Source organism: Carcharhinus amblyrhynchos, chromosome 4, assembly GCF_965287045.1.
Source record: "Carcharhinus amblyrhynchos chromosome 4, sCarAmb.v2.hapA, whole genome shotgun sequence".
In the NCBI taxonomy this organism is placed as follows: domain Eukaryota; kingdom Metazoa; phylum Chordata; class Chondrichthyes; order Carcharhiniformes; family Carcharhinidae; genus Carcharhinus; species Carcharhinus amblyrhynchos.
Window position 1 is genome coordinate 118,979,452 of NC_137327.1, and position 134,228 is coordinate 119,113,679.

The following is a 134,228-nucleotide window of genomic DNA, read 5'->3' on the forward strand; positions in this document are numbered from 1 at the left end:
ACATATTACCACTTTTTCTGGCAGTACTCCTTCTGAACTACATATTTCCTCATCTTTCACCATTAAAGATTGGCCTTCTCCTACGTCCCTTTGGATCTTAATCTGTTTGCCTGCTGCTCCTTGTACAAACTTTTCACACAATTAAAATGTTTAAAAAGATCGGACACCTGCTTATCAAACAATCTGTGAACAGGCTGTACATTATTTTGCACTTTTTCAGCCTCAACCGTGCTTTTCTTTGTCAATTTAACAATTGACAAATTGTTAAATTGACAAAGACAATGCTGTCTATTTTATCACGTCTGTCTTCCCAGTACTTTTCTTAAACCACCAACACTGCAACTTTGTGTCAGCAACTTTTTACAATTAAAACATTTACAGTTTCTTATCTCTCTCCATCCCCATACATATCCTTTTTGTCCTGAGACAAATTCACCTTACTATCTCCAACAAGACCTTCTTTGCCTTGACCATGAGTGGCTTTCTTTCTTCCCTCAAATTGAAATTGAGGTTGGAAATAAAACATTGACTTCTGAACTCATTCAAAATCATCTGCTGTTTCTGCTGCCAATCTTGCAGTTTTAACCTTATGCTCTTCCATTTGAAGTTGAAGTTTTTTTTGCAGTATCAGATTCTGAAGTTCAAATGCTCTCTTTTTCTGCTGGCATTGACACTTTCTTTGTTCTTTTGTTCTACCAGTGCCACTCTGCATTCCAATTCAAGCTGCCTCAATTCTTTTTCTTGTTGAAACCGTTCCATTTATAATTGAATTTCAGCCAATTCCAATGTTCCAGACTGTCTCTGGCAAATGTAAATTCTGAGCTATCATTGAAAGGATCTTGTCCTTCCTTACCCTTTCAGGCAAAGTCAATGTCAGCTGGTTTGCAAAATTCAAAAGCTTTGTCTTAACCACCCTTTGTAAACCACTCTGAGTAATGCCTTTCAAACCCTAGAAAAGTTTAGTCACTGAATGAGCCATTTTTGCAAGGCAGTCCGGATCTAAACTCAATGTAACACCTGAACAAAAGCACGGGTTCCCCACACCCACTGTCTTTGAGTTCAATAGTCCAAAGTCAAATAAGGAATTATATTTTTTCATCCTGCAAAAGTTCCCAATTTTTTATTTGGCTGCCAAATGACATCAGGAAGCCAAACTAGACCCCAACAATTTTTTTTTGGGCAGAAATGTGAGGATAGGATATTAATTTCCAGGAGTGACTCCACTGACAATGTACTCTGCTGCCACTTTTATAATAGACAAACTTTGTATATATAGTAAAACAAACTTTGTTTAATAACATCACTGAAATATAATTCTTAACAAATGAATCAGCTTAACCATTAACAGTTGAACAATATTTAAAAATGGAAGGAAGCAACTTTACTTTCCAGCTCATGACTGTCCCAGTTCCGAAAATGCCATGTTTATGCATAAATCAAATCCACTTTTAAATAAATACAGTTAACAAACTCAACTCCACTTGCTTTCAGTGAGAGTTTCAGAAGCCTGCAAAATCCTTCCAATTTCAACAAGGCTTCAGCTACAACTCCCATTTTTAAAAAATCCAGCTACAGTCATAACTCATCCCATTACTATATCAGCACATGATTCTTTCAATCAATCTAATCAAAAACCTCCATATATAAACAAAAATCCATTGGCTGTCTCCTAAGTAAACATTACAAAGCTAGAATGAGTATCCTGTTCTCCCAGCATCTGAGCTGCATTCCCCCAGACATACCAACTGCCTGTAGTACAAAAGCTGAACTTTAAAACAGTCCCCATGGATATGAAGAAAATCAGTAGTACCCTATCATTACAAAATGAAAATTTAAGTTAACCAGAATCGGAGTCAATGCATGGGAAGACCTTACTGCTGACTGGAGTGCCCAGAGAACAGCAATCAGGAAGGATAGGGAAAGACCAGAGAACAAAAGAAATGCCCAGATGATGGGAAAAGAGGGATCACCAAAAAACAAGAAGTATCAATCAACCTCCAGACAAAGCTATTCATCTGAGCAGCTGCAGAAGGGACTGCAGCTCAGGCACAAAAGATAACATTCAACCTAGAAGTGACATACCGTACCAGGCACAGTCCATTGTCTCCTGAGATGGGTGCATACCCAACTAACTAAATGTGTAATGAGACAGGATTAATTAATGACCTCACCGTAAAGAACTTTGGAGGACTGCCCTTGATTTTCCAGAAAGATATCTTGGGATTAGGTGATACTGTCTTGGTGAGTGGCTGTAGTGATGGAGGGAATAAATATTTAAGATTCTGGATGAGGTACAGATCAAGAAGGTAGCTTTATCTATCAGACTCTTCCCTGTGGTGCCTATTGACTTAATTATGCTCAGGATCCTTGATACCTTACTCAGTCAAATCATTGTGAGTGTACCTATATTGCATGGACTCAAAAGCTTCAATTCAGTTTGAAATAGAAAGTTGCAATGCACAGATCATCATTTATAGTGGATTATTACAACAGTAGCTGACTTCATTAACCAAGATATTTTTGATTAGGCTAGGCCAGCATTCACTGGCTATCAATAACTACTCTTGTCAAGGTGATGGTCAGCTGCCTCCACGATCTGCTTTAAGCCCTGATGTGTTGGTACGCCCACAGTGCTGTTAGGGAGCTGTTCCAGGACTTTTTCCACAACAAATGAAGGAACAGTGATATATTTTCAAGTCAAGATGGTGAGAAACTTGAAGGAGAACTATCAGACAGTGGTGTTTTCATATATCTACTATCATCCTAGAAGTTGGCAATCATGGATTGGAAAGTGCTACCTCAAGAGCCTTAGTGAATTCCTGCAATGCATCTTGTAGATCATACACACAGCTGCTACTGAGCGTCAGTAGTGGAGGGAGTGGATGTTTGTGGAAGTGGAGCCAGACAAGGGGGCTGCTTTGTCCTGAATGAGGTCGAGCTTTGTGAGTGTTGCTGGAGCTGCACTCATCCAGACAAGTGGACAGTATTTCATCACACCCGTGACTTGTGCCTTGTGGATGGTTGAAAGGCTCTGGGGACTCAAGAGGTAAATTACTTGCTGCCGAATTCCCAGCCTCTTGACCTGCTCTGGTAGCCACAGCATTTATATGGCTAATCCAGTTCAAATTCAGTGGTAACTTTTAGGATGTTGAAGTAATGGATTCAATGATGGTAATGTCATTGAATGTCAAGGGGCAATGATTAGTTTTTTTTTGCTGGTGATGGTCATTACCTGTCAGTTGTGTGGAACTAATTGTTTTTGGAATGAGATTTAGTGGACTGGAGACAGAAGGAATTCCTTTATCAGAAATTACAATCTCAAGAGTATCAGGAATGGGACTTTTGTTGTAAAGTTAAAGTTTATTTATTAGTTACAAGTAAGGCATATATAACACTGCAATGAAGTTACTGTGAAATTCCCCTAGTTGCCACATTCCGGCGCTTGTTCAGGTAAGTGTACCTAGCCAGCACATCCTTAAAACTGTGGGAGGAAACTGGAATGTCTGAAGCAAACCTCGGCAGACACGGGGAACATGACAGTGACCCAAGCTGGGAATCGAACCCATGTCTCTGGCACTGTGAGGCAGCAGTGCTAATCACTGTGCCGCCATGCTGCCCACAGTGTTGATGTGTTTCTGTTTCAGGAACCTATGATTGCATTGATTTCTTGTTTAAGCTACCTGAAAGAACAGGTTGTGGAAAACTTTGTGGTGTAGAATTTTGTCTCTGGAGATGGTGCAAAATGGGCAGAATCAGATTGGCTGCCCTTGATCTTCCATTCCAAACTTAAATGGAACTAAATATCATATGCTGTGTATAAATGGGTGCCCAATCCTATTCTATTATCTACTGTACCAGTGATGGCCTTTGCATTTAGCATCATGTATCACACTTAATCCTATAAGTGTCAATCACAACCTCATTTATAAAATTAATGGGTACAGCAGGTAAATGTTGTCACTTATAAAGAAATTTCACATTGACAGAGTCATTTGGAGTTTCAGTGGAATCCACAAAATATTATAATTTGTAATGGATTGTTAAAACAACAGACAGTTTTGTAAACCATGATTTTTTTTGTCATGTCCATGCAGAAATAGGCTTTGAAGATACTCCGGTTTCCTCCCACAGTCCAAAGATGTGCGGGTTAGGTTGACTGGCCATGCTAAGAAATTGCTCCTTAGTGTCTAGGGATGCATAGGTTAGAGGGATTAGTGGGTGGGTATAATATGTAGGGATATGGGGATAGAGCCTGGGTGGGATTGTGTTCGGTGCAGACTTGATGGGCTGAAGGGCCTCTTCCTGCACTGTAGGGTACAATGAACAGATGACAGATGATAGAAGTCCATTTCCAGTAATTCCAGAGACAGGTAAACACCAAACATATCATTGCTGATGTTTTTTTCTTTACTTGCTAATTCAAAACTGCATTTTGGCTTCTTTTGACATTGTGCCCAATTTTACCATTGCATCACACCCATTTTCAGGTGCGAAAATTTGGTAAAGTCAAGCATGAGGCGATTAACGCGATCCGCGCTCTCTTCCATGCAGATGCCCACTTTACCAAGGCCCAAAAATGGCCGCAATCCGATTTGCACCCGAAACAGGCACAGTGGCAATTTAAATTAATTTGCATGCATTTAAATTGAATTAATGGGCTGCCCGCCCACCTTTACCAGCATTTCCTCCTTTACCATCACATTTGCACATCCAGATTTGGCACCAATCTGGACCTGCTCAACAAAGGTTTGTTTTGGGTGCTTCAGCTTCTGAAGATTATGTTTAGAGCTTCCAATGGCTCTCTGACTCAGATCGGTGGTGGAGGGGGGAAGGGGAGGTGGGCCTGATCATTCTCTGGTGGGGCGGGGGTGGGAGAAGGGAGGCCTGATCATTTTCTGGTGGGTGGAGGCAGGAGGGGAGGAGGAAGTGATTCAGATGTAACTCTGGTGGGGGGGAAGGAGGACAGATCGTTCGCTGATTGATGGGGTGGGACGGAGGCCAGATCGTTCTCTGGGGGGAGGGGTGTGCAGAGGAAGGCCAGATTGTTATCTGGTGGTGGGGGATGGAGAGGGAGGCCAGATTGTTGTCTGGTGGTGGTGGGGGAGCGGGGGGCGCAGAGGAGAGGCTAGATTGTTTTCTGGTCGTGGGGGTGGGAGTAGAGCAAAAGGAGGCCAGATCATTCTCTGGTTGGTGGAGGTATGGGTGGGTAGGGGGGGTTGGGTGCAGGAGGGAGGTCAATCATTGGCAGGGGACACAGTGAGGTGGGCGGGGGGACTGCTGCCACTCTGCGAGCGGTTGGTGGAGGCGAAGGGGGTAAAGGGTAGCGATCGATCTGCCTAGTTGGTGGGGGGGGGAGGTGTTGAATGAGGGGGACAATTATATTGTGGGGGTGGGTGATGTCTGTGGAAGCCATCACTCCCTCTTTTTGCTCCCAGGCCGCTTTATCTGTTTTTTGCTGCCCGGGAGTGATGTGATAGGCACGCGTTTTTCAAACTTTTTTTCTCACTGCGCATGCGCAGTTCCAATCTCTGATCATTTCAGGTGTGATAAGCCCACCCGCAACGCGATTCAGACTTGTGATTTTTTTTCCAAGTTAAGCACATATGGGAGCACCTGAGAGCAGATTTCCAAGTTGGATCTGAATTGCGTGCAGATTTAGCACTTATAATGAAAATGGTAAAATCGGGCCCATTCTCTTTTAATTTTAACGTTGAACATAACTGCATCAAGAAAATAATTAAACGTTGCAATCCTGCTGTGACTGCAGTTATTCAGGTATTGTGGGTAAAAAGATAAAGAAGCTAAAAGGTGAAGAGAGGTTGAGGGATGAAGAGGCCAAAGGAGGAGAGGATGGAGGCAGAGATTTAGGGAAGTTGGTCAGGGGGATGGAGACTTATTTTATGAACTTGTGGAGTTTGAACATTGCTGGCAAGACCAGCATTTATTACCCATCTCCAATTTCTCTGGAGAACGTTCTGGTGAGCTGCCACCTTAAACTGCTGGATTCCATCTGGTATAGGTCCAGCCATAGTGATGTCATGGAGGAAGGCTAGTATTTTGACCCAACGACAGTGAAGGAACAATGATATAGTTCGAAGTCAGGATGGTATGTGACTTGGAGGGGATCTCTGAGGTTGTGGTCCCATGTGGCAGCTACCCTTGTCCATCTAAATGTAGAGGTCAAAGTTTGAATGGCGTTGACAAAGAAACCTTGGCAAATTGCTGACGGGCATCTTGTAGACTATATTCGTTGTGTATCGGTAGTAGCAGGAATGAATGTTTAAGTTGGCTGCCAATCAATGAGGTTAAGTTGTTCTGAATGGTGTTGATCTTCTTGAATTTTGTTGGAGCCACAATCATTCAGGCGAGAGGAGAGCATTTCAACAGACTCTTGACTTGAGCTTTGTAGATAGATGGTGGACAGGCTGAAGAGAGCAGGGATATGTGGTTTGAGAAAACTGCAGACAATTATATGGGAGATGTGGGAACTGGTTTGAAAGGAGGATGGGAGAAAATGATCTGTAATTAGGTGGAAACAAGTAATGATTGAATAGTGTGACAAAATGTCCCAATCAAGAGAGAATGTATACAAATTAAAGATATTTCTGTAATCAAGGGAATATGAAAGTAAAATAGAGCAGCACAGTGGCATAGTGGGGAGAATTGCTGCCTCAGTGCCAAGGACCTGGGTTCAATTCCTGCCTTGGGTGACTTTCTGTATGGAGTTTGCACAATTTCCCTGTGTTTGCATGGATTTCCTCTAGGTGGTCCACAGTCCAAAGATGTGTAGATTAGGTGGATTAGCCATGGTAAATGCATGGTGTTATGGGAATAGGGTGGGGTGGGATGATTAAGATGCTCTTTCAGAGAGTCAGTACATAGTTGATGTATTGAATAGCTTACTTCTGTAGTGTAGGGATGCTCTGCAATAAAACAACGTAAATTGTTCCAACAGAAAAGAAAAGATTGGAGAAATGGACACCCACTAGAACATAAGAACATAAGAACTAGGAGCAGGAGGAGGCAGTCTGGCCCCTCGAGCCTGCTCCGCCATTCAATAAGAGTCATGGCTAATCTTTTTATGGACTCAGCTCCACTTACCAGCCCACTCACCATAACCTTTAATTCCTTTACTGTTCAAAACTATGGGGTGAATTTTTCCATCCCGCCCACCATAGGAATCGGAGCAAGTGAGGGCCAGACCATGGAAAGGACTATTGACCTCAGGCGGGATTTTCCAGTTTTGAGGCAAGTGCAGCTGGAAAATCCTGTCCTATATTTTTTGGACTTAAAGGGGGACATGAGCACTGAAATACTGCTTATTTATTATATATTAAAAGCAATTTGAATTGCATCAGAAAGTGAAATGTGAAAGTGGGATGATGTGACCAGATGCTATCTGATAATGTGTGATTGGCCTATCATATTCAGGAGAATTTCATTCACATGTCACTTAATAATTGAGAGGCAAAAGCGAAATCATGCATTTAATCAACTGCGGCACAGTCAAATCTAAGGATTATACTCCGGTACAAATGACGATGTGAGCACAAAATCTCATGAGGTCAACAAAAGCTCAGGATAACACTCCCTCCCCACTTCCCCAGCCATTGATGTAACCTCATTTGAATGTATTACAATCTTATGAGGGAAAGGCTATTGGGTAGGTCCATGTGTTAACTGAAGAGTCCTGTGAGCAAATCTCTTGGAGGAGTCAAGCGGTGGGGTTTGAGCGGGGTTGAGTATGTGCCACTGCGACAACAAATGTTGCAGCCGGGCAGCCTGGAATGGTCAGATGGACCCCTCCAGTACAGCCCCCCAGAGGCTTACATGCATCATTGTTGTGTGTTGAGCTATCCACATCCTGGTGCTGCAATGGGGTGAGGAGCTGGCAGAGGGAGAAATGGATAATCAGCACATCTCTTCTGATGAAGAGGGTACTGAGGGTGGAACTGCAGAAAGAGACAGAGGAAGGCTATCAGGACCCACAGCAAAGGTGCAGGTGGCTAGTGGCCTGACATGATCTTGACGGACATCCTCTGGAGGGAGAAGACTTGGAAGGCCTTGGCCTGCTTTTGGGCAGCATGGGTGTGGTGCAGCCACCCTCCTTGGTATGTGGGGCTGAGGCTGCATCAGTCACAGGAAGAGGCGAGTCAGAAGGCTGGACACCCCCATGGTCTCCTCGGTGGAAGACCACAAGCTATGCACAAGCTAATCCTCCTACCTATGGGAGCTCCAGGCACCTGCATTCCTTTTTGAAATGGAATGAGTTATAGAAGCTTCATTGTTCTTTGACATTTGCATTCCTGGACACCCACAAGTGCTTGTACAATGTTGTTGTCCTCAACCATGGAATCCATAGTCTGAACCACTATGGAGTGAATGTCCTGCGCCAAGGTCTGCACTGCAGCTGCCACCCTTGCTATGTTGGCCTGGTTGCCTTGAGGTGTGAGCATGATCTCCTCAGTCAGAAGGTGATGGGATTTTCCTCTGGTCGGCTTGCAATCCAAGGAGTGAAGCTCACACCCTTCCAAATGTTCTCGACTTTGCTTTTATACTTCCATCATCTGAATGAAAACCAAATCCAGAGGCACTTCTTCTTGGCCACCAGTAGTCCTCCGAGTGCTGATTCCCTGGAATGTACCTGCCTCCACCTGCTGTGGATCATCAGAAGTGAGATGCTCACTAGTTAGTGATCCAGAAGTCTGCCTGCTAATTATTCCCCACTGAGGTGTGAGTCTCTGCACTGGTGGAGAGTGCGGGTGACAGCTGTGATGCTTCTTCAATGGCAATGTCTGCAAAATTGTCAGAGTTGCTCTCTTAGGTAGTTTTGAAGCCACATTTGTGGATGGACTTGGCTATTCCACTGATTTTTCTGCCAGGGAAGGGAGATAGCATCAGTGCATGGCAGGGGCATAAGGATAGGAGAGCAAAAACTCACTTGAGTTTGCCCAGATTGTATTATGGGTCCTCACTTTTTTTCTCTTGTGTTCACCTCTCCCTCAGCACAGTAACAATGCTCTTCCTCCTCCCTGGCAAGGTGGACAGCTCTCTTCTCAAAAGGTGATAGGATTTTCAGTTCAGGCATGCTTACGCCCATCTGTGCTCTCTCCTTTTTATTGTGAGCTAACTTGTCCTGCAAAGAAACAGACAGGGAGAGTGCAGACAGGATATGTGCTGGGTCATATGTTAAGGATGAATGACATGCAAGGTTGGTGAGTGGGAGCTGGGATATGATGAGGAGAGGAGCCACAGAGAAGATGAGGAGACATGTGGGATGGCAACTGATGGGGCCCCTATAATGTGGAGTGAGTGAGCTCCCAGTGGATATGTGATGGGTGTGCGAGTGGATGAGTGTTGAGAAATGAGAATAATGACTGACCCATGAAGAAAGTCATTATCTTCCTGCACTGGATCCATGTCCTCTTGTGCAGGGAACTTGCACTTAGCAGCTTGCCGCCATCTCCCTTGCTGATTGGTCTTCTGCCAGCCTTCTCCCCCACCCATTACATCCAGCATTCTAGTGAGTGGTCCTTCAGAAAACCTGGGGGCAGCCTTCCCAGCAACCATCTTCTTGACTAAACTTGTAACAAGCTTTAAATGGAGCATCCCCCTGATTGAAGCGCTTGAGTGACATTGGGTAGGTGAATTACAATCAGCCCACCATGGGCACAGCATGAAACTTACAGAATCACTGAATCCCTACAGTGCAGAAGGAGGCCATGTGACCCATCAAGTCTGCACCAACAATCCCACCCAGAACCTATCCCCGAAACCCCATGTCCCCTGACAGTAAGGGGCAATTCAGCATGGCCAATCCACCTAATCTGATTTCTTGATTTGATTTGATTTATTCTTGTCACATGTATTATATAGTGAAAAGTATTGTTTCTTGCGTGCAATACAGACAAAGCATACTGTTCATAGAGAAGAAACAAGAGTGTGCAGAATGTAGTTTACAGTCATAGCTAGAGTGTAGAGAAAGATCAAGTTAATGCAAGGTAAGTCCATTCAAAAGTCTGACAGCAGCAGGGAAGATGCTGTTCTTGAGTCAGTTGGTACGTGACCTCAGACTTTGTATCTTTCCTGATGGAAGAAGGTGGAAGAGAGAATGTCCAGGATGCATGATTATGTTGGCTGCTTTGCCGAGGCAGTAGGAAGTGTAGACAGAATCCGGGGATGAGAGGCTGGTTTGTGAGATGGATTGGGCTACATTCATGACCTTTTGTAGTTTCTATGAAAGGTCATGAATATAAAAGTTATCTTCTATAATAACCTGCACATCTTTGGAGTGAACTTGTACAAATTTATTTTCAAAGTGCCTAAAAATATGATGCAAAAACTTGCCAATGCTACCAATGAGTTGCTCGCCACTTTTCTTGCCCAAAACCACATTTAGCCAAAATAATGAAAAAAATCCACCCTTGTCGCCTATTCTGAAAAAGTGCTAGAGCATTTAGCAGGATTATTTGAAAAGGAAGAATACAAAAGCTTTTGAGAAAGAGGAAGTAAATAGGATTAAATAAGTAGTTTGCTATATGATTACTGCTGATTGAAGGAATAATGATGGCCAAGGCACTGGGTGAACTCCAGTACTTATCTACAGATATTCCTCTTATATCTGGCTGGGTAGGCTTCTTGACACCTGTCCCGATAAGGTAGGTGAAAATTGATGCCCAAATCCCAAAAGGGAAACTAAGACAAACCATCACAATTGCAATTTGTATTTTACTATAAGATGATATGTGCATTGAAGTCAGGATCAAGAATCCCAATGCCCTTTTTGAGATTTTGACTATTAAATTAAAATATTTATGAACAAAAAAAAACATGAACACACAATACTACATTTGCATTGTTCAAAGTAGTCCTACAAACATTTCCCAAAAGATTTTTGCATTGTTAAATTTACAACAAGCCCCTTTTATATGCAACAGTCCCAACAACTTTTTAATCTATAAATATTCCAGTAATATTATCACAGGATGTCCCCTATTGATATTGGGAAGGTACTTCACAGCTTCTTCCCCTCTCACTTGTTTAAGAAAATCTAAGTTTGTAACAAAACTTTGCTTTCTGGAACAAACACTTTTTCCTGAGGGTGACTAGAGACTCACTTGCACAGCTGTCTCTAAACATAACACATTATTTGTGATATCACATGGCCATTCTCTTCTGGTACAGCTTTCAATCTTTCCTTAAATATGTCTTTTCTCTTTCATGTTTAAACCCATTTGTTCCTTACCTTTTTTGAAGTTACCTTTTCCAGACAGTAAAAGTCTTTCATGGCTACTTTTTCAGGGTTACAATTTACTTAGTACTTTGCTTTTATTCTTTTATGATGTTTTCCAGATGTATATTTCGTTTTGAAATGCAACAACTGACCTTCCACTTCGCCCTTATCTCCTAATGTATATTTCTATTTGTACCGTTCCCTGGTCTCCCATCTGAGTTTGCTCTGTAAATGCTTCCACTACAAATGCCTACTTCAAGGTGAATCTGCTCTTTAACATTTTGTAATATTTTCTATGCTGGAATAGAATTCAGTCAAGTGCCATTGGAAGACCCTGATGAGATGAAGATAGAGGAGGTCCTGAGTAAGTTCCAGGAGGCAACAAGAAAAGGTTAGGACCATAATCATCATTTTTCCCCTTTATGCAGTTGAGAGACAAAGATGTAATATTGCTATCCTGAAAGTCCATTGTGCAACAGCTTTAATGGCTGTGTTGAATCACTGTTCACTCAGCAGCCCAGGAATTTCCTATTGATTTAAAGTGTCCATCAAACATCAGGAAAATATTGATCACTATCCTTTGAACTTTTTTTTGGAACATTTGTTTATTGTTTGATTAAATTTTGTTAGACTCCTTTGCAAACACTTTAAAACATTAAAATAGGGCAGCACGGTGGCACAGTAGTTAGCAATGCTGCCTCACAACGCCAGGGACCTGAGTTCAATTCTTGGCTTGGGTGACTGTTTGGAGTTTGCCTATTCTCCCTGTGTCTGCATGGGTTTCCTCCCGATGTTCCGGTTTTTCTGCCTGAGAACACTTCAATAGCATCTGAAGGAACAGACTGTGGTTTCACTCTTTGGGGTGAATCTTAGTGTCCCGCCCGCCACGGGAATCAAAGCGGGCGAGGGGCTGATCATGGAAAGGCTTGCTGACTTCAGACAGGATTTTCCAGTTTCGGGGCAAGCAACACAGGAAAATCCCATCCCTGTATTTTGATTTGCAAATAACCATACCAGTAACATGTTATTCTCTGACATTTTTTCTGCACTGTTCCTTAAAATTGCGAAAGAAATGTCTAGGGCAGCCAATTTCATGGGCTATCAAAGTCGCTTACAGTCTTTTTTGCGTGACTTAAGCAGGAACCTGAAATTATTTGTTGGGAATCACCTTCACCTTAATGGAGAGAGGTATTTCAAGCAAATGTGTTAAGCTTCCTTGTATTATTGTCCTATGTGCAATTATCAATTCCTGCATTTTGTCATGATTTTAAAATAATTTTTTGATTTAAATACGATTGGAGTTGTATTATATGCTTAACAATAAAGAACAGAGGAATATTCCGACAATGAGGCATTTATGATGAATTGCATGTCTCCGTATGCCAATTGTACTTTGCAGATCAACTGAAACATCGTGTAAAAAAGCGAAAAGGAAAAAGATTATTAAGGAGGAATGAACCTTCTGATGATTTTCGAGACAGTGCTTGGCCACAGAAACAAAGAGGTGACATTGCTATTCAATTCAATTTTGTTTGCACATTGATAATCAAGGTAAAACTACTGTAATAAATTACCATTGGAGGTGGAGGAGTTCTTCTATGCTAATTTCTAGTGGAACAGCTATGGAAAAGCATCTGGAATGTTGTGGGTGCCATTTTCCAGGGTTTCTGCTGCTTATCTAAGATGTGACAGTGGACACTTAGCAGAAAGGGAATTACATTTCTACAGCATCCTACAAGGCCTCATAACATTTAACAGTACTTCACAGCCAATCAAGTATTTTTGAAGTGGACTCACTTGCAATGTAAGAATTATGGCAACAAAGTTGTATACAGCAGATCTCATAAAGAGCAATGAATTCCCAGATCATCTGTTTTATTTCTTTTCTCATTCTATCTCAATGCTATTATTTTTCTCCCTTGTCCAGTCTCTTCCCACCTATCTCTGTGACATCCTTCTGGTAGTGTGGCGACCAGAATTGAACATTATATTCCAAGTGCGGCCTCACTAAGGTTCTATGAAGTGTCAACATGACTTGCCAATTTTTTTAAACTCAATACCCCGGCCGATGAAGGCAAGCATACCGTCCGCATGCTTTCTTGACTACCTTCTCCACCTGCATTGCCAGTTTCAGTGACCTGAGTACCTGTACACACAGATCCCTTTGCCTATCAATACTCCTGAAGGTTCTGCCATTTACTGTATATGTCCTATCTGTATTAGACCTTCCAAAATGCATCACCTCACATTTGTCCAGATCAAACTCCATCTGCCATCTCTCCGTCCACATCTCCAACTGATCTATATCCTGCTGTATCCTATGATCCCCATCGCTATCCGCAAATCCAACTTCTGTGTCATCTGCAAACTTACCAATCAATCCAGTTACATTTTCCTCCAAAACAGCTGAGAAAGTTATTTTCCTGAAAAATAGTATATGATTTCACTCTTGTAATTGTTCTCAATGGCTTGTCCTGTCACGTACAATGTCCTAGGTTGTTATTGCATGAAGGCTGTACATATTCCTTATGGCCTGGAAGCAACTGCCTTGCACTCTTTTGGATAAGGGCCAAACTGAAGATGAATACTGGGCATGCCATAACCTTCAAGGCTATGGGCCAAGTGCTGGCAAGTGGGATTAGATGGGCAAATCAGAGCCTTTCATGTGTCGGTGCAGACTCGATGGACCGAAGGGCCTCTTCTGCACTGTAAGATTCTGTGATTCTGTGAAGTGCATCTTCAATATGCTGATGGCTTGTTCAATGCCTCAGTGCTTACGTGCCTGAGTCTCAGGTGAGTGTCAGTACCAACTCTTCAATGGATAATCCTTATATCCCATGGCGTCGGGATGTTGACCTGAAATGAGAGCCGGGATTCTGGTAGCAGCCCAGGAACTGAGCACATGCCTGCAAGGTATGCTTCCTCTGGAGACAGATCAGCTGCACTTTCAATGAATAGAAAAGCCTTTTGTGGTCAGGAATCTGACTGGCTGGTCTGTCAGTGGATATATTCAATTACTCCCTCGACCCACAGGGGAATCCATCTATGGTGGCAAATCCACTGCCCTCTGTGTCTGTGCTAGACCCTCTGGAATGGAGCATCTGCCAGCTGCCTGATGATGCCTTGAGCTGCCAACCGCAAGATGCTGCCTAAGTACACAGCTGACCCTTGGAAAAACCGTGATGCATAGAAGTACAAGCCATAACTAACATTGACAGCTACAGGTTGGAGACTCATGGGGTCATAAGGTCACCATAAGGCATGTCTCCAAGACCATCTGCCTGGATTGACACAGCTTCCTCCAGCACTGACACTTCTTCATATACAGGTAGCTAACTCTTGAGTGATACAACTTATAATGTAGATAGCACATTTCCCTTCTAGGTCCTTGCAATGCTCCTCAAGACCTACACTTGGAGCATGTAGGTCCATGCTTGTCATTACCAACACGAAACCACCTGGTACATTTCCGGTTGAGGAGACCAGTACATGGCGAGAGGCCAGTAAATAGGCTATCCAGCCGCCCAATTGCCACTGGCCGGTTTTCATAATTTTCAGGACAACCATATCGTGGCTTGCGGGGCAAGTCAGGTGAATCCCAGTTGACATCATGTCCACAAGGAATCCTGATATTTGGCCAATGCCCAACTCGAATACCGCCTCATGAGGTTGGAGAATTTCCCCAACCTCTCCTTAAAGGCATCCATACCTTGACTACTCCCTGTGGTAGCGAATTCTACATTCTAATCACTTTTCAGGTAAATAAATTGGCCTAAGGTCACTGGTAAGGTGACTAGGGGAATTTCACAGTAACTTCATTGCAATGTTAATGTAAACCTTAGAACAAAGAAAATTACAGCACAGAAACAGGCCCTTCGGCCCTCCAAATCCACACCGACTTATCTAAAACCCCCCACCCTTCCGGGGACCATATTCCTCTATTCCCATCCTAGTCATGTACTTGTCAAGATGCCCCTTAAAAGTCACGACCATATTTGCTTCCACTACCTCCCGCGGCAACGAATTGCAGGCACCCACTACTCTCTGTGTAAAAAATCTGCCTCGTAAATCTCCTTTAAACCTTGCCCCTTGCACCTTAAACTTATGCCCCCTAGTACTTGTGGTGAATAAATAAACTTTAACTTTTTGTATCTAAGTGATATGGATGGCATGGTGGCACAGTGGTTAACATTGCTGCCCCACAGCACCAAGGACTTAGGTTCAATTCCGGCCTCGGTATCTGTCTGTGTGGAATTTGCACGTTCTCCCTATGACTTCGGAAGTCTGGTTTCTTCCACAGTCCAAAGGTGTGCAGGTTACGTTGATTGACCATGCCAAATTAACCCTGAGTGTTAGGGAGGTTAGCTGGGTAAATACATGGGAGTTATGGGATAGGGTCTGGGGAGGATTGTTGTCAGTGCAGGGTTGATGAGCCGCATGGCCTCTTTCTGCACTGTAGGGATTCTATAATTCAAAAAATGATTGAGATTGGTTTCAAAAAATGGATGGAGTAGGTGAGATCCACCAGGACTTGGAAAATTCAGGTTACATATTTATTGGGTCATGCACCAAATTCTTAGGGGGGGGGGGGTCTTTCGGGTCACCAAATTCTTAGGTGCCACTGAAGGTCTATCGTACAGGAATACAACCCTATTACAGCCCATTATGATTTTAAATATGAGAATGTGCTTGGTTGCCAAATTTACCTGCAAGTGTCTAACCTGCTCTGAGTGACATTCTACGAAAGCCATCAGGTGGGATATTTTCACTGGATTATGAGCTGTCACCAAAATAGAACATGGTCCCTTTGTGGCAGTTGGCCCAAAATTGTAAATCAAACAATGTTTGCATTGTGTGAACCCAGCTCACTAGTGCATCAGACCAGTTCAGAAGCTGCAAAAGGAATTGCCGTATGTTCTTATTAAACGACAACAAGAAAAACTGAGAGAGCCACAAACATATCACATGAAGCACAAGTGTACATTTCCAATAGCTGCCTTTAAATCTGAAGCTCTGTTCCTAAACCGAAAACCATTTTCCCAAAAAGAGATGCATTTTTAAAAATGGTTTTTCCTATTGACTTGAATTACATTGGGAAGTGAGAAATGTTGGAGTCAGGGATTAATGGCCAACAGAAACAAATACTTCTTTCTCTGAAGAGGGAAACAATATTAACCTTTCAGGGTGAGTAACTTTTTTTGTGAAATGTGTGGTCATTATTTACTTAAGTTGAAAAATTGTTATTTGTCAAGGAATCATGCTTGACAAATCTACTGGAATTCTTTGAGTTGACCAAGGAGAACTGGTGGATATGGCTCGTTGAGACTTTCAGAAGGCTTTCTACAACATTTCACATAGCAGATTACTACGTAAAGTTAAAGTGTATGGGATTGTGAGTAGTGTCTTGAGTAAGAAGCAAAGAGTTGGAATAAATGGGCCTTTTTCCAATTGGCAAGGAGTGACAAGTGTGGTATCAGAGAGATCAATGTAGGATCCCAACTATTAATATTATATATTAATGATTTGGAAGAGGGATCCAAATGGATTATCCAGATTTGCAGACGATACAAAGTTGAGTGGGAAGGTGAGTTGTGAGGAGGGTGCAGAGATGCTTCAGCATGATTTGAACAAGCTAAAGGAATGGACATATGCATGGCAGATGCAGTATAATGAGGATAAATGTGAGGTTATCCACTTCGGTAGCAGAAAAAGGAAAGCAAATTATTATTTGAATGGTTGTAAATTGAGAGAGGTCGATACTCCGTGAGACTTGATATCCGCACGCAGCAATCGCTGAAAGTAAGCACTCAGGTACAGCAGGCTTTCATAGCAAGAGAATTTGAGTATAGGTACAGGGATGTTTTACTGCAATTGTATAAAGTGTTGGTGAAGTCACATCTGAAGTATTGTGTGCAGCTTTAGTGTCCTTATCTGAGGAGGGATTTTCTTGCTATAGCGGGAGTGCAGTGAAAATTTATCCGGTTGATTCCGGAGATGGCGTCGAATCCTAGAGGTTTACAGCATGGAAACAGGCCCTTCGGCCCAACTTGTCTATGCTGTCCTTATTTGTAAAACCCCTAAGCTAATCCCAATTGCCCATATCCTTCTATACCCATCATACCCATGTAACTATCTAAATGCTTTTTAAAAGACAAATTTGTACCCCCCTCTCCTATTTCTGGCAGCTTGTTCCAGACAATCACCATGTGTGAAAATATTGCCCCTCTGGACACTTTTGTATCTCTCCCCTCTCAATTTAAACCTCCGCCCTCTAGTTTTAGACTCCCCTACCTTTGGGAAAAGATAATGACTATCTGTCTGATCTATGCCCCTCATTATTTTATAGACCTCTAAGATCACCTCTCAGCCTCCTACACTCCAGAAGAAAAATGTCTCAGTCTATTCAACCTCTCTTTATAGCTCAATCCATCAAGTCCTGGTAGCATCCAAGTAAATCTTTTCTGCACTCTTTCTAATTTAATAATATCCTTTCAATAATAGGGTGACCAGAATTGCACACAGTATTCCAAGTGCAGCCTTACCAATGTCTTGTACAACTTCAACAAGACATTCCAACTCATAAGAACATAAGAAATAGGAGCAGAAGTAGGCCAACTAGCCCTTCGAGCCTGCCCCGCCATTCAATAAGATCATGGTTGATCTGTCGTGGCTCAGTTCCACATTCCCGCCCTCTCCCCATAACCCTTAATCCCCTCTCATCAAAAACCCATCAACCCGCGTCTTAAAAATATTTAGCGAGGTAGCCTCCACCACTTCAACGGGCAGAGAATTCCAGAGATTCACCACCCTTTGAGTGAAGAAGTTCCTCCTCAACTCCATTCTAAACTGCCCCCCCTTTATCTTGAGGCTGTGCCCCCTAGTCCTACTGTCTTTTTTGAGCGGGAAGAGTCTCTCCACCTCTATCCTATCCATCCCATTCATCATCTTATACGTCTCAATGAGTTCTCTCCTCATTCTTCTAAACTCTAACGAGTACAAGCCTAATTTATTCAGCCTCTCCTCATAGCTCAACCCCCTCAACTCCGGCATCAGCCTAGTAAACATCCTCTGCACTCCCTCCAAGGCCAAAATATCCTTGCGTAAGTACGGCGCCCAAAACTGCACACAGTACTCCAGCTGCGGCCTCACCAATGCCCTATACAGCCGCAGCAAGACCTCCCTACTTTTATATTCAATCCCCCTCGCGATGAAGGCCAGCATCCCATTCGCCTTCCTGACCACCTGCTGCACCTGCAAGCTGGGTTTTTGCGACTCATGCACAAGGACCCCGAGGTCCCTCTGCACCGTCACCTGCTGCAGTTTTTCTCCACATAAGTAATAATCCTTCCTACCATTATTCCTACCAAAGTGGACCACCTCGCACTTGCCAACATTAAATTCCATTTGCCATTTCCTGGCCCATTCGCCCAGCCTATCTAGATCCTTCTGTAGACTCTCCGCACAATTTGCCTTTCCACCAATTTTGGTGTCATCAGCAAATTTCGACACCCTACACTCCTGTATTTGATGTTCTGACCGATGAAACCAAGCATGCTGAATGCCTTCTTCACCACTCTGTCCACCTGTGACTCCATTTTCAAGGAGCTATGAACATGTACCCCTAGTTTTCTTTGTTCTGTAACTCTCCCCATTGCTCTACCATTAACTGAGAAAGTCCTGGTTCAATCTACCAAAATGTATCACCTCACATTTGTTTAAATTAAACTCCATCTGCCATTCGTCAGTCCACTGGCCCAATTGATCAAGATCCCGTTGCAATTAAAGATAACTTTCTTCACTGTCCACTCTGCCACCAATTTTAATGTCATCTGCAAACTTATTAACCATGCCTCCTATATTCTCATCCAAATAGTTAATATAAATGACAAATAACAGTGGACCCAGCACTGATGCATGAGGCACACCGCTGGTCACCTTTCAGTCTGAAAAACAATTCTCTACATCCACCCTCTGGTTTCTGTCAAGAAGACAATTTTGTATCCATTTAGAATCCTCATCCTGGATCCCGTGAGATTTAACCTTATGCAACCACGTACCATGCGGTACCTTGTCAAAGGCTTTGCTAAAGTCCATGTAGACAACTGCAAGACTTTCATATGAAAAGAGACTAAGTCGATTAGGAGTATATTCATTGAAGTTTAGAAGAGTTGAGAGGTGATCTCTTAAAAACTTATAAAATCCTTACAGGATTAGACAGGATAGATTCAGAAAGAATGTTCCTGATGGTGGGGTAGTCCAGAACTAGGATTCATAATTTGAGGGCAAGGGGTAAACCATTTAGGATTGAAGTGAGGAGAAATTTCTTATAAGAACATGAGAAATAGGAGCAGGAGGAGGCCATGCAGCCCTTCGAGCCTGTCCCACCATTCAATAAGATCATGTCTGATCTGAAGTGTATCAGTTCCACTTTCCCGCTTTCTCCCCATAACCCTTAATTCCCTTGTCTGTCAAAAACCTATCTACCCGTGACTTAAATATATTTAGCGAGGTAGCCTCCACCACTTCAACGGGCAGAGAATTCCAGAGATTCAAGAAGTTCCTCCTCAACTCCGATCTAAATTGCCCCCACCCCGCTTATCTTGAGGCTGTGCCCTCCAGTCCTGCTATCCTTTCTAAGCGGGAAGAATCTCTCTACCTCTACCCTATCCATCCCCTTCATTATCTTATAAGAACATAAGAAATAGGAGCAGGAGTAAGCCATCTCGCCCCTCGAGCCTGCCCCGCCATTCAATAAGATCACAGCTGATCTGAAGTGGCTCAGTTCCACTTTCCCGCTTTCTCCTCATAACCCTTCATCCCCTTGCCTACCAAAAACCTATCTACCCGCATCTTAAATATATTCAGCGAGGTAGCCTCCACCACTTCAACGGGCAGAGAATTCCAGAGATTCGCCACCCTTTGAGTGAAGAAGTTCCTCCTCAACTCCGTTCTAAACTGCCCCCCCTTTATCTTGAGGCTGTGCCTTTTAGTCCTGCTGTCCTTTCTGAGCGGGAAGAACCTCTCCACCTCTACCCTTTCCATCCCCTTCATCATCTTATACATCTCAATAAGATCCCCCCTCATCCTTCTAAACTCCAACGAGTACAAGCCCAGTCTATTCAGCCTCTCCTCATAATTCAACCCCCTCAACTCCGGTATCAGCCTAGTGAACCTCCTCTGCACTCCCTCCAAGGCCAAAATATCCTTGCGCAAGTGCAGCGACCAAAACTGCACACAATACTCCAGCTGCGGCCTCACCAGTGCCCTGTACAGTTGCAGCAAGACCCCCCTACTTTTATATTCAATCCCCCTTGCTATGAAGGCCAGCATCCCATTTGCCTTCCTGATCACCTGCTGCACCTGTAGGCTGGGTTTTTGCAACTCATACACAAGGACCCCCAGGTCCCTCTGCACCGTAGCATGCTGCAGCTTTTCGCCCTTTAAATAGTAATCCCTCCTCCTATTATTTCTGCCAAAGTGGATAACCTCACACTTGCTAACATTATACTCCATCTGCCAGGTCCTCGCCCACTCGCTTACCCTATCCAGATCCCTCTGCAGACTTTCCACACCCTCCACGCAATTTGCTTTACCACTCATCTTCGTGTCATCAGCAAATTTCGTCACCCTACACTCAGCCCCCTCCTCCAGATCATCTTTATAAATGGTAAATAGCTGAGGCCCAAGAACCGATCCCTGTGGCACTCCACTAGTCACCAACCGCCAATCAGAATAGCACCCATTGATACCAACTCTCTGCTTCCTATTAGACAACCAATCCTCTATCCACGCGAACACCTTACCCCCAACTCCATGCACCCGAACCTTCTGTAGCAACCTTTTATGAGGCACCTTATCAAACGCCTTTTGAAAATCTAGAAACACCACATCCACCGGTTCCCCTCTGTTTACCGCACTTGTCACATCCTCATAGAAATCCAATAAATTTGTCAAACACGACTTCCCCTTAGCAAATGTGTGCTGCATCTGCTCTATCAAACCATTCCTTTCTAGGTGCCTCACTATTTCTTCTTTGATGACGGATTCAAGCATTTTTTCAACTACAGACGTTAAACTAACCGGCCTATAATTCCCTGCCTTTTGTCTGCTACCTTTTTTAAACAGCGGCGTAACATTAGCTGTTTTCTAATCTTCCAGCACTTCCCCGGAATCCAGTGAATTTTAGTAAATAATTACTAAGGCATCCACTATCACCTCTGCCATTTCCTTCAGAACCCTGGGATGCATTCCATCCAGTCCTGGGGACTTGTCCACCTTCAGTCCCATTAGTCTATCAAGCACTACCTCTCTAGTGACAGTAATCGCATTCAAGCCCTCAACTCCTACCATCCTTCTATCTTTAATATCCGGCAAACTATTCATGTCCTCCTCCCTGAAGACCGAGGCAAAAAACTTATTTAAGACCTCAGCCATTTCCTCATCTCCCACCACTAAATCCCCCCTCGCATCCTCTAAGGGTCCAACATTCACTCTAGCCAGCCTCCTCTTCTTTATATATTTGTAAAACCTCTTACTGTCCTTTTTTATATTTAGTGCTAGTTTAGCTTCATAGTCCATCCTTCCTTTCTTTATCAATATCAACTTCTTAGTCATTCTTTGTTGATTTTTAAACCTCTCCCAATCTTCTAATCGCCCACTACTTTTAGCCACTCTGAACGCATCAGCTTTTAATTTAATACTCTCCTTTATTTCCTTTGATAACCACGGCTGGTTATCCCTTCTCGTACATTCCTTCTTTACCATCGGAATATTTTTCTGCTGAGTACCAAAAAAGATCTCCTTAAAAATCCCCCACTGTTCCTCAGCCATCCTACCAACCAATCTGTGCCCCCCAATCTACATTTGCCAATTCCTCTCTCATCCTATCGTACTCCCCTCTGTTCAAACAGAGGACACAGGTTCTGGACCCTACTTTCTCATCCTCCATCTGCATCAAAGGAGGCACCCAGAGAGTGGTGAATCTATGAAATTCACAGAAAGTAGTTGACACCATTGTGTGATTTCAAGAAGAAATTAGATATAGCTGTTGGACTGAAGGGATCAAGGGATATGGGGGAAAGACAGGATCAGGGCATTGAATTTGATCAGCCACAATCAAAATGAATGGCAGAGCAGGCTCGAAGGGTTGAATGACGTATACCTGCTTCTATTTTCTATGTATGTTTCTATGTAAAACATTTAGTCAAATATCCTTACAACAGAAAGGGAGATTTACTGAAGGTGTTCAAAATTGTGAATGGGAAATAAGGAGAACCAGAGGCAAAATGAGAAAGTAACTCTGCTTTTTAGACAACGAGTTATTATAATCTGGAAGAACAGGGAAGCAGGTTCAATAAAATCTTTAAAAAACGATTTGGATAAATAAATGAAAAGGAAAAATATGCCAGATTATGGAGAAAGTACAACGGTCTCCTTTTCTGCTGTTATGATTCTTTGTGGGATACAGCATAAATATCAGGTGCCATTTACCCTGTTATCAGCGTCTATGTATTGATTCTACTGCAATTGTGACGTTTTGAAAGTTTTGCTCAAAAAACATTAATATGTAGAGGGACGCAAGGGAGAGCGATCTTACCAAAGCAGTTCTAAGTCCAGAACAAGCGTGAAGACAGGATAAATTTACACAATTTTTCAGGGGGCAACTTAAAAATCAAAATTACCTGATTCTGGCGAAAAAAGTTTGACAAACTTGTTTCTTGGCCATATGGGTAATGGCCAGGGCCTAAATCATACGAAAGCCGGCTGATAGCAGCAGAAAACACAATTACAAAATTCTGTTTGGGCACGAGATTGAACTCACCAGATATCCTGTTCTGGCAAGATGTCGAATGGCTAGAAACCGAGCATGAACCAGATTTCTTGGCTCTCTCAAATCTTATCGCCTTGCTCATCTGTCGGCTGACAGGATTCAATGGTAAGATCATGACTCAGATGATTTATCTTTGAACTTGCCTCTCGAGCACAAAGAAAGCATGACTGTGCAAGCTAATATCTTAGCAATTGGAAAGGCAAAGGTTATTTTGTTGCTTCCATGTTTACTCACAGTTTTATTCCATTAGAAAAGTCCTAAATCTTATTTATTGGTACATTACAGGTCAAAGGGAAAACCATTTGGAATCTACAAGGGCAAGCCTTTCTGACTTTGGTGGTGATGATCAAGATCCCACAGGACTTAGCCTTTCAGACGCTGATCATGACATTGTTGAGGAAAGACTGGATGAGTTGGAAAATGACATAATTCCAGGTTTTAAAAACAGTAATCTATTGATCTGTAACTTGTTTTTTTCAATGTTGATCAGAAAATAAGATGTAGTAGCTTTTCTCAAGAGCAATCTAAGAACAGTGCCACTTAGATGCAAATAGATGTAACGATGGAGTCAGCCCTGTGGTTCGATTCATAGTAGCTGAGTTTCATTAATATAAGGGGTAATATCTCAGTCCATCTCCTTCCTGAATCCTGCATAGCCTTTGCTAGGGAGGCCTTAAGGGTTCTATTTGAACGTTCCACCATCCCTGAACTTTGAGGGTGGTAGGGTATATGGAATCTCTGTCTTATCCCCATCAGTTGGCATATGATTTTTATTACCTTCCCCATAAAATGTGTGCCTTGATCGGAGTCTATTTGCAAAGGAACCCCCCATCTTGGGATTACTTCCTCTGCCAATATCCTTGCCACAGTCATGGCTGAACAATTTTTAGTTGGGAACGCTTCTACCCATTTGGTAAATTGATCGATTATCACCAAACAGTATGTTTTCCTGTGTGACTGCGGGAGGGGCCCTGTAAAGTCCATTTGCAGATGTTCCCAGGGACCCTTAGGACGAGGCTGATGCCCTATCTTAACCTTTACAGGTTTCCCTTGGTTAAACTGGGCACAGGTTATGCACCGATGGCAATACCGGGCACTATCCCGTCCCATTCCCTTCCACCACAACTCCTTTCCTATACTGGCTATGATGGCATCTCTTCCCACATGTGATAATCCATGATGTAACTGCATCAGAGTTTGCTGGATACATTTGGGTGCTAACACCTTATCATTTAATCTCCAGATGCCCCTCTCATCAGGCACAGCTCCCTGAGCTTTCCACCTTGCACGCTGTTCCCCAGGGGTGTCTTCATGTAGCTGAGAGGTGTCGGTCGGGGGTTCAATTTCAACTGAGGTGGTGACAGGCAGGGCTTGTCGGCTGCCTGATTCCCCTTAAAAATATGCCACTCGGGACTTTGCTTGTCTGGTTCCTTTTGGTGTGCTTTAACCTTTAATACTGGACTTTCGATGGGAACTCACTGGCCTCAAATAGGGTTTCTATTATCTGGCCATGTCTAATTAGGGTGCCCCCCGTTGTGACGAATCCCCTTCTTCCCCAAATGGTCATATAGTCATGCACAATCCCAAATGCATATCGACTGTCGGTGTAAATATTGACTCGTTTCCCCGCCGTTTCAGTGAAAGCCCGGGTCAGGGCTACTAGCTCCGCCACTTGCGCTGACATATTCCCCTCTATTCTTCCTGCTTGGACCACCTGCAAGTCCGCGTTTACCACCGCCCATCCCATTCATGGTGATCCATCTACATACTTCCGTGACCCATCCACAAATAGGGTCTCCTCTGGTGCCCCCAGGGGCACATCCTTTATTCGACTTTCCTCTGCTCCCTCAGCTACATCCCCACATATATGTGATTTCCCTTCACCTAACATTCCTTCGGTGGGGTACTCTCTTATGTCTCATACAATGGTGATGCTGGGGGGGAAGGAGTATTGCCTCCCACTTCGCCCTTCTCATATTTGAGACAGATAGTAATTTCCCCGTATTTATCATTTCTACCAAAGTATGTTTGGTGTGCAAGACTGTCTTCCCCGTCATTACAATGGGCTCGCTAACCTTTACTGCCCATGCCGCGCAATCCAGCGCAGCTATACACCAGGGTAAGCCAGCCACAACAGGGCCCTCCACTGTAGAAAAATATCCCAAATCCAAAAAAGGCCCAAATAGGAAAGATACAGGTGTTATATTTGGGACATTTAAAAGCCCAGGGGACCAAAGAGATGCCCGCGGACTGGAAAGCCACCATACGGCAAATGCCTCTCAGTTGATCCTAACCTGTGCCCCTTCCCCAGGGCCAGAGAGCACTGCCAGCATGTTAGGCTGGCAATGCCATGGCGCCCAAAGGGCAGCATTAGGTTGTCAGCCTGGCACTATCCAAGGGCACCCCCCCACCCCTGACCTCCTGCGGGGCTTCTAAAGCCTTTGGTCCTACCAGCGAGGCCATCATGACTGGTCATTGTTGATGGGGACCATATGTGATCCTTACCACAGGGGACCTTCACTGGTAAGTCTGCAAAGGCAAGTGAGCTTGGACAATTGCGTCCCGGGCTCACTTGTAATTCGTAAATTCTACTTAGCATAGAATTTAAATCTTACAATTAATATGATCTCGCCGGATATTGAGCATCAGTCAGATTGCGAGAGGCAAGAAATTGAGCACGAACCCAATTTTTCCTTTCTCTCGCAGTCTTACTGGCTCACCCCTCTGGTCAGTAAGATTATCCTCAATGTTTCTGTTGCCAGCAGATCTTTTGTTCTGTGAAACAACTAGCTTGACTCCAGTTTTTCCACTAAGGAAAATTTTAGAAAATATACATAATGGCATTACAGATAGGGGACTCCATAGTGAGGGGGTCAGACAGGCGTTTTTGTGGACACAGACGGGAGTCACGGATGGTGGTTTACCTCCCTGGAGCTGGGATCCGGGATGTCTCTGGACGTGTCCCAGACACCCTGAAAGGGGAGGGTGAGGAGCCAGAGATTGTGGTATATATAGGTACCGCTGACATAGGCAGGAAGGGGGAAGGGGGTCATGAAAAGGGATTATAGGGAATTAGGTCGACAGCTGAGAAAGAGTAATGCGAAGGTAGTAATCTCATGATTGCTGCCTGCGCCGCGGGAGAGTGAGAGCAGGAATGGAATGAGGTGGACGGTGAATGCGTGGCTGAGGGACTGGAGCAGGGGGCAGGGATTCCAGTTCCTGGACCATTGGGACCTCTTTAGGGGCAGGTGTGACCTGTACAAGAAAGACGGGTGGCACTTGAATCCCAGGGGGACCAATATCTTGGCGGAAAGGTTGGCTAGGGAGACTGGGGGTACTTTAAACTAGAAAGGTTGCGGGGAGGGAATCGAGATGAGGTGACTGAGAGCGAGGAGGTTAGCTCCCAAGTAGAGAAGGACTGTAGACAGTATGAGAGGGAGGTTAGACGGGTGATGGAAAAGGGAAGCGCCCAGACCGAGGGTCTGAGGTGTGTCTATTTTAACGCCAGGAGTGTAGTGAATAAAGTGGATGAGCTTAGGGCGTGGATTGCTGCTTGGGAATGTGATGTGGTGGCCATTACGGAGACTTGGATGTCTCAGGGACAGGACTGGGTACTTTAGGTGCCGGGATTCAGATGTTTCAGGAAGGACATGGAGGGAGGCAAAAGAGGTGGTGGAGTGGCACTGTTGATCAGGGACAGTGTCATGGCTGTAGAAAAGGTGGATGCCGTGGAGGGACTGTCTACAGGGTCTCTGTGGGTTGAAGTTAGGAACAGCAAAGGGTTGTTAACTTTGCTGGGTGTTTTCTACAGGCCACCCAATAGTGACAGGGAAGTTGAGGTGCAGATAGGGAAACAGATCCTAGAGAGATGTAATAATAACAGAGTTGACGTGATGGGAGGCTTTAATTTCCCAAACATCGACTGGAATATCCCAAGGGTAAGGGGTTTGGATGGGAAGGAGTTTGTTAGGTGTGTTCAGGCGGGTTTCCTGACACAACACATGGATAAGCCTACAATAGGAGAGGCTGTACTTGACCTGGTGCTGGCTAATGAACCAGGACAGGTGTCGGATCTCTCGGTGGGACAGCATCTCAGGGATGGAGATCATAATTCTATCTCCTTCACGATAGCATTGGAAAGAGATAGGATCAGGCAGGCTAGGAAGGTGTTTATCTGGAGTAAGGGGAAATATGAAGACATCAGGCAGAAAATTGGATGAGTAAACTGGAAGGGGTGTTCTTGGGGAAAAGTACTGAAGGAAGGTGGTGGATTTTCAAGGAATGTTTGTCTGGAGCTCTGCACGACAACATTCCGATGAGACAAGGAGGTTTTGGAAGGTCGCGGGAACCGTGGTGCACAAAGGTTGTGATGAACCGAGTCAGGAAGAAAAGAAAGGCGTACAAAAGGTTCAGAGAGCTAGGTGATGTTAAGGATCAAGAGGAGTATAAGGTTCGTAGAAAGGAGCTTAAAAAGGAAATTAGGAGAGCCGGAAGGGGTCATGAGAAGGCCTTGGCGGGTAAGATTAAGGAGAATCCCAAGGCATTCTACAAATATGTGAAGAGTAAAAGGATGAGAAGTGAAGGGATAGGACCTATAAAAGGTGAAGGGGGAAAAGTCTGTGTGGAACTGGAAGAAATGGCAGAGGTGCTTAATGAGTACTTTGCCTCGGTATTCACAGTGGAAAGTGATCTGGGAGGTTGATTTTCAAGGAATGTTTGTCTGGAGCTCTGCACGACAACAGGTTTGCGGCGGACTGAAAAGATTGAGTATGTGGACGTTAAGAAAGAGGATGTGTTAGAACTTTTAAATTCTATCAAGATAGATAAGTCGCCGGGACTGGATGGGATGTACCCCAGGTTACTGTGGGAGGAGAGGGAAATGATTGCAGAGCCCCTGGCGATGATCTTTGCATCATCGATGGAGATGGGAGAGGTTCCGGAGGATTGGAGGATTGCGGATGTGGTTCCTATTTTCAAGAAAGGGAACAGGGATAGCCCGGGAAATTACCGACCAGTGAGTCTGACCTCAGTGGTTGGTAAGTTGATGGAGAGGATTCTGAGGGACAGGATTTATGAGCATTTACAGAAGTTTAGAATGATCAGGAATAGTCAGCACGGCTTTGTCAAGGGCAGGTCGTGCCTTACGAGCGTAGTTGAGTTGTTTGAAAATGTGACTGAACACATTGACAAAGGAAGAGCTGTGGATGTGGTTTACATGGATTTCAGTAAGGACTTTGATAAGGTCCCCCATGCAGGACTTCTTGAGAAGGTGAGAGGCATGGGATCCAAGAGGCTTTGGCCTTGTGGATCCAGAACTGGCTTGCCTGCAGAAGGCAGAGAGTGGTTGTGGATGGGTCTTTTTCTGCATGGAGGTCAGTCACCAGTGGAGTGCCCCAGGGATCTGTTCTAGGACCCTTGCTGTTTGTCATTTTCAAAAATGACCTGGATGAGGAAGTGGAGGGGTGGGTTAGTAAGTTCGCAGACGATACGAACATAGAACATAGAACATAGAACATAGAACATAGAACATAGAACATTACAGCGCAGAACAGGCCCTTCGGCCCACGATGTTGCGCCGACCAGTTACAAAAACAATGACCCACTAGCCTATACCAATCCCTTTTCGTCCATAAACCTATCCAGAGATCTCTTAAACGCCCCCAAACTAGACGCATCTACAACTGCAGCAGGCAGGGCATTCCAATCCCTCACCACCCGCTGGGTAAAGAACCTACCCCTGACATCCGTCCTGTAGCTACTCCCCCTTAATTTAAAGTCATGCCCCCTCGTGCTAGCTTTCTCCATCCGAGGAAAAAGGCTATCACTATCCACCCTATCTAAACCTCTAATCATCTTATATGTTTCAATAAGATCCCCTCTTAGCCGCCTTCTTCCCAACGAAAACAACCCTAGATCCCTCAGTCTCTCCTCATAGGACCTCCCCACCATACCAGGCAACATCCTAGTAAACCTCCTCTGCACCCTCTCCAACGCCTCCACATCCTTCTTGTAATGCGGGGACCAGAACTGCACACAGTACTCCAAGTGCGGCCGCACTAGAGTAGTGTACAGTTGCAACATTACACTGCGACTCCTAAATTCAATCCCCCTACCAATAAACGCCAAGACACCGTACGCCTTCTTGACAACCTTATCTACTTGATTCCCAACTTTCAGGGATCTATGTACACACACACCTAGATCCCTCTGTTCATCCACACTATTCAAAGAAGGTTGGTGGTGTTGTGGATAGCATGGAGGGATGTCAGACGTTGCAGCATGATATAGATAGGATGCAAGACTGGGCGGAGAAGTGGCAGATGGACTTCAACGCGGATAAATATGTAGTGGTCTATTTTGGCAGGACCAGTGGGATGAAGGAGTACAATATCAAGGGTAGGAGTCTTAGCAGCGTTGAGGAGCAAAAGGATCTTGAGGTCCAGGTCCATAGGACTCTTAAATCGGCCTCGCAGGTGGAGGATATCGTCAAGAAGGCATATGGTGTACTGGCCTTCATTAATCGAGGGATTGAGTTTAGGATTCGGGAGGTAATGCTGCAACTTTGTAAGACCCTTGTCAGAACCCACTTGGAGTACTGTGCGCAATTCTGGTCGCCTCACTACAGGAAGGATGTGGAAGCTATTGAGAGGGTGCAGAGGAGATTTACAAGGATGTTGCCCAGATTGCGAGGCATGCCTTATGAAGATAGGTTGAGGGAGCTAGGTCTCTTCTCCCTGGAGAGGTGAAGGTTGAGAGGCAACCTGATGGAGGTTTATAAAATGTTGGGAGGAATAGATAGGGTGGATTCTCGGAGGCTATTTCCCAGGGCTGAAATGATCGCTACGAGAGGACACAGGTTTAAGGTGCTGGGAATCAAGTACAGAGGAGATGTTAGGGGTAAGTTTTTCACTCAGAGGGTGGTGAGTGAGTGGAATTGGCTGCCGTCACTGGTGGTAGAGGCGAACCTGCTGGGGTCTTTTAAGAGACTTCTGGATGAGTACATGGAATTTTATGGGATTGGGAGTTACAGGTAGTTCTATGGCCTGGTAGGTATGGATATAATCGGCGCAACTTGTGGGCCGAAGGGCCTGTTTGTGCTGTAGTGTTCTATGTTCTATGATCTAATGGAGTATTGCTCAGAATAATAGTAAAATGAAGGCAGGAAAATTACTAAATTATCTTGAATTTCTTTTTCTTACAATGATTACAAATGTTTTCACTGGCATAAACAGAAGCAGTTGTTAAGAATAGCCATATTTTCAAAGATAGAAGCCAAGGTCTTAACAAGGTGAGCGTTGGATATCCAATAATCAGGGACAGCATGTCCCATCTGCGAGAACTGCCAGCCAATTTGACTGCCCAGCAACTGGGTAATCCCAGTAGTGGGAGTCAGTTTAGCTCAGTTGGCTGAATGGGTGGTTTGTGATGCAGGGCAATGCCAACAGTGCGGGTTCAATTTCCATACTGGCTGAGGTTATTCATAAAGGCCCCACCTTCTCAACCTTGCCTCTTGCCTGAGTTGTGGTGATCCTCAGATTAAGTCACCACCAGTCAGCTCTCCCCTCAAATGCCAGTAATTTTTCTGTAATCATAGAACCACCAAGGAGTTATGATACCCAATTTAGGCTTCGGATTGAAGAGAGACCCAGGCATAAGTAAGTGATTGGGGAAGGGTGTCATAGATTGGATTCACAGGGGAGGGGAAGGGTTGGCTGGCCCCAATCAGTTGGTTCCGTTAATCAGGGCATAACTGTAGTACAGTTAGAACTAATCTTATAAGAAATTCAGGAAAATGTTTTTGCCCAGACAGTAGTTAGAATATAAAACTTGGTACCGCATAAAGTGGTTGGACTGAATAGCATAGATACAGTGTGGGAGAGACTACATAAACAGAAAGGGGAGAGAAAATAACAGGAGGATTCACTGATAGGGTGAGATGAAATCGAGTGCAGGAAGCTTGTGTGAAGCACAAACAGTTTGGCTGAATGACTTGTTTCTGTACTGTAACTTCCTGATAAGCTTTATCATGATCCATTCAATTCAAACATTTGTTTTCTTCATGAATGTATCCACTGCCTAATCACCCAATGACTGAATTAGTAATACTATCAAAGGAAGCAATATTGTGCAACACTTTCCTAATAATTAAATAATGATGAACCAAACTCTAACCATGGACATCAAGTGGTTCCAGTTGTTCTATAACATTGTCAAAGACTTCCTCACTGGAATCTACATCATGTATTTCATTCGGATGGGTAACATTGACTTCATTGTTTTCATTGGTATCTGTAAAATATGTTTGGTTTAATGACATTTCAATTACAGATGCTCACCAAAAATATGTTCGTCTTATTCATTAATACTTTCTGATGATTAAGTTTGAGGTAATGCTTCTCCAGGCACGCAACATTTTGTTCAGCGTTTTCAGGGAAGATTTCATCTCTTGATGTACGCTACCGACTGTGCTAACACATTGTGAAGATTTCCTCTAGCCTGTTTTAGTGACTTCTCTAACAGCTTGATGATTTCCTCTGGTTGCTCTGTGTTCGGATCGATGTAGAGATGTTTCCAATTTTGGGAAGTCCAAAATGAGAGGGCTTAACTATAAAGTGGTCACTAATAAATCTTATAAGGATTTCAAGAGTAACCTCTCTATGCAAAGACTGGTAAAAATGTTGAATGTGCTACAAGAGTAGTTGAAGTGAATAGTATACATTCATTGAAGGGGAAGCTACAAAAGCAGTTGGGAGAAGAATATAAGGATATTCCAATAGGGTGAGATAAAGTAGGGTAGAGGAAGGCTCGTGTGGTGCATTAGTACAAACATAATGGAATTGGACTGAACAGCCCATTTCTGTGCTATAAATTATAGGTTATCTATTTCATAATCTGTTCAATTCAAGCATCTGTTTTCTCCAATAATCTGTATGTATTGCCCACTCTTCCAATTACTGAACTGATAACCAAAAGAATTGGTAATACTACTAAAGGAAGTAATCTGAATTGGTAATACTATTAAACAACGTAATCTTGTTCAATGCTTTCTTAGTATTTAACTAAAGATGAACAGAACTCTAACCATCATCAGTTAGTGGCTCCAGTTCTTCCATAAGCTTGTCAAAGTCTTCTTTGTCTTTCATGTCTTTGATGCTTTTGATTTCACTGGTATCTGTAAAATATGTTTGATTTGAGAACGTATCAATTACAGATGCTTAAATATTTGTTTGCCTCATTCATTAATACTTTCAGCATTAATTAAATTTGTGATAGTGCTCCTTGAGAGATGCAACTTATTGCGAAACATTTTCACAGAAGCTTTCCTCAAGTCTGTGTGTGTAACAGAGTGATTATAGCATGTATTCTTTGGTTGCACTAACATTTTCCTGTTTTATTTGTGGGTATGGTTTCTCATCTGGTCCATCTTTAATTCCAGATGCTTATTCTACTAATTCATCATAATCCCGGGAACTAATAACTCCCATTTTAAGGATTTTTTTGGTGAGCCCGTCTTTAAATGCTTGTAAATTGGCTCTATCTGTTCGGGCAAGTTCGGGCACTCCCGAACATTCTTGATATATTCTAAAGAGTTGCTCCCCAAACTTGGAGGCTCCCTCATCCCTCTGTTGTTTAGCATTGGTAATTCTGGACAAGTTAGTTGGTGCATTGCCCAAGACTCATTGAACTTCCGCCTTAAACCAGTGAAATGATTCTACCATTGCATCGATCTTGGCATTTGTCTCTGTTGCGTATGTCCACCTTCCGTCTTGGTAATCAAACCGAGCTCGGTCAGTGGCATTTGCCTGGTCTGACCCATCAATGTCCACCTGTCCTGCGGGCAAGTGGCTCGTACCAACTGGTGTATATCCCGCAAATGTAATTGGTGCCCAACCCAAATGGTGTTTAGTTCTGCCCAAAAGTTTCTGTTGGTGGGATCCTGGGTAGAGGGGGTGAAAGTGAGGGGGGCATAGAAGGGGACGGCATTGCACGGCATTGTGGGGGTGGGGCGGAGCGAGGTTTGAAATGTATATACTTTAACGCGAGGAGTATTCGCAATAAAGTGGATGAACTTGCAGCGTGGACCAGTACCTGGGACTTTGATGTTGTGGCCATTTCAGAGACATGGATAGAGCAGGGTCAGGAATGGATGTTGCAGGTGCCGGGGTACAAGTGCTTTAGTCGGAGTAGAGAAGGAGGTAGAAGGGGGGGTGGAGTAGCATTATTGGTCAAGGACTATATCACAGTGTCAGAGAGGAAGTTTAATGAGGACTTGTCTGTTGAGGTAGTATGGGCAGAAATTAGAAATAGGAGAGGAGAGGTCACCCTGTTGGGAGTCTTTTATAGACCTCCAAAAAGTTCTAGAGAGGTTGAGGAAAGGATTGCAGAGACGATCCTGGTTAGGAGTGAAAGTAATAGGGTAATTGTTATGGGGGATTTTAACTTTACTAACATTGATTGGAATTGCTATAGCTCTAGCTCGTTAGAGGGGTCAGTTTTTGTTCAAAGTGTGCAGGAAGGTTTTTTGACTCAATATGTGGATAGGCCAACTAGAGGTGAGGCTATATTGGACTTGGTGCTGGGAAATGAGCCAGACCAGGTGTTAGACTTGGAAGTTGGTGTGCTTTTTGGTGATAGTGACCACAATTCGGTTACGTTCACCTTAGTGATGGAAAGGGATAGGCATGAACCTCGGGTCAGTAGTTTTAGCTGGGGGAAAGGTGTAATTATGAGGCCATTAGGAGAGAATTAGGAAGCACTGATTGTACTAGGAGATTACAGGGACTAGGAACGTCTGAAATGTGGAGTTTTTTCAAGGAGCAGCTACTGCGGGTCTGTGATAGGTATGTCCCTGTCAGGCAGGGAGGAATTGGTAGGGCTAGGGAACCGTGGTGCACAAAAAAAGTTGATTTGTTGGTTAGGAAGAAGAAGGAGGCTTATGTTCGGATGAGGCTTGAGGGCTTGGGTAGTGCAGTAGAAAGCTTTAGATTGGCTAGGAGGGAGTTGAAGAGGGAGTTAAGAAGGGCTAGAAGAGGGCATGAGATGACTTTGGCTGATAGGATTAAGGAGAATCCTAAGGCGTTCTATAGGTATGTCAAGAACAGAAGGTTGGTTAGGGCAAGATTAGGGCCAGTTACAGACAGTAGGGGGAAGTTGTGTGTGGAACCGGAAGAGATTGGAGAGGCATTGAACCATTATTTCTCTTCGGTGTTCACGCAGGACGATATGAATGTAGCTGAGGAGGTCACTGGGGTGAAGGGGTGTAAAATAGAAAGTATTGTAGTTGATACAGAGGATGTGTTGGATATTCTAGATGGGTTGAAAATAGATAAGTCCCCTGGTCCAGACGGGATTTACCCTAGGATTCTATGGGAGGCAAGAGAGGTGATTGCAGAGCCACTGGCTCTGATCTTCAGGTCGTCGTTGGTCTCTGGTATAGTACCGGAAGATTGGAGGACAGCGAATGTTGTCCCATTGTTTAAGAAGGGGAGCAGAGACTTCCCTGGGAATTACAGACCAGTGAGTCTTACTTCTGTAGTGGGCAAGGTTTTAGAAAGAATTATTAGGGATAGGATTTATAGTTATTTGGAGAGTAATGAATTGATTAGAGATAGTCAGCATGGTTTTGTAGCGGGAAGGTCGTGCCTTACTAACCTTATTGAGTTCTTTGAGAAGGTGACCAAAGAGGTGGATAGGGGTAAGGCAGTAGATGTGGTATATATGGATTTTAGTAAGGCGTTTGATAAGGTTCACCATGGTATGCTTCTGCAGAAAATGCAGATGTATGGGATTGGTGGTAATTTAGGTACTTGGATCAGGAATTGGTTAGCAGATAGGAGACAGAGGGTGGTGGTTGATGGTAATTATTCATCATGGAGTTCGGTTACGAGTGGTGTGCCTCAGGGATCTGTTTTGGGGCCACTGCTGTTTGTAATCTTTATTAATGATCTGGATGAGGGTATAGTTGGGTGGATTAGTAAGTTTGCTGATGACACCAAAGTCGGAAGTGTGGTAGATTGTGAGGAAGGGTGTCGAAGTTTGCAGGGTGACTTGGACAGGTTGCAGAGCTGGGCCGCGAGGTGGCGGATGGAGTTTAATGCGGAGAAGTGTGAGGTAATCCATTTCGGTAGGAATAACAGATGTGTTGAGTATAGGGCTAACGGGAGGACTTTGAATAGAGTGGAGGAGCAGAGGGATCTAGGTGTATGTGTACATAGATCCCTGAAAGTTGGGAATCAAGTAGATAAGGTTGTTAAGAAGGCGTACGGTGTCTTGGCGTTTATTGGTAGGGGGATTGAATTTAGGAGTCGCAGCGTCATGTTGCAACTGTACACAACTCTGGTGCGGCCGCACTTGGAGTACTGTGTGCAGTTCTGGTCCCCACATTACAGGAAGGATGTGGAGGCTTTGGAGAGGGTGCAGAGGAGGTTTACCAGGATGTTGCCTGGTATGCAGGGGAGGTCCTATGAGGAGAGACTGAGGGATTTGGGGTTGTTTTCACTGGAAAGAAGGCGGCTAAGAGGGGATCTTATAGAAACATATAAGATGATTAGAGGTTTAGATAGGGTGGATGGTGATAGCCTGTTTCCTCGGATGGAGAAATCTAGCACGAGGGGGCATGGCTTTAAATTAAGGGGGGGTAGTTATAGGACGGATGTCAGGGGCAGGTTCTTTACCCAGAGGGTGGTGAGGGACTGGAATGCCCTGCCTGCTGCAGTTGTAAATGCGCCTAGTTTGGGGGCGTTTAAGAGATTGGTGGATAGGTTTATGGACGAAAAGGGATTGGTTTAGATTAGTGGGTCAATGTTTTTTTTTAAAAAATAAGACTGGTCGGCGCAACATTGTGGGCCGAAGGGCCTGTTCCGCGCTGTAATGTTCTATGTTCTATGTTCTATGTTACTCTGGGGTTGAAGCCTTCCCAAGGAAGTCAAAACTTGTTGTCTTTCTCCTGGGGTAAAGAGTTTATACCGGGCAGTGGGGTTCTGTAATGTCCCACCCCGAGTTATAGGAGCGAGATCATAAACCTCTTTCTCATCGGGGTTGGAGTCTCCTATGGGTGCCATAGGTTGTATGGCTGGCCTATACGGGGGCAAGTGTCCCCAGCCGGGGTCTTCTAAAAGTTGACCTTTCTTTTCTAACTCTCTATTGTGTGCTTCCAACATTTTAATTTTGGCTTTATCATCAGCCCACTTCTTACCTGAAGCTGAGACCTGTTCAATTAATCTGGCCAGCTGGTGAACTAAGAGAATTCCTATTTTCTTAGTTCGATCCTGTTTTTCCTTTTCCAACCATTCCTGTTGTTGGTCTAATGGGTGCGATGGGTCCCACCCCCCTCTCCTAATCTGCTTAATGAATTCTTAATCATATACTCATTTACAAAGAACAAAGAACAACCCAGCACGGGAAACAGGCCCTTCGGCCCAACGAGCCCGCGCCGCCGCATCACCCTACACCTATTCTACCCTGCGTGTCTACGAATGGAACCCCTAACTTAGCCAGATTCAGGGGAGAATAGTGTCAATTTGGTAAACCAATCAGCCTAAGAGCACATCTTTGGGGTGTGGGAGGAAACCGGAGCGCCCGGAGGAAACCCACGCAACCACAGGGAGAATGCACAAACTCCCACAGACACAGGCCCAAATCCATGTATCTGCACAGCCAGCAGTGCTAGTCACCGAGCTGTTGCGGCGCCCGTCTACCGGTCCGCGATCAAGCACACACCGACACGAAGTACTAGGCCACTCCCGGAACCTCCAAGAGCAGCCCACGCACGACCCACCGTGTGCATGCCCCTCGTTTGACAACGAGATGGACCTCCACCTGCGGAATAAAAAGACAAAAACGTTAACTTACAAGTCTGCATTTCCGGTGTCTCCCAAGGTTCTGACCTCAATTAATAGCCCCTACTATAACCCTCCATCCCCATTTCACTCATGTGTCTGTCTAACTGAACCTTAAACGAGTCCAACGTTCCTGCCTCCACCACCCTCCTCGGTAGCGCGTTCCATACCCCCACAACTCTCTACGTAAAGAACCTTCCTCTCACATCCAAATTATACCTCTCGCCCCTCACCCTTAAATCATGACCTCTCGTATTTGTACCCAGTCTAGGGAGCAGTCTCTCACTATTGACTCTATCTATTCCCTTCGGTATCTTATATACCTCTATCATGTCCCCCCTCAACCTCCGTCTTTCCAAGGAGAAAAGTCCCAGTTTCTCCAACCTTTCCTTGTACCCCAGCCCCTCCATGCCAGGCAACATCCTGGTAAACCTCCTCTGAACCCTCTCCAGAGCTTCCACGTCCTTCCGGTAGTAAGGTGACCAGAACTGGACGCAGTACTCCAAATGCGGTCCAACCAACGTTCTATACAACTGAAGCATTAGACGGCAGCTTTTATACTCTATACCCCTACCTATAAAGGCTAGCATTCCATATTGTTTATTATGGATCCCTACTGTCCTTGTGATTCTGCCATAACACCGATAAGTTTATACTCACCACCTGGAGTCTTCTATTCTCCTCTGTCACTCTCCCACTCCTAGGTCGCTCTTATCAGAGTGCAGTGATCGCTGTTAGGAGTGATCAGTGCCCTCCGTACCACCGTTTACACTCGTGAGCTTACAACCTTAATCTCACACTGTTCAGCCGGCTTTTCCTTCTACTCTGACGATCACTCAGACAGATTCTTTCTTACTCACATCTGAACATCACACCCCAGGCATCCTTCTCCAGCCTTTACACCCATTTCAAACTCCCAATCTTCACGAGGGGGGGTCTACCCTTCTTAACAACCGGTCTAAGGCTGGGTGTAAAGACAGATGCCTCCCTGTCCGTACGCGTTCAGTTCGGACCTCTCACACACTCTCACACTCTTTCATCACAGATGAGCACCTACTGTACTTTGACCCACTCCCTTAAGTTCGGTGATCTATTCCAAAGCTCCTGTTGTGGCCATTCAACCGGAGCTGCAAACAGATCCCGGGTTTCGGCACCAATTGTTGTCGGTAAAGATACCTCTGAGACCAATTGTGAGTCAAAGTATAACAAGTTTATTCAAAAGGCTTTGGGAGATATACCTGCTACACCTAACAGCGGTTCCTCAGGCTTCTCTCTGAACACAACTTAAGAGCATATATTTACACCCCCCCAGTCACGTACACATCTTCTCAGTCTCGGCAGGTTCCCAGGCTATGGATTGTCTTCCATCGTGGGAACATGGCCACCTCGGTGTTTCTTCATGGTTATCTAAAGGCCGCAATTGACGTGTGTGATTGGCCTTTAGCTAACATACAGGCCGACAAGACAAGTTAAAATTAACGGGACTGGTGTAACAATTTATGTTCATAAGCACATAATATGTATAATATGTTGGTACATGACATATAAGCAGTACATAACGAATATATGTGAATATATATTCAGGCATGCAAGTTTCACTATGTTAGGCAAAAGTCCACGAAATTAAAGACACAAACGAGCTGGGTCAGCTATATTTCTGAATGGACTATCAAAAACTTGTGTACAACAGGAAGGACAGCTGCAGCTTCTCTGTCTGGGGCACACAAAAACAAATCTTGCATCTACCTGAGATACATGAAAACAAGCTGGATACAAGTTGTACAATACTTTTTACCATTCTCCAAGTATTACAAAGTTCATTAATCCATTCCCTACTGCATCTACAATGCAGGAGGTAATTCAGTCCATCAAGTATGCACCGATCCACCAACAGAGCATCTGACCCAGACCCTATCCCCGTAATTCCTCACATTAGATCTTCCGTTTTCCACTTCTCAGTAGACGTTATGACACCGACTTCTCCTAGAATGCTCCAGTGAATTTCCTCTGCCACGTCCACCAGATGCTCTTCCTCCTATTTATCAAATATAGAAGCATAGACGATAGGTGAAGGAGGAGGCCATTTGAGCCTACTACGCCATTCATTATGATCATGGCTGATCATAATATTCAATAGCCTAATCCTGCTTTTTCCCCATTCACCCTAAGTGCTATGTCCAGCTGCCTTTTGAATACATAGAATGTTTTGGCATCAACTACTTCCTGTGGTAATGAATTCCACAGGCTCACCACTCTTTGGATGAAGAAATGTCTCCTCACCTCATCCTAAATGGTCTACCCTGATTCCTTAGACTCTGACTATGCTTTATGTCATTTATATTAATATTTTGGCTGAGAATACAGGAGGCATGGTTAGTAAGTTTGCAGCTGACACCAAGATTGGTGGCAAAGTCGACAGTGAAGAAAGTTATCTCTGATTGCAATGGGATCTTGATCAATTGGGCCAGTGGACTGATGAATGGCAGATGGGAGTTTAATTTAGACTAATGTGAGGTGATGCATTTTGGTAGATTGAACCAGGGTGGGACTGACTCAGTTAATGGTAGGGCTTTGGGGAGAGTTACAGAACAAAGAGATCTAGGGGTACATGTTCATAGCTCCTTGAAAGTGGAGTCACAGGTGGGTAGAGTGGTGAAGAAGGCTCTCGGCATGCTTGATTTCATCGGTCAGAACATTGAATACAGGAGTTGAGACGTTTGTTGAAGTTGTACAAGACATTGGTAAGGCTGCACTTGGAATACTGTGTGCAGTTCTGATCACACTATTGTAGAAAATATATTATTAAACTAGAAGGAGTGCAGAAAAGATTTACTAGGATGCTCCTGGGACTTGATGGTCTGAGTTATAAGGAGAGGATGTATAGATAGAATGGCACTTTTCTCTCTGGAGCATAGGAGGCTGAGGGGTGATCTTATGGAGGTCTATACAATAATGAGGGGCATAGATAAAGTGGATAGTCAATATATTTTCCCAAAGGTTGGGGAATCTAAAACTAGAGGGCATAGGTTTAAGATGAGAGAGGAGAGATACAAAAGAGTCCAGAGGAGCAATTTTTTCACACAGACGATGCTGAGTGTCTGAAGCAAGCTACCAGAGGTAGTAATAGAATTTGTCTTACAAAAGGCATTTAGATGGGTCAGATGGGTACTGAGGGATGTGGGCCAAATGCGGGCAATTGGGATTAGCTTTGGGAATTTAAAAAACAGGGCGGCATGGACAAGTTGGGCCAAAGGGCTTGTTTCCATGCTGTAAACCTCTATGACTCAATGACTCCTGCTTCTGGACTCCCCCACCATTGGGAATATCCTCCCTTCATCTATCCTGTTGGATCACAACTGGAGTATTCCATCAGTTCTGGGAACCATACCAATGAAAGGACATAAAGGCCTTGGTGAGTGTGCAGTGGAGCTTCACCAGACTGTTCCTGGGTCTAATTATGAGGACAGTTTCATTGACTAAGCTTGAATTCCCTTGAATCTAGATGACTAAACAGTAATCTAATAGAGGAGTTGAAGATAATTAAAGGATTTGAAAGAATAGATAGGAACTATTTCCTCTTGGAGAGAGAGTCCAGAACAAAGGAACATATCATTAAAATTAAAGCTACGCCATTGCGGACTGGGGTCATAAAAGGCATAGTGGAAATCTGGAACCCTCTTCCCAGAGAAGCTGTTGAAGCTGGGGGGGTCAATTAAAAATTCCAAAAATGAAATTGAATGATTTTTGTTCGATGGTGGGACTAAGATATATTACCAAGATAGATTAATAGTGTGAAAATATAGACTTGCCACAATCTATTTTAATGCAAACAGGCTCAAGGTGCTGAAGGACCTCCTACTATTCCATATGCCCAACCTGCACTATCAACCCCCACCACCCCTGTTCTTCCAGACCTGTTTCTTCCCTTTGAATACAGCTGCAGAGCCACACTGGGAAGTTAAATAGAGAAATATCAAGGAATCCGATTAGTTAAAGAGAAATACAGTGGAACGGGGAAGAGGAAAATAAGTTGAATAAGGAATAAATTTGATTATTTGACATTCAAAAGCTTTTTAAAAAATTCTTTCAAGGGATATGCGCATCTCTGACTAGGCCGGCATTTGTTGCCCATCCTTATTTGCCTTTGAGAAAGTGATGCAGAGCCGCTGTCTTGAACCACTGCAGTCTTTGTGATATAAGAACACCCATGTGCTTTTAGGGAGGGAGATTCAGCAGCAGTGAAAGAATTGTGATGTATTTCCAAATCAGAATGGTGTGTGGATTGGATATGCTTGGATATTTCCTACTGCCTCAGAAAAACAGCCAGTATAATTAAGGACCCCATGCACCCTGGACATTCCCTCTTTCATCATCTTCCTTCGGGAAAAAGATACACGAGGTCGTGTACCGACCGACTCAAGAATAGCTTCTTCCCTGCTGCCATCAGACTTTTTGAAGAGACCTACCTTGCATTAAATTGATCTTCCTCTACACTGTAGCTATGACTGTAACATTACAATCTGCAATCTCTCATTTCCTCCTTTATGAATGATATGCTTTGTCTATACAGCACGCAAGAAACAATACTTTTCACTGTATACTAACGTGACAATAAATCAAATCAAATAAAAATCAAATATATATCTCCAACTTGAATTAGATGAACCTTCCCAAAAGTATGTGACAATTAATATGCATAAAGGCCTCCATGAGTACACTTGCCTGCCCTTTGGGGCCCTGGCCACATGTACCATTTTTCAATGAGTCATGGAGAATATACTTCAAGGATTACCCACGTGGAAGTGTACCTGGACAACATCCTGGTCACAGGGACTTTGGAATGAGAGCACCTTGAAAACTTAAAAGACGTCTTGCAGAGATCCTCAGAAGTTGGGGTATACTTGAAGAGGGAAAAACATGTCTTCTAAATAAATGCCATGACCTATGGCTATCAGGTGGATGGCAGGGGCATCTGTTGGAGGAAAAACTAAAGGGCTATTAAAGAAGCAGCAATTCCAATCAACACAGAGTTGAAACCCTTCCTGGAGTTAGTAAATTATTATGGGAAATTTATTCCAAATTTGGCTTCCTGCTGTTAGTAAATTATTACAGGAAATTTATTCTGAATTTGGCCTCTTTATTGGCCTCCTTCCAAATCCTGTTACTGAAACACCGAAGGTGCTCTGGGAGATGCCTGTAGGCGGACGTTTCAATACCATTAAACAATACCTTCTGTCATCTAACTTATTGGCCATTTTGATTCCAGAAAGGAACTTGTCCTGTCATAAGATGCTTCTACTCATGGGGATGGGCAATCCTGTCACACCATTAGGAAGATGGAACGGAAAGCCTCTTGCATATGGGTCCAGGACCCTTTTGGATATTGAATGGAGCCATTCCCAAATTGAGACTGAGGTGTAGGTAGTATTCAGCATAAAAAAAACATTCAAAATGTCTACTGTAGATGCTTTGTAATAGTAACTAATCACAAATCCTTGTAGGAACTGACTAAACAAGACAAGGCCAATATCCCCGTATTGCTTCTGCCTGGATACAGCATTGATCATTGTTGATGTTCTGTTGGCAGCTAGTGGTGTACCACCAGAATTAGTACTTTGGTCTTAGCTATTTATTTTTTATGTTAATAACTTAAATGAGGGGACATAAACTAATGTACCAAATTTGTGAACTGTACAAAGTTAGATTGGGAAAGTGTGCAGTGAGGAAGACACAAAAAGGCTGCAGAGGAATAGAAACAGGTTGGGTGTGGACAGATGGAATACAATGTGGTGAAATGTGAAGTTATTTGCTTTGGTGGATATTTTTTAAGCAGATTTTTTTTAATTATAAGAGACTAGGAAATGTTTGCATTCAATGGGATCTCAGTGTCCTTCCACATGAATCACAGAACATTGATATGCAAGTATAATATTATTGTGTGCTCTGCCCAGAGGCAGATTTTTGATTCTGGCTGATACTTCACCCGGAGCAAATTTCCTGGCAGCTGTCAATGATAATTTGTCATAGTCTTCCACTTTTGGGGTCAGGGCAAATGATAAATGTCCTAAGTCCACATCAGTCAGAACAGGAATTGAACCTGTGCTGTTGATTATATTCTGAACCTCTTGCTAGCCATCTAGCCCACTGAGTTGAACAGTCCCAAGCAATCACTTACAGCGGCCAATTAGGAAGACAAATTGAATGTTAGGTTTTGCTATAAGAGGATTGAAATATAGAACATAGAACATTACAGCGCAGTACAGGCCCTTCGGCCCTCGATATTGCGCTGACCAGTGGAACCAACCTAATGACCCTCTAACCTAAACTATTCCAATGTTATCCATATGAGTATAAGAGTAATAAGTCTAAATCTATAATTCTTAATTGTTGAAACTGCACCTGCACCTGGAGTATTTTGTGCAATTTTGGTCTCTTTACCGAGGAAGGAAATACAATGATGCATAATGTTCACTCGTTTCTGGGAATGAGGTCATTGAACAGACTAAGTCTATATTCCCTGGAGTTTCGAAGAATGTGAGGTTATCCAATTAAAAGATATATAAAATTCTGATGGATCTTGACATCAAGGAGGAAATAGCGAGACATCTTGAGGGGAATTGCTTCATATAGCAGACGCAACACAGTTTCGTTAAGGGGAAGTCATGTCTGACAAATTTATTGGAGTTCTATGAGGATGTGTCTAGGGTGGTGGATAGAGGAGAGCCGGTGGATGACGTCTTTCTTGATTTTCAGAAGGCGTTTGACAAGGTGCCTCACAAGAGGTTATTGCAGAAGGTAAGGGGGCATGGAGTTGGGGGTAGGGTGTTAACGTGGATAGAGGATTGGTTGTCAAATAGGAGGCAGAGAGTGGGGGTTAATGGGTGCTATTCGGATTGGTGGTTGGTGACTAGTGGAGTGCCCCAGGGGTCGGTGCTGGGACCTCAGCTATTTACCATTTATATAGATGACCTGGAGGAGGGAACCGAGTGTATGGTGTCGAAATTTGCTGATGACACCAAGATTGGTGGAACAGCAAATTGCGCGGAGGGTGTGGAGAGTCTGCAGAAGGATCTAGATAGGCTGGGCGAATGGGCCAGGAAATGGCAAATGGAATTTAATGTTGGCAAGTGCGAGGTTGTCCACTTTGGTAGGAATAATGGTAGGAACGACTATTACTTACGTGGCGAAAAACTGCAGCAGGCGACGGTGCAGAGAGACCTCGGGGTCCTTGTGCATAAGTCGCAAAAACCCAGCCTGCAGGTGCAGCAGGTGGTCAGGAAGGCGAATGGGATGCTGGCCTTCATAGCGAGGGGGATTGAATATAAAAGTAGGCAGGTCTTGCTGCAGCTGTATAGGGCATTGGTGAGGCCGCAGCTGGAGTACTGTGTGCAGTTTTGGTCGCCGCACTTATGCAAGGATATTTTGGCCTTGGAGGGAGTGCAGAGGAGGTTTACTAGGCTGATACTGGAGTTGAGGGGGTTGAGCTATGAGGAGAGGTTGAATAAACTAGGCTTGTACTCGTTAGAGTTTAGAAGAATGAGGGGAGATCTCATTGAGACATATAAGATGATGAATGGGATGGATAGGATAGAGATGGAGAGACTCTTCCCACTCAGAAAGGACAGTAGGACTAGGGGGCACAGCCTCAAGAGAAAGGGGGGGCGGTTTAGAACGGAGTTGAGGAGGAACTTCTTCACTCAAAGGGTGGTGAATCTCTGGAATTCTCTGCTCGTTGAAGTGGTGGAGGCTGCCTCGCTAAATATTTTTAAGACGCAGGTTGATGGGTTTTTGAAAAGCAAGGGGATTAAGGGTTATGGGGAGAGGGCGGGAATGTGGAACTGAGCCACAACAGATCAGCCATGATCTTATTGAATGGCGGGGCAGGCTCGAGGGGCTAGATGGCCTACTCCTGCTCCTATTTCTTATGTTCTTATGCTGAGAAATTGTTTCCCCTGGCTGGGGAATTTACAAAAGGCGAGCACAAGTCTCAGGGTAAGGCATTTGTTATTTCGGGCTGAGGTGAAGAGAAATTTCTTCATATGGAGTTGTGAATGTTTGGATTTCTCTCCAAGAGAACTGTGGCTGCTCGGTCATTGAACATATTCCAGAGATTGATACATTTTGGGTACTCGGGGAATTAAAGGACATGAGGATAATGTGGAAAGATGAAATTAAGGTATATAACAACCATGACCTTATTTAATGGCAGAGCAAGCTTGAACAGCAAAATAGTCTACTTCTGCTCCTATTTCTTATAGAAAGTCAGATAGAGAAGTATTAAATGGTATGGATATGGTGAATGTGAAATATATTTACTTCACGGTAGCAAGTAAAAAGTAAAGTTTATTCATTAGTCCAAAGTAAGGTTTTCATTACTGTGAAATTCTAGTGGAATCAGACATCAGTTTAAATTAATTAAAACTAAATTTAAGATCAATATTGAAAGGAAAGACGTATTCAAAGGATAATAAATATTTGAAATACTCCAACAGGAAAGACAGTCATGTCAAATATTTTGCAGAGTCTGAAATATGGTTGGGTAATTGGATTTGCGAGCTGATGTACCAAAGGGGAAGTTCAATGGGCCATTTGGACTTTTCTGCTCTTTGACTTTATGTGTATAATGAACCATAGTAAGTAGGTTCCTTGGCCCATCATGTCGATCTCAGAGGAAAAATTAATCCAACTCTTCCATCTTCAAAAGGACCTTCAAACACAGGCAGCTGGGACTAGCTTAGAGATTTAAGAAAAGGGCCGCATGGACAAGTTGGGCTGAATGGCCTATTTCCATGCTGTAAACCTCTATGACTCTGTGACCTACATCTTCCTTTGTTTCAGCTATTCTCTTAAAAGATACCAATGGTCTTTGCCTCAACTTTAACTGATGGAAAAGCATTTCAGAGTCCAACAACTTTCAATAATAACTCAATGCATTTCTTTTCACCCTTTGCCCTATTTCCTTTGTGAGAATTTTAAACTGATGACATCTCGTCATTAGCTCTTCAGTCTTTCACTATTCATCATTTTAAAACTCTTCACGATTTTAAAATTTTCAATTGAACCTTTCTGGTGGAAACAATCTCAATATTTAAGCTTTAACACTATAGTTTCTCACCACTAACATCATTCTGATGAACTTGCATGTGTGCTGTCTGTGGTTTAATTCCTTCCAAAACATTGACTGGCCCTAAGTCGTACACACTATGATAATAGTAGTCTGACTATCTCAGTAGTCTTATTCAAAATTGACCATAACTTAGTGGAGAATGAAGAGATAGTTTTCATGTTGTGTATGTTAGTAACATTGTAAACATAATGTGTGAAATTTCCTGAACTCACAAGTTGTAACAGAGTCATAAACTTGATCACTTCAAGCATATTTACAGCTTCACAAGAAATAAAGATCAGAAGAAATCTTCACACTGTGCTAGCATAGTCACTAACATAGGATATATACAATCTGTTAGCATAGTCACTAACATGGGGTGACCAGAGGATATATTCAACCAATTAGTACAGTCTCTAATATAGTGACCAGAGGATACCTTCAATCTGTTAGCACAGTCTCTAATATAGTGACCATAGGATATCTTCAATCAGAGGGTACATTCTGTTCGTACAGCTAAGAAAAATAACCAGAGAAAATCTTCAGGTTGTATTAGCACAGTTTTAACAGAGAGCAACCAGAGGAAATCTTGACACTATGTGAATATAGTCACTAACACACAACGACCAGAAGAAATCTTCAATGAGGTAGCACAGTTAATAAAAACAACCTGAGGAAATCTTCACACTGCTGGCACATTCACATTCTGTTAATAGAGTCACTAAAAACGACCAGAGGAAATCTTCAGTCACCTAGTACTGTTAACAAAAGTGCCGAAAGAAAATCTGCACAATGTGTTAACACAGTCAATAGCTGAGCTAAAGGAAATCTTCACACTGCATGAGCATGATCACTAACATATAGCGACCAGAAGAGATCTTCAATCTTCTAGCACAGTTAATAAAAGGAACCAGGGAAAATTTTCAAAATCTGTTAACAGAGTCATGAACAGCAACCAGAGGAAATCTTGACATTGTGTGAGCATGGTCTCTAATACACCAATCGGATAAGATCTTCACACAGTGTTAACACAATCACTAACAATGACCGGAGAAATCTACACAAACTGTGAGAGAGTAAATCTCACTGAAAACATTTCACAAAATGTTGTGCCTCTGGAGAAGAGTTACTTCAAATTTAGTATATGCTGGAAGTGTTAATGAATGAGGCAAACAAATATTTTTATGAGCATGAGTAATTGATATCTTATTAAACGAAGCATATTTTATAAATACCAGTGAAAACAGTTTCGTCAAAGTTACCAACCTTAATGAAACACTTTTCCAGTGAAGAAGTCCTTAACAAGCTTTTGAAAGAATTGGAACTACTTGATCTTCACTCAAAGGGTGGTAAATCTCTGGAATTCTCTGCCCGTTGCCTCAACTCCATTCTAAACCGCCCCCCCTTTATCTTGAGGCTGTGCCCCCTAGTCCTACTGTCCTTTCTGAGCGGGAAGAGTCTCTCCACCTCTATCCTATCCATCCCATTCATCATCTTATATGTCTCAATGAGATCTCCCCTCATTCTTCTAAACTCTAACGAGTACAAGCCTAGTTTATTCAGCCTCTCCTCATAGCTCAACCCCCTCAACTCTGGCATCAGCCTAGTAAACCTCCTCTGCACTCCCTCCAAGGCCAAAATATCCTTGTGTAAGTACGGCGCCCAGGAAGGATTATTACTTACGTGGCGAAAAACTGCAGCAGGCGACGGTGCAGAGGGACCTCGGGGTCCTTGTGCACGAGTCGCAAAAACCCAGCTTGCAGGTGCAGCAGGTGGTCAGGAAGGCGAATGGGATGCTGGCCTTCATAGCGAGGGGGATTGAATATAAAAGTAGGGAGGTCTTGTTGCGGCTATATAGGGCATTGGTGAGGCCGCAGGCTCGAAGGGCTAGATGGCCTACTCCTGCTCCTATTTCTTATGTTCTTATACCCAGGATTGGAATTTGCTTCATCGCTGTTTACATTTTAGGAAGGCATTGTACAAATTACTTCCTTAATAGTAGTACTAATTCAGTCATTGGAGGAATGTATAAATCATGAACACACATGGAGAAAACAAATGCTTGAATTGAATAGAACGTGAACACGATCATGTAGAAATTGCAGCCCAGAAGCAGATCATTCAGCCCCACTGCTCTAAACTGGTGTTTATGCTTCATGTGAGCCTCCTTACAATTTACTTTATCTCACCCAATTTGAATCTCCTTGTTTATTTTTCTTTCTTCTGTGCATATGTGGTTTCATCTTAATTCATTTATGCTGTTGCCTCAAGTGCTCCATTGTGGTAGCAAGATGCATATGCTAACCAATTTCTGGATAATCCTCAATTCCTCATAAGATTATCAGTGACCCCTAAACTTGGATTCCTCTAGCCATGGAAAAATCTTCTCTACCTGATGAAATTTTCAAACTGTTAGCACCATCTCCAAAAATGACTAGAGGAAATCTTCAAACTGTTTTAGCACAGCCAATTATTCACAGCAACCAAAGGAAGTATTTGCATTGTGTTAACACAATCAGCAAAAGCTGCAAGAGAAATCTTAACACTATTAGTACAGTCTGTTACACACACAGACCTGAGGAAAGCTTCTGTAAAAATGTTTAACAATAAGTTGCATCTCTTAGGAAGCATTATCTCAAATTTAATCAATGCTTGAAAGTATTAATGAATGAGGCAAACAAATATTTAAGCATCTGTAATTGATATGTTGTCAAATCAAACATATTTCAGATACCAGTAAAATCAAAAGCATCAACCTTGATGGAAGACATGAAGAAGACTTTGACAAGCTTATGGAAGAACTGGCGCCACAAACTGATGATGGTTAGAGTTCTGTTCATCTCTGTTTAAATATTAGGAAAGCATTGAACAAGATTACTTCGTTTAATAGTATTACCAATTTAGATTACTTCCTTTAGTAGTATTACCAATTCTTTTGGTTATCAATTCAGTAATTGGAAGAGTGGGCAATACATACAGATTCATGGAGAAAACAAATGCTTGAATTGAACAGATTATGAAATAGATAACCTATAATTTATAGCACAGAAATGGACTGTTCAGTCCAATTCCATTATGTTTGTATTAATGCACCACACGAGCCTTCCCCTACCCTAGTTTATCTCACCCTATTGGAATATCCTTATATTCTTCTCCCAACTGTGCTTTTGTAGCTTCCCCTTCAATGAATGTATACTATTCACTTCAACTACTCTGGTAGCACATTCAACATTTTTACCAGTCTTTGCATAGAGAGGTTACTCTTGAAATCCTTATAAGATTTATTAGTGACCACTTTATAGTTAAGCCCTCTCATTTTGGACTTCCCAAAATTGGAAACATCTTCTCTACATCTATCCGAACACAGAGCAACCAGAGGAAGTCATCAAACTGTTAGAGAAGTCACTAAAACAGGCTAGAGGAAATCTTCACAATGCATTAGCACAGTCAGTAGCATACATCAAGAGATGAAATCTTCCCTGAAAATGCTGAACAAAATGTTGCATGCCTGGAGAAGCATTACCTCAAACTTAATCATCAGAAAGTATTAATGAATAAGACAAACATATTTTTGGTGAGCATCTGTAATTGATATGTCATCAAATCAAACATATTTTACAGATACCAATGAAAACAATGAAGTCAAAGTTACCAATCCGAATGAAATACGTGTTGTAGATTCCAGTGAGGAAGTCTTTCACAAGGTTATAGAACTGGAACCACTTGACGCCCATGGTTAGAGTTTGGTTCATCATTATTTATTAGGAAATTGTTGCACAATATTGCTTTGATAGTATTACTAATTCAGTCATTGGGTGACTAGGCAGTGTATACATTCGTGAAGAAAACAAATGTTTGAATTGAATGGATCACGAAAAAGCTTATCAGGAAGTTACAGTACAGAAACAAGTCATTCAGCCAAACTGTTTGTGCTTCACACAAGCTTCCTGCACTCTATTTCATCTCACCCTATCAGTGAATCCTCCTGTTATTTTTTCTCCCCTTTCTGTTTATGTAGCCGCTCCCACACTGTATCTATGCTATTCACTTCAACCACATTCTAACTACTGTCTGGTCAAAAACATTTTCCTGAATTTCTTATAAGATTAGTTCTAACTGTACTACAGTTATGCCCTGATTAACGGAACCAACTGATTGGGGCCAGCCAACCCTTCCCCTCCCCTGTGAATCCAATCTGTGACACCCTTCCCCCCATCTCTTACTTATGCCTGGGTCTCTCTTCAATCCAAAGCCTAAATTGGGAGTCATACCTCCTTGGTGGTTCTATGAGTACAGAAAAACTGCTGGCCTTTGAGGGGAGTGCTGACTGGTGGTGATTTAATCTGAGGATCACCACAACTCAGGCAAGAGGCAAGGTTGAGAAGGCAGGGCCTTCATGAATAACCTCAGCCAGTAGGGAAATTGAACCCGCACTGTTGACATTGCCCTGCATCACAAACCACCCATTCAGCCAACTGAGCTAAACTGACTCCCACTACTGGGATTACCCAGTTGCTGGGCAGTCACATTGGCTGGCAGTTCTCACAGACATGCTGTTCCCGATTATTGGACAACCAACACTCACCTTGTTAAGACCTTGGCTTCTATCTCTGAAAATATGGCTATTCTCAACAACTGCTTTTGTTTATGCCAGTGAAAACATTTGTAATCATTGTAAGAAAAAGAAATTCAAGATAATTTAATAATCTTCCTGCCTTAATTTTTCTATTATTCTGAGCAATACTTCACTAAGAACATAAGAAATAGGAGCAGGAGTAGGCCATCTAGCCCTTCGAGCCTGCCCCGCCATTCAATAAGATCATGGCTGATCTGTCGCTGCTCAGTTCCACTTTCCCGCCCTCTCCCCATAACCCTTAATCCCCTCTCTTATCAAAAACCCATCAACCCGCGTCTTAAAAATATTTAGCGAGGCAGCCTCCACCACTTCAACGGGCAGAGAATTCCAGAGATTCACCACCCTTTGAGTGAAGAAGTTCCTCCTCAACTCCGTTCTAAACCGCCCCCCTTTTATCTTGAGGCTGTGCCCCCTAATCCTACTGTCTTTTTTGAGCGGGAAGAGTCTCACTAGATCATCTGTAATGTCGTTACATATATATTCTAAAATTTTCCTCAGTGGAAAAACTGGAGTCAAGCCAGTTGTTTTACAGAACAAAAGATCTGCTGGCAACAGAAACATTGAAGGTAATCTTACTGACCAGAGGGGCGAGCCGGTAAAATTGAGAGAGAAAGGAAAAATTGGGTCCATGCCCAATTTCTTTCCTCTCGCAATCTTACTGATGCTGAATATCTGGCGAGATCATATTAATTGTAATATTTAAATTCTATGCTAAGTAGAATTTACAAATTACAAATGCGCCTGGGACGCAATCGTCCAGGCTCATTTGCCTTTGCGGACTTACCAGCGAAGGTCCCCTGTGGTAAGGATCACGTATGGCCCCCATCAACAGTGACCAGTCATGGTGGCCTCACTGGTAGGACCAAAGGCTTCAGAAACCTCGCAGGAGATCAGTGGCGGGGAGTGCCCTTGGATCGTGCCAGGCTGACAACCTAATGCAGTCCACTGGGCACCTGGCATTGCCAGCCTAACATGCTGGCAGTGCTCTCTGGCCCTGGGAAGTGGCACGGGGTAGGATCAACTGAGAGGGGTGGGGCCTACAGTGGAGGTGAAGAGAAGTCACTGAGCACTTTGCAATCAGCGATTGGCTGGTTCATGGGGATGTGGGGGACGTGGGAAATTGACTGCTCCCTATGTGGAGGGGACAGGACGATCGGTCGCAGAAGCCAGCTATAGATAGGGGAATGTGACAGACCTCTCTGATCTTTGCTATTGTTAGTGAGGTACAATTCAATTTTTAACTCGCTCAAAATAATGCACGATTCTCTCCTGTTTTCACACTCGTTTGACACTTAGAATTTTTTTGATAAGATTGTCCCCTTGGTTAGGAATTATAGCCACAGAATTGTGAGACAGGGCTCCAAATGTAGAGTGTTAGTGGGTGGAATGAAGATCGGAGAATCATTTGTGGCCACCATTGCCCCAATTTACATTGTTTTCAATTTCATGCCCTTTAAAAGTAGTGGGCAAGTTGACTCCAATGACTGATTTCTGACTTACATTCCTGTCCAGTTACTTTCCTCTGGGACTAGAATTTTGCAAAAGACAAGATTTTGTTTCCAGCTGTTTGTAAGTAAATGGAAGTTTATTTTTTCAAGTGAATATAAATATTAAGTGACAAGTTTGTTTTCTCCAAAAAATCAGAAGTACTTCGAAAGTACAGTTTGCCGCACAAATATACAGATGACGAGATGGTTCAGAACAGCATCAACAAATTGCAGTCAGAACAATTACAAGGTTTGTGTGCCAATAATCGCTTTTTACTCCTTCCAGGCTAGGAGTGGAATTTCTTATAGGTGGCATAATTGGAAAGTTACATGTGAAACTATGTCCATTTATGGGCCCATTTTACTGATCACAATTTAGATCTGAATTTCCTTACCAATATCATTAGTGTCCATAGAAATAAGCATAAAACTTTGGGCCCCAAGGAGCTTGCACTATAGATTTTCCTTGAAAAATGAAATTAATGTTTCAAGCCATTTTAGAGCATCCAAGTAGAGAAGCTTTCCAATTTTTTAAAGTAATTCTTTTCGTAGAATAATACATTCATTGAAAAATAGATTGTTGGGCAGGCCTCAGTATAGAGAAGAATGACTTTTGTTTCCTGCTTGCCTAAAATTCTGGGGATAATTTCACCCCTGCTTTGAAACAGTACAATTAAGGCAATTCACATTTATTGATCTTTAGCCTGGGGCCAAAGCCCCAGTTGAGATGCATTTTGGCCTAGACATTCATAGACAAACATAAAAGATGTTTAATAAGATTCTGCACAACAAAGTGTTCATAAAATGGAACACATGGAACCGGAAGTAACTTATGATGAGTAGGTAATTGTGTGGGACGTGGAAAACTGTAAGAATCAAAGATTATTGGCAAGAGTGTCAACTAGGAATTTTCCTGGAGTCTCAACTTTTCACCATGTCTACTAATGACTTGGTGAACATGATGTGGAGTTGCCAGCATTGGAATGGGGGAGACACAGTCAGTAATTTCACAACAGCTTAAAGTTCAACAGGTTTATTTGGTAGTACAAGCTTTTGGAGCACCGTTCCTTCATTAGATGAATGCCACTCACCTAATGAAGGAGTGACATTCCAAAAGCTCATGCTACCAGATAAACTTGTTGGACTTTAACTTAGTGTTGTGAGACTACTTACTGTGACTTGGTGAAGGAATAGAGAGTTGAGTTAGCAAGTTTAACACTTAATTAAAATTGAAAGAGTAAGCTACAAAAGAACATAGAATAAGCCGTGGCAATGGGGGGAAGTATGAGGTTATCTACTTTGGGTCTGAGAAAAACAAATCAAAATATTTTTTAATGGTGAAAAACCAGTAGCCGTGCTGGAGTAAAGGGCGCGTAAGTGCTCAGATACTCAAATCACTGTTTCTTCCCATGCATGCCCATTAGCTGCATCTCATTCAAGATAATTATAGCTTGGAACTCTTCTTTGGATTCCTTAGCGACATTCTTTAAATGATTCTGTCAGGAACTTTACTTCAAGACTTTCTTTAGAAGCGACACAGAGTCTGCAACACAAACCTGACTGTAAACTCTGCCTAGTAAAGAATTCATCTGATCATGCTCCAGAAGGTGTCTCTTATTGTTGTCTCAAAAGTTACTGTTAACTTTTCACCAGCTGTAGTTCAAATTTTCAAATTGAACAGAACTGCATGAAATTCCGGAGAAATTATGCAAAACATTTCCTGAAGTTAGGGTAGGAAAATCACGTGACCCACAGAAATGCCAAGCCAATCTGAATTTTAAAAAGTACTGTTTCATTCAGATGCTTTGTGGACTTTTAACATTTATTAAAATGTTGGAATGTAACTACACAAAGTTCATCAATAAAAAAACTCAGTCAAAATATTTAACTAACTTTTCGCATCAAAGAGGGAAACAGATCATTAGAAATGAAAAGCCCGAATAAATATTTTCAACCACTACATGAAATGCAAATTCAATTTACTAAATATAGACATGCAATTTTCTAGTTTCAAGATCAAAGTGTCAGCAACTGAACTTTGAATTTATACTTCTCCATTAGTCTTCTAACAGAACATACACTTTTCATGCATCAATGATGGTTTAGTAATAAGTTACAAAAATGATGCAAATCCTGCCTTTGTGCTATAATGCTTCATAAATTGCATCTCCTGATTAAGCAGGAGTAAAAGCTATCCCTCAAGTATCAAGGCTACAGAGGTGCTGGTAACCACCTACATCAAAGTAGATATGGAAATTTTAATTCCTTGTACAATTTATGTGTAACATGTTCATTTGGTAAAAGGAAGTTAGAAATTGTTAAACGAAGACTGAGGTACATCTAGTCTGCTTTCTACCATCCTAGTAGTCATATGATACAATTAAATCGGAATTGTTGATTAATCACAGCAAGCAATTGTCATCAATTATTCTGCAAAATAGAGAATAAAGTGAAATTGCGGAGGTGCTATGAGGGCCAAAGACTGTTATGAAAATATACGACTCATAAATGGATTAGGAAGATCTGCACAGCACCTTGGTATCCTGGTCAGGTCATTGAACCTCTTCCTGTGCTGATGCCAGGTTTTTCAGATACTGACCACTGTAACTCAGTATTTTTTAGCCATCTCATCGGAAGGGATTCTGACTACTGACAATGCATTTGCTCGACCAATACCTTAGCCCAGATGTTTCAAATAGCAGAGCATGCGGCCTTGCATTTTTGCAGTTGCTACAAACAAAAATGTCAACAGCAGAAATAAATTCCTGAGGGACCACAGAACAAAAAAAAGTGAATGATGAGAGGTCATAGAATTAAACAGAAGAAATTGCACTTTGAGTTGACTAAATCATTAATAATTGCTCGGAAACTGACTCAGTTCCACCGCAGGACCCTTTCTGAGGGTGATTACACAACTGTTCATACTAAATATTTAAAATAATGTAGATCTGAGTTGGAAATCCCATTTTTTTATTCAATTGTAGGACATGGTCATCGCTGGCTAGCCAGCAACTATTGTCCATCCGTAGTTGCCCTTAGGAAGGTGATGCTGAGCCACCTTCTTGAATCGCTGCAGTCCACATGCTGTGGGGTGACACAATACTGGTAGGGTGGGAATTCCAGGATTTTGATTCAGCGACTACGAAGGAATGGTGATATATTTCCAAGTCAAGATGGTGAGTTGCTTGGGGGGGAGTTTGCAGGTAGTGGTGTTCCCATGTTTCTAATGCCCTTGTCCTTCTAAATTAATGTGGTCATGGGTTTGGAAGGTGCTGTCTAAGGATCTTTGGTGAATTGCTGTCATGCACCTTGCAGATAGTACACACTGCTGCTACTGAATGTCGGTGGTGGAGGGAGTGGCTGTTTGTGGATGTGGTGCCAATCAATTGGGCTACTTTGCCGTTGATGGTGTCAAGTTTGTTGACTTGTTGGACTGCACCCATCTAGGCAAGTGGGGACTTTTCCTTCACACTCCTTGTAGATGGTGGACAAGTTTTGAGGAGTCAGGAGTTGAAATACTCACCGCAGTACGCTGAGCATCTGACCTGCTCTTGTTGCCACTATGTTTATGTGGTGAGTCCAGTTGAGTTTCTGGTCAGTGGTAACCCTAAGAATGTTGATAATGAAAGATTCTGTGATGGTAACGCCTTTGATAGTAACACCGTTGAATGTCAAAGGGTGGTGGCTAGGGTGTCTCTTATTGAGGTAGAGGTAGATTCAGAGGTTCAGGGTGTCAGAGGTAGGTTCTTTACCCAGAGGGTGGTGAGGGATTGGAATACCCTGCCTGCTGCAGTTGTAGATGCGCCTAGTTTGGGGGCGTTTAAGAGATCCGTGGATAGGTTTATGGATGGAAAGGGATTGGTTTAGGTTAGAGGGTCATTGCTTTTTTAATTGGTCGGCGCAACATCGTGGGCCGAAGGGCCTGTTCTGCGCTGTAATGTTCTATGTTATTGAAGATGGTCATTGCGTGGCTTTTGTGTGGTGTGGATATTACTTGCCACTTGTTAGCCCAAGCCTGGATATTGTCCACATCTTGTTGCATTTGAATATGGACCGCTTCAGTATTTGAGGAGTCCCAAATGGTGCTGGACATTATGCAATCATCGACGAACATCCCTATTTCTGACCTTATGACAGAAGGAAGTTCATTGATGAAGCAGTTGAAGATGGTTGAGGCCAGAATACTATCCTGGGGCAAACTGTGCACAATACTCCTAATTGAGTCCCACCAATTCCTTATACAGTTGCAACAACATCTCTCTACTTTTATACTCTATTCTTTTAGTAATGAATGCCAAAATTCCATTTGCCATCCTTATTACCCATTGCACCTGCTTGCTAATCTTCAGTGATTCTGAACACATCTGATCTTGGATTGTTCAGCCATTGCTTATGCATCCATGGGGAAACATAATGAATCTTGTGGCAAAGGCATGCAGGAAGTTGATCTCCCACCATTACCTGATGGACTCAAAGGTCCATATTTAAAGGGCAGTTTGACAGCTTCCCCCACCCCCCATAACTTGCCCCAAGGTTCAGCCTTCGCTGCACCCTTCTACCCTACCCCACCTTCCAAACTCACAGATTATGCTACTGGCACCCAATAAGAGTGAAATTATGAATTGTCCCTGAGAAGGTGTCTACTGACCTCAAAGTCATGAAAGCAGTGAAGCTTGTTGACGTTCATGCCACTTATATATAGTCATTAAAGAGAACATTTTAAATTTCTGCTAGCAGACAACTGAACATGGTAGGGAAAATTAATTTTGGTGAAGCGGCCTTCAAATGACTATGTATGACATGCTAACACATGCAAAGGATACTGTTTAAATCCTAAGACTAAAATTCTGCTAGTTTCTCCCAACATCAGGAAAATGGCTTTTAGCCGAATGAAAATTTAATTCCTCTGCCTGCCTTGCTTCCTGCTGCTGGTAATGGCAGGAGATTCCACTTACAGGAACAGGAGGATGCCATTTTTTGATTAGATTTGATTTCTTATTGCCACATGGATTAACATACAGTGAAAAGTGTTGTTTCTTCCATGCCATACAGACAAAACACACTGTTTATAGAGAAGGAAACAAGAGAGTACAGAATGTAGTGTTAGTCATAGCTAGGGTGTGGAAAAAGTCAACTTAATGTAAGTCCATTCAAAAATCCGATAGAAGGGAAGAAGCTGTCCTTGAGTCGGTTGATATGTGACCTCAGACTTTTGTATCTTTTTTTGCAAAGGCAAAGGTGGAAAAGAGAATGCTCAGGGTATGTGGAGTCCTTAATTATGTTGGCTGCTTTGCTGAGGCAGCGGGAACTGTAGACAGAGTCAATGGATGGGAGGCGTGTGTGATGAATTGGGCTACATTCACGACCTTTAGTAATTCCATGCAGTCTTGGGCAGAGTAGGAGCCATACCAAGCTGTGATATAACCAGAAAGAATGGTTTCTGTGGTGCACCTGTAAAAGTTGATGACAGTCATAGCTGACATGCCAAATTTCCTTAGTCTTCTGAGAAAGTAGAGGCATTGGTAGGCTTTCTTAATGATAGTGTCAGCAATGGGGGGATCAGCCAGGGCAGGGTGTGGGTGATCCGGACACCGAAAAACGTGAAGCTCCCGAACCTTTCTACTTCGCCCCCATTGATGTAGACAGGGGCATGTTCTTCTTTATGCTTCCTGAAGTCTATGACAATTTCCTTCATTTTGTTCACATTGAGGGGGAGATTATTGTCCCCGCACCAGTTCACCACTCTCTATCTCATTCCTATACTCTGTCTCGTCATTGTTTGAAATCCAACCCACTACACTGAGGTGCTCAGCAAACTTGAGAATCAAATTGGAGGGGAATTTGCCTACATAGTCACAAGGAGTATAGCAGGGAGCTGAAAACACAGCCTTGTGGGGCATTGGCATTGAGAATGATTATGGAGGAGGTGTTGTTGCCTATTCTTAATGATTGTAGTCTGTGAGTTAGGAAGTTCCAGATCCAGTCACAGAGGGAAGTGCTGAGGCCCAGGCCATGGAGTTTGGAGATGAATTTCATGAGAATAATGGTATTGAAGGCTGAGTTGTTGTCAATAAATGAGAATCTGACATAGGTGTCCTTGTTATCATGGTGTTCCAGGGTTGAGTGCAGTGCCAGGGAAATGGTGTCTGCTCTGGACCTGTTGCAGCGATAGGGAAATTGTAGTGGATCCAGGTAATCTGGGAGGTAATCTGGGATTCGTGCCATGACTAGCCTTTCGAAGCATTTCATAATGATGGATGTCAGAGCCACCGGCCAGTAATCATTATGTCACGCTGCTTGGTTTTTCTTAAGGTACAAGAAAGATGGTCTTCTTCTTGAAGCCAATAGGGACCTCAGATTGTTGTAAAGAGAGGTTGAAGATGTCTGTGAATATCCCTGCCAGCTGATCCACGCAGGATCTGAGTGCTCGTCCGGGTACCCCATCCGGGCCAGTTGTTTTCCTTTGAAAGTTGACCTTAGAGAAAGCTGCTCTGACATCTGCAATGATGATCCAGATATAGGTTCATCCAGAGCGTCCAGGGTGGAGGGCACGCTCTCGCTGACCTCTTGCTCAAAATGAGCGTAGAATGCATTGAGCTCATCAGAGAGGGGTGTGTTGGAGCTGGCGATTTTATATGCCTTCATCTTGTAGCCTATTATGTCTTGCAGAGCTTGCCATAATTGGCGCGGATCGGTGTGGCTAGCCTGGGACTCTAGCTTGTCCAATAATGTCTTTGATAGATCTCCTTAGATCGTATCTGGCTTTCTTGTAGTCAGTGTCACCTGACTTGAACGCCTCAGACCTGGACGTCAGCAAGCAGTGGATATCCCTATTCATCCATGGTTTCAGGTTGGGGAACACATGGATTTGCTTCTTTGGCACACTTTTAGCCCCTTGGACCTGTTAACTATTCAATATGTTCCCAGCTAATCTCTGACCTAACTCCAAAAATTTTATCCCATACCCTGTAATACCTTTAGATTATAAAAAATATCAATCTCAGATTTGAAATTTACAATTGATAATGAATAACTTGTCTCCGTATGACCCAAAGCATTAAAGGTATTGAAGTGCTTTTGTTATCATAGTTGTATGTGGAAAACATGGCAGTCAGTTTACAGACAGCAATGTTCCACAAATGGCAACAAAATACATGACAGATTTTATTACGTTTTCACAAGACATGGGCATCAGTGGCTAGGTCAGCTTTTTTATTGCTCATTCATATTGCCAAAACTAAATGTAAGACTAACTCAAAAGAAGAATATAATCATCAATCTAAAACACAATTTCAATACTGTTTTCTTATACTAACAGGTATGAGAAAGGTCCATCATGGCTTACCAGATGTTATTGAAGTGATTAATGAAAACAGTCAAGATGCAAGAGAGCCAGAAATAGGTTAGAGCATGAGACATCTGTATAAGCATTTATCTCCATGTAGTTGTGAAGGAAACAAAATAGCTTCATTAAAAATAAGGGCCGGAATTTCCCAGTTGTTCACACCCAGCCACCTTGTGATGTAATATCCCACTCCGATATTATCAATGATGGGTGCAGTAGGTATTGTGATCTGGTCTCCTCTCTGGCAACCAACTAAAAGACAGATCGTGAATTTATTTTTATTAGAGGAAAAACATTCTGTTGACGAAGGAGCAGGAAGTCTCCTCCAACTTGACAGGTCTCACAATCCCCCAACCAACTCCAAAGAACTTTCCTGAGGATCACTGCCAAATTCCATTTGAAGAGCGGCTCTGCATACATCCCATAGGATCCTTCAAATTTTCATCCAGACTCATGAACAGAGAAGATTGAAGAGTTAGACCTCTCAACACAAAAATTTTTTGTGGGCCCAGCCTTGTCTGCATCAGTGATTTTCCCTGCCAACCAGTGACATCACATTAGGTATAAACCATTATATCAAACAAATCAACTCAATTGAATATTTTTAACTCAAATATCTTTAAAAGATTCTCATTACCCCTTTTAATTAAAATGGGGACACTGCCTATAATGTACCCATCCACCCAGGACTGACAAGTGACCCAGGCCACAGGTGAGTGATTCTCCTGTTTTGAGGATAAGTGCCCACACTGCCGAGAAAACAGGAGTGTTTCCTGCTGGCCCTGGCAGCGCATTTCAGGTGGGATCCACGCATTGAAAGATGTTGATAAACTCATTTTGAGCAACCCACCAGTTAGTACCGCTGTACAGACCAGATTGCCATTTTTAAAGGCTGACCTGATCTCCATGCTCAGCGACAGGTCCCCCTCTCCACAAAAAATGAAATGGCACTCCCACACTGACAAGGGGAGCATCACTAGCCCCTCATCAAAAAGAGGCATCCTCCCCCACACCCAGAAATAACAGGATAACCCCACCCCTCACAATACACAGACATAGGGTTGACCCAATCCCCTTTGCTCAGGCCCTCCCTCAGCGCCACTCCTCCTACAGGCCATCACAACTTTCCTACCACCCCCCCCCAACCCTTTCAGATGCCCCCTTAGACCTCTACTCAGCTCCCTTCAGGCCATGCACCTTGGCATTGTCCTCAGTGCATTATCCTTTGGCACCTTAGCACTGACACACCAGCCTGGTACCTTGGGTCCCAAAGTGATTCAAGAAGGCAGGTCCAGTGGGCATTTGCCCCTGTGGTCCCTCAAGGATCCTGGGGGTTGAATGGGCTCAGGTTCGGGGCAAGGATTTACCTCATCACGCTCATCTGGGATTTGGCTGTCACAGCTGGAATGCTCCTTCTAGCCCTGGCAGCCTGAGGATCACACCTGGCACCATGGTGATTTCAGGCAGTTTTGTATTCAATAGCTGCATTCCTGCCTGTCGACTGTGAAAATTCTGAATCTGGGATCATGAATTGGAATGAATTTGGGCTTTCCTGGTCCACGGTGAGCACTGGGTTTGTAACCTTAGGAATGGAGTAAAAAAAGAAGTGGCCAGATCACTTTAATCTCCATGCCTCTTTGTCACCTAACAGGCTTCTAAATCATGGCAGCACTCCATTCTGCAGCAGGGGGAATGGCAGGGTAAATGGCAGGGTAAATACATGGGCTTAAGGGAATAGGACATGAGTGGGATTGTTATCGATATAGGCTTGATGGGCTGAATGGCCTCCTTCTGCACTGTAGGGATTCTATGATTCTATAATTCAATGACTGAAAAGATAATTTTCTCTTTCTTGGCCTTTATAGAATTCTTAGAAGAAAATGCTCCGACAGCTAAACAGAATGCACACAAACAGACCCTGAGGGACATGGTAGAAGATCTAATCGCTGCAAGCCTGATAGCTGTCTTTGTCGTTTTAGCTTTAATTGCAATGTTCTACACAGTTTCCTTTGTCAGGGCCAAAGAAAAAGAAAAGTAAGTATTTTTAATATTGAGTCCGATTTGTAACAGAGAAGGAAAATACAGATAATTTCTTGTCAAGGCTGCATGATTTCCACAAAAAAAGTCTCCTGCAATGTCAGTTGCTTAATTCAATGACCTGGCACAGGTATAACAGACCACTTTGGCCTCCTTCTTAGCTGTGATGTTTTAATTCACTTTCTTTGATAATTCCAATTTTTTAAGGGATTAATTCTTGCCACAGACCAACAACATCCAGGCTGATGGCTCTCCAAATCATGTCATCCCATCTGTGACAATGCCAGTTGATGTCAGGGCCAGAAAATCCTGCCCCTAGTTTCTGAGCTCTCAAATTGAATCACTCCTGGGATGGATATATTTCACAATTCATTAGCAGTGGATAGTCCAGCGAGACTCCGCAATTTTCAATCAAACATGCACAGCATATTGTGCTGGAAATTTCTTTCTTATCATTTTCCCCTCATAGTAACTTCATTGCAGTGTTATTGTAAGTCTACTTGTGACACTAATAAATATTTAAAAACATTCAAATCTTGGCATGTCACAATTTCCTTACCACCAGCATTTTAAAAATGTATCGTTCCATTGAGTGTGGCAAGGTCAGCATTTGTTGCCCATCCCTAATTACCTTAAATTGAGGGGGGTTGCTCAGCTATTTCAGAAAGCACTTAAGAGTCAACCACATTGCTGTGTGTCATGAGTTAGATGTCGGCCAGAATGGGTAAGGACAATAAATTTCCTTCCCCAAAGGACATGAGTGTTAGTTTTTAGAAAAATATATGATAATTATCATGGTCACTAATACTGAGACTAGCTTTATATTTCAGATTCATTAGTTGAATTGCTGTGGTCAAATTTGAACCCATGTTCAAGAGGCTGGAGTTCTGGTTTACTAGTTCAGTAATGTTACCTAAGAACCACAAAATCCTGACAGTGCAAAAGGAGGCTATTCAGTCCATAAAATCTGCACCAACATTCAAAGAACATCTCACCCTGACCCTATCCCCATTACCCCATGCATTTATAGTGGCAAATTTATTGTCGATCACCCCTCCTACAGAGTTCCCTCCCTCCCTTGCGATCTTGCAACCTCGTTCCACCTGACTTTGGCAAGGCAGTGGTAAGATCTGTGGGAGGAAATCGAAGTACCCAGAGAAAATCCACACAGAAACAGAGTACATGCAGATTCCACATAGCCAGTTACCTAAGGCCAGAATCTGGTGGCAGAACTATGATAGAGGAGGGATGCGGCGTTCCGCAGGTGTAGGAGGGAGGGAAGGAGAAATTCTGAGGAGGGGATCAAACAGGGATGGGGGGAGGTAAGTGAGAACTCTGCCAAGAGGGTTGATCAGGGAAGGACAGAGGGAACTCTGCAGGAGGGGCGATCAGGGAGGGATGGAACTTTGCAAGATGGACGATCAGCAAGTGGGGAGAGTGAGAACTCTGCAGGGGGATAGTCAGGGACGGTGTGAGGGAATTTGGCAAGGGAGCCATTGGCCATCAGGGAAGGAGAGAACTCTGCAGAGGGACATTCAGCAGGGGGCGGGGGAACACAATTGTCCATGGTGGGGGGTCCCAATGTCCTTGGGGTGGGTGGGGGAGACCAGCAGAAGGTCTCCCAGTATTGGGAGATCAGGACACCTGCACATTGGCATCCCTACAGCAAACAGCTTCTCAGCAACTGGATTCATAATTGGTTTAGCAGTAGAAGACAGAGGATGATTACAGACGGCTGCTTTAGTGACTGGAGGCCAGTGACCAGTGGCATATTGCAGGGATCTGTGCTGGGCCCTCTATTGTTCATCATTTATTTAAATGACATAGATGACTATGTGGGGGGTAGGATCAGTAAGTTTGCCTTTAACTCAAAAGATTCGTCAGGTGATTAACGGTGAGGTTGAGTGTCTTAGGTTACAGGAAGATATAGATGAGATGGTCAAAAGAGCAGATAAGTGGCAAATTGAATTCAATCCTGAAAAGTGTGAGTTGATACACTTTGGAAGGAGTCATTTGACAAGGAAGTATACTATGAAAGGTCTGACACTAGGAAGTTTCAAAGAACAAACAGACCTTGGCATGTTTCCATAGATCCCTGAAGGTGGAAAAACAAATTAATAGGGTAGTGAAAAAGGCATATGGCACACTCATCTTTATCAATTGGGGTATAGATTACAAAAGCAGAGAGATCATGATGGAGTTGAATAGAATTTCGGTGAGGCCACAGCTGAAGTACTGTGTCCAGTTCTGGTCGCCATGTCATAGGAAGGATGTGATCACACTGGAAGGGGTGCAGATGAGATTCACAGGATGTTACCAGAATGGAACATTCAGGTCATAAAGAGAGATTGGATAGGCTTGGGTTATTTTCTCTGGGCAGAGAAGACTGAGGGGATGACCTGATTGAGATGTTCAAGATTATGAACAGCATGGACAGGTGCATAGGGAGCAGCTGTTCCCCTTAGCTGAATGGTTAGTTATGAGGGGACACAAGTGTAAGGGGAAAATTCCACCCTATGACTCTAAGATAAATTGAGCCCCTGCAATGTGCAATATTTCTACTACTCCTCCAACCACTACTCCTGTCTTTGAAATACTCTTCAAATTTACTTTAGCCAAAAGAATTATTCTAACCTCACCACGAATATTACTAATTAGAACTTCTTCTAATATCTTTACCCATGCCATTCTGTAAATATGGAAATATTTTTCCTTCACATATAAAGTCCTTAAATACATCAGCCACCTGTTGTTCACACTGTCCCTGAACAATGTGCACACACATTTTTACACCTTCATCCAGTCCTATAGCTTGTTCCTCGCTTTGGATAACTCCTATGGATTTTTCTTGTCTCAGTTTCTAACTTAATATTTCCTTTCATAAGTCCCACAATTACAACCATTTTGTCCACTAATCCACAACAAACTGACTTCATGGACAGAATTTTACAGTTTCACTCATCCCAAAACCATAAAATGCCACCCGAGTTCAACAGATCTTTCCATGGTCCGTCCTTCACCCGTGCCAATTCCTGTGGCATATGTGTCTCAGCTTATTGCAACAAATCTTGCTCAAGAGGCTGGATTCAGCACGCTGAGCAGGCCATTGTGCATGCACTGATCTCTCTGGCCTCCCAATCGCTGACTGCCTGATGTCTTCCCTAACCACCCTCCTGCCCCAGATCGCTGGCCTCCGTGACCCCCCTCGACTTCAATGTCCAGCCTGACCAAACAACACCCCCCCCTACAGTGTCCAGATCTGTTTGCCCCTCCCCATGTCCAGGTTGATTTCCCCCAGCACCCCCCCACCAATTCCAGCCCTGTTCACCCCCTCCCTCCCAATCCCACCGATCCCTAATGGATCCCCTCCCCCCACTAATCAGCCCCACCCTGCCAGTAGAACTCGCTCCTTGGGCACTGCCCCAAGCTATATCTAATTTCTTCTTGAAATCTTACTGGCCTCAACTAATTCTGTGATTGTGAATGCCACATTCACCACCCTCTGAGTGTGAAGAAATTCCTCCTCACCTCCATTCTAAAAGATTTACTCCTCAATCTCTATTCGTGACCACAAGTTCTGGGCTCCCCCCCACTATTGGGAACATTCTTTCTGAATCTCCCCTATTTAATCCTGTTAGAATTTTTTTTAAGTTTCTATGCGATCCCTTATCATTCTTCTGAACTCCAGTGAATATAATCCTAGCTGACCTGGTCTCTCATCTGACAGACCTGCCATCCCAGTAATCAGTCTGGTAAACTTTCACTGTATTCCCTCTAAAGCAAGACTTTAAAACTATGAGCCAGTTTTGCCCAATTTTTCACTTTTCATTTCATTCCAACTTCCAGTCAGTCTACTAAAGATCAGGCAACAGGCATGACAGTTTGATGGCCTGAAACCACGCTGCATTTTGTCATACTCTGCATTGTGAATTGAAATTCCTTGATTTTTTAATCTCGTGGAACAATCAACTCAGTAAACGCATTGACATGGCTAAAGAAGCAGCTGGCAGAAACAAAATTTAAATTCTGTGGAAATCTAGGCTGCAATTTTCCCAAAAGTGCTAAATCGGCAGAGAAGCAGTTCTAGGCCCCAACTGTTTTCTCAGTTCAGCTTCTCACCCAAATCTCCACACTCTGCGCACTGTAAAGGTCCCAGTCATGAATATCATTAAAAAGCCGGGGGGGGGGGGGGGGGGGGGCGGGTGGAGCTTATTCACGTCAGAGTCTGACAGTTCTAGAACTCTGCGCATGCACAGTGGTCCTGATCTGTCAGTCTCCCCATTTGCTGGCCAGCTCAACAATTCCCAGGCCAGCCCTGACCCCCAGCTCCCTACCATCCCCCATCGTACAGCACCCCGATGTACAACCCATGACCCCCCCCCAGCAGGGGCATTCCCCCCACCCTAATTGCTGCCCTTCCTCCATCTCAGATCAATCGCCATGCAGAAGGATAGCAAGACCTCCCCACCCCCACCAATCACTCCTAGGTCCTGCCCACAATAGGCCTCACTACTTGATACTGCCCGATGTTTGATAGGCAGTGCCAAGGTGCCTCCTGGCCATGGGCATTTTGCCCCTTGGGCAGTGCCAGGAACACAGACTGGCACTGCCAGGGTGCCCATGTCCACAGGGCACCACCCCCCCATTGGCCGACCCCCTGGCGGGGGGGGGGTCCCGATTGCCCCTCTCATTTCAGCAGGGTCTCCCGCTAGTTCCCCAAAAACGGGGAGCTAGTGTAAACCTTGCTGGAATGAAGTACTCCTGGTAGGGTGGGAGATTCAATCGGGACTGGAAAGTTCCCGATAATTAGATTTAAAATACATTGAAAACATAGTAAAAAAAATTCAGGTTTCCAGGATGGCCTTGACAATTTCTAAGGTTCAGCGCTCTGCGTCCGGCTTGGTTTGATAATAATCAAGTCAACTCCGGATAGAAGATTTATACCTTTATTCTTTTACGACGTCGGAGCTAGTTTTCCTTAGGGTGGACAGGCATCAGTGGTCCCGCACACCCAGGCAAAACTAACTTCTTTGTTCTACTTTTTCCAAACACTTATCCCACTCTGTAGGCGGACTTCCAGAGCATTAGCCTGTTACCAGCATGAGATTACAAACTATACAAAAACCTTATGGCTTTTATATTCTCATTCCCCCCTTTTATCACTCTGTGATAACTATGGACTCTGGCTGAGGCTCCTCGATTCCATTTACAATTGCATTCTCATTAAGTCCAAGTCCAATTGTTCATGTGTGTCTTCTTCAGCTCCCTTTCCACTTCCCGCCTTGCTTCTGCCATTACCTCCTCGTCCAGCATCGGCTCACATTCCTCGTCCCCTCCTTCCTCGTCTTTAGCCAGCATCATCCGATGGGTTGAGTTCAGTCCTGCCGTCCCCAGTACGGTCATCATCCGAGCGATTAAACATTTCACAACTCCGATTCCGTTACAGATACATATAATCATCAATATCACATATAGCCCCACATGCTTTAACCATCCAAGCCATCCAGATAGTCCTCATCCTTTCCCCTCATTAATGGATCCCAACTGCTGGTCAATCTGATTGTGCATAGTTGGTCAGGTTGGTAGTAACCTCACCTAGTCCCTTTCCTCCTACCATGGCGCAAACCCCTCCCCGTCTAGCCAGCAAGTAATCAAGGGCATACCTATTCTGTCTAGTATATAGCCTGAGTTCCTCCAGTCTATCAGTAACGACTCGAAGGGCTTTCCTAGTAGCATTTCCTGGTATAGTGAGGCTGCATGCAATATAGTTATGATTGTCTGCTGCCATTCGTCCTGGGACAGCACCAAAGGAGAAAAATCCGGCTGCCCCATACCCATGGGTTTGCCCGGGCGCTAGGGTGGTGATTTCCTTATGGTCAGCACAAAATTCGTTTGAGACTCCTCATTTATCCCCCCTCATCTGTCCCGGGAGTTCCCAATGATCAGGGCAGGGGACCATACTGGGAGTGACAGTCCCAATCGCGACAGAGTAAGGGTACTGTAAGTAATTGGTAACCATGCCATTGTAAAAGAAGAAATAGTCCTTCTTGGTGTACATAGTCTCAGCACACTTTTCCCTCTCCTCCTGGTCCCAAAATTCCCCTGCATCATGATAAGCAAAGCCTTTGCACCCCACTTTCCCTGCCTTTTTAGAATGGGGAATGCTTGCCCCTCAGACTCAACATGGGTATCATTTATGGTACCGCAGATCAGGTTTTTCCCCTCTTTCAAGGCTATACAGGAGGACCGCAAACACTTGCGGATTATCTCACCTCTGCAGGCTTCATACTCACATTTATGCTGATGGCAATGTTTCCAAATGCAAGAGTTATTGTGGCACACATAAACTAGTGAACACCCCCAACCTTGCCCCCTGAAGCAATTCTCATAGCTCCGATGTGTCCCGAGTACGGTTGTCCAAAGGAGTATCACCCTGTTCCTCCCACCATAGGGAAACCCTTCGGAACTTCCCATTCTCCATTTTCTGCCCATCCTTATCCTCTAAGGGAGGATAATATAAGACCCTTTATAAGACCCTTGTCAGGCCTCATTTGGAGTACTGTGCGCAGTTCTGGTCGCCTCACTATAGGAAAGACGTAGAAGCTATTGAAAGGGTACAGAGGAGATTTACAAGGATGTTGCCTGGACTGGGAGGCATGCCTTATGAAGTTAGGTTGAGGGAACTGGGTCTCTTTTCCCTGGAGAGACGTAGGTTGAGAGGCGACCTGATAGAGGTTTATAAAATGTTGAGAGGACTAGATAGGGTGGATTCTCAGAGGCTATTTCCCCGGGTTGAAATGGTCGCTACGAGAGGACACAGGTTTAAGGTGCGGGGAGGAAAGTACAGAAGTGATGTTAGGGGTAAGTTTTTCACTCAGAGGGTGGTGAGTGAATGGAATCGGCTGCCGTCAGTGGTGGTGGAGGCGAACTCGCTGGGGTCTTTTAAAAGACTTCTGGATGAGTATATGGGGTTTTATGGGATTGGGGGTTATAGATAGGAGTTGATGTGATCGGCGCAACTCGTGGGCCGAAGGGCCTGTTTGTGCTGGGTGTCAACCACCCCAGCCACCTAAGGGTGATGAGCGCAATGGAGTTGTTATCAAATATTAAATTGAGTACACAACTCTTTATTGACAGATGCTATAAATGCGGACCGTTATCAGAGCTCAAGCAAGCCGGGATCCCACAGCGAGCCACAATCTCGCATAACAATATTTTTACCACAGTGGCTGCCTTATTATCAGAGGTAGGGTATGCCTCTATCCACTTACTGAAGACATCTACAATGACCAAAACACATTTATATCCCTGACATCTCTGCAACTCAATGAAATCCATCTGCAAGGTCTCAAAGGGGCCCGCCGGCAAGGGAGTTTTGCCTGCCTCACAGGGTACCCCCTTACCAGGATCGTGTTGGCAGATCAGACAACGGTGACTAAGACTCTGCGCCATGTCTGGCACATGAGGATGCCACCAGGTTTTGAGAAGTAAATTACCCAGAGACCGTGCACCACAGTGAGTTGCAAAGTGTACACAATCAATTACCCACGAAGCCAAAGTACCAGACATACAGGTCTGGCCAGCAGGGGTGATCCAGACTCCAGATTCTGGATCTACCCTACAGCCCATAATTTTCCATAGTTGTTTATCAGTACTAGGAGCATCCTCCTGGAGTTTAATAACATCATCAATGGTTGGCATTAATTTCTCCGACAGACCGGTCCTTGTCAGGACTTTTGCCCTGCCTCATCATCTTAGGCACAATCATGTGACGACACTTAGAAGTTAATTTGGCTGCCTTATCGGCACAGCGGTTACCCAGGACTACGGAGTCCTTACCAGCCGTGTGGACTGCGCATTTAATTACTGCAACGCTCTTAGGCAAAAGGAGAGCCTGAAGTAAGTCAGACACGAATTGCTTGTGTGAAATGGGAGTACCTGATGACGTGAAGAAGCCTCTATTTTTCCAGAGTTGTCCAAAGTCGTGAACCACTCCAAAGGCATATTGGGAGTCTGTATAAACATTGACGCCTAATCCATGACCTAGAACACAGGCTCTAATGAGAGCAAACAATTCGGCTTGCTGAGCCAAAAACAGAGCCTCAAAAGCTGCCGATTCCAACACAACCCCTTGGTCATTAACTAAAGCATACCCGGACAGCCGGTGACCCTGTTCGTCAATGAAAGCACTACTGTCGGTGAAGACAACAAAATTGGGATCGGTCAAGGGTAAGTCAAAAAGGTCAGGATGAACGGAGGTGTCTTCCCATATGAGGGTAGCACAGTCATGGGAAGGGGCCTCTGTAACTTGGGGAGGATGTATCAATAACTGGGCAGGGTTAATGACAGTGCAATACTTGAAGGTAAACTGCGGGTTACTTAGTAGGGAAATCTCATATCTATTCTGTCCGGCTGCAGTTAGATGTTGGGTTTGCAGCTGTCCCAACAGGGCTGCTACTGCATGGGTAGGGTATACCACAATAGGCTGCTGCAGGGTCAGGTTCGCAGCAGCCTGCAGGATAGCCGCAAGATTTGAGTACAAAAGGGGGATCCGAGCGCCACCGGATCCAGTTTGGTAGAGAAGTAAGCCATGGGCCGATGTCGGTCATCGTGAAGCTGAGTCAGGACAAATGTGGCACAGTCTTCAATGACAGTGCAAAAGAGTTGGAAGGGTCGGTTGTATAAGGGTCGTCCTAAGGCCGGAGCCTGTGTCAGCAGCCGTTTCAGTTCAGCAAAGGCCTCTTCTGCAGCTGGGTCGGGAATAAAAGAGCCTTCTTTAGCCGTGTAGGGAGTTAGTTTTTTTCGTTAAGCACATTGCATAGGGAATCCACTGCCTGCAATAGTTGATCATTCCAACCACAGTGGTACCAGGCTGGTACCAGGTTGAAAACTTACTCATCTTGTAGCCAGCTGATGCCCATTCTATCATATCTACCCCCCGTTCCTGTTTGATTTTGACGTAAAATCCTCTCCACGGTCTCTGCTAAATGCAATGGGAGGGATTGGAGAGGTATTCCTCCTCTTGAACGGATGGGGATTTGGGTACAAACCCAACAGTTACTTACATTCTTTCTTTCAGCATAAATGTATGACATATGTAAATAGGTATTTGCATGCAGTCTTCGGGTAACTGGTTTTTTCTACCATGTGTCCATTGAGCCCAAATAGTCCACAAAGTCCGAAACATATGATAAGGACCTTTATCCTGTGTTCGTATCTGGGTCAGATGTAATCTTCTTACAATCGGACAGATGAACCCAACTTGACCATCCTTGAAGCCAGACGGAAGTCTGTGGGGTCAGTAGTACTTGGAAAGGACTGATCCAGCGTTGTCCTAATTTCTTCCTATCCCAGTTCTTTATCAATATGTAGTCTCTGGGTTCGATCACGGGGTATTGAGAGGTAGCTGTCCCCGCTGTCTGTGGGAGATGTGATTGTTTTACCTGGGAGTGGAGAAACTTCAGAGAAAGGGTTAATTGCTTCAAGTAACTCTGCATCTGTTCACCCATCACCCAGGGAGCTCTACTCCCTCTAGGGGTTATTCGTGGACATCCCAGGGAGTCTTCATTGGCCGACCATAGACTATCTCTGCAGCTGACAGTCCGGTCCGTGAATGGGGAGTCATTTGTATGTGAAATAATGCCAAGGGCAATACCTTTAGCCATTTTAATCCAGTTTCTTCAGTCAATTTAGATAATTTCTCTTCTAAAGTCCCATTAGCTCTTTCCACAATTCCTGATGCCTGTGGATGATATGCGCAATGCAGTTGTTTAATTGCAAGGGCTTTGCATAATTCAGTATTAATCTGAGCCACAAAATGTAGTCCACTATCTGAGCTCACCATTTTGGGTACCCCGAAACGGGGAATAACTTCTGTCAACAATAACTTCACCACAGTACGTGCATAGAATTCCTGGTGGGGAAGGCTTCAATCCATTTACTAAACATATCAATTATTACTAAACAGTATTTATAGCAATGTACTTTTGGTAATTCAATAAAATCAAGCTATATACAAGCAAAAGGGCCATTTGGCAAGGGAGTGGCTCCAGGAGGGCAAATAATACCTTTACCCTTATTATTTTTCGTGCATATAAGGCATCGATCCAGCCGCGTTTGTGCTGCTGTATGCAAATCTGGATGCCACCAAGTCTTTAGAAGTAGCTGCACCATTCCCTCCTTGCCAAGATGGGTACAAGAATGCAAATAATCAATAAGTACCAGTAATAAAGAATCCAGAACACAAACTTGACCAACTGGTGTAAGCCAGAGGTCCCTTGCCAAGGAGTACGAACACCCCACTGACTTCCATTGTTTGCGCTTAGAATCAGAGGCGTCCCTCTGTAATTGTTGTACCTCAGTTATCTCTGGCATGCCCGTCGTCCCCAGTGCAGGTACCTGATTTAGAGCCTGATTATCCCCGGTGGGAACAATCACAGAGGCCAATACAGCTGCTGCCTTTGTAACCAACACAGGCAAGTACAAAATCAAATCTACTGTGTGCCTAAATGGTTTAACTCTCCTTATAACTTTTCAGATGTAATGGAGTGCCACCTTTCTCACATGGCAGAGCTCAAATCTCTGTCTGATCCCTACGTAATTTATTAAACTCGAAACAATTCACTTTGATTGGCCAATTACATGATTGGCCTATTTGATTGGCCCTATTACACGACATGAGGCCCTTGATCGCACAGTTAGCCCTCTCTCTCTGTACTATACAGGGTCAGCCTGCTTGTGTCTTTTTAACCCTTCACTGATGGGAGCTCACTGGGCTCTAATAAATCTGGCCATGTTTGATTTGGGTGCCACCTGTTGTGACAAATTTATCCTATGAGTTGAAGTTCAAGAGGATGGACCAGAACTTGTTAGCTATATCTAATACTGTAAATATCTTGTGGGACAATGATAATACCAAAATTTAGCACTTGCACTCCAGAGCTGGAGTTTCCCCAGTGACACTAGGATTTGATGTCTTTTCCCTGGTGTGAACGATTTAGATCGGTCAATGGATTATTTACCGTTCCTCCCTTCGTTACCGGAGCAAGGTCGCAGACCTCTTCCTCAGTATCACTGGAGTAGGGAAGCATCAGCATGCCAGAGCAACTGGGAGGATCCTCCTGTTGTTTAACCTGATGGGCTAGCCCAACCTGCCTATCAGCCAAATGGCTTCATGGCACCTAGCTGACTCCTTTTTCCAATCTGAAATTAATATTTTCCATTTTAAACTAGCATTCTTTTCCGCGGCAGTGCAATTTTTCTAGGTTCCACGTGCCGCCTAGTAGCCAAATATCTTTACCCAATTTACATTTCAAAACAGCAGATAATCAATGTAATTATGTTCTTGACAATTGTCTTAAGTTCTTAGCTTTATCTAGATATTTTTCGCATAAGATTTGCAATACCGAATCCTTGGTGTCTGTTTTATCTAAGTGATTTCCCATGGTAAATCAATTCTCACACAACGTTTCCCCCCCCAACTACTCGTTTGAAGTGCTTCCGATAACCAATTCCCGGCACGGTACCTCGCCGATTTACCTCGCCGTTTAACAGTGGCCTCAATGAATCAAATATCTACCAAGCCAATCATTCACTGACAGTTTATTTTGCCTCGCCATTCACCAGCGAGCTCAGTAAATCAACTAAATACCTACCAAGCCAATCATTCATTGACAATTTCTTTTACCTCACTGTTCTCGGTGGCCCGGGCTCTAACATTCTTAAAGACCTATTCCGAAAGTTGCACAAGCCGAAGCCCTACCGTCTCCTCATTCCGTCAGGATTATGAGAGATGGTGGCCGAAGGGTTAACGAGCAACAGGACCACAAGACAAAGTACTCACCTGGGTGGCCAATTCCCTTGTCCTGCACCCGCTCTCGTCCACACTAACACTGGTCCCCGATCACTCGACCTCCTTTGGAATCCCACTTCTGATACCAAATGACAGTTTCTAAGGTTCAGCGCTCTGCGTTTGGCTTGATTTGATAATAATCAAGTCAACTCCAGATAGAAGATTTATACCTTTATTCTTTCACGACGTCGGAGCTAGTTTTCCTTAGGGTGGGCAGGCATCAGTGGTCCCGCACACCCAGGCAAAACTAACTTCTTTGTTCTACTTTTTCCAAACACTTATCCCAGTCTGTAGGCGGGCTTCCAGAGCATTAGCCTGTTACAACTTGTCCCCGACTCTTTTACACCAATAGAGCGATAGTATAGCTGCATGAACAGTTCATAATGTTCTGAAAACCTATCAACTCTACACACTCTCATCACAATAAATCCTTACACGACAGTTAAAACAATTGGTACTAGGTACAGCTAGACTACAGAGTATGATTAATGGCACTTCTGCATATGTGCAGGACAGCATGTTCATAGCATGAGATTACAAACTGTACAAAAACCTTATGGCTTTTATATTCTCAGCCTGACCAGCGACTGTTCGCCGGCTCTGGGTGATATGCATGCATTCCTGGCACGTGCGCAAATCCCAGAACAAGGCCAGGGATCTGCATTTCCCACCGCGACCCGTCAGAAGAGTTGCGGGTCGCAATGGGAGAATCGCGGCTCTAAAATGAAAACACGGAATGCTAACACATGTCCCAGCAGGTTAAACAATGTTTTTGGAGAGACACTGGCTGGTATTTTAAGACCTCGCTTGTTCAAGGTTCATAAAATCCTGCCGGAGGCCAATGAAGAATTCCATTCTGCAAGATGCAGCTGTCGGGATTCCGGGGCAGCATGGTGGTAAAATTCTGGCCACTGAATTTTGGGCTGAATTTCAACTGGAAAAACATAGGTGATTTGAGTTTGATGGGATAAGTGTCAGAAAGCTGTTTTCTGACTCAAAACCCTCTCCTGCCTTTATAGCAGTAATAGCTGGCAGATGAGTAATCCCATCCAAAGAACTAAGTTACAAATGTCAATGTGATAATGAGGCATTATTTATTGGTTATTCTACTTTGAATTTAACCAGATGTTGCCAGGTTTCCCAAATATCCTCAAGTTAAGTCTTTTTTGACTCATGAGATGTGGACATCATATATTGCTTCTCTATGTTCTTCCTGTCAATATGAATCACCTCACATTTCTCCCCATTGAACTTCATCTGCCATCTTCATTTATCCACTCGCCCAACTTGTCTATGTCCTTTTAAAGATCTACACTGCCGCCCTCACAATGCGTCCAAGTTTTGTATCATTTACAAACTTTGAAATTGTACCCTATACACCAAGATCTAAATTAAAATGTATCAGGAAAAGCAAGGGCCCAGATACCGATCCCTGAGAAGCACCACTACAAACATTCCTCCAGCCTGAAAAATATCCATTAGCCGTTAACTCTCTGCTTCCTATTCTTCAGACAATTTTATATCCATGTTGCTAATGTCCCATTTATTCCATGACTATAACTTTTCTCACAATTCTCTTGTGTGGCACTGCCTTGAGTGCCTTCTTAAAGTCAGAAGCACAATTTTTCTGCCTTTTCTTAATTTCTATATCCATTTCCAACCAGAGAGCAATGTATTTGTTTGTCCTATCTTTCTCTTTTAAGGGACTATATGTTGACTGTGCCTGAATCATTTTTGGTTTGAAGCTAGCCCATTGTTCAACTGCAGTTTTTTCTGTCAACTTTCATTTTACTTTAAATGGCCCAGTTCTGCTCTTTCACAGTCAATTATTCTTAAATCAAAAGTTTTGACAAAGGGTCATCTGGGCTCGAAACGTCAGCTCGTTTCTCTCCTTACAGATGCTGCCAGACCTGCTGAGATTTTCCAGCATTTTCTCTTTTGGTTTCAGATTCCAGCATCCGCTTTTATTAATTGTTCTTATATTGCATTGTCTATTATTCTTTTCCACCATCATCGATTTCCACTGATGATCTGGCAGAGGTTGCTGTGGCAGGGTCGTGTGGTGGTCACTGTTCTCCTGAAGGCTGGGTAGTTTGCTGCAGTAAGAAGTCTCACAACACCAGGTTAAAGTCCAATAGGTTTATTTGGTGGCAAAAGCCACTAGCCTTCGGAGCACCGCTCCTTCGTCAGATAAGTGGAGTTCTGTTCACAAATGGGGCATATAAAGACACAAACCTCAATTTACAAAATAATGGTTGGAATGCGAGCCTTTACAGGTAAATCAAGTCTTAAAGGAACAGACAATGTGAATGAAGAGAGGGTTAAGCACAGGTTAAAGAGATGTGTATTGTCTCCATCCAGGACAGTTAGTGAGATTTTGCAAGCCCAGGCAAGTCATGGCTGTTACAGATAGTGTGATATAAACCCAAGGTCTCGGTTGAGGCCATCCTCATGTGTGTGGAACCTGGCTATCAGTCTCTCCTCAGCGACTCTGCATTGTCGTGTGTCATGAAGGCCGCCTTGGAGAATGTTTACTCAAAGATCAGAGGCCAAATGCTCATGACACATACACAATACACAACTCTTTAACCTGTGCTTAACCCTCTCTCCACTCACACTGTCTGTACCTTTAAGACTCGATTACTGTAAAGACTCACATTCTAACCATTATTTTGTAAATTGAGTTTGTGTCTTTATATGCCCTGTTTGTGAACAGAACTCCCACTTAACTGATGAAGGAGCAGCACTCTGAAAGCTAGTGGCTTTTGCTACCAGATAAACCTGGTGTTGTGAGATTTCTTACTGTGTTTACCCCAGTCCAACGCCGACATCTCCACATCATAATTTGCTGCTGACAGTGCTCTTTTTGAGTTTGTGTGGTTGTTTGAAGTGGGGGTGTGGGGATGGCGTTGGCGAGATGTTCATCTTCATTGATGACATGTTGATGGCTCTGGAGAAGATGTCGTAGTTTCTCCGCTCCGGGGAAGTACTGGACGATGAAGGGTATCTGTTTAACCGTGTCCCATGTTTATCTTCTGAGGAGGTCGGTGCGGTTTTTTGCTGTGGCGCGTCAGAACTATCGATCAATGAATTGATTGCCATATCCTGTTCTTATGAGGGTGTCTCTGCAAGACGTGCCAGATCATCGACATGGTTTCCATCATCTCATGTGAGAACACCATCCACCAGGTATACGTACATACTCTTGCAACTCAGCCAACGTTGTCTACCTGATACACTGCAGGAAAGGATATCCCGACGCATGGTACATTGGGGATGTCGTGCAGACGCTACGACAATGGATCAATAAACACTGCTCAACAAATCACCAGGCAGGAGCGTTGTGTTCCTTTTGGGGAACACTTAAGCAGTCACAGGCATTCAGCCTCTGATCTTCAGATATGTATTCTCTAACGTGGCCTTCACGACACACAACAATGCAGAATCGCTGAGCAGAAACTGATAACCAAGTTCCACATGAGGACGGCCTCAACCGGGATCTTGGGTTCATGTCACACTATCTGTAACCCCCACGACTTGCCTGGGCTTGCAAAATCTCATTAACTGCCCTGGCTGGAGACAATACACACCTCTTTGACCTATGCTTAACCCTCTCTCCATTCACATTGCTGTAACTTTAAGATTTGATTACCTCTAAAGACTTGCATTCCAAACATTATCTTGTAAATTGAGTTTGTGTCCATATATGTCATTTGTGAACACAACTCCTCACTCACCTGACACTCTGAAAGCTTGTGCTACTATATAAACCTGTTGGACTTTAGCCTGGTGTTGTGAGACTTCTTACTGTGCTTACCCTAGTCCAACGCCACATCATCTCCACATCATTGGGAAATGAACAGTTTATTCCGACTCTGGTATCTGTCTGTCAACCAGTTTTCTATCCATCTCAGTGCACTACCTCCAATCCCATGTGCTTAAATTTTACACATAAATTTCTGATTGGGACTTTGTCAGAAGCCTTCTGAAAATCCAAATAAACCACATCCATTGGCTCCTCCCATCAATTCTACTTGCTACATCCTCAAAGAATTCCAGTAAATTTGTCAAGCATAATTTTCCTTTTATAAATCTAAACTGAGTCTTTCCAATTCTACCACTCCTTACCAAGTGCTTGGATACAAAATCTTTGATAATGGATTATAAGATATTCACCACTACCAATGTCAAGCTGACTGCTATATAATTCCCTGTTTTCTCTCTATCTTCCTTTTTAAATAGTGGGGTTACATTAGCTGCCCTCCAATCTGTAGGAATTGTTCCAGTGTCTACAGAATCTTGGAAGACAACCACCTTAAGTACTCTGGGCGCAGATGATCAAGCCCTTGGGATTAATTAGCCTTCAATCCCATCAATTTCCCTAACACCATTTCTCTACTCGTACTGATTTCTTTCAGTTCCTTCCTTGTACTAAACACTGTTTACTGACCTTTCTCTACTAGCTATTCTCTAGCTTTGACTGTAACACTACATTCTGCAGCCTCTCGTTCCTTCTCCCTTATGTATTCTACGAACAGTATGCTCTGTATAGCACGCAAGAAACAATACTTTTTACTGTATATCAATACAAGACAATAATAAATCAAATCAAAATGTTCCCCAACATTTCTGAAATGTTACTTGTGTCCCCCTTTGTGAAGACAAAGCCAAAGTATATATTTAGTTGGTCAGCCTTTTCTTTGTTCCATATTGTAAATTCACTGTCCAGTTGTCATTACCAATTTCTTTCTGTTCAGATACCTATAGACACTTTTACAGTTATTTTGTATGTTCCCCATGAGTTTACTCTCTTATTCTATTTTCCCCTTCTTAATTAATCCTTTGGTCCTCCTTTGCTGAATTCTAAACTGTTCCCAATTCTTGGGTCTGCTGTTTTTTCTGGCCAATTTGTATGTCTCTTCCTTGGACCTCATACTATCTCTAATTTCCCTTGTAAGCAATGGTTTGGCAACCTTTTTCATTTTGTTTTGTGCCAGATAAGAATAAACAATCGCTGCGGTTCACCCATTTGCTCTTTGAATGTTTGTCATTGCCTATCCACCATCATCCCTTTAAGTAACTTGTCCCAATCTATCATAGCCAAATAGCGCTTCGTGCCATCATTGTCTCCTTTGTTGAGGTTCAGGACCATTGTCTTAAAATGAACTATGTCACCCTTCATCTTGGTGAAAAATTCTATCATATTATAGTTGCTCATCACCAAGAGATCTCGCACAACTAGAAATCCAATTATTTCTTCCTCCTACCATGAGGCCTGTATCCTACTCTCGGATTACCTCCCGCTCTATTTGACCTACCTGAGGTTGCTTGCTCCTCAATTGCTCGCTCCTCAATTGCTCCCCGACCTAAGTCCCTCAATGCATCATCCATTTGATCACTATCCATCTGCTTCCCAATCACCCACCTTTTCAGCTGATAAAGAGACAGGGGCATTGCAAGAAAGAAGTTCCAGCAATCTGTAAATCTTGTGGAGAAAGATGGATATTATCTATGGGCAGGATTTAATGATGTGTCAAGTTCCCACTCTATCAGCTAAAAAGCTGGGGTCTCACCTGCAATCCCAATGGCTGCCCCACAGCTATTTAATTCTGTGTTCAGTATTAAGCAATTGGGGGTTGAATGCTACCCAACAAAGCTGTCAGCCAATTGATTGGCTGGCCTCTAATTCCAGCAGTGTTAGCAGCATCATTGGCCACTACTGGGAAAACACGTTGTCCCGTCATGCCAAGAAGTATGGATTGCGAGATAAGTCAGGAATGTCATCCAGGCCAAAGAGGGGATCCAAGTTTGAGAGGGCAGGAGAAATCGTTAAAGGTGGGCAATGATCTAAGGTGTGGAGAGATGTCTCCAGTGATCCCAGAGGACATACAACAAGGCCCCTTATGTTCTTGTGTGACATCAATCCAGATAGTTAAAGGTCCTGGGTTTCCCAACTGGCATGGGACTTCCCCATGGTGGTGGGATAAGACTGTTCAATGGTAATTAATTGCTATCTTAAGAACTTCAATAAATCCAACAGGTGCCTCCAACCTGTTTAATTGCAGTGGGCACAGAAATGATTGTGTATTTTACAGTTATGGCACCCACTGGATTTGACATGGTCCACCACTTTCACACCTATCAGTGGGAAAATGTTTAGTCTATTGTGAATGAACCATCCCATTAGCTGTGCAAGAATCTGATGGAAAAATGTATATCTGAATGTAAAGATGAAAAAACAAGGTTCAGTTTGGTCGCTTGAGTGTTACAAGGTAGCTAGGAATGAGTTAAAGAAAGGGCTTAGGAGAGGTGGGAGGGGGCATGAGAAGTCCTTGGTGGGTTGGATAAAAACAAAAACCTCAGGCTTTTTACTCTTATGTGAGAAATAAAATAAAAGGTTAGGTCCAGTCAAGGATAGTAGTGGGAACTTGTGCATGGAGTCAGAAGAGATAGGTGAGGCATTGAATGAATGCTTTACTTCAGTGTTCACTAAGGAGAGGAGCCATGTTTTTGAGGACGAGTGCGTGATACAGGGTGATAGGATGGAGGTATAGATGTTCTGAGGGAAGTAGTATTAGCAATTTTGCAAAAAAAACTGAGGGTGGATAACTCCCCTGGGCCAGATGGGATACATCTTAGGATACATTGGGAGGCAAGGAATGAGATTATGGAGCCTTTAGCTTTGATCTTTGGGTCTCACTGTCCACGGGGATAGTGCCAGAGGACTGGAGAGTGGCAAATGTTGTTCCTCAAGAAAGGAAATAGGAATGACCCTGGTAATTATAGGCCAGTTAGTCTTAGTTCAGTGGTCTGTAAGTTAATGGAAAGGGTCCTGAGAGATAGGATTTGTGACCATTTGGAAAGATGCAGCTTAATCCGGGATAGTCAGCACAGTTTCGTGAGGGGTAAGTCCTGCCTCACAAATTTGATTGAATTCTTCGAGGAGGTAACTAAGTGTGTGGATGAAGGTAGAGCAGTTGATGTCCTATACATGAATTTTAGTAAGGCATTTGATAAGGTTCCCCATGGTAGGCTTTTGAAGAAGATAAGGATGTGCGGGATAGAAGGATATTTGGCCAACTGGATAACTAACTGGTTGTATCATAGAAGACAGAGGGTGATAGTGGAAAGAAAATTTTCAGACTGGAGGCCAGTTACCGGCAGTGAACCACAGGGGTCAGTGCTGGATCCTCTGCTATTTGTGATTTTTAGCAATGACTTGGAAGAGAGGCCTAAAGGGTGGGTTAGTAAACTTGCTGATGACACCAAGATTGGTGGAGTAATAGATGAGATGGAGGGCACTTGCAGGCCGCAAAGAGACAGTGATAGGATGCAGAGCTAGGCCAAAAAGTGGCAGATGGAGTTTAACCCTGATAAGTGTGAGGTGATTCATTTTGATACGACAAACATGAATGCAGATTACAGGGTCAATGGCAGGGTTCTAAGGAATATGGAGGAACAGAGAGATCTTGAAGTTCATATCCACAGATCTCTGAAGGTTGCCACTCAAGTGGATAGAGCCGTGAAGATGGCTTATATGGTGTTATCATTTATTAACAGGGGGTTTGGGTTTAAGAGTTGTGGGGTCATGCTGCAACTGTACAGGACCTTGGTGAGACCACATTTGGAATATTGTGTTTAGTTCTGGTCACCTCACTGTAAGAAGGATGTGGAAGCATTGGAGAGAGTGCAGAGGAGATTTACCAGGATGTTGCCTGGTTTGGAGGGTAGGTCTTATGAGGAAAGGTTGAGGAAGCTGGGGCTTTTCTCTTTGGAGCGGAGGAGGATGAGAGGCAACTTAATAGACGTTTATAAGATGAGAGGGATTGATAGAGTGGGCGTGCAGAGAGACTATTCCCTCGGGTGGATGTAGCTGTTTCTAGGTGGCATAACTATAAGCTTCATAGTGGGAGATATAGAAGGGATGTCCAAGGTAGATTCTTCACTCAGAGAGTGGTTGGGATGTGGAATAGACTGCCTGCTGTGATAGTGGAGTCGGACACTTCCAAGCGGTTATTGGATAGGCACAAGGAGCACACCAGAATTATAGGGAGTGGGATAGCTTGATCTTGGGATTGGACATAGCTCAGTACAACATTGAGGGCCGAAGGGCCTGTCCTGTGCTGTAATGTTCTACATTCTATGTTTTTGACGAATAGTCTCTGTGTGGGATTTTCTGGTTGAGCTCGCCCCAAAGCTGGAAAATCCCATCCAAGGTCAACGGACCTTTGCATGGTTTGCGTTCCACCTGCTACAAGTGGGATGGGAAAATCCTGCCACATATATGATATTTGGTCTTACTACAACAACAAATTATGTCAGACAGTTCCATCTGTTTATAGTTGAATATTTTTCCTAGCGGATGTATTTCCAGATACTTTTATTTGTAAATGCACGCTAAAAGTCCAAATTTGTTTCAGGTCTCCGACAATCACCATTATAGAAAGTGGGTCTCTGGATGGAAGAAGGAAATATACAGTTTGTCCCGCAACAAAAGAAGATGCAGCTGTTTGCCATCCTAAAAAATTCAAGCCATCACATCAAATGCGGCAAAAACATCAGAAAAACGTGTCACCCAATCTTTCAAGTGAAAGTAGCTACAGAACCACTGAAACAATTACTCATCCATCACCAAGGATGACAGCTACATGTCAACGACCTCTTCGCTCAAATGTCTCCCGTGCACCTTCCCCTCGCCCACCATACCCTCATCCAGTACGCCCACGACCATCTCAGTTACCGGCCAAACCAGAAGCATTTATCCCAAAATCACACCAACCTCCACACAAAGCAACTACTAAAAGAGAAAGAACAGAGTCAATATTACCAGCTTATCAAGATCCATATCTTTGCTCATCCCCAAAACATGACGTAGGATCACCAGTGTCAGAAAGGGATCAAACTTCACAAATTCTCTCAGTCCCAAGAACGATATCATCGTATGATGTATCTGCACCCATTTCAGAAAGAGATGCAGCTTCACAAATTCTCTCAACCCCCCAAATGGCATCTTCGTATGATGTAGCACCACCCATTACAATGAGGGACATACACGCAGGCTCTGTTTCTGACAAAGGTCTTGTCAGGAGTAGTTATCGAGATACAGTGCCAATACAATTATTATCTCAATCAGCTCCCGATCTCTCCACTTGCTCATCAATAAAACAACGAACGCCCATTTCCTCCCCAGACCAACTTGATAGAAATAATGTAATATTTCAGGATGATAGATCCCATTATCCTTTATCAATTCTGAGAACAAGTACAAAATCAATTGGTTCAATGCACGAGCCTGATTCATACCTGAAATCTCAGGATTCACTGAAATTAGATAGTCTAGAGAAGAGCAGCAGGTCAGCCTATATTTCAGATGATGGTGGCAGTATTAGTGTTGAATCATATGTTGATCCAAGGTCATCTGTTTCCAGGCCAATTATAAGTTCACAACATGTTGTTCCTGAAACCCCTTTATCACCATTCACTTCACAATCTAGACATGTGACGCCTTCCTTATCACCGGGATCTACGTCAGTCTCATTTGCTCACCCACCAGCAGTCTCCCTATCTTGTCCAACACAAAGGCCCAGATCACAATCAGTTAATATACCAGTGGCACCTCTGGAACCCTTTCATGCAGATCAGTATGTATACCAAGGTAGCATTTCTTCAGGCGATTTGGGTGCCAGGTCACAGTATATTCCCAAGGGAGATGATGTGAGAATTCATATCCCAGAAACTGACCAATCCTCAGTGTACCCATTAACTCCATTTCCACAAGGTATTAGTCAACAATCTGTTGCCCAGTCATGGCTTCCGTCACAATCCCAATACCAGTCACCTGCCTCATCTCATCAGCAGCTTTCAAACTTACCTTCATCAAGTTTTCACGAAGAATCCGAATTGGCTTACTTACCCTCAAGTCAACAGATAGTTCCAGATGAAAGGAACTATAGAAGCCTCACGCACGTACCACAGTGCCCTCTACAACGTCCTCAATGGCAAACTGCTTCATCCCCAGCATTAGCTGGTCATTCATTTGTACAGCAGCAAGCACCCTCTCTCCCATATGGAGGTTTATCACCATTAGCTATTCAGGACCTACCCAAAGGGGATAGTACACTGGTGAGGAAAGATACACCATATCCTCTGACTCAAGTCTCATACTCACCATCATTAGATGGCTGGGTTTCCACAGATAGCCCCTCAGTTGGAGAGGTGAGTATTAGCAATATTCCAAGCCGTGGTGTTTCACCTGACAATCCTCAATCCAGAGTGCTTTCCTTTGATCCATCAATGACATCTTCACCTATTCATTCACCAGTCAGACAACAATCATTTTTCCCTTCTTACCAATCTACTTCCCCTCAGCAATTAATGTCTATGTCATCTGAAGCTGAATTTCTACCTACAGAAAATACATTACAAAGTAGAAGCCCATTACCTAATGTGCCTCCACCACCTCTCTCACCTTCTCACCATTCTCAGTCCATGCAACAATCACTATCTTTTCCATCTTACCAGCAGCTATCTCCTTTATCAATGTCATTTCTTCATGAACCACAGAAAATATCAACCTTTCCTCCTGGCAGCCTGAGTCCAAGGCCCAGGCATTCATTCCACAGCAGCAATTTTGAGGACAGTGCATTTTTGAAGATGTCACCCATTTCTGAGTCATTCATTTACAGAAATTACTCTGCGCCACACAAAAGCTCTGTTTCTCAGTCATTTGCTTTCAGACCAAGTGAACTTCCTTTTGGTGATGATGATGTGTTCACATATCCAGATAATTCTCAACATCCAGCATCAACACCTAGAGACTCAAGAACATTGTCAGTTAACATAGATCCTGATGTATATCATAACACCATTGCTTCACCAAGCAACATCAGTTCTGGATCTACAGAGGAAACCCGTCAGCGAAGTGTTGAAGACAGTTTTCTAACTTCCTCAGACAGTGCACACCATGGACCACCTTCAGCTTCAATGAAAGATGAACGATTTAGCCCATCCAGCGACTATTCCATCAATGAAATTGGCAGTGACATCAGTTCGCCATATGCTTCTCGCTACTATTCAGCTCGAAGTTTCTTCAACGATTCCAGTGATCACACGAACAGCGACTGAAACTGACTCCTTATTAAAAAGCCGGAAGAGAAATTTTACTTGAAATTATCATTTTAGAATATATAATGTAGTAAATAATTTAGTACATAGTGCAACATTATTAGTTAGCAGCAGATCACTGAACAGTGATTTGGTGCACATCTGTTAGATGATTAGAATAGATGTAAATCAATAATTGGACAAAATGTCACAAATAAAGGAATAAAATCCTATAATCATGAATACTTTTCTCTGATCCTTTAGTTATTGTTGGTTATTTGGATTTGATCATTTATTAGCAGAATCAATTCTCAATTTATTTTATTCAATAAACTAGTGATTTGAACTGAATATGAGTACAAATGATCTGTACAAACTGGTATATGTCACCTGTGATTGAATCACTATGAATTAAATTCTGGAGTAATGGGAATTATGAAGCCATCAGGCAGGAAATTAGAGGCATAAATTGGAAGGAGGTTTTCTCAGGGAAATGTACAGAAGTAATGTGGCAGATTTTCAAGGAATGTTTGTATGGCATTCTGCACACAACGTTCCAATGAGACAGGGAAGTTTTGGTAGGTTACAGGAACTGTGGTGCACGAAAGTTGTAATGAATCTAGTCAAAAAGAAAAGAAAAAAACAAACAAAAGGTTCAGGGAGCTGGGTAATGTTCAGGATCTGGAGGAGTATACGACTTGTAGGAATGAACTTAAGAAGGAAATTAGGAGAGCCAGAAGGGGTCAAGAGAAGGCCTTGGCAGGTAAGATTAAAGAAAACCCCAAGGCATTCTACAAGTATGTGAAGAGCAAAAGGATGAGATGTGAAGGAATAGGACCTATCAAATGTGACGGTGGGAAAGTTTGTATGGAACCGGTAGAAATAGCAGAGGTACTCAATGAATACTTTACTTCAGTATTCATGGTGGAAAAGGATCTTGGTGGTTGTAGTGCAGGCTTGCGGTGGACAGAAAAGTTTGAGTATGTTGACATTAAGAAAGAGGATGTGTTGGAGCTTTTGAAAAGCATCAAGTTAGATAAATCGCTGAGACCGGATGGGATGTACCCCAGGTTACTGTGGGAGGTGAGGGAAGACATTGCAGAGCATCTGGCAATGATTTTTGCGTCATCGGTAGAGACAGGAGAGGTTCTGAGGATTGGAGGATTGCGGATGTGGTTCCTCTATTCAAGAAAGGGAGTAGCGATAGCCCAAGAAATTATCGACCAGTGAGTAGTAACCTCAGTGGTTGGTAAGTTGATGGAGAAGATCCTGAGACACAGGATTTATGAACATTTGGAGAAGTATAGTATGATCAAAAATAGTCAGCATGGCTTTGTCAAAGGCAGATCATGCCTTACGAACCTGGTTGAGTTTTTTGAAGAAGTGACTAAACATATTGATGAAGGAAGAGCGGGAGACGTAGTGTATATGGACTTCAGCAAGGCATTCGATAAGGTCCCCCATGCAAGGCTTATTAAGAAAGTGAGGGGGCGTAGGATCCAAGGGGACATTGCTTTGTGGATCCAGAACTGGCTTGCCCACAGAAGGCAAAGAGTGGTCACAGATCGGTCTTTTTCTGCATGGAGGTCAGTCACCAGTGGAGTGCTCCAGGGATCTGTTTTGGGACCCTTGCCATTTGTGATTTTTATAAATGACCTGGATGAGGAAGTGGAGGGATGGGTTGGTAAGTTTGCCAATGACACAAAGGTTGGAGGTGTTGTGGATTGTTTGGAAGGATGTCAGAAGTTGCAGCGAGACATAGACAGGATGCAAGACGGGCGGAGAAGTGGCAGCTGGACTTCAACTTGGATAAGTGTGTGGTGGTTCATTTTGGCAGGTCAAATGGGATGAAGGAATACAACATTAAAGGTAAGATTCTTAGCAGTATGGAAGATCAGAAGGATCTTGGGGTCCGGGTTCATAGGACTTTCAAATCAGCTTTGCAGGTAGAGGATGTGGTTAAGAATAAATTAAATAGAAACTGCACCGACCGCCTCCGAAGATAAACATGGGACACGGTTAAACAGATACCCTTCATCATCCAGTACTTCCCCGGAGCGGAGAAACTACGACATCTTCTCTGGAGCCTTCAACATGTCATCAATGAAGGTGAACATCTCGCCAAGGCCATCCCCACACCCCCACAAATAAACCACATCCATTGGCTCCTCCCATCAATTCTACTTGCTACATCCTCAACGAATTCCAGTAAATTTGTCAAGCATAATTTCCCTTTTATAAATCTAAACTGAGTCTTTCCAATTCTACCACTCCTTACCAAGTGCTCTGCTATAAAATCTTTGATAATGGATTATAAAATATTCCCCACTACCAATGTCAAGCTGACTGCTCTATAATTCCTGTTTTCTCTCTACCTTCCTTTTCAAATAGTGGGGTTACATTAGCTACCCTCCAATCTGTAGGAATCGTTCCATGGGTCTACAGAATCTTGGAAGACAACCACCTTAAGTACTCTGGGTGCAGATTATCAAGCCCTTGGGATTAATTAGCCTTCAATCCCATCAATTTCCCCAACATCATTTCTCTACTCGTACTGATTTCTTTCAGTTCCTTCCTTGTACTAAACACTGTTTATCGACCTTTCTCAACTAGCTATTCTCTAGCTTTGACTGTAACACTACATTCTGCAGCCTCTCGTTCCTTCTCCCTTATGTATTCTACGAACAGTATGCTCTGTATAGCATGCAAGAAACAATACTTTTTACTGTATATCAATACAAGACAATAATAAATCAAATCAAAAGGTTCCCCAACATTTCTGAAATGTTACTTGTGTCCTCCTTTGTGAAGACAGAGCCAAAGTATATATTTAGTTGGTCAGCCTTTTCTTTGTTCCACATTGTAAATTCACTGTCCAATTGTCTTTACCAATTTCTTTCTGTTCAGATACCTATAGACACTTTTACAGTTATTTTGTATGTTCCCCATGAGTTTACTCTCTTATTCTATTTTCCCCTTCTTAATTAATCCTTTGGTCCACCTTTGCTGAATTCTAAACTGTTCCCAATTCTTAGGTCTGCTGTTTTTTCTGGCCAATTTCTATGTCTCTTCCTTGGACCTAATACTTTCTCTAATTTCCCTTGTAAGCAATGGTTTAGCCACCTTTTCCATTTTGTTTTGTGCTAGACAGGAATAAGCAATCATTGCAGTTCACCCATTCGCTCTTTGAATGTTTGTCATTGCCTATCCACCATCATCCCTTTAAGTAACTTTTCCCAATCTATTATAGCCAAAAAGCGCTTCATGCCATCATTGTCTCCTTTGTTGAGATTCAGGACCTTTGTCTTAAAATGAACTATGTCACTCTTCATCTTGGTGAAAAATTCTATCATTATAGTCGCTCATCACCAAGGGATCTCGCACAACTAGAATGCCAATTATTCCTTTCTGCTAACGTGAGGCCTGTATCCTACTCTAGGATTACTTCCCCCTCTATGTGACCTACCTGAGGTTGCTTGCTCCTCAATTGCCCACAATCTAACTCCCTCAGTGCATCTTCCATTTGATCACTATCCAACCACTCCCCAATCACCCACCTTTCCAGTTGATACAGAGACAGGGGGTATTGCAAGAAAGAAGTCCCAGCAATCTGTAAATCTTGTTGAGAAAGATGGATATTATCTATGGGCAGGATTTAATGATATGCCAAGTTCCCACTCTATCAACTAAAAAGCTGGGGTCTCACCTGCAATCTCAACTGCTGACCCACAGCTATTTAATGCTGTGTTCAGTATTAAGCAATTGGGGGTTGAATGCTACCTAACAAAGCCGTCAGCCAATCGACTGGCTGGCCTGTACCTCCAGCACTGTTAGCAGGATCATTGGCCACTGCTGGGATAACACGTTGTCCCATCATGCCAAGAAGTAGAGACTGCCAGATAAGTCAGGAATGTCATCCAGGCCAAAGAAGAGGGGATCCAAGTTTGAGAGGGCAGGAGAAATCGTTAAAGGTGGGCAATGATCTAAGGTGTGGAGAAATGTCTCCAGTGATCCCAGAGGACATACAGCAAGGCCCTTTCTGTTCTTGTGTGACATCAATCCAGATAGTTAAAGGTCCTGGGTTTCCCAACTGGCATGGGACTTCACCATGTGGTGGGATAAGACTGTTCAATGGTAATTAATTGCTATCTTAAAAATGTCAATAAATTCAAGTAGTGCCTCCAACCTGTTTAATTGCAGTGGGCACAGAAACGGTTGTATATTTCACAATTATGGCACCCACTGGATTTGACATGGTCCACCACCTTCACACCTATCAGTGAGAAAATGTTTAATCTATTGTGTATGAACCATCCCATTAGCTGTGCAAGAACCTAATGGAAAAATATAGATCTGAATGTAAGGATGAAAAAACAAAGTTCAGTTGGGTTGCTTGAGTGTTACAAGGTAGCTAGGAATGAGTTAAAGAAAGGGCTTAGGAGAAGTAGGAGGGGGCATGAGAAGTCCTTGGCGGGTCAGATAAAAAAAAACCTCAGGCTTTTTACTCTTATGTGAGAAATAAAATGACCAGGGTGAGTCAAGGATAGTAGTAGGAACTTGTGCACGGAGTCAGAAGAGATAGGTGAGGCATTGAATGAATACTTTACTTCAGTGTTCACTAAGGAGAGGGGCCATGCTTTTGAGAATGAGCGTGTGATACAGGCTGATAGGGTGGAGGAGGCAGATGTCCTGAAGGAAGATGTATTAGCGATTTTGAAAAACCTGAGGGTGGATAACTCCCCTGGGCCAGATGGGATATATCCAAGGATACTTTGGGTGGCAAGGGATGAGATTGCGGAGGCTTTAGCTTTGATCTTTGTGTCCTCACTGTCCACAGCGATAGTGCCAGAGGACTCAAGAGTGGAATATGTTGCTCCTCTTTTCAAGAAAGGAAATAGGAATGACCCTGGTAATTATAGGCCAGTTAGTCTTACTTTGGTGGTTGGTAAGTTAATGGAAAGGGTCCTGAGAGATAGGATTTATGACCATTTGGAAAGATGCCGGGACAGTCAGCACATTTCTGTGAGGGGTAAGTCCTGCCTCACAAGTTTGACTGAATTCTTTGAGGAGGCAACTAAGTGCATGGACGAAGGTAGAGCAGTTGATGTCGTATACGTGAATTTTAGTAAGGTGTTTGATAAGGTTCCCCATGGTAGGCTTTTAAAGAAGATAAGGATGTGTGAGATAGAAGAAAATTTGCCTGATTGGATAAGTAATTCCCTGTATCATAGAAGATAGGGGGTGGTGGTGGATGGAACATTTTCAGACTGGAGGCCAGTTACCAGCAGTGTACCACAGGGGTCAGTGCTGGATCCTCTGCTATTTGTGATTTTTATCAATGACTTGGAAGAGGGTGCTGAAGGGTGGGTTAGTAAATTTGCTGATGACACCAAGATTGGTGGAGTAGTGGATGAGGTGGAGGGCTCTTGCAGGCTGCGAAGAGACATTGACAGAGCTGGGCCAAAAAGTGGCAGATGGAGTTTAATCATGATAAGTGTGAGGTGATTTATTTTGGTAGGTCAAACTTGAATGCAGATTACAGGGTTAACAGCAGGGTTCTAAGAAATGTGGAGGAACAGAGAGATCTTGGGGTTCATATCCACAGATCTCTGAAGGTTGCCACTCAAGAGGATAGAGCCGTGAAGAAGGCTTATAGTGTATTAGCATTTATTAACAGGGGGTTTGAGTTTAAGAGCCGTGGGGTTATGCTGCAACTATATCGGACATTGGTGAGACCACATTTGGAATATTGTGTTCAGTTCTGCTTACCTCACTAAAAGGATGTGGAAGCATTGGAGAGAGTAAGAGGAGATTTACCAGGATGCTGTCTTATGAGGAAAGGTTGAGGGAGCTGGGGCTTCCTCTTTTGTTTGTTTAGCCTCCCATTAAATGGATCTATGCTAATTGTCAGTAGTACTCTTTCTAATAAGCCATTCCATAGAGTCCTTCCTCCATGATGCGTGAGTCATCCATCATGCTGATTGATTATCCTGCATATCGAACGTAGTTGTTTTGGATGTCCCATTTATCTTGGCTCAGTACCAGTCTACTGGCTTGCCTGCAGTCATGTCAATGCATCATGGGACTTGAAACCAGGACCTTCTGGCTCAGAGGCAGAGGGGCTAACCACTGAGTCATTCTAGCTCAACATGTTTCATTGAGATATATGGGCTGGTATTTAAAGGGGCCTTTGGGGTAGACTCAAAGACTGGCAAATTATGCCTGAATGCAACAGGTGGCATGCCTGTAGCCTTCCCTCTACCAAGGCATTTTGCCACTGGTGGAAATGGAGGCAAACAGTCCACTACCTTCCTTGAGCCAAAATGAGACACTAATTAGCAGCCTCTCTCTGCATCGACTGCCATTTTACCAGGGTTGGGTGAGTTGCAACCACACAAGGAAACCATTAGGAAAATGCTGTCCCCTCTTGGTGGGTTTCCAAGGGTAGAGGAGGGTCTTACTTTTAGAGCACTCTTTTGGCCTACCAATGGGCAATAGCAGCATCACCTGTTTCGCTAATCCCTCAACAAAGACTGTCTCACTGGCCCCTGACCCCCAGGTCTCACTTACTGAAGTTTGAGGGCACATAACCATTGACAAACCATGCTTACAATGCCCAGCCAGAGAGTCATTATTGGCACAGAAAGAGGTCACTGGGCCCATTAAATCCATGCTAGCTCTCTGTAGGGAAATCCAATCAATCTTATACCCTTACTCTTTCCTCATAACCCTGCAAGTTTAATTCTCCCAAATGTCTATTCAATTTATTTTTGAAACAATTCATTGTCTCCACTTCCACTACCCTTGTAGGCAGCGAAATCTAGGACATTACCTCTCGCTGCGTTACAAATAAAAACTTCTTCCTTGTCCTTGCTCCGTCAGCTAATAAGCATAGTTTTTATTTGCTCCAACTTGAAATTATATTGTCCACTTCCAGCAAACTTCCCCTTCAAAGACAATAGCCCCAGCTTCTCCAGACAAACATTGCAGCTAAAATCCCTCATCCCTGGAACCGTTCTGGCAATTTTTTTATGCCTCCTCCTCTCAATCTCCCTCTCTGTTCAGTTCTGGTATTATCCTTCCAAATTCTTTTGGATATTTTCCAGATAATCTTCCAATCCACTGTTGCTGTCTGATCTGTTAGTTGAGGCCCAGTGGTTAGTAGTCTTGGCAGTGTCAGCAGGTCACTCCAAGTCTCATTCCAAAGACACGAATACAAAATCCAGTTTGACACACACAATATGGTACAGAGAGAGTGCTGCACTATTGTAGATGCTGAGATGAGATGCTCAGATGAGATGATTCATCACGGTCCTGGTTTTGGTCTTGGGGAATTGCGGGTAGTTAGGGAATGGAGTTCAGAACATGGACCTAAAACAATGACTTCAGTCTTCCCAATATTTTAATTGGCGGAAATTTCTTTTCATCCAGTACTGGATGTTGGATAAGTAGTCTGGTGATTTAGGAAAATTCGGCGGGCATTTGCGGAGCTGCAGGTTGAGAGAGAGAAAGAATTTTATTGGGCACTAGGATATCAAAGTTGAAGTTGCTGGTGTGATTGAACAAATCAGTGGCTGCAGCAATGTTATGACAAATGTGCCAAAGGCTGGGTAGTTGAAACTTTGGAAGTGCAGTTGGAATGAATTGAGAATACTTTTTAGGTTTAGCTCAGTTGGCGGGGCAGCTGGTTCGTGACGTAGAGCAATGTAAGCAGCCCAGGTTCAATTTCTATAATGGCGGAAGTTATTCATGAAGACCTGTCTTCTCAGCCTTGCTGCTCGCCTGAGGTGTGGTGACCCTTAATCACCACTAGTCAGGTCTCTCTCGAAAAGGAGGAGAGCAGTCTATGGTCATCTGGGACTTTGGTGACTTTCCAGATTTTTGGAATGAATTGGGGGATAGTTTATTCCGGGAATGGATCCAGAAGGTAGGGAAGGTCAGGAAATGGAAGGGGGATGTGGATGCAGAACAATATTACAATGTGATCAAAGATGGTATTCTTTGTGATTAATACAACAGTGTTGGTAAGACAATGACAACAGTAATCATGAATGTGGGCTGGACATTTACATAAGGAGAGAGAGTTAGAGAAGATGAGCAGGCAGCCAGTTCAAGAAAAGAGAGGATGATGAGTTGAGATTGAGGTTGATATTGCTAAGGATGAGAAGTTTCAGTAGAGGCTCAGGGTGGAAAGTCATGAAGATTTCTAAGTGAGAACGATTTTATCATACTTGGGAAAGTCATAGACAGTGATAAATTTGAAAGAAAGGCAAGAGGGGTGAAATAAGTGTTGAGATGCTTAAAGAAGGAGAACATGTAAGAGGAATACGAGTAACTCTGTAAATGCCAAGCATAGCATTACCTAAACTAACTGCAGGTAATTGTTAACTGCTGAAAAAGAATTTTTCCAATGACAATTCTGTGCAATTTGTAAATGGAAACTTGCAAAACATATAATATTTATCATAAGCTCTAAGGGTAAATGATCTTGTTAGAGATTTTTTGTCATGTTCACGCACAAATCGATGTTGTAAAGTCAGAAGTTGTCAAAGAGGTGGAGTCAAGAAAGAAAAGCCAACACTTCCAACAATAGAAGGTAAACATCACCACTGAATGCAAAATCGGGCAATCAATGGCAACTTTTCACTTATTTGCTCCAATTTTCAAAGCTAAATGCAAAATGTGCTCCAAAACAGTTGCGTGAAATCAGGCCACAGTTCAGGAAGAGGCGATTTCATATACACCAACATTTACGCTCAATATAAGCCTTTGATGCCACGCTCAGTCAAATGCTCCTTGATATCAAGGGCAGTCATTCTCACCTCACACCTGGAGTTGAACATTGTTGGTTTTACTCACCTGCTGATTCAGAATATGTAATTACTTATTTTGATTAATTTGATTCTCATTTTAAATGCTTAATTGCACTGGCATTAAGAAATTAACTTAAAGTACACCGATGTCCAAAATGGCTGCCTATGGATGAAGACATTAATCTGTGATGACAGTGAGTAGTTACAAACAGGATATAATTTTGGTACAAAAGTGTTGGGCCATAGTGCATTTACCATTGAATAACTGGGATAGACTCTATCCAAAATTTAATATTTAAATATGAGTAGTGTAAGCAAATTTAATTGAAAGGAAAACCATTTTGGCAAGGATTTACAGTGTAATCGCAAAGGACCATGAATTGAATGTTTCAGTGTATCAATGCCCCAACTTTCAATGTTGTAGATCTCTGCAGTTCCATGTCCTCTCCCACCCAATGCTCCATGTTCCCTTCACCCACTGTGGGTTTGGAAACTTTGTCCTATCTGTGATGAGATTAAAATGGGGAAATTCCTGTATAATGTGGCTCCTGATGTTTTTATCCGCAAATCCAGAGGGATTTCTCTGTCTCTTTGGAAGCTGGGCTGTCTGGGTGCAGTTAAAGTTTGTATTAGTTTCCTTTTTCACTGATTCAGGGTGAGAGTCTGTGAGACAGTTAACGTGGCGGAGAAACACTCAAACTGCACATGCATGACATTGGCAGCAGCCACTGAATTGAGCTGGGCCCAGATGAAGCTGGGCACCACGTGTCTGCAGTGGTTCAAGAAGGTGGCTCGCCATCACAGGGCAATTAGGAATGGTAAATAAATGCTGCCTAGCTAATGGGGCAAAAAATTCCAAATTTGCAAAGGGTAAGATTAGGGTGGGGGAAGGGACTGGAGATCAGTGGTGACCACAGGACAAGGAGGATATGAAAAACGAGAATGTACTGTAATCTTCTGTCGTGTAAACACTGTCACTGACCACAACCTCAGCAACAACCATTCTAGTAATGGTGACTGCTGTCTCTTCCATGGAGGTGAGAACAGCTATTATTTTTGTCTCTTAGTGATATCTCCTGCTGTCTCCAATTGCACATCACCCTGTTCTGCAAGCGAGATTGAAGTGTGTCAGTGTGTGTGGAACACTATTTTTATATGACATGGTCATCATGGATGAATAGCTGACAGCACGGATTGTCCATGCTGAATTGCCTCTTAGTGTCCCAAGACATGTAGGTTAGATGGATTAGCCATGGATGTGTGGGGTTACAGAGATAAGGTAGAGAAGACCTGGGTAAGCTACTCTGTTAGAGATTCAGTGCTGACTTGATGGACTGAATGGTCTCTTCTTGCCATAATTTTATGAGTGTGCAAGCTGTTGAGGATGGCTAAAGTGTAGAAGTCGCCAAACCCCCTTTCCCCTCCTCAAGAGATGCCAGCAGGAGTCATCAGTGCTCGTCTCCCTCTGCAGGGGAGAACCTCTGAGTCACCAGTAAAATGCTAGCAGCAGTGGACAGAGTCTCTAATTGGTAAATAAGGTAGTTGGATTGACTCCTGGGCAGAAGAAACATTCGCCACCTCCCAGTCACTGGTAAAATGGCATGATGACAGGCAGAGAGGGAGGATGATGGGCAGTCAACACCATGTCTTTCCTTACACTTTTGCCCTGACACCTAACCATCCCACCTCCCCCTGTCAACTGCCTCCCCGGGGATTGGTCACACCCAAACTGACATTTGTAATTTGTAAAATTTATTCTAAAAACATGATTTTCTCAACCAAGGCATTTTTGTTATATCCATGCAGAGCTGACTGAGAAAACAAAGCTAGCAAAAAAGACACTATCAGGTAAACATCCAGGATAAGGTTGTTGGTTTCAGTAATCTGTTGTTTCAGAATGTGCAATGACCTGTGTTGATTCATTTAAATTTATTTTAAATCTTTAAATGCAACAGTCCAAAGATGTGGGGATTCGGTTGATTGGCCATGCTAAATTGACCCTAGTGCCAGGGGGATTAGCAGGGCAAATATGTGGGGTTACAGGAATAGGGCCTGGGTGGGATTGAGGTTAGTGCAGACTCGATGGGCCAAATAGCCTCCTTCTACACTGTAGGGATTCTGTGATTTTTTTTCTTAAATCTATGCAGATTTGATTAAAATAAAGTGTCCAGGAAAAGAAATAAGGCCAGGTAAACATCCAGGGCAACATTGTTGGCTTTGACAACTGCTGATTCGGAATGTCTGATGACTTCTGTTGATTCATTTGGCTTCCATTTTGAATGTTTCAATGCCAGAACATAACTAAAGGCAATTTTCAGAGCTACGGAGATTGCTGCTCCCAGGTGAAGCAGGATGTGAAGGCTAAGGGACAATTGGGCTCAGGTGAGGAGGGAGAGAAGTGAAGGAGCAGAAAGGATTCAATGACCGGAGGACAGGACAGGAGGGAGGAATGGAGAGGATAAGGAAGATGGACAGAGAGAGGGGAGACTGGGTGTGGAAATGTGATGAGGAGCAGGGAAGGTATCAGGCAATGGGGAATGTGGTGGATAAATAGAAACAGCAGAAAACTCTTGGGATGATTGAGCTGAGTGGTGTCTCGCTCTGTGATTTTCTATTCAGTGAGAATTTGTCATTCTCAGGAACGGATTTTGTGTTTAACGGTGGTGCTTTCCCTACTACAGGGCTTTGGAATTCGTGGGGTATGTTTGAATCCTCAGCACCAATTATCTGATTAGCTGGGGGTGGTGGTTGATGAAAATGCCCGTGTGGAGTGGACATGGGGGTTTTGTTTCAGTCTATATTTTCTGCCAAGGGTTGGGGGAATTCTGAGTTTATTTTAGGATGAGTTTTTCTGGGCTGTGGATAAAATGGAATCTCTTTCTGGGAAATACAATATCAGAAACGATAGGAGAATTTAATGTCCTCGGCTCCCTCCCAAATGAGTCTGAAAGCCGGGGACAGGGTGGTGGGGAGTGGTGGTGGTGTGACCACCCTCTCGATCCCACTTTCCTCTAATCAGAGCCAGCTCAGAACAGTTACCACCCAGATGTCAATTGAGGCCAGTTGATTGCCAATAGCAGGCATGGATCTTGCCATCTAGACAGACTGCCCAACTAACCCAGTCAGATGTGTGCCTCATTCATTGGCACTCTTTGCCCCAGCAAGGGAACCATTATCAGGAAGGGGGTGGGGCCTGCAGGAAGCCACACCCCCATCCCAAGCCTCCCTCCCCACAACCCATTCCCACCCATACTCACCTCTCTCCAGAGATCCATCAGTGGTCCCCAGTAAATGGGAATCTCCTTCCATCGATGCGTTGGTAACAAATGTCTATCCAGGAAATACTAAGATGGCTGCCACCTACTGTTACAATCAGTATGTCAGATCTTCTAAAATGAATTTTCTCCACTGGCAGAGGCTGTCATGAAGCAATCTCAATGTAATTTGAGATCGAAAGTTACAGCCCAAACAATCGACAGGTCTATGGAGACAATGCTGCCTTGGCCATTTCAGCAAGATGCCTGGTTGCATTTTGTGGCATTCAGACGACAAATCAGTGGACTTGAGACACATATCTCTTAAAAGAGACTGCTGATCATTTGGAGGACAGGCAGTCCAGCCATGCTAATAGGAGTTGTGCTCAGTGCAGGGACTGTACTTGGAAGAAAAGTAAACACAAAAGCAGGTCATCCTGCCAACAAGGTGACAGGGATCTGATCTGCTGAAATGTTCCAGCATTTTCTGTTTCTGTTTCAGATTCCCACATCTGCAGTAATTTGCTTTTATCTTGGGCATTGCAGGGATGTTGGGACCAGTCAGGCAGACTAACATTTTGTAACTTGTAATAGATTAACAAATCCTCTGTGGATATAATAAACATTCCAAATATTCTTCTATAAGCCTGCAGAAATATTTGCTTTAAAGAAGCCAGCACATGTAGCAGAAATAGGTAAACATTCAGTTCTTTTCTTTTTAATTCATTTACAGGTGTGGGTGTTGCTGGTGAGGCCAGAATTTTTTGCCCATCCCAAATTGCCCTCGAAAAGGTGGTGGTGAGTTGTCTTCTGGAATTGTTGCAATTTCGCCATATACGTGGCACAGTGGTTAGCACTGCTGTCCCACAGCGCCAGGGACCAGGGTTCGATTCCCAGCTTGGGTCACTGTCTGTGTGGAGTTTGCACATTCTCCCTGTGTCTGTGTAGGTTTCCTCCAGGTGTTCTGGCTTCCTCCCACGTTCCACAGATGTACAGGTTAAGTGAATTGGCCATGCCAAATTGTCCCTCAGTGTACCCAAACAGGCACCGGAGTGTGCCGACTGGGGGATTTTCACAGTAACTTCATTGCAGTGTTAATGTCAGTCTACTTGTGACTAATAAATAAACTTAACTTTACATCCATCATGCTGTCAGTGAGGGAGTTCCAGGATTTTAACCCAGTGAAGGAATGGCGATATAGTTCCAAGTCAGGATGGTGAGTAGATTGGAGAGGAACTTCCAGGTGGTGGTGTTCCTATGTGTCAGCTATCCTTTTCCTTCTAGATGGTAACAGTCATGGGTGTGGAAGGTGTGGCCAGAAGAGCCTTGAGAAGTTCCTGCAGAACATCTTGTATGTGCTGCACACAGCTGGCACTGTATGTTAAATGTAGATGGGCTACAAATCAAGTTAGCTGTTTTGGATGGTGGAGCTCCTTGAGTGTTATTATAGCTGCACTCTCACAGACTCTCACCCTGAATCAGTGAAAAAGGAAACTAATACAAACTTTAACTGAATACAGACAGCCCAGCTTCCAAAGTGACAAAGAAATCCCTCTGGACCATTGAGTAATTGGGATAGACTCTATCCAAAATCTAATATTTAAATATGAGTAGTGTAAGCAAATTTAATTGCAAGGATTTACAGTATATTCACAAATATTAGATTTTGGATAGAGTTTATCCCAATTATTCAATGGGAAATGCACTGTGGTATATATAATGTGGTACATGTAATGTACCACAATTATATTCTGTTTAGATGAAATGTTAAATCATGGCCGTCCCTGCCCTCTCAGGCAAATGAAAGGGCAATTACATTCGGGCAATAAACGCTGGCCTCATCTGCAGCACTCACATCCTTGTATTAGGACCACGGACCAACCCCAGTTGCATTAATGGAGGCAAAGAACTTGCCCAAACCAAACTGGCACATCTCTTTTTTCCGTATTACTTATGAACTAATTTCAGCTCCAAAGGAGAATTTTGGGTTCTCCACTGAAATAAGTCTATAGTTATGCAAAATGAGCATTCCTAACAAGTTCATTCCCTCAGTATGCCAAATTTGTTTTATTTCAGCTTTAGTCTTAAAAACATATCCCTAACTCAACACATTTATCTTGGATAGTGGGAGCCAAGTTTCCTGGATTACACAACATGGACTGCACCATGCATATGCAACTTCAGAATGATGAATTGCCTCTATTGAGAACAAATTTTATGGATTAGAATGCAATTACTGAAAAACAATTAAAATAAAGTTGATTAGGCAGCACTTCAATGAACCCAAAAGCCCAAAAATAGTTTCAACAGACATCTTAGCTCTACTAGTTAAAATCAAATGCTTAAGAAGATCTGACCAAGTGAACAGTAAAGTGGAGAATGCTTTATGCAAATTTTGGACTAAATACTTTTGAATGTACTGTCCCAATTCATAGATTTGCCAAACAGGAGTGGTTGAGTGAACAAGGTGCAGATTAATCCACCAATTTTTAAAATATTTTATTTAGAGGCAAGGTCATTCTGCTGCTGCATTTATTCTTTTTTTAAAATTCATTTGTGGGACATGGGCGTTGCTGGCTGGGCAGCATTTACCGTCCGTTCCTAGTTGCGCTTGTTCAGAGGGCAGTTGAGAGTCAGCCACATTGCTGTGGCTCTGGAGTCGCACATAGGCCAGACCAAGTAAAGACGACAGATTTCCTTCCCTAAAGTACATGAGTGAACCAGATGGGTTTTTCCGGCAATAGTTTCTTGTCATCAGTTGATTCTTAATTCCAGGTTTTTTTTATTGAATTCAAAGTCCACCATCTGCCATGGCGGCATTCGAATCCAGGTCCCCAGAACATCAGGTGAGTTTCTGGATTAATAGGCTAGGGATAATACCATTGGGTCATCGCATCCCCTAAACAGTATGCTTAGTAGAGTAGTAACTTTTTCCTTTTGGTAGCTGACAACTTTCATCAGTCGCGGGAGCAATGGATGTCAATATTTACAAGAATTTCACTAAGTATCCACAAGACAAAGGAGAAGTAGGCCATTTGGCCCATAGAAGAATGGTAGAGCAGATTCAATGTTACATCATGATTTGTTCCCATCTCTCATGACAGAAATTCTGACATCCCCAAATGAGGCAGCCTTCAATTTGGTATTTACCAGCTTTGTGCAATAGTTTAAGGAAATATATTTGAATGACCCAAAGTCATTTCATTTTAACTCTAAAACGTTCTCACCATCCAAGACTTTGACAATTCCAACACATCCCTGGCTGGAATCACACATTTATTTTTGTTATCTTGACATCAGCAAAACTCAACTGCCCATGTCTTAACTCAAACTAAGTCCATTTACCCATCACTCCTGTGCCACGTGACTTAACACTGCTCTAGGATTAAGCAACATTTTGATTTTAAAAACCTTATTTTCAAATCCCTCCTGCTTTCTGTAATCTCCTGCAGTCACACAACCTCCAAGATGTCTGTGCTCATTTAATTCTGGACTCAAATATCCCTGATTTATAATCTTTCCACCATTGGTGACTCAGCCTTCATTTGCCTGGGCATCAAGCTCTTGAATTTCCTTCCTAAATCTCTATGCTTTTGTCTAACTCTCCTGTTCTAATACACTCCTTAAGCTGTACCTCTGGCCAAACTTCTGGTCATCTAACCTAATAGTTCCTTTAGCAGCTGAGTTCCAAATCTTGCTTTACAATGCTCTTTTGAAGCACTTCAGGATTATTTTAATATGTTAAAGGCACAATTTATGAAAGAGAGAATAAAGACAATTACATACAATGTCATCTTGTATTTACTTTAACACAACAATGCCTTTCAAGTGAACAAAGGTTTTGAGGGGCTAAACAGCCTTCATCGGTTCTGCCATTCAATGAGATTAAGGCATATCTTTGACCTGGTTTCAAATTCCCACCTTTGCCCCAAATCCTTCAATATTTTTGATTTGCAAAGTTCTTTTGGTTTTGCATTTAAAGTTGGCAACTTATCCCTATACACACAATCTCCAACAAACCTGACCACCCAGATGAAAACAAATAACAATTTCCTGCATGTAATTAATAGGAATAAAAGTTGAAATGATAAATGTGCTTTCACAGCATTCAGTTTTTGTCTTTAATATTCTGTTAGGTTTACAGAAGAGGGATGGGTGGAGTAGCAAGAGAAGTTTCACAGTACAGCTTTAATGAGAAAAAAATTGGGCAGAGGGTTTCCTACATCAGAATTACAGTTCAAATCACCACTGAGCTCAAACGTGGTTTATTGAGGAAGAAATGCTGAATACAGCATTAAATATTTTAGTTTAAAATCCAGCTCAGACAAGATGGGCAGAATCTAATTAGCTGGAGATCATCTGTCAAACTTTATATATAGGATCAGTACATCATGGGTGACCAATCTTCAAAAAAGATAGCACACAAAAAGGAAGCAAACCATTCTGCTTTTCTTCCTGACCTTGCAACAAACTGGCATCGTTCCAAAGAAATTAATGCAGCAGCTGTTAATTTAGTAGACTGTCAAGAATAATTAGTCTTCAGGAGACCTCCTGACCTATTTAGATCACTTCACTGCACAAAGTACCTGAACAAGAGAGCGACCTAAATGGGAGAAGCCAGGTCAGTGTCTACATCACAAGTCTGGAAGGAAAACAGAGGAAATTGTGGCATTGTCCACAAGCACAAATACAGTAGTGCATGGTTTCCTGCATTATTTTTGTACTACTCAGAGATGCTGCACAAAATCACTCCCAATTTGTGGAAACGAGTGGAGCAGGGAGCTGTTCCAGCAGCAATGTAGACCAAGTCACTGTTTGATTCAAATATGATTTCAACTTCATATCTTCTTTCAACACAACCCTATCACTCAACTGGGAATGCCTGCATTTTAATACAGGTGCAAGAATTATCTTCCTGAACTCAAATCTACACCAATTCTAGAAAATCAAAGTGAGAAGAATAACTGTTGAAATTTAAGTTGATTTTGTCCGGTTTATAAATATTAGCCCCAAATTGAAAAGGGTGAAAAAAAAAACAGGAGAACAAATCCATGATAGAGTCAAATCTGGCAATACAATGAAAAAAAGCTAGTCAGATTTTTGCCCTAGTAGAGCTGCAACTCTTATACGAGCCTAGCTCCTGAACACAAAGCTGATGCAACAGCTATCTAGTACGTTGTAAACACATGCTTGTCTTCTCACTAATTTGCATGAAACGTCTGTCTCTCCACCAAAGACAACCATAAGAGATATACCTCTTAAAAAAAAAGCAGAAATCGCATTAAATATAATGCAGCCTCTTCACTTTCTCTGCAATTGCAAAATCAAGATCTGGAGACTAAAACAAATAACATTTTCAATGAATTGATGGAAAAGCCAGGATTATTATTTTCCCCTTCTGTACTGTCTTGGGTATTCTGCCAAGGGAGACAAACACTCAGATACCAGTATCAACTATATGCAAAGGTAGAGGCTCAGCTGTGAAAGTGAAAGCTCAATTTAGCAACACATCAAAACAGGTTCCAAGGAGAATCATGCACACCGACTTGAAGAATAAAGATTGCTTGGAAAATTTTTTGGCAGAATGGGAATAAAGGAATGGAACATTATCTCAGAATTTATTAGGGAGCAGAGGACAGATTTTTTTAAAACTTTATTCCAATCCAATCAAGTCAAATTAAATTCAATTCAGAGTCCCAACAAGTTGGGACATTCTTGATCCAAGCTGACAAGACAGGGCTCTCACCACCTGTCATGGACTTGATCTACATGATCCAAGCTGATTGGAGTAGGTGTAGCTCCTCCTCCAAGGCTTGATCTTATTTGCATCTTAACCAAAAGGCCGAGATGCCGCTTTAAAAAATTGCTTCAAATGAAGCTGAAATGTAACCTAATGACTTCAACCAAGTGCAGCAAGTCGATACTACACCTGATCTTAGCCAAAAGGCCGAGGACAGATAAAAATAGATTTGGCTGAATTTTCAAGAATGAGAACTAAACGCCTGATAACTGAGGCAAATAGAAGTGAACTATAGCACTGTTCACTCAGGCTTTTTCTGACTCTCATTGTCCTCCATACCCCTCCTGAAGATGATGATTCATTGTCCCACGTGGTCACACTTCATTTGTAAACCCAAAGAGCACGAATCAACTACAGGCAGAATGACAGCCGCAGCTAAATCAGACCTACCCAGATTTCCATTCATGCTAAATTTGCAAGGTATTGTTCAATAGCATCAAGAGCAAGAACAATAGTTAGCCAAGGACACCATTACTGATGTGCTGAGCATAACCAGCTAACTCAGCACAGACCAGGAGCCAAACCTGCTCTACAGATATGATTGTATGTGCTTTTCCCATACAGATCACATATCCAGTGATGCTATTTACCCACCAAGCTACCAAATGATTCAAGAACGTATTTAATGAGATGAATACTGGGAATAAGATTCATATATTGCTGCAAAAGATAATTGTTTCATTAGCAACCATTGTGATTTTTAATATGCAACATTTACAATACTATTCTATTGATGCTATTGTCAAGATAAGTACATCTCCAACAACGTAAGAAGCTCAACACTACCCAGGACAATGCAGCCTGCTTAACTGGCATCTCATCCACCACCTTACACGTTCATTCCCTCCACAAATAGCAAGCCACGGCAGTAGCATGTTCAATTGATAAGATGCACTGCAGCAATTCACCAAGAGTCATGTAACAGCACTTTGGTTTAAACCGGTCACCTACACAACTCAAATACATGTTGTCATGAACTTCAAATTATCCACTGCAACTCAAACTCTAGAATAAATATCATTTCATTATGCCAAAAGAAATAAGTCAACTCAAAGTACAATCAATTAGTACAGAAACTAGATTTCCTTTTATTACTCGGCTCAATAATGAAATGGCCTGACAAAGCACTGCTGCTGTCCATTAAACCTGGTAAATAAATTTAATCTTTAACATCCATGATGTGGGAAAACAAGCCCCTCCCTCCCCTACACACAACCATATCTAACTGTTCACACTATCCCTCCTCTGAGACATGGCGATCTCAGGTTAAATCACCACCAGTCAGTGTCTATGGTTATCTGGGATTGTGGCAACTGTACCTCGATCCAAAAAGGTTACGTTCCACAGTTTTTCTCATATATCATTGATGAGTTTATTTATTTGGTATATGCTAGAATGCAGCAGGGCCAATTTAGAAAATTAAACTGAATGTCTGCTTGATCAGTTTTCAGCACCAAGAAACAAACAGAAGTTACTGTGAACCAAGTCCAATAATCCCAGCATTATTTCCAGAATGAATTTAAATCCATGAGAAAGATTCTACTAACACTTTTTGTAATATGTCACATCTTGGTATAGTTAGATGGGCCATCTAGTTTGCTATTTAAGCACTACCTGGAATTAAAAATACCTTATTATTGAGAGTTTAAACATGGGTTATTGTTTAGTACATGTTGTGACTTGCTCTGTCAAATTAGTGTAATTAGTACAGTATGGACAGATGCATGTCTGCAACATGTTCCAATTTCTCTTCTATATTTTCTGCCATTTTTTGCAGACTTCTTCAAAATTATGAAATTTAACACTTCTCGATGAACAATTCAGCTGCTGAATTTGAGGGGTAAAACAACCTAGTGACCATCGCAGCAATCTTATTGAAGGCATGAAATTCTTTCAATGGAGCAGACGTGTGTTTTGAATAACATTTGTTTGTGTTAGAAGGCTCATCTAATTATGTAAAAGGTGCATATTAAAGGATTGATTAGTATCTTGAAATTAGCCCAAGATACATAGTTAAATGCAACATTTTCAGCAAAAATTCCAAAATTTGTTCAATGTTTAACCTCAGTGCAATCTTCAGAGGCATCATTATCATTAGCTTTATACCATGCTCAAGTATTTGACAACTGGCTATAAAAGAGATTTCAGACTGTGAGAGGGTACTGTGGAATTTCTCACATAACCTCAAATAGATTTTTTATGTAGTTAGGTTTGTAGTTCCTGATTACTATTGTCCAGCAGTCCTTCCCAGAAAGTTTATGCAGACGTTGGTGAGGAAAGGGCTCAGATACGAATGATCAAACTCTTGCTCGCGTGGGAAATGGCTAGTTGGATCAAATAATGCAGGGTGACTGGAAAACATGCAACCACACTGCGGTGCCAAGTGATCAAGAGAAAACGAAACCTTGCATTAAAAATCCTTGAAATTTGCACAGGGAGCATTCACTAATCTGCACACTGCAAACTGTTCCAAGGTGATAGGAAGCAAGAATCGCAGTCACATCCTTCGAGTGCCCCAACACAATAGCAAATGGTTCACAACACTTGGCAAGGATGGTGTCTGACTAACCTTCCTTACTTAATATTGACTGTGAATGAACTTCTAAAATTTCACCTGCAGTCTCGGATTCGCTTTTCTCAAAGATAGCATTGCTATTGAAAAAAAATCTGGCGCTGGATCATTTACTTCCGATGTGGAGATGCCGGCGTTGGACTGGGGTAAAACAGAAAGAAATCCCACAACACCAGTTTAAAGTCCAACAAGTTTATTTGTAACAAACGCCCCAAGCTTTCGGAACAAGACAACTTTTGCAAACGGACTGGGTCAAGATGTAAAGGAGCAACGCTGGATGTGCAGGAGTTGCCCCGCTGCTCATGCTGTTTCTTGCAGGGAAGCTGCCAGGGGCGCGAGAGCTGCTGCACGCGGCGGGCCAACGGTCCGAGCTCGCTCAGTCAATGAGCCCGGCCATCAGTGTGATCGCCGGCGGCAGGTAAGGGAGTTGGATCCTAACCCGCGGGAGGACATTCACTGACTCACCCATCGGTTAATTCCACAGCGGAACATGTCGCGCTGATTTTAGTCGGAGTCGGACAAATTCTCCTTTCAACAAGTCCCACTGCTCTCCCTTCCCCACCTCACCCTCCCATACTCCCCCTCCTCCACCCCCCGCCATGCCCCCCCGGACGCCACCTTCACTTTATTTCGCTCCTCCTTCGCTGCTGTGAAGGTGGGAAGAATCGCGCAATCAAAACAACCATGAAACGCCAAGTCTTCCCTCCCTCTCCTTACCTGCCGTGGTCGTTACCCTGACCCGCCTTTTTCCCCCTTGTCCCACTGCGCATGCCCACCTGCTGGCTGTGCGCTACACACTGGGATTTGTAGTTCTTCCTCCCCGCCCCCAGGAAACTACATCTCCCGGTGGTCAGCATGGCGCCTCCACAGACCCTGCTCCCAGTGCACACAGCCCGAGCCTGCCCTTTCTTTGCAGCTTTGGGTCTGGTCCATACTGCAACCGTAGAATTAGCATTAGTAGAATCAGCGATGCTGTTTTCATTGGTGGAGAACTACAGCGTACTTATTTAAGATGACTGGTGTTGGGGACCAGATCAGAAACTCCAATATAGTATGAAGTTATGACTAGACCCCAACTATTTTTGATTTTGACATTAGTGTAAACATAAGCTGTTGCTCTCCAGGTGTGATTCTATTGACCCACTCGTGTGAGGTTATCCACTTTGGAAGGAATAACAGTAAAATGGACTATTATTTAAATGGTGAAAAATTACAACATGCTACAACGCAGAAGGACCTGGGGGTCCTTGTGCATGAATCGCAAAAACTCAGTTTGCGGGTGTAGCTGGTGATCAAGAAGGCAAGTGAAATGTTGGTCTTTATCATGAGGGGGATGGAGTATAAAAGCAGGGAGGTCTTGCTGCAATTGTATAAGGTACTGGTGAGGCAGCAACTAGAGTACTGTGTGCAATTTTGGTCCCCTTATTTGAGCAAGGATATATTGGCTTTGGAGGGAGTACAGAGAAAGTTCACCAGGTTGATTCTGGACATGAGGGGGTTAGCTTATGAGGAGAGATTGGGTAGATTGGACCTGTACTCTTTGGCGTTTAGAAGGCTGAGGGGAGATCTTATAGAGACATATAAGATAATGACGGGGCTAGACAGGGTAGAAGCAGAGAGATTATTTCCACTTAGAAAGGAAAGAAAAACTAGAGGGCACAGCCTCAAAATAAAGGGGAGTCAATTTAGAACAGAGTTCAGGAGGAACTTCTCCCAGAGGGTTGTGAATCTTTGGAATTCTCTGCCCATTGAAGCAGTAGAGGCTATCTTGTTAAATGTGTTTAAGTCACAGATAGATAGATTTCTGACAAATAAGGGAATTAAAGGTTATAGGGAGCAGGCGGGTAAGTGGAACTGAACCACTATCAGATCAGCCATGATCTTATTGAATGGTGGGGCAGGCTCGAGGGGCTAGATGGCCTACTCCCGCTCCTATTTCTTATGTTCTTATGAACCTTTTATTACAGCAAATTTTATTGTAACAATGGAGTTAAATTCAACAAATAATCATAACTTTTAACAATTGAAATACTTAAAAATGACAAGTTATAATTATTAACTACTCCATACTTCCAATTCAAGCAATGAACCCACAGACATAAACCCCTATTCATAATCAGTTAATAAAAACACACAGGCTTACATGGGGTGCCAGGCTTTCAACCTTTTAACACCACTGGACAGAGATCCAGAAAGATACCCGGCTTCTGACTCCCAGACTCTCCAGAGAATGATCTATCTTCAAATAGCAGAACTTCAGAGAAAGAGATCTGTTTCCTGACAGATCCCAGTCTCCAATCTCTAGAGACAGGCAGAACTACTGTACCCTTAGGGTTCAAAACTGCAATTGGCTGCTTGTTTCTTTGTAAGCCGAGCTCCGCCCAGTCACATGATTTTCCTGTTAATCAACCTAATCAAACACGACTCTGAAAACCCCTGGGGAAAATACTAAAACATTAAAGATTAAAGCAAATACTCCAGCAATTCGGATCAATTATGCTTCTGCAGTCTCAACATGTGGGTTGCCAGTAATAGACAAAGCAGCACTGGGTAAATAGAACTGACTTCTAAACAAAAAAAAGCAAGACACAAATATATTTCGTAAAGGCACAGTATTGTTACACTGGTAAAAGAAACAAGGCAGCAAGGAGGATTTTTTTTTAAAAGGAAGAACTTTTCTGTGACAATTTTCCATAGCAATGTCTCAACCAATCGTAGCCCACTTGCCAACTAATCAAGCATCCTTTTCTCACATGGTATAACTTGCTTTTCCCTTTGAAATTGGATATTCTTGTATCTGTCTTGATAAGTGCCAGACAAAAAGCTTCAACAGCATTTTTTTCAGCAACATTAAATGTGTTTATGCAGCTAACAGTTTAGATCTGAAATACGTGGCCTGAAGAGTGTGGTGGAGATAAAGTCAATTATGCTTTCAAAAGCAAATTAAATAGCTGAAGCCAAAAAAAAATTTCACGCTGCAGGTAAACAGCAAGGGAGCAATAGCTAAATTGCTCTTGAAGAGAGCCAGCATGGCTTGGCAGGCCAAATTGCCTCCCTTTGTGCTATGACCAGTCTATAATGCTGTGATTCTACTCTATCCACTTATGAATCTCTCAACCACATCATTGTTTCTGCTGTTGCTCTTCATGCTGGGCTCTGTCACCCTACAAGCAGTTGCTTCCAAGTTGGTCAAAAAATATACTGTTATTCCAAAGCACCATTTTCTTTCAAGCTTACTTTCAGTGATGTCCATTAATTCCTCATCTGCATTGATGTCAACATTCTTGATTAACAAAATACTCCTCCTGGTCAAAGTACTCTCAGTTCTCACCCCTGTAATTTACATTGCAACCATCCTGGGGCAATGATGGTGTCGTGTTAATGTCACTGAACAAGCAATGCAGAGGGTCAGATTAATGGCATAGGCACTATGGCAGCTGGTGGAGTTTACATTCATTGAATAATATTAGAATATAAAGCTAGTCTCAGTAATAGTGACCAGAAAATATAATCAATAGATGTAAAAACACATCTGGTTCACTAATGTTTTACAATGAAAGTAATCTGCCATATTTAACTGGTCTTGCCGATATGTGAATCCAGATCCACTACAATGCAGTTGACTCATAATTGCCCTTAGAGTCATAAAGTTCTACAGGGCAGAAAAGGACTCTGGTTTATCATGCCTGCACTAGCCACCAACTACTGATCAATTCTAATCTCATTTTGCAGCACTTGGTTCGTAGCCTTGTACACTACGAAGTTTCAAGTACCCATCTAAATGCTTCTCAAATGTTGTGAGGGCTTCTTTCTTTATGACCCTTTCAGGTAACGAATTCCATCACCTTCTGGGTTGAAAGATATTTTCCTCAAATGCTATCTAAATGTCCTGCCCCTTACCTTAATTCCATATCCCCTGGTTATTGACCCTCTACTAAAATGAAACATTCCTTCCTTTGTACCCTATTTGTGTCTCTCATAATTTTGGATAGTTGAGTCAGGTTATCCCTGTTACCCACCCCCCCACCTCAGACTTCAGGCTTCACTGCTCGAAGGAAAACAACCCCAACCTAGTGAGTCTCTCTTCATCGCTGAAATGCCCCAGCCCAGGCAACATTCTGGTAAATCTCTTCTGCACCCTTTCTATATCCTTCCTGTAATGTGGTGACCAGAACTGCAGAGTATTCTAGCATAATTTAACCAGCATTTTATGCAGCTCAATCATAACCTCCTTCCTCTATATACATATTTCCTCCCAAAGTGCATTGCCTCACACTATACAACGTTAAATTCCATTTGCCACTGTTCTGCCCACCTGACCAGCCAATCTATATCGTCTTGTAATATAAGGCTTTCCTTTTCACTGTTCAGCAGCTGACACCAAAATTGGTGGTGTGCTGATGTGGTTTTCTTTTCAGCCTGGAGATCCACTTTTTCAGCCTCCATCTCTTGAGTGCGTACCTTCACTATCTGAGGGGACAACGCGGAGTCAGCTTCGAACTACGGGCTGCCACTGGCTATCTCCATGGTTCATGGTGCGGCCTGCTCAGGCAGGGTCTTCCTGGTTCAGAGATGGTCCAAGTGCTTCTTTATGGTTTTACCCTGAATTTTGATCTTGTAAGATATTGGTTCCAATTTCTTCATAAAGATCCTAGGGATCAAAGTGGGACCATCCCTGAAGTTCGACACATGAACAAATTCACCCATTGCAAGAGTTCTTTCTGAATTTGTAGAATCATGCTTTCTTTTTTTGATTTCTGTCGGCTGAAATTAGTATGAAGCCATGATCCCATCAACAGCACCACTGGAGCAACACCTATTGTGCGCGCAGTATGTTTCTGTAATCGAACAAAAATTGTGCCAGTTTAGTCTCCATGAATGCCGTCAGTTGTGTCTTCATGCCGTCTCTGAAGATTTGAACCACCCATTCTGCCAGTCCATTTGATATGCAGTAGACGTGTTGGATACCATTGGAGAGCAGATGAATAAAATTCATTGGAAATGGAAGTCACATGAGTAAAGGCCACGGCGTTATATTCCAAATTTGCTGAAACCTTGTTGTAATTTCTCCATCATAGCCTGAGAAGTCGTGAAGCCCATGTGGAGGCAACAGGGAAAATTTCCTTGTCCTCATTGAATAGGCTCAATCAGGTTTTATGGTTGATATCTATAAAAAACTTGACTATACACATATCGATGGAACATCTTCACACCAAATATGACCACCAACCCTTCCTTCACAATTTGAGAGTACCTTTACTCCCTATCCGAAAGGATCCTGGAGGCATACATGATGGATTTTTTTAGTCCTGTCTTTCCAGTGATTCCCACCACACCAACGCTGTATGGGAAAGCATCACATGTTATTTGAAGTTATTTCTGAGGGTCAAAATGAGCCAGTAAGTTAGTTGACAGTTGCTGACATTTAACTTTAGAAAAGGCTCCTGCCTGCACAGTTTCCTAGGATCATCACTGGTATTTCCACATTAGGGCATACAAGTGGGCCAGCATGGATGTGAAATTCAGGTTAAATTTTCCATAGTAATTAACTAATCCCAGGAAGGATTTTAACTCTGTGGTGTTCCTTGGCATTGGTTCTTCCTTGATGGCGTTTACCTTATCCACTTTTGGATGTAATTCCTTGCCATCTACTTGGTAGCCTAAATAAGTTAGTTCGGTCACTTGCAAAATGCATTTCTTCCTCTTCAAGCGAACTCCCACTCTGGAAAATCTCTGCAAAATCTTGTGTTCCTAGGTCATGGAGGTCTGCAGCTATTGGGCCTTAAGGGGTGCTGAGTGAGTGTCCCATGTCAAAGGGGGGGCTACTGATGGTGCCTCCCACCAACCCCCTACTTCCCAGTTTATTTTGGGCTTTTCCCATACCCGAGAATTCCTCCTGCCAGTCTGAAAATTGAGGCTGGGTGTAAAATGGCTCTTATGGTCAATAATTGGCCGCTTATGGGCCTCAATTGAGGTAAGGGTGGGCTAGCCAAGGCCTTTGTCAGGCCACTACCACCCCCCATTCACCCGATGCCAACCCCCAGCCGCACCTCACAACCTCTATTCGAACTTCGAACCTTTTAGCTTTGGCTGCATGAGTCCCGTAGCATGGTGCTGTCTGGATAGATACTTGTGTCTGGCACTGGGTGGAAGGAAATCCCTGTTCTCCCTAATCCCAGGCGCAGTACAAATCTATGACAGTGACACAGAGAGGTGTCCATGGGCCCAGCAGCATGGTACTGTTCATGACAACCGGTCTGGCATGGAGATGAAAGGCAGAAATCAGAGTGCCCTGGGAAAACGGTGAACAGCGTAGTAGGACCAGCCGAGCACTATGACAGGTAGGCTTGGTGCACTCACCTCAAAGTTTCTTGCGAATTGAGGATGCTTTGTGGACGCTATCCTCATTCAATTGGGTTTTATACTGATATATTTTCACATTGACAGGAAACAAGATTAAAAGGCATGATGTGATGCTGGCAGACAGCTGTTTTAATGAACATTCATGAGATTCAAATCGCATTCACGCCACCAGACAGCGGGAAGACTGACCTGCCATTGATGGGCCTTTGGGAGAATGGTAAAGTGATTTTATGCAGGTTGGTAACAAACTTTTTCACTTTAGCTAGATTCTCTGTTCCTGCCTGCCACCATATCCACTGCCAGCCGAATGGGAGAAAACTGCCCATTATCTGTAACAATTCACTGAAATGTTGTGGCTTGTAATTAAGCACAACCTTAAATACAAAATTGTGCATTGTGCAATTACATGTTATCACAAAGATTAACAACAAATGCAATGGGCCAGATTTTACCGTTCGAGGCTAAATGCCGGATCCAGATGTAAAACAGATCCGAGCCCGAAATCCCCGTTCCAGGATCAGACCCCCACTGGGAGGCAGGCTCCCATCCGCCATCAGACCCCACTCCTCCCCGGGAGGCAGGCCCCCCCTCGGCAGAGCACACCCCCAACCTACCTTGATTTCTGCTGTCCCTCCACTATCCTTCTGACCTGCACTCGTTGATGTGGAGATGGCATCATTGGACTGGGGTCAACACAGTAAAAAAATCTCACAACACCAGGTTGAAGTCCTGTTGGAAAGTCCTGTTGGACTTTAACCTGGTGTTGTGAGACTTCTTACTGCATTTGTTGGACATCCTGCAGCATCTTCCTCGTCTTCCACTGGCGTCTGCCGGAGGAGGGGGTGGGTTCAGATGGATCTCTGGTTGCGGCGGCGGGGGGAGGTGGGCAGATGGATCTCTGGTTGGGGAGGGGGGCAGGCTCAGATGGATCTCTGGCTGGGGTCGGGGGGGTGGGGGCGGTGGTGGTGGTGGAGATTCTCCCAAGTCCATCCTCTCCCCATCTTCCACTACCTCTCCCCCCCCCCCCCCGCCAACCAGAGATCCGTCTGAGTCACCCCCCTCCTTCAGCAGATGCCAGCGGAAGACCAGGAAGGTGCTGCAGGATGTCCAGCGAGTGAAGTAAGAAGTCTCACAACACCAGTCCAACAGGACTTTAACCTGTTGTTGTGAGACTTCTTACTGTGTTGACCCCAGTCCAACGCCGGCATCTCCACATCAATGAGTGCAGGTCAGAAGGATGGTGGAGAGACAGCAGCAATCAAGGTAGGTTGGGGGTATGCTCTGCCAAGGGGGAGCCTGCCTCCCCGGGGACGGGGGGGCTGCCTCCCAGGGGGTCTGACAATGGGGAGGCTCTGCCGGAGGAGCCTGCCTCTTAGGGCGGGGTCTGATCAGGAGGTGGGTTTGCCTCCCCGAGGCCACATCTGGAATATTGTGTGCAGTTTTGATCTCCTTATCTGAGGAAGGATGTTCTTGCTATAAAGCGATGGCAGAGAAAGTTTACCAGAATGATTCCTGGGATGGCTGAACTGATGAATGAGGAGTGATTGATTCAGTTAGGCTGTATTCACTGGACTTCAGAAAAATGAGGGCAATCTTATAGAAACCTGTAAAATTTTAACTGGACTAGATAGGATAGATGCAGGAAGGATGTTCCTGATGGAGTCCAGAACCAAAGGTCATAGTGGCACAATGGTTAACACTCCTACCAAACAGAGCCAGGAACTCAGGTTCAATTTCAGCCTTGGGTAACTATGTGGAATTTGCACATTCTCCTTGTGTCCGTGTGAGTTTCTTCCAGGCACTCTACTTTCCTTCCAAAGTCCAAAGATATGCAGCTCAGTTGGATTGGCCATGCTAAATTGCCCCTTAGGGTCGAAAGATGTGTAGGTTAGGTGGATTAGCTATGGTAAATGCGCAGGGTTATGGAGATAGGGTAAAGACGCTCTTTTGAAGTGTTGGTGCAGCCTCATTGGGCCAAATGGCCTTCTTCTCCACTGTAGGGATTCTATGATAAGGGATAAACCTTTTAAGACAAAGATGAGGGAAGTTCCCTCACTCAAAGAGTGGTAAGCCTGTGGAATTCACTACCAGAGAACTCAGTTAAGGCAGAAAAGTGTGTTTTGAAGAAAGAGTTAAATACAGTGCTTGGAGCTAAGGGGATCAAAGGATATGGGGGGGAAGGTGGGATCAGGCTATTGAGCTGGATGGTCAGTCATGATCATACTGAATGGGGGAGAATACTTCAAGTGCCTACACATTAGCTCAGCACATTAGTACAAAATGCAAGGCTGAAGAGTTTGCAACAATCTTCAGCCAGAATTGTTGAGTGGCTGATTGATGCTGAGATCACCAACAACATGGATGCCAATTTTCAACCAATTTGAGTTATGGGTGTTATAAACTTTTTTTCCCTTGACTTTGCACCTGGGAATTGAGCATGTACAAGGCACAAAAATTTGTGTTAGTTGTGACTCAGTAATAACACTCTTGCCTCTAAGTCAAACAGGTCACCTTTTCCTCAGCACCATCTACCCACCACCCCTCCATCTCCAACATTCCGCTCCCCATATAATTCTGCAAAGACTATTCCTTCCATGACATCTTGGTCTACACCTCTCTCATTCCCAACTCCTCATCTCCTTCTTATGACACACATTCCATACAATCGCAGAAGTTACATCCTCACTCCTCACCACCCAAGGCTCCAAAAGCTCCTTCCATATGAAGTAACGTTTCCCTCGCACCTCGTTCAATTTGCTATGCTGTATTCGCTGCTCCCAATGAGGTCTCCTTGGGGAAATTAAACATAGACTAGGTGACTGCTTTGACGAGCACCTTCTCGTTGTTTGCCATTTCAATTCATCATCTTGCTCTCATGCCCATATGTTCATCCTAGGCTTGATGCAGTATTCCAGTGAAGCCCAACGCAGACTGGAGGAGCAGCAACTCATCTTCCGATTGGGTACTTGTGCAGCCTTCTGGACTCAACTCTGAGTTCAACAACTTCAGACTGTGAACTTTGTATTTCATTTTGACCTCTTTTATTTTAAACCAATTTTTCTTTGTTCCAACACAAGCCCTTCCCTCCCCCAATGGCCATCTGCCATTTTTCTCAATTTTTGCTTTCACAGAGTGCTGACCATTGTTCTATTAATAGTACATTATATTAGCTTACCTTTATGCCTACTTTGGTCTTTAGCACTACCATTAACATTTCTATTGGTGAGGTAATGCATTTTGGAAGGTCTAACACAGAGAGGAAATATACAGCAAATGGCAGAACCCTTAAGAGTATTGATGTGCAAAGGGATCTGGGTGTACACAGGTGGAGAAGGTAGTCAAGAAGGCATGCGGCATGCTTGCCCTCTTTGGCACTGAGTTTAAAAATTGGCAAGTCATGTTGCAGCTTTATAGAACTTTAGTTAGGCCACATTTGGAATATAGTGTTCAATTCTGGTCACCACACTACCAGAAGGATGTGGAGTCTTTGGAGATGGTACAGAAAAGATTTACCAGGATGTTACCTGGTATGGAGGGCATTAATTATGAGGAGAGGTTGGAGAAACTTGGTTTGTTCTTACTGGAGCGACAGAGATTGAGGGAATCTACAATATTATGAGAGGCCTGGATAGTCAGAAGCTTTTTCCCAGGGTGGAGGAGTCCATTAGTAGGGGGCACTAAGGCATTAAGGTGTGAGGGGCAAGGTTTAAAAGAGATGTACGAGGCAGATTTTTTAATGAGAGGGTGGTGGTTGCCTGGAACTCGTTGCTGGGGGAGGTCGTGGAAGCACAGACAGTAGTGACTTTTAAGGGGTATCTTGACAAATACATGAATAGAATGGGAATAAAAGGATATGATCCCCAGAAGGGTAGGGGGTTTTAGATGGTTGGTGCAGGCTTGGAGGGCCAAAGGGCCTGTTCCTGTGCTGTAATTTTCTTTGTTCTTCGCTTGTGCCTTAGGCATGTTTTTCCAATCTCTCTAAAATGACATCTGTCTCTATCCTTTTACTTTGCTGCACTTATTTCATTCCCACTTGTATGGTATAAAATCCATCACATTTCTTCCATTCTTAAATCTCAAAGAAGTGTCATGCAGACATGAAATGTTGACTTTGTTTCTTTCAACACAGATGCTGCCAGTTCTGCTGAGTTTTTCCAGCATTTCCTCTTTTTATTTCAGATTTTCAAAATCCTCAGTATTTTGCTTGTAATTGAGTAACTTTCAATCTTAATCATCATTCTGCTCAAGAACAAAAACCATCCAGTGCCACTGGAGGTTATCACTGGAAACCAGCAGAGGGCAGCAATACACCACACAAATAGGTTTCAGAATTATTTTCTATTTTTACTCCAGAAGAAATGATTGCATCAGCCTGTACTCCCAGATGGGAGCAGTGCTTGTAAGCCGATAGTGTTGATGGATCAGAATTTATTATTGTCACAAGTATGGAAAGTATTGTTTCTTGTGCGCTTATACAGAAGAAACATACCATTCATAGAGTGCCCAGGAAGAACATAGAACATTACATAGAACATGGAACATTACGGCGCAGTAGAGGCCCTTCGGCCCTCGATGTTGCGCCGACCAGTGGAACCAATCTAATGATCCTCTAACCTAAACTATTCCAATGTTATCCATTTGCCTATCCACTGACCATTTGAACTCCCTTAAAGTTGGCGAGTCCACAACTGCTGCAGGCAAGGAGTTCCACGCCCTTACCACCTTCTGAGTAAAGAACCTACCTCTGACATCTGTCCTACAATTACCAGCCCTTAATTTAAAGCTATGTCCCCTCGTGTTAGCCATCACCATCCAAGGAAAAAGGCTCTCACTATCCACCTATCTAACCCTCTGATCATCTTGTATGCCTCAATTAGGTCACCTTTCAACCTTCTTCTTTCTAACGAAAACAACCTCAAGTCCCTCAGCCTTTCCTCACAAGACCTTCCCACCATACCAGGCAACATCCTGGTAAACCTCCTCTGCACTCTTTCCAATGCCTCCACATAAGAACATAAGAAATAGGAGCAGGAGTAGGCCATCTAGCCCTTCGAGCCTGCCCCGCCATTCAATAAGATCATGGCTGATCTGTCGTGGCTCAGTTCCACTTTCCCGCCCTCTCCCCATAACCCTTAATCCCCTCGCTTATCAAAAACCCATCAACCCGTGTCTTAAAAATATTTAGCGAGGCAGTCTCCACCACTTCAACGGGCAGGGAATTCCAGAGATTCACCACCCTTTGAGTGAAGAAGTTCCTCCTCAACTCCGTTCTAAACCGCCCCCCCTTTATCTTGAGGCTGTGCCCCCTAGTCCTACTGTCCTTTCTGAGCGGGAAGAGTCTCTCCATCTCTATCCTATCCATCCCATTCATCATCTTATATGTCTCAATGAGATCTCCCCTCATTCTTCTAAACTCTAACGCGTACAAGCCTAGTTTATTCAGCCTCTCCTCATAGCTCAACCCCATCAACTCTGGCATCAGCCTAGTAAACCTCCTCTGCACTCCCTCCAAGGCCAAGATATCCTTGAATAAGTGCGGCGACCAAAACTGCACACAGTACTCCAGCTGTGGCCTCACCAGTGCCCTATACAGCTGCAGCAAGACCTCCCTACTTTCACATTCAATCCCCCTCGCTATGAAGGCCAGCATCCCATTAGCCTTCCTGACCACCTGCTGCACCTGCAGGCTGGGTTTTTGCGACTCATGCACAAGGACCCCGAGGTCCCTCTGCACCGTCACCTGCTGCAGTTTTTCGCCACGTAAGTAATAGTCCTTCCTACCAAAGTGGACCACCTCGCACTTGCCAACATTAAATTCCATTTGCCAGTTCCTGGCCCATTCACCCAGCCTATCTAGATCCTTCTGCAGTCTCTCCACACCCTCCGCGCAATTTGCCGTTCCACCAATCTTGGTGTCATCAGCAAATTTCGACACCATACACTCGGTTCCCTCCTCCAGATCATCTATATAAATGGTAAATAGCTGAGGCCCCAGCACCGACCCCTGGGGCACTCCACTAGTCACCTTCTTATAGTGTGGTGACCAGAACTGTACGCAATACTCCAAGTGTGGCCACACCAGAGTTTTGTACAGTTGCAACATGACTTCATGGCTCTGAAATTCACTCCCTCTACCAATAATAGCTAACACACTGTACGCCTTCTTAACAACCTTATCAACCTGGGTGCCAAATTTCAGGGATCTACGCACATGTACACCGAGATCTCTCTGCTCGTCGACACGACCAAGAGCCCTTCCATCAGTCCTATATTCTGTACGCCTGTTACTCTTACCAATGTGAATCACCTCACACTTTTCCGCATTAAACACCATTTGCCACCTCTCGGCCCACATCTGCAGCTTATCTATGTCCCTCTGCAAACTGTAACATCCATCCTCACTGTCTACAACTCCTCTGACTTTAGTGTCTTCAGCAAATTTACTAATCCATTCTTCTACACCCTCATCAAGGTCATTTATAAAAATGATAAACAGCCTGAGGTACACCACCCTGAGGTACACCACTTGTAACTGAACTCCAGGTTGAATATTTCCCATCAACCACCACCCTCTTTCTTCTATCAGCTAGCCAAGAAGGAAGTGAGAGGGTGCAGTATAGTCAAAGCTCAGGTGCAGAGAAAGATCAGCTTAACATAATGTAGGTCCATTCAAAAGTCTGATGGCAGCAGGGAAGAAACTGTTCTTGAGTTGGTTGGTATGTGATCTCAAACTTTTGTATCTGCTGTGCTGTGATGCTATCTCTGCCCCAAACTAAACCGTGGCTTGCTTATTGGAATCAGGAATTGCACAATCACCCTTTATATTTTCAACTTTGTTACTGAGGGACTTGTGCAGGAAGAAGCGCATGTATATTTTAAGAAAAACAAGGCTCCGATTAAATAAAACTGGTATATATCATAGTTTCCACAGTGGCACAATTGCTGAGAGTAGGGCAGTGGTTGTTGTCTACATGGACTTTAGTAAGGTCTTTGACAAGGTCCCTCATAGCAGACTGGTACAGAAGGTGAAGTCACACAGAATCAGAGGTGAGCTGGCATGATGGATACAGAACTGGCTCAGTCATAGAAAACAAAGGGTATCAGTGAAAGGATGTGTTTTTGAATGGAAGATTGTAACAATTGGCGTTTCTCAGGGATCAATGCTGGGATCTTTGCTATTTGTAATATATTTTTATGATTTGGAGGAAAAAGTAACTCGTTTGATTCGCAAGTTTGCGGATGACACAAAGGTTGGTGGAATTATGGATAGTGATGAGGACCGTCAGAGGATAAAGCAGGATGCAGATCAGTTGGAGACTTGGGTGGAGAGATGGCAGATGGTGTTTAATCCAGAAAAATGCAAGATAATGCCTTTTGGAAGGTCTAATACAGATGAGGAATATACAGTAAATGGCAGAACCCTTAAGGGAATTGATAGGCAGAGGGATCTGGGTGTACCTGTATACAGGTCACTGAAAGTGGCAATGCAGTTGGAGAAGGTAATCAATAATACATATGGCATGTTTTCCTTCATTGTCTGGGGCACTGACTTTAAAAATTGTCAAGTCATGTTGCAGCTTGAAAGAATCTTAGTTAGGCCACACTTGGAATATAAGTGTTCAATTCTGGTCACCACACTGTCAGAAAGATGATGGATGGATGGCTTTGGGGAGGATGCAGAAAAGATTTACCAGGGTGTTGCCTGCCATGGAGGGCATGAGCTATGAGGAGAGGTTGGAGAAACTTGGTTTGTTCTCACTAGAACTTCAGAGGTTGAAGGACAACCTGATAAAAGTCTACAAGATTATGAGGAGCATGGATAGAATGGATAGTCAGAAGCTTTACCGAGGGTGGAAGAGTCAACTACTTGGGGATATAGGTCTAAGGTGCAAGGGGCAAAGTTTAAAGTAGATAAATAAGGCAAGTTTTTTTTACACAGAAGGTGCCTGGAACTCGCTGCTGGGGAGGTAGTGGAAGCAGTTACAATAGTGACTTTTAAGGGACATCTTGACAAATACATGAATAGTATTGGAATAGAGGGATATGGTCCTTGGCAGGGTAAGAGGTTTTAGTTCAGTTGGCAGCATGGTAATTGATGAAGCAGCTGAAGATGGTTAGATCTAGCACACTATTCTGAGGAATTCCTGAATGATGTTCTGGAACTGAGATGATTAATGTCCAACAACCACAATAATCTTCCTTCGTGCCAGGTATGACTCCAACCAGTGGAGCGATCTCCATTGACTCCAGTTTTCTTCGTGCTGTTTGATGCTATACTCAGTCAAATGCTGCCTTGATGTCAAGGGTAGTGACTCTCAGCTCACCTCTGGCATTCAGCTCATTTGTCATTGTTTGAACCAAGGCTGTAAAGAGGTGACCTTGGCTGAACCCAAACTGCGCATCTGTGAGCAAATTATTGCTGATAAAGTGCTGTTTGGTAGCACAGTTGATGACCCCTTCCATTACTTGACCAATTGTCGAGAGTAGACTGAAAGGGCGGCAATTGACTGGATTGGATTTGCCTTGTTTCTTGTTGTACAGGACATACGTGGGCAATGCTCCTGGTAGTTGCCAGTGTTGTAGCTGGAACAGTACAGATGCTACCAGATTTGGATTGTTCAATGTATTCAATATTTTGAATGCAAAAATTGTAATATAAAGCACACTTTAATGTAAAGAACTATTTATCTTTCCACTCTTAGCCATATTTTAGTTTGGTTGAAGAGTCAGCATGATTCACTGACAACATTAGCCCTGTTCTCCAACATTTTTCTTATGCCAGCTAATGCTCACCCTCTAAAACCTCATATCCCCTCATATGCCCCATGCCCCCTTCAAATCCACCCCCCCCCCCACAACAACCTCTATGCATCCTTCAGAGCCACTCACCCTGTATTCAATATGGGAAGAGTTCAAGAGGCATAGTCAAAGAGTAAGGTTTCACAGTATAGCAAGAGGCTCTGCGGCCCAATGCGTAAGACATGATGTGGAGGTGCCAGCGTCAGACTGGGGTAAAAACCAAAAGAAGTCTCACAACACCAGCTTAAAGTCCAACAGGTTTATTTGTAGCAAACGCCACAAGCTTTCGGAACACGCTGTTCCCTGATGAAGGAACGGTGGTTCCGAAAGCTTGTGGCATTTGCTGCAAATAAACCTGTTACACTTCAAGCTGGTGTTGTGAGACTTCTTTCTGCCAATGTGAATGTTCCAGCCATCAAGCACCTATCCCTTTTAATCCCATTTTTCAGCACTTGGTTTGAAGCCAGGTCCTTGAAATCGATATGAAAATAACTAAACATCTGACAATCTGATAGAGCTATCACTTAAACACATTGGAAGAAAAAACTACAAATAATTTTTTAAATAAACATGAATTTCAGGAATGGTCAAACACTTGTTAGAAAATGACTAACATCTATTCACTAGCTACAAAACAGCTAGCCTTTTTATAACCTCTTAAAACAATCATTTGAACAGTAGAAACAACCTCCTGCTGAATTAATTTTGCTTTTGAAACACAGCCACACAATCATAAGTGGCTCAGCTGTGAAAACAAACTCTTGCAGTTGCAGCAATGGAACTCATTGAAACTAGATGGCTAGGCTTTTTCAAAGTCATACCAGATGCTTTATCAATCAAAGCAGTTCAGAAGCATAGAGTCATGGCGAGAGATCTTACCATCATGCCCTGTTGGCCAATGGGCAGAGCGAGATGGCAAAATCGTGTGAGAGTGAGAGCCGAGAAATCAGCTGATTTCTCGCCTCTCACAAACTTACCGGCACCGATATATGGTGAAGTCAGTCTCGTGCCCAATTCTGGTGCGAGGCTGAACAAGTTACGTAAACTGAATTTTTAAAAATTCATTCATAGGAAATGGGTGTTGCTGGCTGGCCAGCATTCATTGCCCATTCCTAGTTGCCTTTGGAGGGTAGTTGAGAGTTGACCACATCACTGTGGCTCTGGAGTCACATTTAGGCCAGATCGGGTAAGGAACAGCAGATTTCCTTCCTTCAGGGACATTAGTGAACCAGATGGGTTTTTCTGACAATCAACAATGGTTTCAATCATCAGTAGATTCTTAATTCCAGATTTTTAAAAATTGAATTCAAATTCCATCATCTGCTGTAACAGGATCTAATCTAATTTTAATATTATTAGCAAGCCTGGGACTCAATTGTCTGCGTCACTTGCCTCTGTGGCCTTGAGTCTGAGGTCATGTACCAACTGATTTAAGAACAGCTTCTTTCTTGCTGCTGTCAGACTTTTGAATGGACTTACCATGAATCAAGTTGATCTTTCTCTACATCCTAGATATGACTGTACCACTACATTCTGCATTCCCTCATTTCCTTCTCTATAAATGGTATGTTTTGTCTGTATAGCACACAAGAAACAATACTTTTCATTGTATGTTAATACATTTGACAATAGTAAATCAAATCAAATCTCCAGGTGAATCACAACTGGTCTCCACCAATAGGGATCAAACGTGATGGCCTCACTGGTACGCCACTGAAACTCGCTGAGAGATTGGGCATGTCCCTTGGGCAATGCCAACCTGGCACTGCCAGCCTGGCACCCTGGCACTGCCCACAGGGCACACTGGCTTTGTCCACCGGGCACTGGGCAGTGCCAAGGGGTGAGAGCCTGAGGGGAGGGGCCTACTGAGACCAGACCAGGGGTGAGCCAATTGGTGGCGGTGGGGGTGGCGGGGAGGTGGGTAATCTGCTGCACACTTTCCAGTTGTGATCTGTGGGGGGAGAGAGTGGGGCCTATTGCCACTCTGCATTAGAGATTGGTGAGGGGAGGAAACAGGGGCCCATTGCCACTCTGCATTATAGATCAGTGGAGGGGGTGGGGCGTTACCACTCTGCATTAGAGATTGGTGGGAGGAGGGGATCTGTCCGGATTATGGGAGTGGGTTTGTGGGGCCAATACTTCAGACCAGGAGGTATCATTATAGATTATGGGCCCCCATGATAGCTGGGGGGAGCACTTGCTTTCGACCATGGAGGCTGGCTGTGTGTAGCAGAGACTGAGTGACAGGTCTCTCTCTTCTCAGAGCAGAGAATCCTGTACATACACAATGGCACACTCTGCTGCTCTCAGCTAGCATTTGGGTGACTTAAGCCCCATCTCTCCCCTATGGACAAAAAAAGGATTTTGATGTTTTTTGCTCTAAGTGCATAAGGTCGCAGATTTGGACTCACTCAAGAAACAGATCAAAACTCTCCCATTTTCACAGTTGTTCTGGACTTAATTTTTTTTCATAAGATCGCTCCCATAGAGTCATACAGTGCAGAAAAGGCTGTTGGGCCTAAACAGGTGGCTGGGTTTTTTTTAAGTGAAAGCTGAAGAAATATTTTCCCAAATTTAAAGCACTGTAGACACTTAAGTCACTTCAGATCATGACAGTAGAGAATGATGAAGTCCTCTTTTCAAGTCAGAGACCTGTGATAAATCACTGCAACAAAAACTCAGCTAACTAAGAAAGTGTGCTTGATAATGACACTTGAAGTTGTCAAAACATTTAAGCCTTAACTGTCAGAATGTTGCCAATTCCTCAGTAGGCTGTCCGCAAGATGAATTAACTCCCTTACGTGGTCGTTTTCAGAATGAAAATACTGGTGGAGAGGAAATGCAGATTTCCCTTGGCACTGTCAGTGTTGATATCGATGTCAGGGGGTGTTGCAACTCAAATCTATCCGAAACTTCTTACTGCCCTTGGGTAGTTTATGTAGCGCATATTTTATACTTGAAATTTCTGGTGAAAAAGGTGAAGTTTTGAGGATTCCTATCTTTATTCTCAAATCCAGGACACAAATATCTGGCCCTCTGTTTCTCTTGCCACAAATGCTGTTTGACCTGCGGAGCATTTTTATTTTAATTCTGATTCCAGCATCCACTGTATTTTGCTTTAGTCTCAGGGACTAGTTTTGCACTTGCTATGGCTGACATTTATTTTGTTTTTTGTGAGCTGAGGTCAACTTCAAGTAAGGTGAAGGGAGACGTGGATGTCAGAAGATAATTTTTCCTGCCGCTTTTAGCGATCTGCTTGATGATTGCATTTGTCAAAGTGTTCATATAGAAATCAGCTTGTGTTTGTTTGTCCGTGGTAAAAGCATGAAGGAAAAATGAGACGTAATTGTTTACTGACTTTATACAGTCTTGTCCTATAGCGATAACATCCGCAAGCATAATGTGGAATCGGATCCACAGATCACTGGGCTATAACAGCTGGAGTTCCCACACGCTTTTTATTTGATTTGTGATCCATATTAGAAGAATGACTATTCTGGTGAAGGAATCTGACTGGCAGCTTTCCGGCCATTGCCTGTGGTGGTTGGGATTCACACAGACTAGTGGGAGTGTGATTCACATTCTAAGAGCTAGAATCTAAGGGCTCGCCCCTTATCTGCATGCTTACTTAAACAATTAAGGTAAAAATGTATGAATGCAGTACTACCAGTAAGTTTACTTCAAAAGCAAAAATCACTGCGTCACTCAAACAACCGAGAATAGGAAATTGAACATAACTGAACCTGCCAACCTGTGTCTCTGTCTGGTTTTCTCTGGATGCTCCGGTTGCCTCCACAGTCCAAAAACAAAATGTGCAGGTTAGGTTCGTTGGCCATGCTAAGTTGCCCCTTAATGTCCCAAGATGTGTAAATTAAGGGGTTTAGCAGATAAATACCTGGGATTGTGGGGATAGGGTTTGGGCAAGATGCTTTTTTGGAGAGTCAGTGCAGAATGGCCTACTTCTGCACTGTAGGACTTCTATGAAAAATAACTTGTATTTATATATGTACATATAGGACCATGGGGCTATATTTTACCATTTTGATTCTAAGTGCTGGGCAGACTTGAAACTGGTAGTGTTTCAGATCTGACTTTTAGAGCCATTCTCAGGTGACCCCATACACACCCTGCCTGAAAAAATATCAGCAATTCCAAATCGTGTTGCACAAACCTTGATGTGCCCGAAATCCTGCAGCATTGATCAGCACTTCCAACTGTGCATGCGCAAAAAAGATAGAATATGGATCCCTTGCCACATCGCTCCTAGGCCAGATAATGCCTCCCCTGGCTCCTACACACATTGCCTCACCCTCCAACATAACAGACCTCCTTATCCCCCCACCTCTTCCACCACCCAGAGTGATTGTGGGCCTCTCATGCTTCCCTTTCCCTGATCTCAGGCATAGCGGCAATGGAACCCCGCTCCCCTCTCACTGATCTCAGGCAGAGTGGCAGCAAACCCCTCTTCTCCCTCAACCACTGAATGCAGACAGAATGGCAGAGGACCCTCCGTTCCTTCCCATTGATCTCAGGCAGAATGGCAGCGGACCCCCCACTGATCTCAGGCAGAGTGGCAGCGGATTTCCTCCCAACGATCTCAAGCAGAGATCCACTTTCCCACCCCCCCCACCCCCCCATGTCACGCATGACTTTACAAAGTTTTCACGCTCAAAAATGGTTGCACCTTGATGGTAAAACCGGGCCCATCCAACATAGCCTTTGGCCCATTGAGTCTGCAACAACAGTAACTACCCCTAAAGCTGAATCCCATTTTCCAGCACTTGTCACATATCCTTGAATGCTTCACGTGCTCATACAAATACTTTTTAAAGGCAGTCTTGGTTTTGGCTTCCTCTTGATAGAAGTCTACAAGATTATGAGAGATATGGACAGAGTGGATAGTCAGAAGCTTTTTTCCCAAGGTGGAAGAATCAATTACTAGGGGACATAGGTTTAAGGTGCGAGGGGCAAGGTTTAAAAGAAATGTACAAGGCAGATTTTTTACACAGAGAGTGGTGGGTGCCTGGAACTCGTTGCCATGGAAGGTAGCGGAAGCGATTACAGTAGTGATTTTTAAGGAGCATCTTAACAAGTACATGAATGAGATAGGAATAGAGGGATATGGTCCCCGAAAGGGTAGGGGGTTTTAGTTAAGTCGGGCAGCATGGTCGGTGCAGGCTTGGAGGGCTGAAGGGCCTGCTTCTGTGCTGTAATTTTCTTTGTTCTTTATCTTGCAGGCCGTGCATTCCAGAATCTCACCCCCCCTCTGAGTGAAATTGTTTTTCTCAAATCCCCCCTGAATCTCCTGACTCTTACTCTATATGAAACTTTTCATTTCCTCAGGATTTCCCAAAGTGCTTGACATCCAGTGAACTGCTTCTAAAGTGCAGTGCTGGTGTAATATAGCAATCCTCGCAGCCAAATAGTAAACAACAGAATTATCATAATGAGACTGCTTTAGAGCAAAGAGCAAAGGAAAATACAGCACAGGAACAGGCCTATCAGCTCTCTAAGCCTATACCAGTCATGATACCCTAATTTAGTGATGTTAGTTGAGAGATAATGCCTGGTTATAACTGAGATATTGAGCAGTATATTTCTGAAAGACTTGCGTTCAGCTTTAAAATGAATTATTGATGACTTTGCTAAAGGTTTCATCCTATTTCTTATGCATTACTACTTTTCAAGTTGTGTAGATGTGTCTGACATTCACCAGCATGAATTTACTTGTCACAATGATGTGTGAGAATTATTTCTTTACCTACTATGTTGGACAACTTTCCAGTGCAGATATTGTGAGTTGGAATTTCATGAAGGATGTTGGAGCATAGCATCAGGAACTTATTGACTCAGCAGACCTGTCTTCTTTAAAAAAGTCCTCCATATTTTCATTCTGAAGATGGGTATGGGGTTGAAATGGAATCAGTTCCACTGCCTCTGGATGCAGGCCTGAGACAGTAACGGAGGTGGCGGGATAGAAAGGTGGAATTTAATGTGCCATTGGTCGTGTTGTATCGTTGAATGTCTGGCCTTCATACCCTCAACCTTCCACACCTCCAACCACCCCATACTTGTCTATGCCCTTTCATATCCCCACATCATTCTGACCCCCTCTTACTCCCATCCCCCTTTACTCTGCCTCCATGCCTCCTCATTCCTACCATTGTCCTTCACATCCCCCATTCTCCCTCCATTCTCCCCAAGCATCCATCCATCTCCCCAATTAACCTGTTCCAATTATAGCAGTCTGAAATTGTCATTATAACCTGTTCCATTTATGGCAGTCTGAAATTGTCATTATAAAAACAACTGTGTCTGCTGTATGTCAGCAACAAATTCATTTCTCATGTTCCTTTTGGGATATAACTTAAAACCTGATGGTCTTAAATCTGAGCTTTATTTTTTTAATTTAAAAAGCTCATGCTTAGCTCTTGGATCATTTTAAGGCGCACATGATCAAGTATTAATATCAAGGTGCCTGTCAAGTAAAAAAGAAAGCTGATGATTTATGACATGCTACTTAACATTATCTACATGGTGAAATTGGGCCCTTAGAGTTGCAAAGTTCAGAACAGGCCCTTTGGCCTTCGAATCTGCATCAACAGTAACTACCGCTAAAAGCGAACGTCAGGATTCTTCCAACTCGCAGCAGACTGGGAACACCAGCGGGGGCCTTTCCTAGAGTTTGCAACTGGTGCTTTTTTTTAGTGCTGTGAGTTCTATGATTGCCTGGTCATCTGGGTGGGGAGTGGTGGGGTGTGTCCAGTAGTACTCAGGCCTGGTCATCAGGGTGGAGAGGAGGGCGGGTGGGATGGTTGGGGCTGTCCGAGGGGGGATCTGGGCTGGCTATGGAATGAGGGAGGGGGGAGATCGGGGCTGGGGTGGAAGGAACATTGGGGCTGACCTGGGGAGAGCCACTGGCCAGCGATCGGGGGATTGTGGGGCTGGCCAGCAATGGCAGGGTGGGGGATTTGGGAAGACCAGTGATCAGGGGGATTGTGGGGCTGCCAGTGATCAGAGGTCAGCGATTGGCTGACAATGGGTGACCACTGTGCATGCACCAATGCACCGATCTTCCATCTATGCTGCCAGTCTCTCAAGCAGGAATAGGCCATGCCCACCACTTACCAAAGTGAATCACTCAGAGTGTAAGACATTTGCTGTGGTAAGTACAGCCAAAACAAGGCAGGAAATACTCACGTTCTTAGGCTTCCTGACCCTAATCTCATGTAAGTATACTATCTTAAAAAAAACCCACAAAAGTGCCATTCTAAAAGATTTAAGTCTCCTAAAATGGTAAATCTGTTGCAAAAACAAACATCTATTTCATTCATTCTGTAACCTCTTAAAATTATCCAGCAAAAAAAAATTGCTATAGACTGGATTAATCAAATTGGCAAGTGTCACCCTGAGGAAGCGTTCATATAGTATATTAGAGATTGTTTCCTGGAACAATATGTGTTAAACCAACCATGTAATGAGATGGGATCAATTCATGGTCTTGTAAGTGAAGATTCTCTAAGGAGGAGTGATCATTATATTTCAAATTCAGATGAGGGCAATAAACTTGACTCCCACACAAATGTTCTGGTGTTAACCAAGGTAATTACGTGGGTATAAGGACAGATTTGACCCTAGTGGACTGGGAAGATCAAAAGGTAGGATAAATGATGAACGGTGACAGATATTTAAGGAGATATTCAATTACTCACAACTAAAATATATTGCAGAGAGGAAGCAAGATTGTAAGAGGGGGAAAATGCACCTGTGGCCAGGCAAGGTGGTTAAAGATAACATAAAGGCAAAAACTAAGGCATACCATATTGCAAAGGTAAGTGGCAGGCTAGAGGATTGGGAAACTTTTAAAGACCAACAAAAGGTTACTGAAAAAGTAAAAATAGAGCAAAGATAAATTATAAAACGAATCTAGCCCAAAATATATAAAAACAGGTAGCAAAAGATTCTAGAAGTGTATAAAAAAGGAAAAGAAAAACTAAAGTCACATTGGCCCCAGAGGACAAGACTTGGGAGTTAATAATGGGCAACACAGAAGTGGCAGAGATCCTAAATCAATTTGTTGCCTCAGTTTTCACATTGGAGGACACTAGAATCATCCCAGCAGTAAAAGGTATTGCAGATGTTGTTGAAAAGGAGGAATGTAAATCAGTTACTATATGGTTGAATTTCAAATTCAGACGAGAGCAATAAACCTGACTCCCACACAAATGTTATAGGGAAAAACCATTGAGCAAACTATTGGGATTAAAGGCAGACAAATCCTCAAGGCCAGATGGCCGACATCTGTACATCTTCAAGGAATGACTGCAGTGATAATAAAGTCATTGGTTATAATATTCCCAAAATTCTCTTGATTCTGGAAAATTCCCAGTGAATTGTGAAAAAGTCTAATGTAACACCACGTTCTAACAGAGAGAAAGACAGAAAGTCTGAAACTATAGACCAGTTAATTTAAAGTCTATTGTTGGAAATCCATTAAGGAAGTAGTAATGGGACATTTGGAAAGTCAAAATGCAATCCATTAGAGTCAGCATGGTTTTATGAAAGGTAAATCATGTTTGACTAATTTGCTGGTATTCTTCAAAGGATACAATAAGCAAAGCGGATAATGAAGGTCCTATAGATGTAGTGGGCAGAATTATAAGATTTTTTTCTAAGTGTCAGATGGGCGTGAAACTGAACAAGTTCCAGATCTGTTTTTTGGGTGTGTTTTCAGGCCCAAACTTATGTACTCTGTCTTTAAAATTTTGGACAAGTCTATTTCCAGCCAGAGAGGTTGTGGGCAGGGCTTATTATGCATGACAGACTGTAGGGGGAGGTTTGCACATATGCAGACCTCTGATGTTGCATATGCGCATTAACAGTAGTAGGAGTTTGACACAGAGTTGTCTGGCCCCTGCAGGCAGCCTCAACTAGCTCCCTCCCGTAATCACAGGGACTCACAGCCCGAGACGCAGCCCCACCATCCCTACGCTGCCCAGTCCGATCACAGACCCCCCTCCCTCCCCCATTGATCATGAACTCCCTCTTCCGCTGATTGTGGCCCTGTCGCCCTCCCCATTGATGGCAGACCCCGAATTCTCCTGCCACTTGCAGCCCTGCTGCCCCACCAATTGCATGCAGAGTGTTAGTGAGCCCCCTTTCCCTGGCTCTGCCCCCATTGGCCCTCCCACGCATGGGCACCACCCCTGCACTGCCCACTGAGCATTGCCCAGATGCCAAAGGCTGGCATTGTCAAGCTGCCAGTCTGGCACTGCCAAGGGGCACACCCACCTTGCCCTTGGCCTCACCAGGGTCCTCAGTGGCCTCCGGTGAAACCAGCAAGACTGTTCCCCGTTCATGGGGAGCTCATATTTTCCTTGCTGGACAGAATCTCTCCCAGCAAGGCCATAAAGACAAACGAGCCCAGACGATTGACAGTGGGCTCACTCAGCACATGAAAATCAACATTTAAATAAATTAACCAGCCTCTCACCTTTTTCTGGCGAGAGGCTGACCACGCCAGAAATCCAGGTGTTGTAAAATTGCGCCAGCCATGAAAACCGGTGCCATTCATGCTAGCCGCTTTAATGCTGATTTTATGGCATTTTCCCGCTGCAAAATGGGCATAAAGTGACAGTAAAATTCCGCCCATTCATCTGGACTTCCAGACGGTATTTGATAAGGTGTCACACAAAAGGCTAATACATAGGGTAAGATCCCACAGGGTTGCGGGTCATATATTAGCTTGGACAGAATGCTGGCTAACGAACAGAAAACAGTTTGGAATAAATGATTTTTCTGGTTGGCAAGATGTAACTAGTGGTATGCCACGATACTTGACCCAACTATTTACAATCTATATTAATCACTTAGATGAAGGGATAGAACCATACTGGGCGGCATGGTGGCACAGTGGTTAGCACTGCTGTCTCACAGTCCCAGGGACCTGGGTTCAATTTCCAGCTTGGGTCTACCAATGTCTTGTACAACTTCAACAAGACGTCCCAACTCCTGTATTCAATGTTCTGACAGATGAAACCAAGCATGCTGAATGCCTTCTTTACGACATTCTCCACTTTCAAGGAGCTATGAACTTGTACCCCTAGATCTCTTTGTTCTGTAACTCTCCCCAATTCTCTACCATTAACTGAGTAAATCCTGTCCTGGTTCAATCTACCGAAATGTATTACCTCATATTTGTCTAAATTAAACTTAATCTGCCATTTGTCAGTCCATTGGCCCAATTGATCAAGATCCCGCTGCAAATGGAGATAACCTTCCTCACTGTCCACCATGCCACCAAACTTGGTGTCATCTGCAAACTTTTTCACCATGTCCCCTATATTCTCATCCCTCCTTTTCTCACATATGCCTTGATCCCTTTAGGCCGAAGAGCTATATTTCATTTCTTCTTGAAATCAGATAGTGTTTTGGCCTCAACTACATTCTTTAGTTGTGAATTCCACACATTCACTGCCCTCTGGGTGAGGAAGGTGGTAAATGAGCTGCATCAGATGACACACTGGGATCCATAACTCCTATTAATGAAGCCACAGAATGGGTTTCAGTAATAATGGCCACTGCAAACATAGGTAACATGGTCAGGCTATGTATTAACCCAGTGCACTTGAACAATGCGCTGCTCAGATCTCAGCACTCTATGAAGGCAGGGGAACAGGTGATAGTAGGCATGCCAAATGCCAAGATGCTCAGAATTCTCAATGCAAAATGCAAGTTCTGGCAGGTCCTGTTACATGAGGAATCATCAAAACTAATCACATTCCTGTCTTCAGTTGGCAGATATCATTTTTTTCATATACCCTATGGGATCTTTACTGGTCTTCCAGTGATGCATGGAACAACTCATTGCAGGTTAATCTTGCAAAATCATTGTTGATCACATCCTGCTTTTGGGTCATGCTACAAGAACATGATGCAGGTCTTTGTCCTGATTCAGGGACCATATTGCTGAAGCTTAACCCTGTGAAATACAGATTCAGGGTCAACCAAGTTTCTTATGCGGGCCATTTATTTACTCATAGTGGATGGTATAAGTCCAATTCAGACAAGATAAGGGCCACATGACAGATGTGGACAGGCATGCCTTACAGTGCTTTCTTCGTATACCAAATTATCTTTCTAAGTTTATCCTGTGTTATACTGAGGTCACCAAACTTCTTTGTCAACTTCTGCACCAGGACATCGATTGCTAAGAGCAAGAGCACCACCCTGCAGTCTTCAGCAAACACAAACAAGCACTCTCAGCCCCCCGGTAAGTGTGGGTGTTTAAGCACCCATATTTACATCAGACTTGTGCAGTCTGCAACCAGAATGGCAGACCAATTGCCTTTGATTCAAGTGGCCTCCTGACATTGAGACTCGTTACACACTTGCCAGAAATTTCATGACTTCATATGTTTATCCTGCAACTACTGAAACAGATCAACAACCATTCAATAATATCTTGAAAAAAACCTCCACACTGTGACTACACAGCTGCAATGCATGATGCTAAAGATGCAACGTTACAATTTGTGTCATCTATAAATTTTGTAAGTAGCTGTACGTGGTTGATGTCTTCTTCAGGACCTTCCTATCCACTAAGACAAGGCAGATCATGAGGAAGACATAGACATCCTGACAATAGGGATGTTGTCCTCTTTTTGAATTCAGAAACTTAAAAATGCCTCACAGGTTGACACCAGATGCAGTCAATTGCACAAGACATCACGAGAGCTCTCCATGAGCTTCACCTATTTTTTTTTAACCAGAGATGACTGAACTGTACAGGATGGACTGATGCTACATAGCCTGCAATTCTTCATCCCTACTGCTTCTCAGAAATATTACATCCAAAAAAATCATCACCTTGGATTGGAAGCAACCAAATACAGAGCAAAGGAATCACTATACTAGCCCTCTATGTATGCAGATATGGAAAAGGACGTTTTCAGATCTGCACCATACAATGCGTTCAAACTGCATCAAAGGAGCTGTAGCATTCATTTGATGTCCCGAGCCTCTAATGGTCATTCACACAGCAGCTGATATTTTCAAATGAAATGATAATGGAATTTGATCTTAGTTGGTTCATACTCTGAATACTTTGAATTCAACTACCTACCAAACACGACATGTACCATAGTCATCATCAAGCTCAAGATACATTTCGCCAGACACAGCATCCCACACAGCCTCCTGCCAGACAATGTTTGGCAATTTATCTCTGCTGAATTTTGGAACTTTGTTCACAAATGGGACTTTGAGCAGCTCCTTATATTCACAGTCAAATGATCTGGCCGAATGGCAATTTGCTCTTCTAGAGAAATGTGCGTGGGATTGCGCAGATTACTGTGCTACACTTCTCAGTTTGTGAAATCTATCACGACAGGTCCTGCCCTCATCAGTTCAATGACTCTTTTCCAGACATACCAGGACCACGATTCCTGCTGCTAAGGAGGCTCGGCTGCAGCCCAAACTTGAAACTGCCATGAAGGATGCCCTATGCAACATTAACTAAGAAGCAAAATGCACTACGGTCAAAATGCCCACAGACTCGGCCCTCTAACACCTGGTCAAACAAACAAGGTCCATACCACATGTGGCCATGGCATTTGATGGTGGTACACAGCCATGCCCTGCAACCAAACAGTTATGTGGTAGCCTGAAATGGTGCCCATTATGTACGCAACTGCAAATACCTACCACAGGTCACTGAACAAGCACCAACAGTTGCACAGAACTTCAAGCATCCAGCTTATTACACAGGCCCACCACACCAATGGCCATGCAGACTGTCCCAGATACCATTGCAGTGATCATCACACACAACCCAATGAACACCGGCCAGAGAAAACATACAGAAAGTAAAAGTTTATTTATTAGTCACAAGTTAGTTTACATTAACACTGAAACAAAGTTGCTGTAAATATCCCCAAGTTGCCACTCTCTGGCACCTGTTCGGGTACATTGAGGAAGAATTTAGCATGGCCAATGCACTTAACCAGCACATCTTTCAGACCTGGAGCACCTGGAGGTTACCTGCAGTCATGGAGAGAACATACAAATTCTACACAGACAGTGACCAACTGAACTGGGTCCCTGGCGATGTGAGGCAGCAGTGCTAACCGCTGTGCCATGATGTCACCCTCACACCTCCAACTGGCATTACCATACACTTAGGGCACTTAAGCGAACTAAACACTAGAGTCCAGGACTTCATTACGTTTGATAAGGTGCCTCACAAAAGGTTGCTGGAAAAGGTTAGGGTGCATGGAGTTGGGGGTAAGGTGTTAGCGTGGATAGAGGATTGGTTGTCCAATAGGAGGCAGAGAGTTGGAGTCAATAGGTGCTATTCTGGTTGGCAGTTGGTGACTAGTGGAGTGCTGCAGGGATTGGTGCTGGGGCCTCAACTGTTTACCATTTACATAGACGATCTGGAGGAGGGGGCTGAGTGTAGGGTAACGAAATTTGCTGATGACACGAAGATGAGTGGAAAAGCAAATTGCGTGGAAGGCACAGAAAGTCTGCAGAGAGATCTGGATAGGCTGAGTGAGTGGGCGAGGACCTGGCAGATGGAGAATGATGTTAGCAAATGTGAGGTTATCCACTTTGGTAGGAATAATCGTAGGAGGGATTATTATTTAAATGGCAAAAAGCTGCAGCATGCTACGGTGCAGAGGGACCTGGGGGTCCTTGTGCACGAATCACAAAAACCCAGACTGCAGGTGCAGCAGGTGATGAAGAAGGCGGATGGAATGTTGGCCTTTATAGCGAGGGGGATAGAATATAAAAGCAAGGAGGTCTTGCTGCAACTGTACAGGGCACTGCTGAGGCCGCAACTGGAGTACTGTGTACAGTTTTGGTCGCCGCGTTTGTGAAAGGATATATTGGCCTTGGAGGGAGTGCAGAGAAGGTTCACTAGGCTGATACCGGAGATGAGGGGGTTAGCCTATGAGGAGATACTGAATAGACAGGGTCTGTACTTGGAGTTTAGAAGGCTGAGGGGGGATCTTATAGACATATAAGATAATGAAGGGGCTCGATAGGGTAGAGGTAGAGAGATTCTTCCCGCTTAGAAAGGATAACAGAACTAGAGGGCACAGCCTCAAAATGGGGGGGGTGGGGGGGGAAGGTAGTTTAGATCAGAGTTAAGGAGGAA

General features: G+C 43.4%; 1 protein-coding gene across 1 annotated transcript; it reads left to right on the forward strand.

Moving 5' to 3' along the window:
- The first annotated feature begins 9,199 nt into the window (after positions 1–9,199).
- Positions 9,200–61,513, forward strand: LOC145342465 (uncharacterized). The gene is made up of 7 exons (XM_080188028.1): positions 9,200–9,308; positions 11,541–11,624; positions 12,633–12,737; positions 23,349–23,498; positions 52,288–52,380; positions 59,449–59,532; positions 61,341–61,513. The coding sequence occupies exons 1-7, from the start codon at positions 9,200–9,202 to the stop codon at positions 61,511–61,513; spliced, it is 798 nt and encodes a 265-aa protein (XP_080044154.1).
- The last annotated feature ends 72,715 nt before the right edge of the window (positions 61,514–134,228 follow it).

Excerpts from the sequence above, each read along its gene's own strand:
- LOC145342465 (XM_080188028.1), top strand. The coding sequence starts at position 9,200 with ATGACATGCAAGGTTGGTGAGTGGGAGCTGGGATATGATGAGGAGAGG. Across the intron at positions 9,309-11,540 it reads TGGGGCCCCTATAATGTGGA|AATTCAGTCAAGTGCCATTG; the intron begins GTGAGTGAGCTC and ends ATGCTGGAATAG. Across the intron at positions 23,499-52,287 it reads GGAAAATGACATAATTCCAG|AAGTACTTCGAAAGTACAGT; the intron begins GTTTTAAAAACA and ends CCAAAAAATCAG.